General features: G+C 42.4%; 3 protein-coding genes and 2 long non-coding RNA genes across 22 annotated transcripts in view; 3 read left to right on the top strand and 2 right to left on the bottom strand.

Annotated features, from left to right (window-relative positions):
* The first annotated feature begins 6,285 nt into the window (after window positions 1-6,285).
* On the top strand, window positions 6,286-8,292 carry CBY3 (chibby family member 3). The gene is given in 3 exon segments (XM_067730244.1): window positions 6,286-6,335; window positions 7,607-8,168; window positions 8,170-8,292. Coding segments are annotated over 3 exon segments (735 nt in total).
* A 14,413-nt stretch (window positions 8,293-22,705) lies between these two features.
* Window positions 22,706-31,919, bottom strand: LOC137221997 (uncharacterized). Its single transcript, XR_010942242.1, has 3 exons — window positions 31,467-31,919; window positions 31,013-31,371; window positions 22,706-28,169 (listed from the first exon to the last, which is right to left on the bottom strand). It is a non-coding gene; the product is annotated as an uncharacterized lncRNA (long non-coding RNA).
* A 173-nt stretch (window positions 31,920-32,092) lies between these two features.
* HNRNPH1 (heterogeneous nuclear ribonucleoprotein H1) lies at window positions 32,093-41,269 on the top strand. Of its 16 annotated transcripts, none has more exons than XM_067732563.1 (14): window positions 32,093-32,242; window positions 32,727-32,855; window positions 34,149-34,304; window positions 34,514-34,657; window positions 36,141-36,279; window positions 37,232-37,410; window positions 37,487-37,558; window positions 37,635-37,747; window positions 37,893-38,028; window positions 38,418-38,477; window positions 38,569-38,658; window positions 39,322-39,414; window positions 39,872-39,921; window positions 40,518-41,269. In XM_067732563.1, the coding sequence occupies exons 2-13, from the start codon at window positions 32,759-32,761 to the stop codon at window positions 39,919-39,921; spliced, it is 1,329 nt and encodes a 442-aa protein (XP_067588664.1). In that variant the 5' UTR covers window positions 32,093-32,242; window positions 32,727-32,758; the 3' UTR covers window positions 40,518-41,269. The 16 variants fall into 16 exon arrangements, with proteins under 16 accessions (XP_067588664.1, XP_067588666.1, XP_067588662.1 ...); XM_067732565.1 differs by having other exon boundaries at window positions 37,614-37,747; window positions 38,569-38,628; XM_067732561.1 differs by having other exon boundaries at window positions 37,614-37,747.
* Window positions 41,270-43,054: 1,785 nt separating this feature from the next.
* Window positions 43,055-99,174, bottom strand: RUFY1 (RUN and FYVE domain containing 1). Of its 3 annotated transcripts, none has more exons than XM_067732552.1 (18): window positions 98,682-99,164; window positions 89,448-89,621; window positions 87,982-88,099; window positions 83,143-83,244; window positions 81,622-81,745; window positions 76,939-77,000; window positions 73,814-73,879; window positions 71,571-71,640; window positions 67,321-67,422; window positions 66,469-66,585; window positions 65,903-66,070; window positions 57,359-57,456; window positions 52,218-52,337; window positions 51,407-51,536; window positions 49,632-49,726; window positions 46,569-46,617; window positions 44,794-44,871; window positions 43,055-43,690 (listed from the first exon to the last, which is right to left on the bottom strand). In XM_067732552.1, the coding sequence occupies exons 1-18, from the start codon at window positions 98,968-98,970 to the stop codon at window positions 43,544-43,546; spliced, it is 2,109 nt and encodes a 702-aa protein (XP_067588653.1). In that variant the 5' UTR covers window positions 98,971-99,164; the 3' UTR covers window positions 43,055-43,543. The 3 variants fall into 3 exon arrangements, with proteins under 3 accessions (XP_067588653.1, XP_067588654.1, XP_067588652.1); XM_067732553.1 differs by lacking the exon at window positions 98,682-99,164 and adding an exon at window positions 89,865-89,925; XM_067732551.1 differs by lacking the exon at window positions 43,055-43,690 and having other exon boundaries at window positions 43,705-44,871; window positions 98,682-99,174.
* Window positions 99,175-131,678: 32,504 nt separating this feature from the next.
* Window positions 131,679-133,240, top strand: part of LOC137220864 (uncharacterized) — a 13,851-nt gene continuing 12,289 nt past the window's right edge. The window contains exon 1 of the long non-coding RNA XR_010941817.1: window positions 131,679-132,251. This is a non-coding gene — a long non-coding RNA (uncharacterized lncRNA). The remainder of the gene's footprint in view (window positions 132,252-133,240) is intronic.

Raw genomic sequence — 133,240 nt, 5'->3', positions numbered from 1 at the left:
CAGCCAGCTGAGAATCAAAATAATTAAATGAACTATAAACCACTGAAAAAGAGAACTGTAAACAAATTTTAAAAAGGAAAAGAAAAGGGCTTCCCTGGTGGCGCAGTGGTTGAGAGTCCGCCTGCCGATGCAGGGGACGCAGGTTCGTGCCCCGGTCCGGGAAGATCCCACATGCCGCAGAGCGGCTGGGCCCGTGAGCCATGGCCGCTGAGCCTGCGCGTCCCGAGCCTGTGCTCCGCAATGGGAGAGGCCACAACAGTGAGAGGCCCGCGTACCGCCAAAAAAAAAAAAAAAAAAAAAAGGAAAAGAAAAATAGAATTAATAAGTCTATACCTGTAAAGAAAAAACTCACACTCCTCCTGTGTTGCTTTTTTTTAAAATAAATTTATTTACTTTTTATTTATTTATTTTCGGCTGCGTTGGGTCTTCATTGCTGCGCATGGGCTTTTCTTTAGTTGCAGCGAGTGGGGGCTACTCGTGGTTGCGGTGCGCAGGCTTCTCATTGCGGTGGCTTCTCTTGTTGCAGAGCACGGGCTCTAGGCACGTGGGCTTCAGTAGTTGTGGCTCGCAGGCTCAGTAGTTGTGGCGCACGGGCTTAGTTGCTCTGCGGCATGTGGGCTCTTCCCGGACCAGGGCTCGAACCTGTGTGCCCTGTATTGATAGGTGGATTCTTAACCACTGCACCACCAGGAAGTCCCCCTCCTGTGTTTCTTCTTTACTGTCACACTACTACCACATTCACATCACTTCCTACACCAGATGTGTGGCAGTTTTCCCCATTGCAAGCAATTCTGTGACACCAGCTGGGTGTCCTACAACTTAATTCTGACACTAGCTACCTGGAGATAGCTAGTGTCAGATCCCACAGGTTAAGGGCTTAGTTCTGTAAGACTGACCCCACTTCACATGCTAATCGCAAGAATTGGATCCTCAGCTTACCCGCAATTTCTGTCCGACTTGGCTATAAATCAGAGGTTTCCATGACTTCCTCCCCCTTGGCTTCGATTATTTGCTAGAACAGCTCACAGAATTCAGAGAAACACTTACATGTATCAGTTTATTAAAGGATATGATAAAGGATACTGATGAGCAGCGAGATGAAGAGATACACAAGGCGAGGTCCGGGAGGTTCCCAAGCATGAACTTCTGTCCCCATGGAGCTGGATGTGTTACCCTCCCAGTACATGGCTGTGTTCACCGATCTGGAAACTTTTTGAAACCAGGACTTAGGGGATTTTTATGGAAGCAGGATCAATCATTAACTCCATTTCCAACCCCTCTCCCCTTTGGAGAATGGGGGAGGGGAGGAGGGGCTGAAAGTCCCAAGTGTCCAATCATGGCTCTGTCTTTCTGGTGAACAGCTCCTATCCAGGAGCCCACCATGAGTCACTTCATTAGACCAAAAGACACTGCTATAACTCAGGAAATTCTGAGGGATTTAGAAACTGTCAGGAACAGGAGTCAAAGACCAAATATTAGAACAAAAGATGTGCCTGGGGGCGGAGATATATATATATGTATATATATATATATATATATGTATTTTTTTTTCTCTATTATCTCACCATACCAGCAGAGGAGAAAGAAGATCTCTTGCTTACAGTAGAATGCTGAGGGCCGACTGATAAGTATGTGCTAGTGTTGGAAAAGCATAATTTGGCAGTCATAAAGATTGGATCAGGCAAGAGTCACCAGTGGATGCTAACTTTAGTGGGAATTTTGAGGAACAGGACATTTAAATGGTCTTAAAAGTGCCTGCCCACAGTAGGGAAGGTTCCTTTGCAACACTTAAATGCAATACCTATCCCTAGATGGGATCCTGTACTAGAGGGAAAAAATGCTATAAAGGACATTCTTAGTAAACTGACAAAATTGAAATATGGATGGTTGTATTATATCAATGTAAATTCATAAGGTTGATAACTGTACTGTGGTTACGTAAGAAAATACACATTGAAGTATTTAGGGCAAAGGACTATGATGTATGTAAAAGGATCAGAAATGATCAAGGAAATAGGGTAAAATGCTGAGTGTAGGGGAATCTAGATAAAGGGTATACTGGTGTTCCTTGAACAATTTTTATTAAAAAAATTTTTTTTCCTTGCACAATTTTTAAAGTTACAACTTAAAAAAATAAAAAAGCCAGGGGATTTTCCTGGTGGTCTAGTAGTTAGGATTCGGCACTTTCACTGCCGTGGCCAGGGTTCAATCCCTGGTCGGGGAACTGAACTGAGATCCTGCAAGCCACGCAGCGAGCGTGGCAAAAAAAAAAAAAAAAAGTCAGGCTCTCACAATTCAAGACAATTGTTCAGAGTTGTTCAGATCCTATAGAGCCTATTTTGGAAGTTAGAAGCCCCCAAATAATTCTGTTTTCTGCAGGAAGCCTCAGATTTTCATTTAAATGATAACAGGTACCTGTATAAAAAGGAATATTCAGGACAACTATATATGGGCTAATCAGAATATTAACCCACCACACATTCTTGTTTAAATGTCTATAAACATAAGCCTACCTATTTACAGCTGTTATACAAATATAAAACCACAATAAATTTATAAATTACCTATAAAGTATTTAAATTAACATTTCAATAGGACAACAAAAAATGTTTTTCTGCTGAAAATAAGTGCTATTTGACCTGTGATCTGCTCCCAGTGCCCTGAGGCAGATGTTTCCAAATTCTGCTGCCACACACTCTGTACTGTGTCATGATGCACATTCTAAGTCCACTTTTCACTCTTCAGAAGACTTTGAAATCTTCCATTCTCAGGGGGACTCAGTGCTCTCATGCCTGTCTGCTTACCTTCCCCTCTGGTTAGCCACTATCACTCAAACCCAGGTGCAGACTCTCAGGTTCCAGGGTGCTTCCTGGTGGTTATCTAGAGCAAATAGAACATCATCAACACTTTTTTTCAGTTATTTTTTAAAACAAAATTTAAACATTTTCTATAGAGTATTGAAGATTCCAGAGAACATGCATGTAACTAATTTTAAGGCAAAATGGCTTGGGAGCAGCATGGGTATGAGAGAGGAAGCAATAGCAACACTTAGACCACCACTGTGGTTACCCCTCATGCTGCATCCCACCCCTGCTGAAACCACCAACCCCATGAGGAAGGCTGAAGGAGAAGCTAAAGAAGAAAAGCCCAAGGGAAGGATGAACCACATAGGAGATGGGCATCCTTTCATGCATCCTAAAAAGGCACCGTGCAGAAAATGGAAGTACCAGGTGAAGCGTGTGCATTTTGTATAACTATGTTCTTCTTGTGTTCCGTACTACTTGAATTACTGTTTTTATCAGGTCTTATACAAATGCAAATATTTGTAGTTTTTAAAAAACTATGTTAGCACAGAGAACCCCTCATTGTTTCAGAGAAGGTTAAATATCACTAACAGATTATCATAGAAGCTGGATTGAAATGGTCATGAGGGTAAACAAGATTTTGCTTCCTTGGTTTTGGAACTATTCCTCTTGGTTGCCAAGAGAAGGGATCCACTGACATTTACAGCCACTATGGCTGTGAAGAAATGAAAATTCTTTTTTAAGTCCTCTCTCCTTTCCTCTGTGCCATCAGAATGAGCTTTACGTCCTTAAACTCAGACCTGTTGGTACTCCTTTCCTCACAGGCTCCAAATCTGGTCTTTTCAGTGACATTTAGATGGAGTGCCTCAAAGGAGCCAGGAACCATTGTTATTGACTGTGCATTTTTAAATTCTACAGTTTTCGGGACTTCCCTGGCAGTCCAGTGGTTGGGACTCCGCGCTTCCACTTCAGGGGTCATGGGCTTGATCACAGTTAGGGGAACTGGGATCCCGCATGCTGCACCGTGCAGCAAAGAAAAAAAACCAAAACAAAACTAGTTTTCATTAAATTTCCTCAAAATCAAGGTCTGTTTGTGAAAGGAGTTAACATGTTAAGTGGGAATTATTCCTCCTCTAAACTTTTCCTTTTCAAATCATCAAAAAAGACTTCCTTGGGTTTTGTAGCTTTTCCTCTTTTGTAGACCATGGAAATAGGGAAATTGAAAGTTGCTGAATACCATTCCTGATGATCACTCAGGACCTTCCTGAAATGTCATGAGTGTTAATGAAAAGTAGCTTTAATAACATAGACACAATTGGGGGGGTGGTGGAAGAGGGAGTGAGGGAGAGAAGGCGAATGTGTGATTGGCTGGGTTAATATATTCCTGGGCTCTGATTCCATGTCCATTAGATAACCTTCTGAGGGCTGATTCAAGCTTATCCTGATGATAAGAGAGAGCTTTGAACAGTGAGCATAAAGGTTTATTGGTGGAAACTGACATTCTAATTCTAAAATTAGGATAGAAATTCAATTACATGGAATTGAAATTATATGAAAATTCCAAGGACCTAGAAAACCAAAGCAGTCTTAAAAAAAACTGTTTGAAGATTTACATTACCAGATAAAGACTTACTGTAAGCTACAGAGGAAACTTCTGAAGGTAATGTGTATCTTCATTATCTTGATTTTGGTTATGATTTCTTACATCAAATTATCCAAACATATCAAAGTGTGCATTATAAATATTGAATATATGTAGTTTATTGTGTCAATTATACCTCAATAAAACTGTTACAGAAAAAGGTTTCCCAGAAGGTGGCACTACTACTTGGCTCTGCCCTATGTTGTGAGCTCCCTGGAGCTGGGTGACCCCTTCTAGAGCCATCAGGATGCTGGATTAACTAGGAGGCCCCTGCAAGAGACCCTTGGGGTCAGGAAAGCCAAGTAAACGTGATGGCAATTGATTGGGTGTGGCTGGCGAGTAGGGCTGACTTCATTTCCTTCCACAGCTCAACACAGCACTTGTCCTTCAAACAAGCCCAACTCCTTTGTACCTTTAGCCCCTGTCTTCATGTAGCTAGAGTCTCTCATCATTCAGGTTTTAGTATGAATATCAAGTGCCTTCATCGAGTGCCAGGTCTAAATTGGTTCCTACACCTCATTTTGTCCTAAAGTCACTTTCTGTATTTCTATATTTTCTTCATGGCATGTATCACAACCAGAAATTCTTATTCATTTAGTTATTTCCTTTCATTAAAAAAAATTATTTATTTTATTTTTACTTCTGGCTGCTTTGGGTCTTCGTTGCCGCGTGCGGGCTTTCTCTATTTGCGGTGAGCGGGGCTACTCTTCGTTGTGGTGCGCAGGCTTCTCATTGTGGTGGCTTCTCGTTGCGGAGCACAGGCTCTAGGCACGCGGGCTCACCAGTTGTGGCTCGCGGGCTCTAGAGCACAGGCTCAGTAGTTGTGGCACACGGGCTTAGTTGCTCTGCGGCATGTGGGATCTTCCCAGACCAGGGCTCCAACCCGTGTCCCCTGCATTGGCAGGTGGATTCTTAACCACTGTGCCACCAGGGAAGCCCCATTTCCTTTCATTTTTATTACCTATTCTCATCCTCCCTCTTTTTTTTTTGCGGTACGCGGGCCTCTCACTGTTGTGGCCTCTCCCGTTGTGGAGCACAGGCTCCGGACGCGCAGGCCCAGCGGCCACGGCTCACGGGCCCAGCCGCTCCGTGGCATGTGGGATCTTCCCAGACCGAGGCACAAACCCGTGTCCCCTGCATCGGCAGGCGGACTCTCAACCACTGCGCCACCAGGGAAGCCCTCTTCCTCCCTCTTTTATGCTGTTGACATCCTACAAATCCCTTTACTGGGGGTGCACCCACCCCACAGGTGCCTTAAGTGTTGGCTGACAAACTCACAGTTGCCCCTGACAATGACTGACTGAGGGCTGGGTGAGGGAGAAGGGCACAAAAGATTGGCTCCCTTGCAGTAAAGAGACCTAACTCTGTGGCACAATTTCTACAGTTCCCCGTGAGATCTGGCTAGAGCTCGTCTCCACTTGAGGCCACATTCCTGCTTAGCTTTAGCTCTTTTCCCTGGCCTGTCCTGCTTCCCTTACTCCCTTCTCCCAAAAACACTTCCCCAGTAAATCCCTCAATAATTCTCATCTGAGGCTCTGCTTCTAGGAAACCTGACCCATGACACCCTTGGTTAGCTTCATGAGGGACTATTTTGTTCAATCCCCTAGAACAAATTCCTATCTTAGGCTCTGCTTATGACATTCTCCCCCTTAAGAATGATAGCTTGATGACGGAAGATCTTCCTCACGTTGGAAGAACAGTGTCTGGAACAGAGAAGGCACTCAATAAGTGTGCTGAATGAATACAGGGGAGAGCCCGGGGTCTGTTTTATAGATTAGCTGATCTGGCCTAGAGGCATTGTGAGTCATAGCCGGTAGACAGCAACTGAGTGGTTCAGAGATGGGGCCAGGCCTGGGACAGCAGTTTGGCACCTCCAACACATCCTCCAGGTGAGGTACAACATGTGAGGATTATTGGGGAAGGATCCTCTGGAAAGATGCAACCTCAAGGGTGGGTCGGGTTCTAGCCTTGGGCTTCCAAGAGACATGTCCCTGAGCCAGATCTAGGGGGTAGTACTGCCCAGCTATGTGTGAGGAGTAAGTGTGTGTTGAATTAATGAAGGCATGACAGAGGTAACCCTGCCCCAGGGTTCCTTCTCTTTTCACTCTCCATTGGGAGAAGAGGAATTCAAAAGAAAGCATATAGTCTTCTTTCTCACACAACAGAATCAGAACGTACAGGAATGGGGGGAGAAGGAGTATGGGACATGTCTGTTATCTGGACTTTAGTTTCCTTGAGCATGTAGTCTGCTTTGGATAAAAGTCACATCCAGTCTGTGCAACCCCTTTTGGCTCAAGCCCTAAGCATAGGTCCTAGCCCATGGCACATGCCCCTACTGGACTGACCACACCAGACTATGATCTACACGCACACATCTGGCTTCCCAGCTGGACCAGGAGCATCTTCAGGGCAGGCATAGGCTGTGCTGGCACCCTCTACCCAGACCAAGGCCTGGCACAAAGCAGATGCCAGTCAGTTCAAGGTTGTAAAATAACTGAATGACGAGGGCAGTAATGCTGTTGGGTATGCTAGACATCCACCAGATACTTTTCAGAATGTAGATCCAGCCCTGGCTTCGCAATGCTTCAGCAGCGCCCTCTAACCCACGGAAGGAAGTCTAAACTTTTAAGCCTGCCTGTACAGCACCCTCATATAGTGTCCTGGTCCCCCTTTCCAGCTTCCTCTTCTGCTATTTCCAGCTCAATACCCTACACCAATCCTACCCCAAGCTCTTCCTCACATGTGCAACATTCGAGCCTTGCCTAGCTCTTCACTCTGCCTAGCGGCTCTCCCTTACCCACCCCCAATCTACCTGTCAAATTCCTGTGCATCTTTTAAGTACCTGCTTGTCTCTGCTATCATTCCTTCCTCCCTTAAGGGCCTATTAACCCCTTCCAGCAGCCACCCAGCACTCAGAGAGCAGGGTTCTGGTCCTTCACCTGCCCATCTATCCCCAAAGCCTGACAGAGTAGTCTTTGGGGAAGGGGGTTTCGGGGAGACTTCTGCTAGTACGAGTGTGCAGGGATGGACTCCTCAGTGGCCAGCAGCTGGCTAACCCTGAGCGCCAGCTGCGGGCCTGAGCCCTGCCCACCAGGCCTCGCGGTTTGAGGGGGCAGCACGTCCAAGCAGGCTGCTCACCCAGACTCTTGCTCTCCAGCAGTGCCCCTGGCTCGCCTTTATCATTCTGGACATCGAGGCTTGCGAGGCAAGGGAGCAGCCTGGGTCGCCCGCGTCCTCGAGGCTCTGCTCTGGGTATCCGTGCGCCTGACGAGGCCCACCCGGCCCTTGCCCTGGAGGCCTTCGGGTACTCGGCCTCGGGCCATGCGAGCCGCCTGTGGGAACAGCTGCGGCAGTTCTGGGCCCACCATTTCTCGCGGCGCTTCTCGCCGCGGCGCCCTCCGCTGCGCCGCATCTCCTCCATGTCCACCTTCTACCTGCTGGACCACCAGACGCGCCAGGCAGAGCTAGGCCTCAGCTACGGCACACCGCGCACGCGCCTCAGCGACGAGGCCTTTGTGTTCCGCGGCGGCCGGTGGACCACGGAGGGCCAGCCGGTGCGGTCGCGGCCGCAGCTGCCCTCGCCGACCACCTCGGGCTGGAAGGCGCAGGTGCAGCGGATCAAGAGCCAGGTGCTGCTGGAGGAGAACAACTACCTGAAGCTACAGCAGGAACTGCTCATGGACATGCTGACGGAGACCACAGCACGCATGCACCTGTTGGAAAAAAAAGAGAGACCACGAGGCAAGCACTGCCGCTGCGGCGCGCGCCTGGCAGAGGAAAATGCGCAAGCGCGAAGGCGCGTGCAGCGCGCTCCTGACCGAGCCGCTGACTCCAGAGTCGCGGTGACGCAATAAAACCCGTGCAGCGCATGCGCATCTCGCTCCACACCTTAGGCCCGGTCTCGTTCCTGTGGCCCCTAGAGGGCCCGGCCAGGACTGGGCTCCGGGTGCGCGGGGGTCCGCTGCGCGCCTTCAGGGACCATCACTCCGGGCCTGGTGTGGAGGGGAGACTCAGCCAGCAGTCCGTCTCGGGAGGGTGCGATAGGGCGGTGGAGGAAGATGTTTGCAGCCCGTTGGAAACGCGGAGTGGGAGCCAGGCTTGCAACAGTGCAGCAGGGGGCGGGGATGGCCGGCGATGAGAGGTAGTGGTAGCAATGGCTTTCTTGGCCCGAGGGACGGAGGGCAAAGTCCGGGAGGCAGGGAAACCTGGGCTCAGGGATGGAGGGTGCGGTTGGGCGGGCGGGCGGGCGGGGTCGGTGACCTTACAGTTGGCCTTTCCCTCCCTGAGGCGATCCCGGGAGGGGTTTCAGCCCGAGTCCAGGATAAAAGTGTATTTTACGACCTGGAAACTGTTTCCCGAAAGAATCCCTCGAAACTTTGAGCTCTGCCTCCCGCTTCTGGCTGTGTGGCTTTTGGCGAGTCGCTTTTCGTTGCGGGTTTCCTTTTCCTCTCTCTAGAATTATGGGTCGGGGATACAAACAAGCACTGTCCAGAGCTAATCCAGCGCACAGATAGGATTTGCTCGACCCACCTTATTTTACAATTTTGCATGAGTTGCCAACATTTAAGAATTTGGAGATTTCACATTAAAAATCCAGATTTCCCGTGTTCTCCTGAAAACCCAGAAGACTCAGCCATTGCTGGACCTTGGTTTTGCCCAGCAGCAGTTGCCTGAATTGTGGCTGTCAGCTCCTGCTCAGCTTCACTCCTTTCCTCCTATAGGTGTCTGATTTTGGATCTCCTTCTATATCCGTTCTAGATCGATGTTCTCTCCTGGAGCATAGGGAACCCTGTGCCCAAGGTATCATATAAAGTGCTTTTGGTGAGGGTGTTGTGAGTGATGTGGCTGCACAACAAAGGTGATGGCACTGGTCCTTGCAATCTGCAACCTTCCCTTGGAATGTAGACAGGCCCTTTCAGCACCCAGTGAAACTTAAGTCCGGTAGGATTACAACACATTTTCTTAGAGTCATGTGAAAACTTTGAGAGAAGTGGGTGTCCTTCTTCGGCCTAACTTGCTTTCAGGAGAAAGACTAGGGATTACTAAACCACTACTGTGTATAAAAATGTGGCCTAATTAAATCAGCAAAACAACACAAAACATGTCATTAGACACTATGCTTAAAAACATTTCTTTTGAGCAGTGCTCTTTTGTATTTTAATAATTTTATATTAACATAGATTAAAATATTTTTAAATAGTTGTAAAATATAATTTCCTTTTAGAATAACTTAGAAAATAAAAAATATACAGAAAAGGAAATGAGAAGGGAATCAAAACAATACCTAGAAAAAAACACAAAATAAGGCACTGATGGAGAAATTATACTAAGTGAAAGAAGCCAGATGCAAAGGACCACATATTGTATGCTTTTGTTTATATAAAATATCCAGAATAGACAAATCCACAGCCGGGGGATGTGGGGAGGAAGGAGTGACTACTTAACAGGAGCAGGGTTTCCTTTTGGATTGATGAAAAATGTTTCGGAGCTATAGTGGTCGTACAACATTGTGAATGTTCTAACAGCCACTGAATTGCACACTTTAAAACAGTGAGTTTTATGTGAATTTTACCACAATAAAAAAAAGATTTTTTTTAAGGAGGAAAGTGCTTTACATTAAAACATGAGATAAAAACTATGTGGTATGGGGAAATAGCAAAAATCATAAAGGTGATCCAAGAGTACCTAAAGTTTAAGGAATATCGCTTTGGCCAGAGCACTTGCAAACAAATAGTTTATTTTCTAGAACAGAGAAAAGTATCTGCCTTGCCAGATCAGCAGCAGATGGGGAGCCCCATGTTTAGGGAGGGGTATCCAAGTGGATAAAGGACCCAGATCAAATGGGGCAGAATGATATTTTAAGATATCTGACTTTGTTCTTTCTGCTCTGGAACTTCACCCCCTGACTGAGGCAGCAAGCTCATTGCCCCGGGGGTGGGGGTGGGGCTGTATGTGTGTGACAGAGCAGAAAGTAGGAACAAAGAACTCTTTGTGGCTTTCACCTTCTACAGCTCAGAACCCTCTGGGGAACAGAGCTTTGAAAACATATTTTTTGGGCTTGAGGAGGGAGGTCAAAAAGGCTGTAGATTTGTCTACAGCAAGAGGAAAGATGAAGGGAAATGGAAGTAGAGATCCTTCCATCTTGGAAAGAAGTCCTTTCTTGACCCTACATTACTTTCCAGCTACTGCCTCATTTCTCTGCTTCCCTTTATAACTAAGCTCCAAAAAGTTGTTTATATTCACTGTCTTCAATTCCTCCCCTCCCTCTTTGCTCTTAGTTCTCCTCAGCTTTGGATTTCTCACCTCCAAGTCTCCCCAGCCTGCTCTTGTCAAGAATGACATTGCCTCCAGTGTTGTTAAGTCCTTTGGCTAATTCTCCATCCTCATCTTGGCCCATCAGCAGCATTTCATGCAGTTGACGCCTCCTCATCTTCACTTGTCATCTAGGACACTACACTCTTCTGATTTCTCTCCTGCCTCACAGTTGCTCCTTCTCAGTGTCTTGCTGATTTCACTTCCTTCAGGTGTCTACTTAAATGTCACCTTTTCAGTGAAGTTTTCCCTAATGACTTTATTTAAAAGAGCATGCATTCTCCCCACACCCAACCAAACCAGCACAACTTATCCTCCTTTCCTGCTTTGTTTTCTAGCATCTGTCACCATTTGACCTCCTATGTATTTTGTCAGTCTCCCTCCACCCGCTCTGCCCCAACTAGAGTGTAAGTTCCATAGGGCTTTTTTTTTGTGTGTGTGTGTGTGTGTGTGGTACGCGGGCTTCTCACTGTTGTGGCCTCTCCCGTTGCGGAGCACAGGCTCCAGACGCGCAGGCTCAGCGGCCATGGCTCATGGGCCCAGCCTCTCCGCGGCATGTGGGATCTTCCCGGACCCGGGCACGAACCCATGTCCCCTGCATCGGCAGGCGGACTCTCAACCACTGCGCCACCAGGGAAGCCCTCCATAGGGTTTTTTTCTGTTTTTTTTTTTTTTTTTTTTTTCTGTATCTGAGTTAGAAAAGTGCTTAACACTTACTAGGCTCTCTCCAGATATTCCTAGAATGAACAAAGGTCTATAAGAGACAGGCACCTGAATCCCAGGAGCAGATGGTGTTTGGCCTTTGGTATTGTCATAGGTATCTAATCCTCTAGGAGGCAGGGAAGGTGTACCAGATGCTTTTGGAACTTTTGGTTGCATCTGATAAGCCCACCTCTGATTTTAGCCGCAACTATGGTGGATGGCTCTGTGTATACTGTCAGTGCCTCATTTCAGGTGTCTACTGTGGGTTTCTCGGCCTTTCTGCTTCAGGGCTTTCTCCTAAGCCTCAGGAGCTCTCTCAACCCACAGACATAGCCTGGGAGTGCAGGAGAGTTAACGCCTTCTGGGGGCAACCTCCAGTAGAGGACAGAAAACAAAACACACTTTGTTGAATTTTCCTTCTACCATTTTCCTCACTCCCCCTCTCTCAGTTCATGGAATCACCTACCAGATAAACTGCACCCAAGTTCTAAGCTCAGACTCTGCTTTTATGGGGATTCAAGCTAAGGCAGTTAGTAAGAAGTAGCACTAGAAGGCAGGCCATAGGGAAAGGAATCTAGAACTAGATCACCCCCCATTCAGAAGGCTCGCTCACCACTGTTGGTGAGAAGGATGGTAGTAACCCCTAGTGTCCTAAAGCATAAGACTCTTACCTTTGGTGGATTGGAATGAGATAGAAATTGAAGGGAAAGTTTGGCTTATGTAGTAGCTTTGGCACTCGAAAGATATGGAGGCAGCTGTAATTACAAGGATTATGGAAGTGGTTAACTTTTCTAAACTGTCTTAGAAGCTTTGAAGAAAGAATGAAAGGCTCTTCTTAGCCCACTCAACTCAGAGCATGATATGAAAGCTGGAAAGTCTCCCAAGGCAACATGTAAAGAACTGCTCATTTCTGCTGCCAGGAAGCAGAGTGTGCTGAAAATAAGGCTCAAGATTTAATCAAGGGCAGTAGAGCTGCAGAGAAGACCCGGGCATCCTTAACAATTTTCCTGTACTAAAGTCAAGCGTTTTAAGGGGAAGGAATGGGACCCTAAGGCCTGGCATGGGGATGTTTGGGTGGATATACCTAAGAACCTTGAGCCCCCAGAGCCCCTGAACCCTTCTGGCCAGTAGCAGCTGCTCCTTCCCTTGATAGAGGAGAACAGCTTTATTTTTCCTGGAGACAATGCAGCGATCTCACCTGAGGTAGATGTCATAAAATGATGCTAATCCTTCTGAAGCTCCACCTCTCGTTGCCTCTAGACCAATAACTAGGATCGAGTCTCAGCATAGCCCAAGCAGTGAAGCACAGTCCTTACTCTAGAAGGAAATAGTTTGATCGTCCATAAGGTTGCAGGACCTCTGGGGGAACAGACATTGGAGTGGATCTAGAGGGTGGGGGTGTATATAACACTGGGTAGGAAGTTGATCGCAATGGAACATTTCCCATAACTCAAGACTAGAGTTCTGCCAAGAGCTTGTCCTAATGTTCTACTAGATGACTCTGGAAAATTGGACACGATGGTGGTCTAGGGTCAATGAGGTGGAGACACCAGAATTGCCTTGGCTGAGTTTAAAGAAGGGTCTGAAGGCTACAGGGAAGTGAGAATATTAGAATGGGTTTATTACATGAGACCAGAAGATTCACCATTTGACTCTGTTCTCTGGGAGATGCCCAGAGGATGCCCCTTTGGCTAAAGCAGTAGGGAATATGACAGTGAGGGGGGGCATTGCATCATTGAGAAGGTGTTGATGGTTGTCCCCAGTATGCCAGGGTTGACAGCAGGAGATGCTGCTAGGGAACTGGGCTCCCTAGTGTCATTGGGGATGATGGGATTTGGGAATGGCATTTAACCATTCTGGATGGTGACATTTACAGATCAGAAGCCAGGAGGGCATTCTTATCATACTTTGCAGCAAGAGTGGAATGGCAACTTGGGGGGCCTCGCTTCTCAGAGACCTGTGGTAATGATGATAATAGGCCACAGCGTTCGTAGGGGCAAAATAAATGGGCAGCCAATGGAGGCAGAGAATAAGTGATAGAAAGGGTTGGGGAACAAGGATGAGAGACATGCCAGCAAAGACAGTCTTGCTATTAAAATGCCTTCCTTAGTATTAGGTCAGTATTTAGATACATCCTAGGAAAGGCAGGTGAGGAATGCTCCAAATAGACTGAAGTTAAGTTTCCACCACTGCAGCAGAGTGGCAGGTTTGACATACAAATTGAGTTATTGAAAAGCAGTTAAAAACCATGTTTCTTGAACACCCAAGAACATGGAGCAAGATCTGTACCAGCCACAAATACCAACAAGGAGACAAGGCAGTGTGAGATGCTGATGTATGGCATGCAGAGAAATGAATGTGACAGTGACTAACCAAATTCAGACCTTTTGTGGATGTCTTAGTTCAGGCTGCTGTAACAAAACATCATAGACTGGAGGACTTATAAACAACCGAAATTAGTTCCTCACAGTTTTAGAGGGCGGAAATCTTAGGTCAGGGTGCCAGCATGGTCAAGTGAGGGCCCTCCTGCCGATGGCTAACTTCTTGTGTCCTCACATGGCAGAGAGCAGAGGTGGGAAGCCAGCTGTCTTGTGACTCTTATAAAGGCACTAATCCCATCATGAGGTCTCCACGTCATGATCTCATCTAATCCTAATCATCTCCCAAGGCCCCACCTCCTAATACCATCACATTGCAGGGTAGGGTTTTGACATATGTTATGGACACATTCAGTCCATAACAGGAGGCAAATCCCAGAACTGGAATCAGGCTCAGCAGGCAGCAGGGAGACCAGGACCTCTACCTGCAGCAACAGTGCTCTGCACTTAACTCACCCCACAAGTCCAGGTGATAAATGGCAGCAGGGACAGTAACATGGGCCAGTGAAAATGGTCAGTGGTTTCACTTTTGCAAGATGAAGAGAGTTATGGGGATGGATGGTGGTGATAATTGTACAACAATGTGAACTAAACAGTACACTGAAAAATGATTAAGATAGTAAATTTTATGTCATGTATATTTTACCATAATAAAAAAAAGAAAAAAATGGTTAGTGGTGACTGTGTAGAGATTGGGGTCTAGAATAGAACATTAGCCAGAGGAGCATAAGAAGCAGCATAGCTCTTAAGAGGAAAAACAGACTGTATCTGAAAAACAGTATGTGTCCACAAAACAACCTGCAAATCCCAGGACAGAAGTGCTTTCGAAAATACATGTAGGATAAAAGGGGAGAGGAACAGGATGTGACTGCCGAGCGGGTGTAGACAATGGTCACGTGTCCAGGAGAGCCAATGCATTGGCCTTGCGTTGGTTAGGTTGGGGCTTTGCCCTCTTGCCTTTTGTAGGGGACCCAGCTGTCTGGTGGTAGCTGATCTGGGGTATTTCCCAGAAAATCACCTGCTTCCCCTGTGTCTGGCCAGGAGGAAAGTGTTCACAGCCTCGCCCCATTTCTCTACTTTTCCTGTCCCCATCTAGCTTAGCTCTTACCATTGCTCCTGCCTCACCTGCCAGTTCCAACACATGTGTGTCTCCTCCCTCATACTCCTGGGGCCACTCCTACCAGGACCAACCTCCTCACCTGGTCAGTCTGGGAGGCTGTCTGTGCATGGCCTTGCCTGCCTTTGATTCTCAGATGTGTCTAGCACAGGAACCAGATCACTCAGAAGCCTGTGCCCATGGTGTTCCGTGTGCATCTGCACACGTGTGGGATGGGATTACCACAGAAGTCCATGGCGACCAGAGAGGATGGGCAAGGACCAAAGGCCCACAGAGCCTGCTTGGTCACCAAGAACAGTGCTGACAGGGGAGGAAGGGGGCCTTGCATGGGATCCTGGGAGCAGGACTGGCCTAGGGCTGGACCAGCACCAGCTGCCTCTGGAGCACAGTTCAGGAGCTTTGGCTCCTGCCCCCTTGGGAGCCAACACCAGTGGTGTGTCTGCTGCTTTCTGTCCTCTCCTAATATATTGCACCTACAAAAGTTTAATAAAACTGTAGTATCAATATCTTCAAATACTCAGTCTGTTTTCAACTGGTCTATGTCCAACCTAGCTCTAATCAGCCAGGGCTGACATGAAGTAAGGGAAGCAGGGTCATGGGGCCTCTGTGCATTCAACAGGGTCTGGGGATGGGTTTGGACTCTTGAGATCCATGTCCTGGGGTCATACCAGTGGTCCCACAGCTCTCCAGAGAGAAAGCACAAGGCCAGTCAATGGCTTGGGGTGTGGCCTGTGTGTAGCCTAAGAAGTAAAAGGCAGGTGGGAGAGTGGAGCCTAACCCTCGAGCTGTGAGCAGACCTATAAAGAGACTTAAGAGATATATCAGCTAGTTACAATGCATGGACATTATTTGGCTCCTGATTTTCAAGCAAACAAACTACAAACAAAACGACAACAGGTCTTTCCTGGTGGTGCAGTGGTTAAGAATCCACCTGCCAATGCAGGGGACACGGGTTTGAGCCCTGGTCCAGGAAGATCCCACATGCCGCGGGACAACTAAGCCCGTGTGCCACAGCTACTGAAGCCCATGCTCCTAAAAGCCTGTGCTCCGAGACAAGAGAAGCCACTGCAATGAGAAGCCTGCGCACCGCAACGAAGAGTAGCCCCCGCTCACCGCAACTTAGAGAAAGCCCGTTGCACAGCAACGAAGACCCAATGCAGCCAAAAATAAATAAAATAAATAAATAAATTAAAAAAAAAGAAATTTCTGATTAGATAGATGTCCTCCAAACACAACATCCATTGTTTTTAAGTATTGTTTATTACCTCATCCATTTTTTGTAAACAATTAACTGCACATATTTAAAGTGTATAATTGGATGAGTTTTGACTTATGTATATACCCATGAAACCAACAACACAATCAAGTAATGAACATATTCATCACCCCCAAATGTTCCTTGTGTTCCTTAATAATTCTTCCCTCCTACCCCTGCCCCAGGACAACACTGATCTACTTTTTGTCATTATAGATTAGTTTTAATTTTTTAGAAATTTATGCAAATGGAATTATTCAGTATGTACTAAAAAACAAAAACAAAATGCTAGTTTCTTTTGCTCTGCATTATTACTTTGAGATTCATCTATGTTGTTGTATACATCATTTCCATTGTATGGAAACACCACAATTTGTTTATCTACTTGCCTTTTGGTAGAAATTTGGGTTGTTCCTAGTTTTGGGCTATTATAAATAAAGCTGCTATGAACATTTGTGTATAAGCCTTTGTGTGGATGTGTGTTTTCATTTCTCTTGGATATGCTAATTCTGTGTTTACATTTTTGACAAAGTCAGGTTATTTTCCAAAGCAGTCATTTTACATTCCCGCCAGTAGTGTATGAGTTCCAATTTCTCCACATTCTCATCAATACTTGTTATTTTCTGTGTTTTTTTTTTATACCCACCCTAGTGGAAGAAATCTCAAAAATTACCATCCATACCCCTCTCACGCTATGCTTACTAAGACTGCAGAGAAATCAATTCAACTAACTCTATATTGATTAAATTAAAAAAAAATTGTGCACACATTTACTTGTTTCCAGAGAAAAAACCATGAAGCAAGGTATATACAGATATGTCTAGCTACACCTCTACCCTGATCATTCCTCCCCATCTAGGTAAATGTTTATATTAAATTTTTTTAATTAAATTTTTTTTTTTTTTTTTGTGGTATGCGGGCCTCTCACCGCTGTGGCCTCTCCAGTGGCAGAGCACAGGCTCCGGATGCACAGGCTCAGCGGCCGTGGCCCACGGCCCAGCCGCTCCACGGCATGTGGGATCTTTCCGGACCGGGGCACCAGCCCGTGTCCCCTGCATCGGCAGGCGGACCCTCAACCACTGCACCACCAGGGAAGCCCTATATTAAATTTTTAAATTTAAATTGTTTCTACTGAAAAATATAAAGCACATATATTTGCATTTCAGGGCCAGTTGCATTGACAAGGCCAGTCAATGGCTTGGGGTGCGGCCTGTGTGTAGCCTAAGAGGTTACTGTGTGCAGTAACCTTTCTTGGTTACTGCAGCATACAGTAAAACCTGTAAACCCTTTTGTATGGTCAGGCCACTCAAGATGGCTGTTCTCTTGCTCTCTGTACATTCCCTTCTCGACCAGTCCCTGCTTCACATACATCCTACTCACATGACTATCCAATCCTCTTAATCATAGGGCTTAATTAGTAACCTCCTAGTGCTTGCCCCTTGCCCCATCCACTGGTTTCTCTGGTAACTGATGAGCCAACCTAACGTCAACTCCCCCTTATAAATGGTATCCTCCTCCCCCCCACCCAGGAGTGAAGATTGCTGCCCTGTCTTGCCTGCCATCTGCCACCCACAGTGGGGTGCCACTCCAGGACTCTGCTTCAGACTTGTAAGATTCCCTATCCAATAAATTGTTGATGTCTCTGGGCTCTTTCTTTAGTCTCACAGCTGGGCAATTACAAGACTTGGAGTCCTGTGGGTTACAGTCCAACACCCTTACTTTCTTCACTGAGTGACATATCCTGCAGGTCGCACCTCAGCAGGACATAGAGATACTCCTTATTCCTTTTTATAGTTGCAATGTATCCCACTGGGTGAGTGTAGCACAATCTATTTCACTATGTATTCAATGTTTGGATTGTTTCTTGTCCCTTTTAAAATTGTGATGAAATACATGTAAAATTTATCATCTTAACCAATTTTAAGTGTACAATTCAGTGGCATGAAGTACATTCACCTTCCTGTGCAACCGTAACCACCATCCATTCCCAGAACTCTTTTCATCTTGCAAAACTGAAATTCTGTACCCATTAGATGACTTTCCATTTCTCCCTCCCCTTCTACTTTCTCTTTCTATGAATTTGACTAAGTACCTCATATATAGTGTTTGTCCTTTCGTGACTGGCTGATTTCACGCAGCACGATACCCTCAAGATTCATCTATGTTGTAGCATGTGTAAGAATTTCCTTGCTTTTTAAGGTTGAATAATATTCCATTGTATGGCTGCACGACATTTTCTTTATCCATTCATCTGTCAGTGGATATGTGGGTTGCTTCCACCTTTCGGCTATTGTGAATAATGCTGCTATGAACATGGGTGTGCAAATATGTCTTTGAAACTCTGCTTCTAATTCTTTAGGGTGCACATCCAGTGGAGCTGCTGGATCATAGGTAATCCCATGCTAAATTTTTAAAGGAACCACCATACTGTTTTCCTCAGTGGTTGTATGATTTTACATGCCCACCAACACTGTACAAGGGCTCCAATTTCTCCACATCCTCACCAATACTTCCTATTTTCTGTTTTTGCTTTAATAGTCATTATCCTAATGGGTGTGAGGCGATCTCTCATTGTGGTTTTGTATTTCCTGTAATTAGCTAATGTAATTAATATTGCAATGAAGAGTCTAGTGCCATGAAAATCCTTGTGCATAAGCTGGGTGCTCAATCTTGCTCATAATAACAGAAATACAAAATGAAAGTGTACTAAGATGTCATTTCTCACCTGTCAGATCAGAAAAAACCCGAGTTTTTCCAACATATTTCGTTGGCAAGGCTGTGGGGAAGCTGGCACTCACATGAATTGTTGGGGAAAATGCAAAAATGGTACAACCTGCTGGGTATGAAGATTTGACATGTAGTAAGATTGCATATGCCTTTACCCTTTAGCCAGGCAATCCCACTTCCTGGAATCTATTCCAAACTCACACCAACTTCCCCCTAGTATAAAGGGCCCTGAGATGAAGAGCTTGGTAGTTATTGTGAGTGGTTCCCTTAGGGTCTTCTTGCTTCCTTTAGGTCCCTTTCTCAGGTGGGGTTCTGAGCGCATGTGCACCTCTTCAGACTTTCTTACCCTCGCTCACCTTTATTCCAGCCCCCACTGGGAAAACTTCCTGGGCAGGCTTTACACAGGTACAACCGGACAGAAGCTCCCTTTAGACCTGTGCTGGAAGAGGGGGTTAGGCGCCAATGGATAAATTCCTTTTCTCCTTCCCAGCAGGATGGTTTGGAGACATTTCATGATGTGCCCCAGAATGTCCTGGGGGACTGAGTGCAGAGACCAGTTTGGTAATGAGGGGTTATTTTGGTGCTCTCTCCTCTACTGCTCACATTCCTTACCTGCTAAATCAATACCCCGTAGGCTCTGCTTTCAGGGGCACCCAGGCCAAGTCAGATACAGAACATACACTCTATCAAAATGATACAAGCTTATAAATGTGTCAAACAGTATGTTTAGTATTTAAGGAGCAGGCGTCCTTATTCTAACCCAGTGCAATTCCACAATAGTAACCAGGGATAATAGTTTCCAACCACTTTCAATGCACTAACAGGGAAAGGACTTCCCTGGGCTGAATCAAGTCCCCAGGCCCAGCATAGCTTCAGGCTTCGGGTGGGAGTGTGGGGATGGGGCACCCCCTGCTGGTTACATGGAGACTGGAGTGGCTTCTGCCTCCTAGAGGGGCGGCACCTTTCTGGCTCTGGATAGGGCTCTGGATTGGTTTGCACGTTGCTGCTTCTGAAACTTCTTTGAGATTCTGGGCGACTCCTCTTCCTGGGGTCCACCAGATTCCTGAGACTTCTCCCTCACAGCAGTCCTGGAGTGTAGTCGCACCTTCTTCACAGGAGCTCGCAACTCCTCAAGTGTTCCTTTTGGCCAGGTGCCCTTGGCTCTCCCACTGCTTGGAGTGGAGGAAGGGGCACAGGCTTTGGATGTGTCCTGGAGTCTAGTTCCACTCCGCCCACTCACTGGATCTCTGACTATGCACATCTCTGAGCCTGTTTCTTGGAGACTTGGGATTGTTGAGAGGCCCCAGTGAGACAGAGATGGTGAAGTACCCAGCAATGAGGTCTGGCCCTAAAATAGTCATTGAACCCAACGGCCTGAACTTTCATAACCTCCCTCTAGTCTTTCCCAACCCTGGCCCCCCAAGTTTGTGACTAGCCCTCAAACATTGGTTCCTCTGCTCAACTGGGAATGCCCAACCCACTCCCTGTCATACCACTCCAAGTGACTTTGCATAGCCCTTGGGCCTGACCGTGGGCTTCACTTTTCTTTTATAGTAGCCCAGGGTCATAGGGAAGTCTTACTTTTCTCAGACTCATGTGACTCAGAAGTAACTCAACACTAAAATAATGATTTATCAAATTCTAGGCCAAAACACTAGAGTCTTATCAGTTGAGAGACTTAGCCCTGAATGGGGAAAACCCAGTGGGGAGGGTACGTAAAGTGAGAAACACAAGGGCTTTAGTGTAATGTGGCTGTTATTGACAAGGCCATGCTCTCTGGGGATGCTGCCCTGTCTCCTGACTGATGGATTGATTGGGACAGGGTATTCACTGAGGTGAATGGTTCAAAGGCTAAATGAAACTTAGCAATGCCACCAAGCACATGCTCTGTTTTTACTGCAAGAGGCATTTCCTCTTCCATGGGTGTTTGTAAACACAGACACCCCACCTAGGGTGGTCATACTAATTGTTCACTGATACTTCTGGTTCTTCTCTTTCCAGGCTCATAAGATTTAATTCCTGGTGTCAACTGGGAAAAAAAAAAACCCACCATACAAAAACAGTGAGTTTCAGTTTTATTTAGGGACACTTACTGAGGACTATAGCCTGGGAGATAGCCTCTCAGACAGCTCTGAGGAACTTCTCAGAAGAGGTAGGGGAGGAACTAGTATGTATATGAAATTTTTGACTGGGAAATATAGTCATGCATACATCTTTTTAAAAAAAACTTATTTGGCTGCACCAGGTCTTAGTTGTGGCATGCGGGGTATTTAGTTGCATCATGTGGGCTCTTAGCTGTGGCATTTGAACTCTTAGTTGCAGCATGCATGTGGGATCTAGTTCCTTGACCAGGGATTGAACCCGGGCCCCCTGCATTGGGAGTGGGGGAGTCTTAACCACTGGACAAACAGGGAAGTTCTCAAGTTAAAAATTTTAGTGCTTTTCTACGTATGGGAAGATGCAAGAATCCAGGATCACTGAAATTCTTCCTTAGATATGCATCTTAACTGTCTAGGAGCCATATATCCAAGACACAGAATTCTTCACCCTATTTTTCTCCATACTGAATTCTCCTCAGTGCACACTGTTGGTGGGCGACTGCAGTGGGTTGTGACTTAACTCTTTTTTTTTATAAGTGGATGTTGGGCAAGACTCTTCGTTCTTTTATGTTTACATTGGCTTCCAGAGGAAAGGTTTGTCCATGTGACTTATTTGGTTAATGAACTGTTGGTAGAAGTATATGTGTCATTTCTGGGCAGAAGCCTCTAAGGGCCAGAGTGGTGGTTCTGGATGGTGGAGGCTCCCTCAGCCTAAGTCCTTGAAAGAGGCAAAATGGAGCAGAACCCCTGATCTAAGATGGACATGTAGTATGACCAATGAGAAATCAACTTTTTTGTGTTGAACCACTGATATTTTGGGTTGTTATTGCAGGATAACCTAGCACATCTTGACTAATGCATTCTAAATCCTTTCTGAAACAAAACAGTACAAACTAGAAAGCCAGCAGACTATTTCCCTTGAGACTGTGAGCCCTGAGAATACAGAATTCATTCTTGAACAATGGACGGCAGGTCAAAGTATCCTCAAATCCAAGCACATCTTTTTCTGAGCCCCATTCCTACTAAAGAGAAACTGAGCAAACTTGCTCTTTAATGGTGACAGTCTCTCTGGATTTAATTTAGTCTTTGGGGTAATTCCTCAGTCTTTCAATTTTTCTTCTTTTCCCCCTTCTCATTCTGTAGCAGACACTGGGTTGCCTGCATTATCTCTATTCCCTGCTTCTTTGCCTACAGAATTGTGACGGTTTGGGTTCCACCCTTGGAGAAGGTGCCCCTTATCCTGGTTCAGGGATAAATCCTGACTTGTCTAAGCCAATTATGGCAGAGCCATCTTCCTGCCCTTGGTTGGTTGGCGCTGAGAATGTGACCAAGTTCTGACTATGGAGAGAGACAGGGGAGGTATCTGCCTTGGGGCTTGTTTTTTTTGTTTTTTGCGGTATGCGGGCCTCTCACTGCCGTGGCCTCTCCCGTTGCGGAGCACAGGCTCCGGACGCGCAGGTTCATTGGCCATGGCTCACGGGCCCAGCCGCTCCGCGGCACGTGGGATCCTCCCGGACCGGGGCACGAACCCGTGTCCCCTGCATTGGCAGACGGACTCCCAACCACTGTGCCACTAGGGAAGCCCGGGGCTTGTTTTTAAAAAGAGACACAGGTTAAGAAACTGATTTTGTTATCCAAATATTCTCCCAAAGAAAAATCCAGGCTCAGATGATTTCACTGGTCAATTTTATTAAAGTAGAAATAAACACCAATCTCATACAAACACTTGCAGAAAACAGAGTAGTGAGGAACACTGAAGAAACTCTTTTTCTGAGGCCATCATTACCTAGGACAGAAACCTATGAAGTCATTACAAAAAGAAAATTGCAGACCAATAGCCCTCATGAATACAGACTTAAATATCCTTATAAAATATTAGCAAATCAAATACAACATTATATAAAAATATAACACATTATGACCAAGTAGGATTTATCCCAGGGATGCAAGGTTGTTTTAATATTTGAAAATCAGTCAGTGCATGCTTCTCTCACTCTGCATCCTTGCCAGCCCTGGAGATTACAGATCTATAAGCTCTTATTCAAAATCCTCACATATGCTTCAGAATGCAGAATTTTTTGGATTTTAGAAAATTCTATGACACTCCCAGCAGACTCTGAATCAGTATCTCCTAATCAAACTCATTAATTAATGGTTTTGTAGCAGAATATAAGAAATATTCTCACCAAGCAAGATGAGTCAATGCTGCAAAGAGCCTCATATTAGCTCAGGTTAAGTCTTGCTGCTAAATGAACTGGCCTCAAACTTACCATCTTTCTGGTTTCCAGGACTTTATGAATTTTGGATTGGGGATAAGGGATTGTGGACACAAATCGTTCTTTAATTTTAGCCAATCCTGCTGCTGCTTTACTTTGCATTTCTCTGACCACTTGTTAGGTTGAACCCCTATTCATAAGCTTTAGACCATTTACGTATCCTGTTTTCTTATTGGTCTGTTAGAAATTGTAGGTACTTTTGACTTAGGGCTTTTGAATTTTTGTCTTTCACATATTTTATAAATATTTTCTCAGCTTATCATTTGTTTATATATTTTATCTTCTACTAGGAAAACTAAAAATTTGCGTGCAGTCAAATGTATGTTTTTTTGTGTTTTTTTTGGCTTTTTGGTTTCCAGACTTAGGGAGGATTTTCCACCCCAAAGTATTATAAATATGCTTGTTTTTTTCTTCTGCTATCTGGTTTTATATTGAAATATTTAGTATGAAATCTTTAACACATCAGAAAAGTATTTTGGTGTTTTGTGTTATTTCAGAGCAAGGTTTCTAAACCACGGCACTACTGACATTTGGAGTCAGGTAATTCTTTGGTGTGGGGGACTATCCTGTGCATTGTAGGATGCTTAGCAGCATCTCTGGCCTCTACTCACTACATGCAATAGCAGCCCCCAGTTGTGACAACCAAAATGTCACCAGACATTGCCAAATGTCTGTTGGGGGTAAAATCCCCCCTAGTTGAGAAAGACTGGGTTGGAGTCCAGCTTGTGTTTCTTTTCCCCATAATCATGGCCAATAATGTCAGCACCAGTCATCAAATTAATCACCTCTTTTTCCATCCAACATATATCTGCAGCTATTTCTGAATTCTTGTCCTTTTCTTGGCCAGTTCCACTCCACTACCATTCTTCTATTCACAGTATTCTGGGATCTACTCAGGCATTTGTTCTTCCAACTGAACTTTAAAATCATTTAAACCAGCTCTAATTGCACAGTATAGCTAGACTCTCTTAAAACAGTCTTAAGAAGTAGTGGGCATCCTTGTCTTGATCTGGATTTTAGTGGAAACGACTTTGATATTTCCATTTAGTTTGCTTTATACTTTTGGGTTTTGATAAATAGTATTTTCATATTTAAGTATTTTACTTCTATTCCTTTTTAACTTATGATTTTATTAGGGATAGAGATCTATCCATCAATTCTATCTAGTGAGTGTTTATGGATTTTGGTAATCATATGATTTTTCTTCTTAATTTGCAAGAAAATGAACGATCCTTTTTATTTCCTGGACTAAACCCTGTATTAGTTTCCTGATATTGCTATAAAAAATTACCACAAATTTAGTGGCTTAAATCAACACACATTTATTATATTAGGTTCTAAGAAGTGTAGGCTGGTATTGCATTTGCCCTCAATCTTCTCTGCATTTCTAGTCTTGCTTCCACCCTTTCTGCTCCACCTAAACTGCTCTTGCTAAAGGCACCAGAGACCTAAATTCTGGGTCCTCCATTCCTCTATCTTCTGAGTCCTCTCACCATAATTTGATGCTGTTGACCACACTGTTTCACCTGAAACCCTGTCCTTTTTTTTCCTTTGTTACCCTAATGATTCCCAGGTTTGCCCATCTTTCTGGCCACTCCTTTTCAGCCTCCTTTGCTGTTTTCTCCCATTCATTCACTCATTCTTTCATTGTTACAAACTCCCAATCTGTAATGTGTGTGATACCTTGTGCTGGAATCTCTAAGAGCCTCTTCTCAAAGGTCAGCCCCTTTATTCATTCCTAAGGTTTTAAATATCATCTGTATCCTGTGACATCCAGATTTTACATCCGGCTTAGATTACTCTTTTTAGCTTTAAACTCATAAAACGCGAGCTGCTTATATGACATCTCCACTTGGATATCTTGGAGGCATTTCAAATTTAACATGTTTAAAATGGATCTACTGACATGCCTCTTCCTTTCTGCCTGCCTGCAGCTCTCCCCATCTTCACTCACTCCAGTGCACTGACCTTCACATGTCCTTCTGCCTCCTCTCCCTAATCCATCTCTCATCCAACACTTAACTTGTTCATGCCTACTACATGCCAGGCACTCCATCCAGTGTTAGCAATATAACCAACATTCTAGTGTGGGGAACAGGCAATAAAAAGTAATTACATAGGGTTTCCCTGGTGGCGCAGTGGTTTGGGAGTCCGCCTGCCGGTGCAGGGGACGCGGGTTCGTGCCCCGGTCCGGGAGGATCCCGCGTGCCGCGGAGCGGCTGGGCCCGTGAGCCATGGCCTCTGAGCCTGCGCGTCTGGAGCCTGTGCTCCGCAACGGGAGAGGCCACAACAGTGACAGGCCCGCGTACCGCAAAAAAAAAAAAAAAAAAGTAATTAAATAAATAAATAAGATAATCACAGAGTGCAGAAACACTGTGAAGGAAATGAATAGAGGAATTTGATAGAGAAAGACCTGAAGAAGGAGCTAGTGAGGATGAGCATTTGGGGAGAGAGCTCCAGGCAGAGAAGACACCATCTGCAAAGGCCTACAGGTGGAAAAGAGCAGAAAGGAGGTCAGTGTGGCTGGGGAGTAAAAAAGGGGGTGGAAAAGTAATGAGGTGCTGGAGAGGTACACAGCATCACATCATGCAGGACCCTGAAGACCACAGCAAAGAAAGGACTTAACTTGAAGTGCAGTGAGAGCCACTGAGGATTTAAAGCAGGGGAGTTACATGATATGATTTGCAGTTTTGAAAGATGACTCTGGATAATGGTTATGGGGTTTCTTTATGGGGTGATGAAAATGTTCTAAACTTAGAATGTGATGGTTGGACAACTCTGTGAATATACTAAAAAAAAATTGTATGGTATGTGAATTATATCTCAGAAAAGCTGTTGGCAGGAAAAAAAATCATTCTGACTGTGGTGAGGGTGACCAGACAAATGCCAAGAGTATAGCCAGGGAGATCAACTGCATTCATCAGATGACAAAGGGATGAAGGAACCTGGGGCAGAGTGCTGCCCATGGGTACAAGGCAGGGTGTGGTGAATGTCATATGGGGTGGGGGGAGGAAGGAGGATTCCTTATGAAACTATTCCCAGCACAGAAGCAAGAATAATCTTTGAAGGATATAAATTGGATCGTGCCACTGTGCACCTTGACCCTTCAGTGGTTTCCTTCTGCAGGTAGAAGCAACCCCTCCCTGCCCATTTGGCCTTGGGGCTGCCACTCCTGCCTTGGAGTCTCCCAGCCTCAAAGCCTCCCCTCTGCCAAATCACTCTCTTCTAACCAGGCCCTATCACCTGTCAAATCCCAGTTTAAGTGCCACCTTCCAGAAACTTTCTCAAAACCACAGTGAGATACTGTTTCACACTTTTTAGGACATCTACTGTCAAAAAACAAAAACAAAGCCAGAAAATAGCAAGTGTTGGTGAGGATGAGGAAAGACTTGGAAGCTGGGTGAATTGCTGGGAGGTATGTAAAATAGTTAAGGTACATATCTAGGAATGGAATTGCTAAATCATATGGTAATTCTATGTTTAACTTTTTAAAGAACTGCCAAAATGTTTTCCATACAGGCTGAAACAATGGAAAGCAGGAAATCAAACATAGTTGCACACCAAAGTTCAAAGCAGCACTATTTACAATAGCTAAAAGGTGGAACCAACCCATTAATGAATTAATGGATAAGCAAAATGTATTATATACATACAACAGAACGTTATTCAGCTTTAAAAGGAAGGAAACTGAGGACATGGATAGACCTTGAAAACATTATGTTACGTTAAATAAACCATACACAAAAGGACAATTATTGTATGATTCCACTTATATCAGGTACTAGAATAGGCAAATTCCTACAGACAGATAGTAGAATAGAGGTTACCAGGGTCTGCGGGAGCAGGGTTGGGGAGTTAAGTGTTTAAATGGTACAGAGTTTCACTTGGAGAAGATGAAAAAGTTCTAGAGATGGAGAGTGGAAATATTTGCGCAACACTGTAAATGTACTTAATACCACTGAACTGTACACTTAAAAATGGTTAAAATGGGGCTTCCCTGGTGGCGCAGTGGTTAAGAATCTGCCTGCCAATGCAGGGGACACGGATTCGATCCCTGCTCCGGGAAGATCCCATATGCCGTGGAGTAACTAAGCCCGCGTGCCACAACTACTGAACCCGCATGCCACAACTAACTGAGGCCCACGTGCCTAGAGCCCATGCTCCTCAACAAGAAAAGCCACTGCAATGAGAAGCCGGCGCACCTCAACAAAGAGTAGCCCCCGCTCGACGCAACTAGAGAAAGCTCACGCGCAGCAACGAAGACCCAACAGATCCAAAATTAAATAAATAAAACATTTTAAAAGGTAAGTAATGACACTAGTCATCAATACATTTTGAACACATGGCCGAAGGATTCAACCACAGTGAGTGTCCCAGCTGAAGCTTTGGAAAATCAGGGCCAATACCCTGAAGGTTCAAAACCAATGGTTGTCACATTCTGCCTAAAGGAGATGCGCTGAGAGAACCGAAGAGGTTAGGATCCCCTTTCCAGGTCAGCCCAGCAGCTGACCTCACTCCATCAGGAGCGCCAGCCCCTCCCCTCAGCGGCGATGCTGGGCTGGCTGTGGGGACGCCTTTGTTTTTCTATCTCACTTAGGAAAAGTACGTATCAGAATTCACACTGAGCAGTTTAAATGGTTTCGGAGCCCTCACCAGGCGTCGGAGGAGTTCTTATTCAAGACAACCATAATTACGCAGCTGAAAGGGCCGAGCCATGTTGCACCGGGTTGGGATGGGCTTGGGACTCTGTACCCAGGTTCTAACCACTGAGCCACCGTCGCTATGCTTCCAGTCTCCAGCTTCAAAGTGGGGTCCCCCGGTCCTCAGCACGATCTGGAGGCAGCTGATGCCGTGGTGCTAGAAGGATGGGAGGAAACTCACATTCAAATGTTCTCAATCCTTACTACTCAGAAAATTTTAAAGTTTTATAGCTACAAGTAATGTGTTCAGCATTAAAACAATTTAAAATACAGAAGAGAGTGAGTTCCCTGGCAGTACAGGGCTTAAGAACCCACACTTCCACTGCAGGGCACAGGGGCCCAATCTCTGGATGGGGAACTAAGATCCCGCGAGTGGTGTGTGGCCAAAAAAAAAAAAAAGAAAGAAAGAAAGAAAGAAAAAGAAAAAAGAGAAAATACAAAGAAGAAAAAAAAATTTTTTTATATATGTATAAAATTATACATATATCTTTTCCATATATGTATAATTTTTCTTTATGCATGTGTGTAATTATATTTCCAGGAAGTTGAGCCATACTGTATTATTTCTTCATAATAATGCATAATAATTATTGTTTCATTTTTTTTTTTACTCAATGAATATTGTAAACATCTTTCCAAAAATATAATTCTAGTCACCATTTAAAAAAACTGCAAAGTATTGCATTATATAGGTCAGTTTTTCTCAACTTTTTTTTCCTATGACTGTCACCCAAAGGAACCTTTTTAGACAATTTTTTCCCTAATTCTCCCCCATGTGAAATGTTAATAGCATAGGTATACTGTATATCTTTTTAGGTACCGTGGCCAAAAGCCATTGTAATAGCCTAGATGTATTCACTCTTCTCCCCACAGTCAAGAACCAATTTTGCCCCCTTGGGAGGCTATATTGACCCCGGTGACAATGCATGATAAAGTTGTACTATAATTTATTCAATACACCATTAGACATTTAAGTTGCTTTTAAAATTTACCTATTTCACGCTGTGATGAACATTCTTACAAATTTAAATCTGTGCAAAAGTAGATGTGGAATGTATGGGTCCAAGGTAATGCGTATTTTTAAGATCTTGAATATACATTGCCAGTAGCCCTCTAGTGTACCGATTTACAATGGGCATGGCACTTCCCTGCATTCTTTCCAGCTCTATCATGACTCTTTTTAGTGGTCATTACTTTTTTGTGTCAGAGCCACGTGGCTTGTTGGATCTTTGTTCCCTAGTTGTGGTGTGCAGGCTTAGCTGCCCCGTGGCTTGGGGGATCTTAGTTCCCTGACCAGGGATCAAACCCTCATCCCCTGCATTGGAAGGTGGATTCTTTACCACTGGACCACCAGGGATGTCCCGAGGTCATCAATTTTAAGACACACCATGTTTTATGTACCACTTATAAAAAAATTTCGCCAATTAAACTAGGATGCGCCACTGGTTCTTAAGGCACATCCCTATTTTGAGAGGTTAAACTGAAAAAAATGTGCTTTAGAATTGGTGAAAAAGATAATGAATAAATGTGCTTCATCTCTGTATAGGAAAGGGCTTGCTAAGCTTAAAGACAAACTCAAAGTATCCAGGGCTTTGACTTCACCAAAATGAAAAACCTCTGTATGTCTAAACATTAAAAACAACAACAATTAAAAGGTAATCAAACAGAAAAATATTTGGGGCAATTATGGCCAAGGTAATAGTCTTAATAAAGACCAAAAGAGCACTGGAGAAAGAAGCTGAACTGACAATTTATATGAGGGAATCAGCATTAATTGTATATAATTTATTCTATTTTACTAATAATCAAACATGCAAATTAGAGATACGGTTTTTCTCAGTATTAAATTAGCAAAGATTAGAGGAAAGGAAAATTTCAATGCCAGCAAAACAAAGGGATACGGAACCCTCACCTGCTGCTGAAGAGTGTTGTCAAGTGCGATAACCTTTTACTATAAGTAGCCCTAAAAATATTCAGATTCTTTCATTGAATAATTTTACTCCTAGAAATCTATCCTGAGGAAATGATCTAATATTCTATGATGATTATACATTACATCTACTTATTATGGAAGAAAATCCTAGAAAACTTTAGGAAAAATAAACATCTTAGGGATTTCCCTGGAGGTCCGGTGGTTAGGACTCCGCACTTTCACTGCTGAGGGCACGGGTTCGATCCCTGGTCAGGGAACTAAGATCCCGCAAGCCAGGCTGCCAAAAAACAAACAAACAAATCTTAGAAGTGTAGCCGTGTTGTTAAAGGGCGAAAACATGATATACTGTGTATCCTTTTAGGGTTTTTTTGGCCACGCAGCTTGCGGGATCTTAGTTCCAGGACCAGGGATTCAACCCAGGCCACGGCAGTGAAAGCGCTAAGTCCTTTCACAAGGGAATTCCCGAAAACATGACTTTATAATGCACTACCAGGGGGGATCAAGGTTTTTCCCTAATCTAATCAGAAACTAGTGTTCTTAGGTCATTTTTTTTTGCCCTCGCCCTGCAGTTTCCAGAATCCTAGTTCCCTGAACAGGGATGGAACCCAGGCCCTCGGTCCAGTCCCAACCACTGGACCGCCAGGCAGGCAACGCCCTTCTTAGGTCATTTAATTAGACCAGAGCTCTTAAATGCTGTAACCTATTAAGAAACCTTGAGAGATATCTTTGTGATGTCCTGGAGAGATAGCACCCAAGAGCAAAAACTGTTTTTGCTTTTGAATCACTCAGAGATAGACCTTCAATCTGGAAGACTTGGGAATCCCACATCTTGGTGACTTCAGCCAAAATGCCCTCTATTTCCTCTAGCTCTTTTTGCAATTGAGGGCAAGGAGCATCATTCACCATGATTGTCCCGTCTGAGTCCCCTTCACACCCAGCAACAGAGTTTTCCTTTTCAAACAGGTCCTATTGCGCCCTGCTGAAGACCTGCCAAAGCCTTCTCGTGTGCTTGGAGTTATCACCCTTGCCAAGGCCTAAATGGCCTTTCAGGATCGGGCCTCACCTACCTGTGGGACCTTATCTTGGATCATCTTCTCCCTGTTCCATTGATGTCCTCTCCAGTTTTCTCAAACCTGTTAAAACCGGATACGACTTCCAGACCATTGTAGGGACGAAAACGTGCTTTACTTGCATCTTCCCATGGTGGCACTCAGAGAGGCCTTCGCTGTGGTACCCCTGTGTTTATTGCATGTGTCCACCAGGCCGAGGTGGGGAGGACAGCCGGCATCAGACAAGGGGAGGACTGGAAGGCTGCGGGAATGGTCCCAGTTTCCGCAGTGCTGCCGGAAATCACGAACATCACTAGTCTCGGGCCATATGCGCACATGGGGTGACCCTGGAATCTTGCCGAACTGAAGGCCTCCACCTGGAGAATGGACATAACGGTATCTACTTAACTTTGGGAGAATTAAGGGGGAACCTGCTCGGGAGAGCGAAGTCCGGCGTGCACCGGCGGCTTACCCTACGCTCACGAGGCGCGACGAGACGCGCATCCGGCGCCCCCCTCTCGTGCGAGCGCCCAGCCGGCCGACCCCGGGGCGAGGCAGCTGGGGTCGCAGGGTGGGAGTTCGTTAGGGCAAAAGCGGGGTACGGGACTGGGGTCCGGGCTCCAGGCCCAACGGCGGCAGGTAGGGGGTTAGTGGCGGCACGAAAGACTTGGACATGCTCCCGGCGCCGCGGGGGTGGCTTCGGGTGCAGGAAGTATGCAGTCCCGCAGCCCCCAGTTTGTCACGGGATGGCTCTAGGGAGAAAAGGAGTATAGGCGGCGCGAGGGAGGGGAGCACTTGTACTTTCAGGTCTGCTAGGACTGCGGATAATAGGCTAGGGACACCTCCTCACAACCCAGAGCCTGGTACTGTTCCCGTAAGAAACTAACTGCCGCCACACCCCTCCCCCTTCTGGCGGGTAAGTCGACCGAACGGTTTGAAGGAAGACGCATGCGCGTGAAACTCAAACCGCTAAGGCTCGAATAATCGCGGTAAGGCGCAGGCGCAAAAAAGCCCGGCGGGTTTAAGGAGGTGGGCGGGGCTGACCCAAATACGCATGCGTGTAATAATTTACTGGCGGGAGGTGGGCCGGCTTATAGTATTACGCATGCGCCCGAGCTCTGTGTGACGCAAGGGGGCGGTGCGGGAACCTAGCTGCGCGTGCGCAGAGCTTGTTCAAAGGGCCTTATTTAGGTTGCGCAGGCGCCCGCTAGCCATTTCGTCTCAGCCGCGCCGAAGTTGTGTGTGCAGGTGAGTGTTTGGTGTTCCGTATTTACCACCTAGCGGCCCCCGACGATGCCAGTTTTGCGAGGATTTCTTGTCCCAAGGTCTCTGTAGAGGCTGCGGGGGCTTTAGCAAGGTGCGGGCTACCGTTAGACACCAGGAATGGTTCGCCGAGTCGTGGCAGGGCCGCTGAGGCCTGCAGGCCGCGCCGACTCTATTGTGTGAGATGTCGGAGGAGGCGGAGCGGAAGCGGCCGCCGCCATTTCCTTGCCTCCACGCTGGCGCTAGGCCGGGTGCCCCTCGGCTTGGGGCACTGGTACCTGGTGCGCAGAGCGGCCTCGGAGACTCGGCCGCTGGCCAACTGGGCGTTCGGTGTTGCAGTCGCCTGGGTCGGAACGTCCGCACGGGCTCGACCTTTATGGAGGCGCCGCGGGCCGGCAGGGCGTTTCGAGATCAGAGGACTGTTTAATTTTAACATTTTTCAGGTCTGACCCTCATCCTCATCTTGCAGGCTGTTTCGACGCCAGGACCCCCTAAGAGACGATGATGTTGGGCACCGAAGGCGGCGAGGGATTCGTGGTGAAGGTCCGGGGCTTGCCTTGGTCTTGCTCGGCCGACGAAGTGCAGCGGTTTTTTTCTGGTGAGTCTGAAGCGGAGGCGAGAGTTCAGCCCGGGCTGCAGGGCGGGCGGGGAGGCGGCGGCGGCGGCGGGGTGGGGGGTGGGGGGTGGGGGCAGAGCCCAGGGCGCCCCCTGGTGGGGCGCGGGCGGCAGCGGTTTCCGCTGTCCTGCTCGCGCCCGGCCGGCCGCTGTTACGCAATGGAAATTGCGAAAGCCCCACCCGCCCGGCCCTCTTGGGGGAATGCGGCCTCTCTGGCGGATTTTTTTTTTCTTCATTAAGTATTAGTCATTCTGTGGATGTCTTTTAGAAAGGATAAATGGGGATAGATGGGGTTTCCCTTTCAACCTTGAGAACTTTGCCCAGCAGCTGAACAAATATAACACCTTTCCAGTTTTGGCGTTTATTTGAAAAGGGGCATTCTGCTTTGGAAAGATAAAATGTCGTTTCTTAATTTCAGACAATTTTCCTAATCAAGATTTTGTAACTGAAGAGCTCTTTCTCATAGTTCTTGATCTGGCTCACTTTACAGTTGAGGACACTGAAGCCCAGGAAAGTTTTCTTGCCTATGTAGTTTTTTCCCCAGTATGTAGGTTTCCTGAATAACGTCTGCCAAATGTCCTTGTTCTCATTATTAGCGTAAGATGAGATTGAAAGATATATTTGGGAGAAATTTACAGGTTTTGGAAGGATACTGTAGTATTGACTTACTATCTGAATTTAGTGTGTAACGGAAAACGACCTGTAAAACAAGAACCAAGTACACTGGAAGCCACCTTGCAGTGGGCAAGACTGGGTTTGGCTTCAGCTGTGCAACTTGGAGCATTTTAGCTTGGTAACATTGATCCCCTTTCAGGTGAGTATTGGCCCTGCAATTCGGATACGAGCAAGAAATTGTAATGTTGCTGCTAGTAAGGTAAAACTGTCAAATACCCTAAATCAAAACTCCAAACCACGTTTATTCAGAAAATGCCATAAAATCACAAGGTCCAGACGTAAAAGTTGACTGAGGAGTTATAAAAAGGATGTTTAATGGACACTTGAATAGTGAGGACTTGGAGATAACTTATATTAAGACAGTGCTTTGAGTATTGGATTTTCTTGATGGATTGGGAATATATTTAGGGAATAAGAAAGTTTGGTCATAAGAGGAAAACTGCTTAATTACTGAAAGAGACACCCTAGGAGTTAGTAATACCTTGCTCATTTTAGGCTTTGCAAATGCTCTGCTTTGTAGTGGGGGTGTGTATAGGCATTTCATCACCCAGAGGTGGTTTTTAGTTTTAAATTCTGTATTAACAGTTGTTTTCTTTCCAGACTGCAAAATTCAAAATGGGGCTCAAGGTATTCGTTTCATCTACACCAGAGAAGGCAGACCGAGTGGCGAGGCTTTTGTTGAACTTGAATCAGAAGATGAAGTCAAATTGGCCCTGAAAAAAGACAGAGAAACTATGGGACACAGATATGTTGAAGGTTTGATTTACATTGCCCTAGTAACAGTAAATAAAACATTAAACAAATAGAAATCTATCTTACCCCTTCTGAATTTTAGGTATTTGACCGCATGGAAATGGTCATCTAAGAGTTTATGGCAGCTCTACCTAGATTATCTAAAGACCCAGGAAGTCTGAACTTGGTTTTCTAACTTTCCAAAGTTGACTAATTCTAAGCACCTCTTTCAGTATTCAAGTCAAACAACGTTGAAATGGATTGGGTGTTGAAGCATACTGGTCCAAATAGTCCTGACACGGCCAATGATGGCTTTGTACGGCTTAGAGGACTCCCCTTTGGATGTAGCAAGGAAGAAATTGTTCAGTTCTTCTCAGGTATGTAGTCCTTTTTGTTGCTGAGCAGTGAGTTCTGGCTAGCCTCTGGCAACATGTGATTGAATAGACCTTAAGTTGAGTAGCTTAGATATTTAAACAGGTTGTGAGTATATGCAGATGAATTAATGTTTTCTTTTTCCTGGAGACCTTCAAATAATTTAAGCCCATCTTAAAGGTGGATTAATTAAGTACTTCCAAAATGCTAACTGCCTATATTTAGTATTGTAGTTCAGAGTAGATCTTTGAGGATTGTCCTCAAGAACTTAACTACTTTCCTCACATTGCTGTACAGCTAAGTACTTCAAGTTAAAGGTAAGATCCCTTAACATTAGATTAGTATGTTAGGTTGTTGTAATTTATGGCAAGTGTCTATATTGTAAGAGACACTGGGTCATGGGACCAGAAATTCTCTAATGATCTCATTCTGTTTATTAAAAAAAACTTAAGGAAACAATTGGTTTAGCCAGGGAATTAAACTTACTGAAAGTCAATCTAATATAAGTGTAGGTTGAATGTAGTCTTTGTATCTGAAGTACAGAAAGTGTTTTGAAATTGTTTTGGGCCTAAAGTATTTGAATGTTTAGCAGAATGTTAGAGCATATATTTTAAATACTGTTGCTTAATATTCATGTTGTGATAAACTGGAATTAAGAACAAGAAATCCTTTCATGGTTTAGTGTAGTATGTGTTAAAATCTTGACTTAACTAGATACATATCAAGTCCTAATATTTTGCCAGAATTTTTGCAATCAAGTCTGTTTTTATTGTTTTTGTCTAAATTGGTGAGAATTGAATGCTATCTGTCAACATCGTTAAATATGAACATAATTTCATATCTTCTAGGAGAGTGCTTTAAGTCCTTTTTGTAAGCTTGGGAATGTTTCCACGGAAAGGATTTTTCATAGACGGAATTTCCAGAAGTGAATCTTACTACTATTAGAGCATAAGAGTGCATGATTGTGCTGTGTTAGATCAGTTGTTTGTTGAAAGCTTAGATTGTATGTTTGTCAATTATATGACTAAACAATGTTTCAATTTGTATATTAAATGTTTAAATATGTAATTTCTTGAAACTGAAGTTCCACTAACTTTAAAACATTGCAATATGAAATGAGGTGAAAGGTGTATCTTGAATTTAGTAAAACTGTTGTCTTTAATGCTTGAAAATTTGTTAAGTTCTTGTATAATTTTCAACATTAAGTTGCATAGATAAATAAGTATTCTTAATTGTTGAATTCTTAATGCATCCTGTGTTCAGCAGGTTTTTTCTTACATACCGTGTCATGGGGTGTGTTAAGAATTAATAGTTTGTTATAATGGAACTTCATATTACTGCAATGAATTTTTAAAGAGTACTTGTTGAAAGCATACCGTTCACCTAAAGTTAAAATTCTGGTGTATTTAAAGCTATAAGAAGAATCATTTCTGGGCTTGTGATGTTAATATTGCCCCCCTACTGGGGTTATTTGTCCTTGGGTTGAAGGGTTGGAAATCGTGCCAAATGGGATAACATTGCCGGTGGACTTCCAGGGGAGGAGTACGGGGGAGGCCTTCGTGCAGTTTGCTTCACAGGAAATAGCTGAAAAGGCTCTAAAGAAACACAAGGAAAGAATAGGGCACAGGTGGGGATGGATGGTTGGTTGGATTTGTCACTTTTCTTATGGTAAACAATTAAATCCATATTCTCTCTGCTTAGAATCAAGGAAGAAAATCTGATTCCTAGTCCCAATTACTTGATGTTTTGCCACAATTTTCAAACTTCTCCTATGTCAAAGTTCCATAGTGCTTTCAGATTAAATTATAGGTTTTGAAATTGTCCCCAGTTAATTTGGTCTACTTTACAATTTTGTAGGATTCCTAATTAACCCCAGTTACTGGAGTTGAGAGACTATGGTTTTAAAAATGTTAATGCAAACCTGGCTTTAGCTGTAATAACTCCACCTAGTAAATTAATATTACCATAAGAAAATGTGATACTTTCTGATCTTGTTTTTAAAGTTGAAATGCAACAAACTTTCTTGCTGTATAAATGTTTTCTGCATATGTATTAATAAGCATAGCTTTCAAGAAATTGTCACAAAAGGTTTTATTCTCTTTGCTTGTGACTATTTTTCATTGAAGCATGCGCTTACCTATGCTGATTCCTACTAAAAGCATAGGCTGGGGTATTTATTGGCAGAAGGAAGTGTGTAGTGTGGGCTAGACTGTTGGTGGAGGCTGGCTTTTTAGCTCACTTGCTATACATAATGCCAATGGATTTAAGACATGAAATGTTGAAAGTTGAGTGGAATTCTTTCCCTCCTAAGACATTTATTTACAGTACTCCTCTCTACCCCTAAGGTTGGGCTCTCTGCCTCAGAGGAGTGAATTTTTTTTCTATAAAGTTTACATTAAATCTTAAAATTGAGTGAATTTCTGGTCATTGCCTGTACAAATATAAGAAATCTGGCTTTAAATATTAGTCAGTTTCATGGCTATGACTACATTGTTTTCTGTGTAACTGAATACCTGTATGAAATGAACTAATGTTTTCTCTCCCTTCCCCACTCCCTTTCCTCTTGAACAATGCTTTAGGTATATCGAAATCTTTAAGAGCAGTCGAGCTGAAGTTAGAACTCACTATGATCCACCACGAAAACTTATGGCCATGCAGCGGCCAGGTCCCTATGACAGACCTGGGGCTGGCAGAGGGTATAACAGCATTGGAAGAGGAGCTGGCTTTGAAAGGATGAGGCGTGGTGCGTACGGTGGAGGTATGTGTGTTGCGCAGGTGTCACGAGGTCTGTTCTTTATGTGACTTATTTAGTGATTGTACTTCTTGCCTTTCAGGTTATGGAGGCTATGATGATTATAATGGCTATAATGATGGCTATGGATTTGGGTCAGATAGATTTGGAAGAGGTAAGGTAAGAATTGAATTTCTCATCTGAGGGATACTTAACTCTTGTTCATTTAGACCTCAATTATTGTTTTTCAGGAATGTCAGATCACAGATACGGGGATGGTGGCTCTACTTTCCAGAGCACAACAGGACACTGTGTACACATGCGGGGATTACCTTACAGAGCTACTGAGAATGACATTTATAATGTAAGTGTAGGATAAATTCATAAGTTGTATATCTCAGTGTAACAGTAAAAACATGGTTCTTATTCTACTTAAGTGAAGCAGCATGTTAAAGTTTTGTTTCCTGTAACAATATTTGACTTGATTCTCTGAAATACCTTATATTTAGTTTTTTTCACCACTCAACCCTGTGAGAGTACATATTGAAATTGGTCCCGATGGCAGAGTAACTGGTGAAGCAGATGTCGAGTTTGCAACTCATGAAGATGCTGTGGCAGCTATGTCAAAAGACAAAGCAAATATGCGTAAGTGTGATTTAAGGATCTTCAGGTCTCTTATAGGTAGTTGTGTGACTGATTACGATAAAGGAATAGTAAGGATGAGAAAAATTTGTAATCCAATAATAGGGTTCTACGGGATGTTTAAAAAGTGTGTGGGTTTTTGAAGTTAGTATGATTAAAAAATTTGTGATAAGAACACTGACTAAGGTATATGCTTAACTGACAAAGCAATTTAGGTGAATGTTTAATACTGCTTTTTGAAACTTGCATAAAGTAAATCACCTGAGAGAAGCAGCTAGAATTTTTTTTTTACTAAAAGTATTTATAGTTCACAGATCTACTTAAAAGAACTAAAAGTGCTTATCTTTTTCTTTCGCCAACAAACATTTTCAACTTTTTTTTTCTCATTTCAGAACACAGATATGTAGAACTCTTCTTGAATTCTACAGCAGGAGCAAGCGGTGGTGCTTACGGTAGCCAAATGCTAGGAGGCATGGGTTTGTGTAAATATCACTTTAGTGTCTTTTTTTAAGCTAACCTTGTATGCCTTTTCTCTCATTTCAGAACACAGATATGTAGAACTCTTCTTGAATTCTACAGCAGGAGCAAGCGGTGGTGCTTATGGTAGCCAAATGATGGGAGGCATGGGCTTGTGTAAATATCGTTAGTTTTTTTAAAAACCAAAACGTTTATATCTGTATAAGTCAATTATATAAGTTAATATATATAAGGAGTTAAGCATAATTTAGGCAAAGAAAAGTTTAGATTTGAATAGTATGTGTGCCTTAAATTGTTACATAAAACTGTTCGATAACAAATTAGTTTGAAGTACTTTTGGGGGAGGGGACTACAGAAAGAAACTAATTGAATTGTCTATAAGTATGAAATATAAATCTAAAAGTAATATTTAGCAAAAAGCATAGGATCAAAATAAATTTTGGGGCATAATCAGGTGTTTAGTGATACCTGTGTATTGACCTACCCTTAATATATATCGAATTATGGGGGGAAATCCCACTAAATCCAGTTAAACATTTTCATAAGGTCTTGTCAAAATGCCTCTACTTACGGAAACGTGGATTCAGTCCTGCTGATGTGTATGCTGTTGGCCTTGTGGTTTATAAGTGTTTGACTAGCTCAAATGATGGATAGAAAGGTAGTCTGGTCATAGACAGTAGGCAGAAGGAGGGCACAGAGGGTTATATATAGTGATGTAAGATCAAGACTGGAAAATAATAGATTAGAATTACAAGCCCGGTACCACCAGGTACCACATTACATAAGGAACAAGGTTCTAATGTTCTCTTAACTTAACAGCAAACCAGTCCAGTTATGGTGGCCCAGCCAGCCAGCAGCTGAGTGGTGGTTATGGAGGCGGCTATGGTGGCCAGAGCAGCATGAGTGGATATGGTAAGTGTGTTTTTTAATATACTTGAGTAAGTTTCAGGCAGGTTTCTTTAGTTGGGAATATTCAGGCTCCTTTTTGGTGAAGTTGGGTTATTAAATGTATGCTCTTGATCCTAATATAACTGTTCAAATAGCTTTAACTTTCAGAATCAGTCATTGGGAGGGGGAAGTATTCTATGAATTCAAAATAGTCATTATTGCAACTTTGAATAATGTCGAGCCAGAAAACATCTGCCTCCGTTTGTTAAAACATTAAATAAAATTGTTCACTTTTTCTGTCTTTTTGTTAGCAATAAATCCATTTTAGATGGAGGGAGAATTTTAAATAATAGAATGGTGGTTGGGTTTAGGACCGTATTTACTAGTCAGTTAACCTAGGATTGGTTTTATTATTTTTTCAATTGGTCTAAAGAATGGTGATTTTGGTATTATAGTCTTACCCTACAAAATCCTTTTGCAGACCAAGTTTTACAGGAAAACTCCAGTGATTTTCAATCAAACATTGCATAGGTAAATATTTTCTCGAAAAGTATAATTTAAATTCCCAATAGCAAATACTGATATGTTGTAGTAACACTTTCTATAGCAGTCAATGGCTCTGATTTAACTCCATGGAGGCTGCCATTTTGGGCACAGTGAGTTGCCTTTAGTCCAACTTCGTCGTCTCACTTCCTGCCCGCCATGAATAGGAAAAGCAAGAGATTGCCCCTGTGCTCCCTATTCATATATGCCATTCGATGGACACATTGTGAATGTTTATGGTAAATTTTTTTTTAAAATGCTTTGTTTAGCTTTAAAAACAACATGAAGTAATTTTGCAATTTTTGAAAAACACTAGTTTTCCTTTAAACTTAAATTTTCCACGTTGATCCTGAAGCATCCAATTAAATGGTAGCACAAGAGTCTGGCAAGTTGGTACTGCAGAGAAAAGGGGTTAATTGAGATTTGTTTGGAGTCGGGAGTCCCTTTTCCCAAACATGCTTCTCGCCACTTGGACAGCAGCCATTTGTACTCGTATACTTTTTAAACTTTTTCTTGGAATGCTGTATTTTAGTTGACTGATAATCTGATACTCATCCTGACTTGTCAAATTGATCTCTTTGCAGGCAGCCAAGGAACAGTGAACAGCAGCTACTACAGTAGTGGAAGCCGAGCATCTATGGGAGTGAACGGAATGGGAGGGATGTCTAGCATGTCCAGTATGAGTGGTGGATGGGGAATGTAATTGATCCTGATCACTGACTCTTGGTCAACATTTTTTACAAAACTTAAGTTTTAACAGTTTTGCAATACAAACTTGTGGTTTATGCTTACTCTTAAGTGGAAATCAGGATTGTTTTAAAGAATTAAGGTTCAGTATTTTTGAACACAAACATTCATTTAGGATGTAACTAGGTTGAGTAATCTGTTACTGTTAAATAATTTTCAGCTTTTCTCAAGTTAGTTATATTGTAGGATGTACTTAAGCAGTAGGTGTATTTAGGTTAAAGCAGTTGAATTATGTTAAATGTTGCTTACACCACATTACATTGAACACTGTTTGGATGCATTGTTGAAAGACATGCTTTTTTGTGAAACTCAATATAGGAGCTGTGTCTACAATTAAAAGTGAAACATTTGGCATGTTTGTTAATTCTAGTTTCATTTAATAACCTCTATGGCACGTAAGTTTAAGCTTTTTTTTTAAGTTAATGGGGAAAATTTGAGACGCAATACCAATACTTTAGGATTTTGGTCTTGGTGTTTGTTTGAAATTCTGAGGCCTTGATTTAAATCTTTTCAGTGTATTGTGATTTTCCTTTTAGGTGTATTGCGCTAAGTGAAACTTGTTGAATAAATCTTCCTTTTAAAAACTGCACTTTGTCTTGTCTGTGCTTCAGTGTCATGTGGACTGTTTCTTGGTGATCTATTCCTGCCTGGGGCGTAGGTGAACAGTGGCCCACGTCTCTGGCTGTGGCAGACAGGCTCGGCAGTTGTGGCCGTTTTGTAGATGTCTTCAGACCTCTCTTCCCTCCAGTGCAACTGAAGGTAAACGTAGCTCTGGGGCCCTGTGGAAGGGCTTGTATGTCTGGCCTGGCTGCACAGGATCTGATCTGAATTTTTGCCTTTGACTTGCTAAGCACTTGCACAAAGCCAAGGGGGAGGCAGAAGTCTCCTCACTGCATGCTGTGCATGTCCATGGAAGCCTTTTGAGCATGGCTGAGGAAGTGCCAGAGGCAAGGGGTGGCTGACTAGAGCTACCCCTTCCTAGTCTGATGGCATCTTTTGAATTTTGTTTATATGGGGTATCTTCTAGAAGGAGCTAGCTCATAGAGAACTTTCACATTGAGGTTTCAACCTTTATTTTTACCTCGTTCCTCAAGATCAAAACTACTTAAGAGCGACATTCCATTTATTTACAAAGCTTCTGAAGTAGAATACCAAGTTGTACTTCAGGAGAACAAATGATTCGTTTAAATCAGTAATTGAAACCATTATCGTATATAAAAACTCAATGACATTTGCTTAGGATAGTAGTAAGCAGTTCTTATAAGTGTAGTTCTAGGATTCCCTTCAGATACTTAACACTAGTTTGGGAATTGCCACTCATTCATCCCTCTAATAGAAAAATTTCGCTGTATTGAGGTTAGAATTAAGAATCGGAGCTGTGAATATAGGCTTGTGCTGTTTGAAGCCACATGTGTACATTTTTACTTGCTGTGACTGCTGAAGGTTTCCTCTTGGGTGAGGTGAGTATGGTGAGTGTACTCTGAAAAATTGTGTGGAATGATTATTTACAGACTGTAGATGGCAGCATTGCGTGAAGGTATGCGTGAAGGGCCCTGCAGTCTGCCTGCCCTGCCACATGCTCTCTGAAGGCTGGGTGCATACCTTCAGTTGGGTTGGGGATACAGGAGTGTTGTACTTGGTAATTTTCTGGGGAGGCACTGTTGAGCATTGGTGTTCAGCTGCTGCCCCTGAGATCTTTACTGCGTTACTCCATGTCTGGGGAATTGGCCACAAGGAGGGTTCCTTCCCCTGGTCCTCTAGTTTTTCACAAGGAACATCTTTGTTGAAAAACCTGCCTTATTGGAGGAAGAAAAGGGACTAGAATTAGAAACTTGAACTCGAGAAACATTGTGGTTCTTTGGAACCTTGTGAAAATCTGTAGTTTGGAATGAATGCAGCTTTGGAGCTGGGCACAGTTTTGGAGGCTGGCCATACAGATTCGTGTTTTTCTGTAAGATGTTAGGAAAAACTCAGTGAACTTTTTGGCCAACCCAAATATATAAGGGAACGACTTTTGGGCTTTGGTGACAGGTACTTTCTCTGTGCTTGTTGGACTTATCAGCCCAACTTGTCCTTGGCTCAACTGGGCAGAGCAGCCTGCACCCCAGAACACAGCAGGCTCAGGTCTTCACCTCGAAGGCAGTTGCCCTCACCAAGGGCCTCGTCCTGAAATGGGGGTTGCTTTGGGCATCCTGTGAAGCTGACACAGCTCCTTCATTTTCTGCACCAGAATGAAAAATAAATGATTTTATTGCAGGGCTAATGATGGGTATTCATGAGTGTGAAACAGCAAATTTCTTGACTCGGTGAAAAATAAATGATTTTACTGCAGGGCTAATAATGATATTAATTCACAAGAGTGTGAAACAGCAAATTTCTTGACTATGAAAAATAAATGATTTTATTGCAGGGCTAATGATGGATATTCACAAGGGTGTGAAATAGCAGATTTCTTGATTCTGAAGCAGGGAAAGCATGCTGGGGCAGCGGGGAGGGAAAGGAATTGATTCACTAGTGGGTCTGCTGCAAAATAGGTTAATTCTTTGGAAACTGAAAAATGACAATAGCAAAATCATGAAGGTTACATCTGAACCAAAGCCAGTGGTGTCAAGGGAGAATTTCAATCCAGAGGAGCTGAATCCATACAATTTGGAAAGGAGAGGCGCGCAGTTTCTGGTTCCCGCATGTTGTGTTCCAGAGTGACAGCAGCCCAGGCGAGGATCTTGTTCTCTTGGGAAACTAACCTCCCAAGTCCCTGGCCACCTCGAGACCCAAAGAGTTTGGCACTGCTCTGAGGCTGCCCACGCCCATGAAGACAGGCTGGCAACTGGTCCAGAAAGCAGGCCCTGCTGATGCCCCCACCTTAGGAGCCGGTGGAGGAGGAGCAGCGCTGAAGGAGCAGCGTGTGGCAGCTGTCGCACACACGTACTGGCTTGGGGTAGGAGGGCAGGGCCAGCTCATTACTGGAGCACGTGTTGCAGAAGATGTGGCCACAGTTTCGGCAGTGGTGCTAGAGGATGGAAAAGAACTCACGCTCAGAACACGCTGAGCTGCCTGGGTCTGCACACCTGCTCTAGTTTATCGACCTTTAAAAGTTTAATGCTTTAAAATCCCTCCCTCATGTATCAGTGAGGCATGTACCAATTTGGAATGGGTTCTTGTAGACCTTGTTTCTACATTTATGTTCCTGTAAAATCCATGGAGTTTTGGAGGGGTGAGTTAAGGTTCTTTTTTTTGTGTTTTATTGGACTTGACAGCTCTTAACTCACTGAGTTGGTAGTCCGTGCTACTTAAAGAGCCTGGGTTCATTCTCTGCAGTCACTACATTCTATGGTGGTGACCCAAGGTTTCTTTAGCCAGCCCCTCATGAGAAGGGCATCTTGCTTTTGTAAACAGGGCTGCTGTTTGAACCTTTGAGCACATGGCAGACGCCAAGACAAGGACCTGTGTGTCCCTCTATACATCACTTCTGCCAACTGCCCCCTACTCCCCCAGTCAGGCTAGACAATGGACCTTGAACTGGGCCATTCAGTGTGGGGAGCCTTAGTAAAGGCTCTATTTTGTGTGAGATCTATATCCTGCCCCTGTCCTGCCCAACTGGTCAATAAAGGCCCTGTCAACCCTGGACCAAAGGCTGGGCCCAAGACCTTCTCTTCCAGAACCTGAAGACAGGCTACACAGGCATTCACTGGGGGCAAGTGCCCTGCCCAGATTGCCAGTTACCTTTTGGTGCCACCTGGATGCCTGTCCTGAGACTTAAATTGCCCATGGGTTCCCCATGGATTCTGTTTTTGCCTAACTTAGATTTTGGTCCTATTGCTTCCAAAGAATTTTCAGTTGATATACACACTTAGACCATTTCTGCAAACAAGCAGCCCCAACTCCCAAATCATTGAGAGGACTGTGATGGAGACAAGGCCTGTAACTTACCGGCTGGGGTCCCTGAAAGGGGGCAGGCTGGAAGGTCGTCTGCCTAGGCCAGCAGACCAGTGAGCATGAACACAATGCAGTGGGCCTAGCCCCACAGGCCTTTTCCAGAACCAGAGGAAGGAGAGCCCAGGCAGGGCACGAACTCAGCCCCTGAGCGAGCGAGTGCAGGGCTACCCCACATACCTTTCTCCGGGAAATGGAAAACTCCTTTTCACACTGCTTACAGTGCGTGGCTTCATCGTCTTTCAGCCAAGTATGGCCCTGAGGAGGAAAGAACACCACAGAATCCCACTTTACAGCTTGGTTCCTGATGAACCTTTAGCTGTGTTCATCCTTCAACCCAGCATCTGCTGTCCCTTCCTAATAGCACCTGGTCTGCTTTTGCGGGACTGCCTCTTCTCCACTAGAAGTGGCCTCACGGGACTGTCCCCACCCTGACCACAGCTGGAGCTCATGTGCTGCAGCCTGCCCGCCCTCTGGCTTCCTGGTCTCCACAGGTTGCCCCCAGTCCTCAAGCCAGATTCTCCAGCCTTCCGTTAACCTGAGACTCACCCACCCCCTTTCAATAAGTGCCCTGTGGCTGAGGTAACCAGAATCAGGATCTGGTTAACTCCAACCCTGGCTGAGACATTATCCAAAGTGCCTCCTGAACTGGCAGGAGGAAGAAGGGCCAACCCTGTCAGCCAGACTAGAAAATCTGTGACAACAGTCCCCACCGTGAGACAGAAGGCAACATGCTGTGGAGACAGGAAGCCCTTCTCCATACACACTGACCCCCAGTCCTCAGGGCATCGTGGGAGGCAGATGTCTCCATTCTGCCCAGGAGCCAACTGAGGCTTAGAGAGATGCTTTTGGAGGTCTTTCTAAGGGAAAACTAGGATATGTGATTTATTCAGCCTCAGGGACTGAGGTGGTCAGGGGTCAAGGGCCCTGTGTACTTTCACGGCTCCTTGGCTTTTGTTGGCCATCACTTTCCTGATGACACAGATCTTATGATTGGGAGCTGCAGCACCACACCCAGGGCTTTCAACCTTGGGTTCACTAGTTCCACGCAGCTCTAGAGTCCCATTTTATGATTTTTATCCTCCCTCTGGCACTGTCAGCTGACGTTTTGTGCACATTTCTGTGCAGTGCAGGGGATACAAAGATAAACAGCTCACAGCAATGACATCCAAGGAGCTTTCGGTATACAAGGGAGGATACAGTAAACTGATGTGAACCGCAAGTCCAGGCTGCTGTTAGTTGCTGTGACAGTTTGCTTCTGACCTGAGGTGCCCTGGTAGTCAGAGACATTAGGATCTCTGCTCTAGCATACGCTGGAGGGTGCCTTGTGAAGAGGGTGTTTGTGCACTGCTGCCACAGCAGAGCTGAAGCTGAAGGCTAGGAGCTCCTGCACTCTCCTCTCCACTCTCTCAGCCCCAGCTTGGTACTGCATGGGGTCACCTGGACCACATGTTCCTGCTCTCCTTAAGCTGTGTGTGCCACTCTGCCCTCCCCAAAATGGTCCAGAAACTTGGCCCAGCTCAGGGCTTAAGTGGTTCCCAGAAATGGCACAGGGCCCTTTAGTGGGCCTCTGGCCCCTCACTTGGAGGGAAAGGTCTTACTCTCACTATTAAAAAAAAAATACCTGGATCTCTTTCTGCCACTTTTCATTTCCTTCATTAGGGTACCTATGATCTAGGCCTAATGTCAAACTACAGCTGACAGCAGAGGACCAGAACCAGAGGACCTCGGTTCCAGCTTGGGCCCTGCCACTTGCAGCATCGTCATCTCAGCCAAGTTACATGGCTCTGAGCAGCATTTTCTTATCCGTAAATAAGTGACAAGAACCACCAATCAACCACACATTCTCACCTGATTTTTGTGAGAAGACCTAAGAGCATGCTAGGATATTAGCACAAGCTGACTAATAGCTACGAGTAGTGATTCTTATGTTAATAACATTAATAATCCAGTACCTTCAGTGCCTTATTTACTTCTTTGATGTCTTCCATCTTCAGCTTTGACCTTAAAAAAAAAAGAAAGAGAGATTCATAGCCTCACTAGAGGGGCTTTCAAACTCGAAGTAAACCCACAAAAACTTTTTGGCTTTGTGAAGTCAACAAGACTTGTAAGAGAGGAGTGTGATAACACGAGTTCTTGTAAAATTATTTCTTTCCACCTTTTTATAATCCCAGAGTCATCTCACCATTGGCTCATGTCTGGTGCAGTCTGAGGCTGAGCCTGTGGACTGAATCTGGCCTAAGAACAAACTGTTGAATTGGCAAGGATTTAAAAAGACTTTGAAATAGCTGCAAGCATTTAAAAATTGAGAATTATCTCATAAAAGCCCATGTTTCTGGCTTCTCTGGGCAACTATTCCTGAGTGTGACATGTGCTTTAACTCGGGGTGGGGGAGGGGGGCGCTCCCGTATCAGGCATGGGCTCCCCCATGGCAGGAACCTGAATCTGTAGGCCTCTCACCAGCCCCTTTCCTGTTGCCTGCCTGCTCTGTCTAGAAAGGCCAGGCTCAGGGGGCATGATTGTTTGTTCTTGTTCCATTCTTTTTAAAAATATTTATTTATTTGGTTGCACCGGATCTTAGTTGCGGCATGTGGGCTCCTTAGTTGCAGCTCGCGGGGTCCTTAGTTGTGGCATGCGAACTCTTATTTGCAGCATGCATACTGGATCTAGTTCCCTGACCAGGTATCGAACCCAGGCTCCCGGCATTGGGAATCCTAACAACTGCGCCATCAGGGAAGTCCCCTTGTTCCATTCTTGTTAGTGCAAGAATAATTCCTTAGTTCTCCATATAAAAGACAGGACTGAACATTGTCTAAACTGGAAGAATTAAACCAGATAAAACGAAACATATGTATTTGTCAAAGCCGTTTTTTAAAAGCTGAGATTAGCCTAAACTGTCACTGGATTAGCCTAATCTAAGTGCCGGAGAGGCAGGCCTCTGAGACACAGGCTAGACTTCTAGGGAAGGATTAGGAAACCAAACATCAAGGCCTTTAAAAGAAAAACCCCTGTGGCCTTCAGGAGTGCTTGGAGGTGCTCCTTCTGTCCCCTGACTGGCTGCAGAAATAGGCCAGTGGGCTGACAGGGCCAGAGGCTGTCTGGGATGGACAAGGTCAAGATGGCAGCCTCAACATATAAGAACTTTCCTGGGAAATACAATTTGAAAAGAATCCAGATGTTCCCAAGATAAACTGGGCAGCTGTGCCTGTAGTTGGTGGAGGCATCTGAGAACAGGCTTCTCTGTCATCTGGTGTTGGCTTGCAAAAAGAAGGGAGGAGGGGAGAAAGCACTAGCCTTGCCGTGGTATGTATCCCTGACATGGCAACACCTACACAACCCGGCTGTGAAGGACATTCTGAAGCTGGGTCAGGCAGCAGTGCTGGGAGGCTGCCAAGTGCAGAGGTGCGTTTTCAAGACCAGAGCCTGTCCGCTTTTCTGAGGCCTGTGGCCTACTAGGAGTGTGTCTCTGACTCTGTTTGCTGTCTGTCCAACATGAAGAGGACAGGCAGGAGAAAAAGTGGGGCTAGCCACCTGAGAAGGGGGGAGGGCACCCCGAGGACACCTCCCTCTCTGTCTAAACACCACTGCAAATCCAAGAAGCCAGCACCACGCCAGCCTCCACATCTGGTTCTCATTAGTCTCAGGGACGCCCTCAGACCTGGCCTGTGCTCTGAGTGTGGGGTTGACACCTGGCCTTGCCCACTCTCCAGGAGCTCTCCCCATGGTGGGGGCAGCAGCACAGGGCACTCGGCCTGAGAGGTGGCAGGCAGCCCTCAGGTCACAAGGGACCAGCAGCCCTGGGCTGATCTGAAAGATATGGTGAGTGGGAGAGGATGGCGAATGGGCAGCATCTTCACGTCAAACTATTGAAAAGACCACATTCCCACCAGAATCATAACATTCTCCTTTCTTGTTTTCCTTCATACTTTTGTGGGCCAGCCCAGAGCACTGCTTGAAACCTTCCAACTTTCCAGACAGAAAAATCCTAAGGTTGTGCACATGTGTGGACTACTTTAGTGTGTTTCTGGTTTATCCTCACGTTATTTCCTATCTCTGGTCCTTTTCTGGTCACAGTGTCTTCTGCACTGGGCCTGAGCCTGGGCTGTGCTGCTCACTGTGCCTGCATCAGGACTCAGGTGGGAGCAGTGAGTCAACCTGGGGTCTCTGTGTGAGTGATGGGGAAAGAGGAACTTTCGTTTCTCTGACGGACAGCTCTGCTGGGTGCCACACTGCCCCCGTGGGGGCCAGACCCACCTGTGAGGTAAGTGACAGACAGAGCTGGGAGGTAGAGACTGATTCCTGATGACTTTTTTGCTTAAGCAAGCCAATGTGAGTTGGATATCTGTCACTGGCAACCAAAAGTCCTGACTCAAAGAGAAAAAGCTACACACTGGGTTTAAAAATGCAATCATCACACAAACGGGCAAGTTCCACAATCTGCAGTGTGACCTATCAGACTGTCCAGAGCAACCTGGCAGGACTGGCACACCAGGGAGGACAGCTGTCAAGTCGAAGGGGAGACAGAACCAGCAGGGTCTGCACTCCTTCAGCATCACCCATTGGAGACAGACAGACTCTGCTAGATGTGAGTATCCAGTCTCAAGAGAGGTTCAGTGGTCACCATACTTGCACTGTGGCAGGCTTACATTCTCAAGCCATAGTCCTCCCTCTGGAGCTAAACACACAACCCTCTCATCACCCATCTTGTTCCCTTGGGACACAGATACTAAGTTTGTGAACATGAAGGTTCCAGTCACTAGCAAAGGATATTCTTGATGAATTAATTAACCCAAACCAGTGCTGTGTCCCTGGCGCCTGACTTCCTGGGTTTAGTGTGTGTGTGGGGGCATCACCATTGAATAGCTGGCAGGCCTCCCCGACTGGCCTTCCCTCCTCTGACAAGAGGACACAGGTTTGGGGCTTGAGTGATGCAGTGGGTAGGCTGGTGTGACTCTCCAGGGGGAGGGAGGCCTAGTGGCCCTAATGGAGGTGGCAGACAAGGGGAGTGGGGTTCTTACTGGCTGAGGTGCAGACCCATTTCCTGGAGGGCTTGTTCCTGCTCGTCACAAACCTTCTGTAATTCTGTCTTCTCATCCTGGAGCTCCCGCAGCTCCTAAAGTGAACAAACCAGGTGCTTGACACAGACTTGAAAGTCTTTTTTTTTTTAAGGTTTAGTAATCATAGTGACAAGCAGGTTGGAATGTTTTTCTTTTCTTTTTTCTGTTGTGTTTTTTCTTTTTTGGCCACTCTGCGAGGCATGCAAGATCTTTATTCCCTGACCAGGGATCGAACCTGTGTCCCCTGCAGTGGAAGCGCCAAGTCTTAATCACTGGACCGCTAGGGAAGTCCCTGGAATGTTTTTCAAGAGCAAGAAACAGTTTTGTTGTATTAACCTTCTTCAAGACAGGGTTATTTCATAGGTTCCCTCATGTTTCACCAGAATGGGCAACTGGAAGGGTAAGCACTTCAGGAGTGGCTCTGCAGTGCAAACAGTGATGTGGGGTGAGAAATGTTCAAAACAGACCCTCACAGTGCAAAAAAGGCTTTGCCTATCTGAGTTTCTATGAAAAGACAGATTTGTATCAGGGCAAGCTAGTTTAGGAATAAACTGTTTTTCAGAAAGGGCTGGTCAAAATTTCCGGAGAATGAATGAGCAAGGCTGATGAAGGCCAAGATCTGGGCTCTCTTTCATGGCCCCGAGAGTGGCAAGCCCTTCTGGAGGCCCGAGCCATGGAGTGAAGCTCGCTGGGGATGATGCTGATGACTTTGTAATCTGGGACCAGCACACCTTGAGGACAAAGGCTGGCAAGGGCAGAGACAAAGACCCAGAAAAGTAACTTGGGTTTTCAGGGCTGACCCCGGGGCAGCAGCGGGGCTTAGGCCTGAGTGGTGGCAGTTCCCCCTTAGCTGCTCCTGGGCCCTGTGCTCCAGAGCCTATTAACACAGGCTCACAAGGGCATGCTGAGGCTTCCCAGCGATGTTAGACACATTGTTTTGTTTCTTTTGCAGGGGTGTGTGTAATTCAAATCTTAGATCAAAGTATTTTGAAGTAAAGGGGGCATGTTCCATCATGCGGCAGAACTTTCTAGAAGTCCTCTCCTCCACCTCTGAGCCGGAGTGGCTCTTGAGGAAGCAATCCCCACACTGGGCCTAGCAGGCTCTCTCATGAGGGGCTCTAGGTACTTTCCAATGGAAATCAAAGGGCCTTTCTCTCAAATTGCAGCAGTACCCATTACCGTGCTCAACGAGACAAAATCTAGGTCTGGGAACTGCCCCCGCTGCAGGGATCCTCCTCCAGGGAAGGTGTGGTGCAGGAGGGCTGCCTGAGGCTCTGCTCAAGCCCTCCTTCCTCTGCTATCACACCTCAGCCACACAGCCCTTCTCTCTGCTCCTTTGCTGCGACAGACCCTCACACTTCCTGGTGGCTCTGCATGGCTGGCCCTTGTTCAGCATTCAATTGTCTGCTTAACCGTCACTCTCTTCCCAGGCCACCCGCCATGCCAGTGTGGGGACATTTTACTGTTTTACTCTCTTCACTGTTCTCATTACCGAGTCTCTCTGGTTTGCTCACTGGATTATGATGCGTCTTTGCCTTTTCCTCCTCGAGCAGATGTGGGAACAGTGTCCCAGGCCTGTCCCAGGCCTGGAGCCGGCTGGCGCACAGCGGGGACTGGCCCTGCAGCTGCGGATTCACGAGTCATGCATGTGGCTCACTTGCCCACTGGGAGGCTCTTGAGCAGGAGTTTTTGCAGATGCTAGAAGCTCTTTTTCTCCCCAAGACAGTCTGCCTTACCTTTTTTAATCCTTCTACTTGCTGTAGCTCTGCTCGGAGTAGAGAGGAAGTGTCTTTCTCATGCTGTAATTCTCGCTGAAGAGCCTGTCTTTGCTCTTTTTCTGATTTCAACTCTTGCTCTAGACTTGAGCTGTTTTCGCAAAATGAACTTGAGTTAGTCTCAATGAGAGATTTTCATGGAGGTCCACAATCCACAACCTAGGTCACCACTCAAGAAACGGGGGATTCACAGGAATCTGAACTGCCACGTGAGCATCTAGACCTTTCAACAAGCATGGAAATAAGGTTCCCTTTCCCGCAGGGCCATCTGCACCTCCATAGGAAAGACCAGGAACATGTCATGGAAAGCAGGCACAGGCACACACTTGACAGTTATGCGAATGGAGAGGGAGGAAAAGAGCTCTAACACTTGGGGTCACACACACAGAACCCTCTACTGAGATGGACACCTGAGGAAAAGAGACGTTTATTCTGCAACATTTATCTTGCTTTTTCCAACCCAGAGCCAGCTGACAATGGAGGATATTGGGGGGTTGGGGGCAAATAGAAAGCTACAGAGGGGTAGGAAGTGAACCGCAACTAAATCCTGATGCCCTTCTCACCAGCTGAGTAGCCCTGGGGACTATACTGAACCCCCTGCAATCGTTTTTCTCATTCGTGAAACAGGGAATAGACGTCTCTTTTCTCATCTGAATCCTAGCTTTGCAGGGGCCACCTCTGAAGTGGACACTGGGACGCTGCCCCAATTGGGAGATGGCCTTCCCAGTCCTTCCCGCACCGCTCAGCCACCTGCTGCCGCCAGGGCTCCTACCACTGCTCGAGCAGCTGGGAGAGCTGTTGCTGCAGAGCGCTGCTCCTCCCGCCGAGCTCCTGCTGCAGCTTGTGGCTCCGCTCCTCGGCCCCCTGCCTCGCCCTCTCTGAGTGCTGTAACCTAGACCAAATGAACCAAGTCTTTGTAAGGAAAGGATCATTCCTCACATTTACCGTATAATTTTTGCATATTCTTGCTGGCTTTCTTTTACATTTAAAAATTAATATATGGTAAAATTGACTCCTTTTTGTGAATAGTTCCTGGAGTTTTAGCACAGGCATAAGTTCATGTAACCATTACTACAATCCATTCTACCAGGTGATACAGAATAGTTCCATCACCCCACAAAACACCTTGGCACTGCCCCTCTGAGTCACACCTTCTTCTCCACCCCTAATGTCATATACATGAAATTATACTTCATATAACCTTTTGAGACTGGCTTCTTTTAGCATGTCTTTGCGATCAATCCAAGTTTTCGTGTGTATCAGTGGTCATTCCTTTTTATGGCTGAGGAGAATTTCATTGCATAGATGTACCAGTTTATCCATTCATTTGATGAAAGATATCTGAGCTGCTTTTAGTTTTTGGCAATTATGAACAGAGCTGCTATAAGCATTTGTGTACAGGTTTTTGGGTGAACATGAGTTTTCATTTCTTTTGGGCAAACAGCCAGGAGTGGGATTATTGGGTCATATGGTAAGAGTATGTTTGGCTTTTTAAGAAACTGTTTTCCAAAGTGGTTGTACCATTCTGCATTCCCACTGGTAATGTATGACTGTTCCAGTTGCTTTGTAGCCTCTCCAGCACCTGGTACTGTCATCATAAAAATATGTAGCTGTTCTAATAGGTATGCAGTGGCATCTCATTGATTTTAACATGCACTTCCCTAATGGCTAATGATGCTGAACATCTTTTTTTATTTTTTAACTCAAGTATTGTTGATTTACAATGTTGTATTAGTTTCAGGTGTACAGTAATTTGGTTATACAATACATACATATATATATATATATATATATATATATATATATATATATATACAGCTATATTCTTTTTTATCCAATTCTTTTCCATCATAGGTTATTATAAGATATTGAATATAGTTCCCTGTGCTACACAGTAAATCTCTGTTGTTTATCTAGTTTATATATGGTGGTGTATATCTGTTAATCCCATACTCCCAATTTATCCCTCCTCCCCTTCCCCTTTGGTAACCATAAGTTTGTTTTCTAAGTCTGTGAGTCTCTTTCTGTGCTGTAAATAAGTTCATTTGTATCATTTTTAGATTCCACATGTAAGTGATATCATGTATTTGTCTTTCTCTGCCTGACTCACTTACACTTGGTATGATAATCTCTAGGTTCACCCATGTTGCTGCAAGTGGCATTATTTCATTCTTTTTTATTGCTGAGTAATATTCCATTGTGTGTGTGTGTGTGTGTGTGTGTGTGTGTGTGTGTATCTCACATCTTCTTTATCCATTCATTTACTGATGGACATTTAGGTTGCTTCCATGTCTCGGCTACTGTAAATAGTAGTATTGCTATCAACATTGGGGTGCACATATCTTTTGAAATTAGAGCTTTCATCTTTTCTGGATATATGCCCAGAAGTGGGACTGCTGGATCATATGGCAACTCTATTTTTAGTTTTTTAAGGAACCATCATATTGTTTTCCATAGTGGCTGCACCAATTTATATTCCCACCAACAGTGTACGAGGGTTCCCTTTTCCTCACACCCGCTCTTGCATTTATTTGTAGACTTTTGATGATGGCCATTCTGACAGGTGTGAGGTAATACTTCATTGTAGTTTCAGTTTGCATTTCTCTAATAATTAGCCATGTTGAGCATCTTTACATGTGCCTATTGTCCTACTGTATGTCTTCTTTGGAAACATGCTTACTTAGGTGTTCTGCCCATTTTTTGTATTGTATTGTATTGTATTGTATTTATTTATTTACGGCTGTGTTGGGTATTTGTAGCTGTGCACGGGCTTTCTCTAGTTGCGGTGAGTGGGGGCTACTCTTTGTTGTGGTGTGCGGGATTCTCATCATGGTGGCTTCTCTTGTTGTGGAGCATGGGCTCTAGGTGCGTGGGCTTCAGTAGTTGTGATACACGGGCTCAGTAGTTGTGGCTCCCAGGCTCTAGAGCGCAGGCTCAGCAGTTGTGGTGCACGGGCTTAGTTGCTCTGCAGCATGTGGGATCTTCCCGGACCAGGGATCGAATCCCTGTCCCTTGTATTGGCAGGTAGATTCTTAACCACTATGCTACCAGGGAAGTCCCTTCTGCCCATTTTTTGATTGTGTTGTTTCTCTGTTATTGAGTCATTTGAGGCGTTTGTATGTTTTGGAAATTAAGCCTTTGTCAGTTGCATCATTTTGCAAATATTTTCTCCCAGTCTGTAGGTTGTCTTTTCATTTTGTTTATGGTTTCCTTTGCTGTGCAAAAGTTTGTAAGTTTGATTAGGTCCCATTTGTTTATTTTTGCTTTTATTTCTTTTGCCTTGGGAGACTGACCTAAGAAACCAATGCTACAATTTATGTCAGAGAATGTTTTGCCTATGTTCTCTTCTAAGCGTTTTATGGTGTCACGTCTTATATTTAAGTCTTTAAGCCATTTCGAGTTATTTCTGTGTATGATGTGAGGGAGTGTTCTAACTTCAATGATTTACATGAGGCTGTCCAGCTTTCCCAACACCACTTGCTGAAGAGACTGTGTTTTCTCCATTGTATATCCTTCCCTCCTCTGTCAAAGATAAATTGATGTAGGTGTGTGGATTTATTTCTGGGCTCTCTATTCCAATGATCCATATGTCTGTTTTTGTGCTAATACCATGCTGTTTTGACTACTATAGCTTTGTAGTATCGTTTGAAGTCTGGAAGGGTTATGCCTCCAGCTTTGTTCTTTTTCCTCAGGATTGCTTTGGCAATTCAGGGTCTTTTGTGGTTCCACATAAATTTTAGGATTATATGTTGTAGTTTTGTGAAAAATGTCATGGGTAATTTGATAGCGATCACAGTAAATCTGTAGATTGCTTTGGGTAGTACGGTTATTTTAACTATATTAATTCTTCCAACCCTAGAGCATGGGATATCTTTACATTTCTTTGAATCATCTTCAATTTTCAATTTCTTTTATCAATGTTTTGTAGTTATCTGCGTATAAGTCTTTCATCTCCTTGGTTAGGTTTATTCCTAGGTTTTTTTTTTTTTTTTGATGCAATTTTCAACAGCATTTTTTTTTTTTTTTTTACTTTCTCTTTCTGACATTTCATTGTTAGGGTAAAGAAATACAACAGATTTCTGTATATTAATCTTGTATCCTGCTACCTTGACAATCTTTTCATGTGCTTATTTGCCATCCATATGTCCTGTTTGGTGAAGGGTCTGTTTAAGTCTTTTGTCCATTTAAAATTTTTATTTATTTATTTATTTAAGGCTGCACTGAATTTTAGTGTGCCACGCGGGATCTTGTAGCTGCGGAATGCGGGCTCATAGTTGTGGCATGCAGGCTTCTTAGTTGCAGCATGCATGTGGGATCTAGTTGCCCAATCGATCCCTGGATCCCCAGTTCAATCCCTGGATTGAAACCAGGCCCCCTGCATTGGGAGCGTGGAGTCTCACCCACTGAACCACCAGGGAAGTCCTCTGTCCATTTTAGATTGGATTGTTCGTGGAGTTCTGAGAGTTCTTTATGTATTTTGGATATAAGTCCTTTGTCAGATATGTGATTTTCAAATTTTCTCCAAATCTATAACTTGTCTTTTTATTCTCTTAAGTGTGTCTTCCACAGAACAAAGTTTTAAATTTTGATAAAGTCCAATTTATCAAGTTTTCTCTTATGGATCATGTTTTTATGTCATGTCTAAGAGCCCTCTGTCTAACCCAAGGCCACAAAGATTGTCTCCTATTTTTTCTTCTAAAAGTTTACAGTTTTAAGTTTTACATGTAGATTTATGATCCATTTTGAGTTAACTTTTGTTTAAAGGTGTGAGGTCTAAATTGAGGTTCATTTTTTGGTGTATGGATATCCAATTGTTCCAATATCATTCACTGAAAAGATTATCCTTTCTCCATTGAACTACCTTTGCACCTTTGTAAAAAAATCAGCCACCTGTATTTGTGCGAGTCTATTTTTTTTTTTTTTTTTTTTTTGCGGTACGAGGCCTCTCACTGTTGTGGCCTCTCCCGTTGCAGAGCACAGGCTTCGGACGTGCAGGCTCAGCGGCCATGGCCCACGGGCCCAGCCGCTCTGTGGCATGTGGGATCCTCCCGGACTGGGGCAAGAACCTCTGTTCCCTGCATCGGCAGGCAGACTCTCAACCACTGCGCCACCAGGGAAGCCCTGTGCGAGTCTATTTTTTGACCCTATTCTGATCCCCTACTGAGCTGACATTTACTTATTTTAAAAATTTTTATTTTTTGGTGTGGCATGTGGGATCTTACTTCCTCAACCAGGGATTGAACCCGTGCCCACTGCAGTGGAAGCACAGAGTCTTAACCACTGGACACCAGCAAAGTCTCTGACCTGATATTTGTTTATTTATTTAAATTTATTTATTTTTTAAAAATTATTCATTTATTTATTCTTTTGGCTGCGTTTGGTCTTCATTGCTGTGCGCAGGCTTTCTCTAGTTGTGGCGAGCAGGGGCTACTCTCTGTTGCAGTGAGTGGGCTTCTCATTGTTGTGGCTACTCATGTTGTGGAGCACAGGCTCTAGGCGCGCAGGCTCAGTAGTTGTGGCTCGCGGGCTCTAGAGCGCAGGCTCAGTAGTTGTGGCACATGGGCTTAGTTGCTCCACGGCATGTGGGATCTTCCTGGGCCAGGGCTCGAACCTGTGTCCCCTGCATTGGCAGGCGGATTCGTAACCACTGCGCCACCAGGGAAGTCCTAACCTGATATTTAAATCTGAGCTCACTGGATAGTTCTAACCCCCTGAGAGGACAATGTGATGTAGCCCTAAGGTTGATTAAATGAATACATGCTTAGGCAAAGCTGGGGAATCCAGTCCCCTTGCTGGGGACCTGAAGAACAGTCATCCTAACTTGTCTGTACTTTTGAAATACTCTGAGTAAGTCCCCAGGCCCAAATAATGCCCAGCACCTTCTAGGGAATATCTGCTGGGGGAAGTGTTTACCTTTCTTCCATTTGTTTCATGCTGGACATAACTTGATTGGTTTTTTCTTCAAAAGATGTGATGGCTTCATTCTTCTGTTGTAAACTGCTCTCCGCATTCTATAAAAGCAAGGAAAGAGGGTTATTTTCTGCTTCTCCCTCACCCCCCTGCCTGCTCTGGATTACAAGTGGGTTCAACTATTCTTGTACTTTTTTTATAACACTTTCAAGAGCGTTTCATTAATTGCTGCTCTTCCCCAGAGCCCTGGAAGACAAACTAGGCCAAGGCTCCCATGTCATCAACATAAAGAAAGGCAGAGGGGGAATTTCCTGGAGTTCCAGTGGTTAGAACTTGGTGTTTTCACTGCTGTGGTGCAGGTTCAATCCCTGGTTGGAGAATTAAGATTCTGCAAGCCAGCTGGCCAAAAAAAGAAAAAAAGAAAAAAAAAAGGCAGAGAGGGAGATACTGAAGCCCTCTGTTTGAATAGTCCATGCCCCTTTTTGAAAAGGAATTTCAGAGTCGGATCTGACTCAATGTTACTGAGTCTTCTCATGTGTCAGGCACATCCATGAGTTCACCTGACTCTTGCAGAGTTCTCATGGTGGGCATTGTTAGCCCCCACTTCTCTGAGCAAGAGAGGGAGGCTCAGAAATAGAAAGCACCTGGGAAAAGGTCTGAGCACAAATATGGTGCAGCTGGGTTCTTACTCACAACCATGTGACTTTCTGAGTCCAGGCTTTTAACCATGGCAGATGCTGAGTGACTAGGAGGCAGCAAAAGAGCAACATGTTTCTGTGTGCCTACTAGAGACACTCTTAAAATACAAGGATACAGAAAGGCTGAAGACAGAAAGAAGTCCTGATAAATTCTTAAGAATATATAGACTGTAGTGTCTGGCTTTAAAGTAATAAAACTAGACATAAGGAACAAAAGAATAGCTAAACACCTCATATCTGGAAATGGAATAGCATATTACTAAAAACTATTGAGGTAAAAAAAAAAAGAAAAAGAAACCAGAAGAGAGATTATGAAATACTTAGAGCTGAAAGACAATGAAAACACTCTGCAATATTTTACTATATTGAAGATGCACCCTAATTTTATATACCACTATGAAGGAAAAAACTGCTACTTGAAACATGTCATGCCATTGACCATAAGATGCATCTTGATTTCAGAGATGACAAATGTGAAAAACACGCTTTTTAGGTGAAATACTTCCATCAAAATTTGAGGGCCATAGCTAAAGCAGTACTTGTGGGTAATTTTTAACTTTAAATAAAATGTTTAATGAAATTAAAAAAGATAAAACAGATGAGCTAAGCATGCATTTCAGAAGTTGAAAATCAGCCACAGAGCAAACCCAAAGAAATAAGAAAGAAAATAATAAAAGTGAGGGTAGAAATCAATGAAAAAGAAATAATAACAATACACAATAAAGAATATTAGAAAAAAAGCTGGTTCTCTGAAAAGATTATGAGGACAGACACACCTCTGGCAAGACCGGATAAGGAAGAAAGACAAAAAATGCAAAAAGAAAATGCTGAATAAAAGAGATTTAGAAATCCTGCAAAAGAATGTTATAAACAAAAACATTTGAAAACCTAAACAAAATAAGATACATTTTGGAAAAAAATATACCAAAATTGGTCTGAGAAGAAATGGAAAATATGAATAAGCCAGTAAACATTCAATAAATAGAAAATGGTAGTCATAGTCTCTCTGCCCAAAAAGCCCAGCCCAGATGAATCCTACAACATGGGTGGGTTCTCAAAACTTTTGGAGAATAGACACTTTCTATCTTATAAGCATTATTTCAGAGAAAGAGAACAGGAAACCTTATTTTATAGTACCAGTCCAACATGATTCTGAAGCCAAATAAGGCTAGTAAAAGGAAAGAGGTCTGTCTCGTACATAAACACACAGATTATATATAACATATTGGCTAACTGAGTCAAGAGTATATTTAAATATATCACAATCAAGCAGGAATCCAGGAACATAAATGTATAAATTGCCACATAAATAAGGGAGAAAAAGAACAGGACTATCACAACAGATAAAATGCAAAAAAGCCCAAAACATTTAATAAGGTTCAATATTTATTTATGAGGAAAACTCTGAGCAAACAAGAAATAGAAAAGAACTTCCTTAACTAAGTAAAGTTTATATATCAACCATCTAGTAAGCATTATTCTTGATGGAGAAATTTTTACATGCATTACTTTTAAGATCAGGGCCACAAATCTGCTTACTATTCCAACTACTGTTTAATGTAGTCATGCAGGTCCTGGCCAATGCTAAAAGAAACAAAAAAGAATGAGGTGTACAAAACCTGAGAGTGAAGAAATTAAACTGTCTTTATTTGCCTATGATATGATCAATTACATCTAAAACCAACAGGATTAATAGACAAACTATTAGAACTAGGTGGTGAGCAAGGCTGTCAAACACAAGATCAACCTATAAAGCACAAAAGCACTTCTCTGCATCAGCAAGACCTCACTAGGGGATGCAGCCAAAATAAGGCACCCAGCACACTAGCAACAAGAACTAGACAGAATTGAGGAGTTCACCTAGAGAAAATGCAACTCTTACAGAAGAAAAAGGACAAAAAGAGAGTAAACTGTAAATTCAATGCAATTCCCATGTAAGAAATTCAGCTGGATTTTTTAAAAAGGAAATTTATACCTTATTCTAAAATTTTTATCAAGAATCAGACTATACTACAAAGCTACAGTAACCAAAACAGCATGATACTGGCACAGAAACAGCACATAGATCAATGGAACAGGATAGAAAGCCCAGAAATAAACCCAAGCACTTATGGTCAATTAATCTACAGCAAAGGAGGCAAGAATATACAATGGAGAAAAGACAGTCTCTTCAGTAAGTGGTGCTGGAAAAAGTGTACAGCTACATGTAAAAGAATGAAATTAGAACATTTTCTAACACCATATACAAAAATAAACTTGAAATGGATTAAAGACCTAAATGTAATACTGGATACTATAAGACTCCTAGAGGAAAACATAGGCAGAGCACTCTTTGACATAAATCAGAGAAATATTTTTTTGGATCTGTCTCCTAGAGTAATGGAAACAAAAGCAAAAATAAACAAATGGGACCTAATTAAACTTATAAGCTTTTGCACAGCAAAGGAAACCATAAACAAAATGAAAAGACAACCTATGGAATGGGAGAAAACATCTGCAAATGATGTGAATGACAAGGGATTAATTTTGAAAATATACAAACAGCTTATACAGCTCAGTATCAAAAAAAACAAACAACCAATCAAAAAATGGGCAGAAGACCTACATCAACATTTCTCCAAAGAAAACATACAGATGGCCAATAGGCACATGAAAAGATGCTCAACTTGCCTAATTATTAGAGAAATGCAAATAAAAACTACAATGAAGTATGACCTCACACCAGTCAGAATGGTAATCATCAAAAAGTCTGCAAATAATAAATCCTACACTATTGGTGGGAATGTAAATTGGTGCAGCCACTGTGGAAGACAGTATGGAGGTTCCTTAAAAAACTAAAAATGGAGTTACCATATGATCCAGCAGTCCCACTCCTGGGCATATATCCAGAAAAGATGAAAGCTCTAATTCAAAAAGATACGTGCACCTCAATGTTCACAGCAATACTATTTACAGTAACCGAGACATGGAAGCAACCTAAATGTCCATCAACAGATGAATGGATAGGGGCTTCCCTGGTGGCACAGTGGTTAAGAATCCGCCTGCCAATGCAGGGGACATGGGTTTGAGCCCTGGTCCGGGAAGATCCCACATGCTGCGGAGCAACTAAGCCCATTCGCCGCAACTACTGAGCCTGCGCTCTAGAGCTTGCGTGCCACAACTACTGAGCCCGCGTGCCGCAACTACTGAAGCCCGCGTGCCTACAGCCCATGCTCCGCAACAAGAGAAGCCACTGCAATGGGAAGCCCATGCACCACAACGAAGAGTAGCCCCCACTCGCCGCAACCAGAGAAAGCCCATGCACGGCAACAAAGACCCAATGTGGCCAAAAATAAAAATAAAAAGTAAATAAATTTATATAAAAAAATAGATGAAGGATAAAGAAGATATGGTATTATATACATTGGAATATTATTCAGCCATAAGAAAGAAGGAAATAATGCCATTTGCAGCAATATGGATGGACCTAGAGATTATCATACTAAAGTGAAGTCAGACAGACAAAGACAAATATCATGTATCACACACAGAATCTGAAAAAATGATACAAATGAACTTATTTACAACACAGAAACAGACTCACAGACGTAGAAAAGAAACTTATGGTTACCAAAGGGGAAAGGGGTGAGGAGGGATAAATTAGAAATTTGGGATTAACAGATACACACCACTATATATAAAACAGATAAATAAGGACCTACTGTATAGCATAGGGAACTATATTCAGTATTTTGTAATACCCTATAATAGAAAAGAATCTGAAAAAGAATCACTTTGCTTTACACTGAAACTAACACAATACTGTAAATTAATTATACTTCAATTAAAAAAAAAGAAAAAAGGATAAACATTTACAAATAGATAAGTCAATCAAAAAAAGAAGAGGGAAAAAAGGGGGAAAGGTAGGCAGCCTTGACCTACGTTATGGGTCGAGTGTGTCCATCCCAAATCCATTATGTTGAAGTCCTAACCCCAGTACCACCCAGGATCTTATTTGGAAAACGGGTCACTCACTGCAGACATAATTAGTTAAGATGAGGTCACACTGGAGTAGGGTGGGCTCCTAATCCAATATGACTGGTGTCCTTTTACAAAGGGGAAATGTGGGCACAGGCATGCACACACAGGGAGAAAGCTGTGTGAAGATGAGGGCAGAGATGGAGGTGATAACTTCTCCAAGTGAAGGAAACCCAAATATTGCCAGCAACCACCAGAATCTAGGAGACGGATGGGACTGACTTCCTCACAGCCCTGAGAGGAAACCATTCCTGTCAACACCTTACTCTGAAACTTCTGGCCTCCAGTACTGTGAGACGGCAAATTTTTGTAAAGCCACTCAGTTTGTGGTAATTTTAAGCAGCTTACTATATGGAGAAAAAGAAAACTGGATCCCTAGGTAAGGCCATATACAAAGGTTAACTCTAGATACATTAAAAACCTAAATGTGAAAGGTTTAGACAACTAGTGTGGAATATCTTTGACACTTAGACATGAGAAAGAGTTCTAAAACAAAACCCCCAAACTTCAAACCATATGTGAAAAATCAACACATTAGACTACATCAAAAATAGGGACTTAAGGACAGTAGATGACACTAGGAGAAGATATTTACAATCTGTAAACAGGTAAAGGACTAAAATTTAGACCATACATGGAATTACTACTAATCAACAAGGAAAACATAGGAAACCCAAAAGAAAAAAGGACAAAAAATATGAATAGGCAAGCCATAAAGCAGCATAAATGGGAACCAACATGAAGGGATGCTCAAGCTCACTAGACTGAGAAATGAATATTAAGTCAACTGTACCCTCGCAATACAGGCACCACAGGACACAGCTGGAGGGAGCGTGTGTTGGTGCAGCCCTTCTAGAAAGCAGTGTGGCTGGGCTTATGCAAACCAAGGACACAAAGGAGGAAAGGAAGTGTCTGGCTGGGAGGACACTACAATTATGTCTGCCAGAGAGATTTCAGAGGGAGATGGGTACACTAGCTGCCAAGGTGTCGCTTGTGCTAGCGCAGTGGAGGAAAACCGTTTGTCCGTCACCGGGGGAATGGGCAAGAAAACACAGTGGGTACAAACGCTGGGAAGCTAAACTGCACTAAGAAGCCAACAGCAGATATACATGAGGATGAATGTAGCAATGAGGGAGAAAAACTAAGGAATAGAATGTGATCCACAGCATGATACCACTTATGTAAATTAAAATTCATGTCCTCAAAATGATACATGTTTTAGAATGACAAATATAAATAAAAAGATAAACACTTAAGAATGCTGGCCTAGAGGAAAGAGGATGGGAGTCGGGGTGGGGGATAAAAGGAAATAAGAAAACAGGAAGGGTGTCTTATTATAGTGCCCCAAACAGAGGGATATGACTGACTCAACCTTCTGCATCTGAAGCCCAGAGGGAGAAAAGCGTATGAAGCCAGAATTCCAGCAGCACCAGAGACGGACTTGGGGGTGGTGCTTCCCCAGGGAACCCAATGTATGCTGTGCTGACTCAGCAGCCAGGGGTTTGGTGCTGTCAAAGCAGATGTTGTGACCCTTGTTAGTTATGGCAAACATTTAGTCAAACTGTCACTTGCCCAAACTTGGAAGATGGAATCCACGCAACTGTGCCAGGGCTCCAGAATGCTAGGATGTGCAGTGGGGCTTGCCATGTGAACAGGTGCTATAAGCAAGGGGTTTGCAGGGAGAGATGGACAGGGATACAGAGGCCAAAGGTTAGAAAAGTCAACTGCTTCTCGACTCAGAAGGAAGAGAGAGGACTGAAGAGTGAGCCATATGGCCCTGTGACATCCTGCAGCGAAGATCAGAGTAGGCTGCTTTCCTCATGCCTCAAGCTGTTGTTCCAGATGACTGGTCACTGACATGAGAAAGACTGACAGAGCAAAGAAACGGAGCAGGTGTGGGAACTGTGTTTACTCGTAACAGACTACTGTCACTGACACACGGATCAAGTGGATGCAAGCAGACCAGAGGCTGTGACAGAGGGAACCGGATTGTCCAGGAAACCACCAGTCTGGTCTGAAAAATATCTGACTGTTGGATCCCTTATACAACCTCCAGGCCAGTACACTGACACTGGCAAGAAGCTGGCCGTCAAAGCTGTGTAGCCCACTCCACGGGAGCCCACTTCCCATCAGCCATTGAAGATGGTGGTCTCAGGGGCCACGGAGGTCAACAGACATGCTCTCTAGAAGGCAGAAGCGGCAGCCAGACATGCTAAGAAATGGAGTCCTCAGTACCCCAGGCAGCCTTCACGGTTCCTGCCCAGAGGACACAATGACCACCGAGGGCCAGGGACTGCCAGGTGTGTCCCTTGTTTCCTCTTTCCCAATAGGCATTTCATCATGGTTATCTTGTTTCTGCTCTACCAGTTCATCCTGGGCAGGACAGGCTAACGTGACTGACAGATAGTCTTCTAGTTGGAACACAGGCCCTATGGGCTTGAGGGAGAGTGCTGCCCATCACCCAGGGTTGTGGACTCTGAGGAAGCAGGGCTTGCCAGTAGCTCAGTGGGGTCGACTGTTGTAGTGACAACTACATCTACCCACACCTACTTTCCCCTTCACCTGGCCTGCAGCCCAGAAACAAGAGCCCCAGGCTCCCCTTGTAGCCAAGCCTGGCCATGCTGACTAGCCCTTTCCTATGTGATCGGAAGAAATGGTGGGTGCAACTGCTGTCTCACTGTTTGAGAACAAATCCCTGGCTCTGGACTTTTGCTCTTCTCCCCACTTCTGCTGGCAAGAATGGTGACAACTCAAGTGACCTTGAGAGCTGGAGCTGCCATTAGTCTGAATCCCTGAATGACCGTGGGGAGCAAAACTGCTGGTCTGCAATGCTTTAAGCTATTATAGTAGTTTAGTTTCCCGTAACATGTATTAACAGTATGTCTATATGCTGACCAAAACCAGAAGAAAACATGAAAAAATTAAAACAGATAATTTGTTGGGAGGGTAAAACTATTTTCTTCCTTTTCTCTTTTTGCTTCAATTTTCATTGTTGCAATTACAAAAATATTAATTATGTAATAATTTTTAAAAAGACGGACAAAATAGCACAGTTTATTTGTACCGTCTGCTCTCACATTATCTTTGACATAGATGTTACTACTAGTAAGACTGAAACCACTCTATGGAAAAGGAAGTGGGACTGTTTCGGCAATAAAATAGGAAAGAGAACTTCAAAAAAGGAAAAGCTTTGAGGACACAGAATGGTACCCTTCTGGGTAGCTTCTGGGCAAGAAAGTGTTGCAGTGTTTAGATGCTGTCTTTCAAACTCTGGCGTGACCGGTTCTTTCTGGGCTAGCTCCCCTTGACCACTCTGAAATGACGAGGGAGGTGATCTTGGAGACTCAGCAAGATTAACTTATTGGCAAAGCTTGAAAAGGCAATACTAACTAATATCCTTAATCCACTTCTCCATTTCTTGGGGCAAACAATTAGTACCTGAAGTAGACAGAAACAGACAGCAGGGGGACAGTGAACGTATGACAGGCAAAGTTCAGATTTAGATTCAAGAGACACAGTTCAGTTTTCAGCTCTATTTATTAGCTGTGCCACCAGGGACATGTGACTTAGCCATTTGATTTTACCTTGTCACTTACATTTCCCCGCATTTTATAAACTTTTGTCAGGGACTGCCGGGAGACTCAAATAAAATAAATGCAATAACATGTAAGATGGCCTAGGACCAGGTCTGCAAATACTAGGCCCTCACAGATGTGTCTATTCTCTCCTTCTGCGGAAAGAATGACTGGAAAGGCAGCACGTGACAAGCTCTACCACTGTAGACAAGCAGCAGGAAACAGGGTTGTGATGTGGACATAAAGCCAAGTCCCACCTGAACTTTGTGAAACATCTGTAAGTTAATTGCTTTGACTTCTTCCAGCTGCTGGCGCAGGGCAACTAGAGTGTCCTGCTTCTCGTGAGTGTCCTTTTCTAGTAACTTCATTGCGATTTCCATTTCGGTTTTCATTCCAATTTGTAGCTCCAGTTCTTTTTCTAGTTCCTTAAAAGGACATTAATAAGGAAAATATTATTAAAGCACATCACAGAAATGAACTTAACTGATGTTGTATCTTGGGCAGTGCTGAAAATACAAACGGAAGGTCAGAATAGGTTAGGGAGATGCAGACAAGTCTGTCTGGAGCGTAACTAGATTAAGTTTTCTCCCTTTCCTCATTTTACAATGAACACTGGCTCTGCATCAAGTCAACAGAAAGCAGGTAGGTGGCAATGAGGAATACTCCGCGAGTATTTTTTTTCACATGTTAAAAACTTTATTTGCATAAAAACTCACTTGTTTTTAAAAGCAGGTTGAAGCATGTGTGTGCACAGTGCTGACAGAAGTAACACAGAGGGAATAAACTGAGGAATCTTTCTGGTAACTCAGGCTCGCAAACTCACCAAACGGGCTTTCTTCTCCTCCTTCAGCTGCTTCCACACATCATTGTACATTTCATCCAGACCTTGCCGAGTCTGCTTGTAAGTCTCCAGCTCAACTTTTGTATCCTGTTTTGTTATCTGTGATCAAACAAGAGCACCAGAGGAATGGTCTGCTTACAGAAGCAAGCTAACTACAAAGTATTTAAAAATATAACATATATATATTTTTAAACAGTAGCATAATTTCTATTTTTTTAAGCATAATAGAGAAAGGCTAAAATTTTAAAGGTATTTTGAAATATCTTTGAACATGAAGGATGAGAGCAAGCCAATAGATTTTTGAAAAGGTAGGTGCAGAAAACAATTTAATTTTCTTTAAAATAGAATAGTCGTTCTGAGTGGGAAAGGTCCCCATTCAGTATTTATCTAGCACGTTTTTAGCACTGGGTGAATTTTGAGATGAATCAGATATGGTCTCTACTCTCAAGTCATCAGGTGAGACAGCTGCAAGCCAGCAATTCTACACAACAGTAAGCGGATTCTATAATGGAGGGAGGTGCAAAGAGCTATGGAAACACGGGAGAAGGGTCCAGGCCTACTGATGGGTGCCAGAGGCAGCACCACAGGGGACCGGGCTCATGAGAGAAGCTGAAGAGGGAATAGGAACTTTCACTCACAAAGGCCCAGAGGCAAGGGAGCAGTGCACTTGGGAAACCCCAAGTGGTCCGGGTGGCCTGAGAGTGACACGGAAGGGCACTGCGGCAGGATTTTCTGGTGTCAAACAAGGCATCTTTGCACGTTCTGGGCTTGAGATCTCTGATGGACATGTCTGAGTGGGGAACATGCCGCCCAGCTGCAAGGCCTACTTCTCACCTCTACGCTTTTTTCGCTTTTCTCACGAATTAATTCATTTTGTTCTCTTAATTGTTGCTGTTCTTCTTGAAGTGAACAAATTCGGTCTGTTGCAGCTGAAAGCTGATTAAGAAAGATTTTTAGATTTCTTAACATCAAAATGAATCTTACTGTTCAAATTAAAAGCTAACATTTGGCATCTTCACAATTGACAATGTATTTTCACATATGTGATATTTTATTTTTTATCCTTGTTTTGAATAGGTAATACATTCACATGGTTCAAAATTCCAAAGATATAAAAACATAAACAGTAAAATCTCTCTTACCCCTGCCCCTAGCCATCTCTGCCCTCCCTAGATATTCTTGTTTTACAAAAATGATAGCATACTACTTCATGTGGGCAAAGATTTATGGACACAAATTAGAAACAGCTTAAATGTCCAATACTAGAAATGGTTTAACAAATCACAGTAAAAGCATAAAACAGAAATATGTAGTTATTAAAATACTTACAAAAGCTTTTAATGACTTGAGAACATACTTATGATATAATAAAAATAAAAAAGCAGGTTATACAGTAAGTTCTCACGTCTAGTTTAAAGAAAAAAACTTAACTGTTAAAAATAATTAAGAAAAACAAAAACAAACAAACAAAAAAAGCTTAAGGAAAGATGGGGACTCTATATACAGCTGTCACTTAGCCAAGGGATTATGGGCTTTTTTCCCCCTGATTCTTCATTCTTTTTAGTTTTTCTAGCCAATGAGCAAAAGGATATCTTATCACTAGAGAGAGAATTAAAGAAGCTGGGAGAGGAATCACAACCAAACCATTAAAGATGTGCCCGAGGAAAACATCTTCCTTGCCCTGAACAAGTTAACGTAGTTTAGGCTAAAGTGTACAGGAGCAGGTGCCTTCATGTACCTGCTGAGGAGAGGCTAGCAGGAGAGGTGAGTAAATACCCCAACCAACCTCTCCTTTCCCAGCCTCTGAGACAGCCTGGTGAGAGAAGGTGAGGCTGGAGAAGGAGAAAGAAGCCAGACATTTGCCCTCGATACTTGGCTGTGCTCTTAGCGTCATTCACTAATGGGGGGCCCTGAAGCACTGAACTCCTCACCTCCTCTTGGTCAACAGCATCTAGGTCCACTCAGACTCAGAACCCAGGACTGGGGTTTCTAAACATAACTGCTGTGCCCACGTAAGAAACTTTAAGGCTTGAAAGGAGGTGCTAGTTGCTGCAAGGGAAGAAGCAGGCAAAAACCATAAGCTAATTCCCATCCTACTCTCTGAAGACATAGAGAGCACACCCTGAAGTGAGAGATATACTTTTCTCTGAAGTACATTTTCTATTACATCTGTTTGCCTTTGAAGGAAAAATAAGCCAGTTGTTCAGTTTCAAAAGCTAAATTAGACTTTCATTCAAAGCATGTCACCTCCCCTCAGAATGGGAGAAAATATTTACAGATGAAGCAACTGACCAGGGATTAATCTCCAAAATATACAAACAGCTCATGCAGCTCAATATCAAAAAAACAACCCAATCAAAAAATGGGCAGAAGATCTAAATAACATTTCTCCAAAGAAGACATGCAGATGGCCAAAAAGCACATGAAAAGATGGTCAACATCACTAATTATTAGAGAAATGCAAATCAAAACTACAATGAGGTATCACCTTACACTGGTCAGAATGGCCATCATGAAAAAATCTACAAACAGGGCTTCCCTGGTGGCACAGTGGTTGAGAGTCCGCCTGCCGATGCAGGGGACACGGGTTCATGCCCCGGTCTGGGGAGATCCCACATGCTGCGGAGGAGCTGGGCCCGTGAGCCATGGCCGCTGAGCCTGCGCGTCCAGAGCCTGTGCTCCACAGCGGGAGAGGCCACAACAGAGAGGCCCGTGTAACGCAAAAAAAAAAAAAAAAAAAAAAAAAAAAAAATCTACAAACAATAATTGCTGGAGAGGGTGTGGAGAAAAGGCAACCCTCCTATACTGCTCGTGGGAATGTAAATTGGTACAGACACTATGAAGAACAGTATGGAGGTTCCTTAAAAAACTAAAAATAGAGCTACCATATGATCCAGCAATCCCACTCCTGGGCATATATCCGGAGAAAACCATAATTCTAAAAGATATATGTACCCCAATGTTCATTGCAGCATTACTTACAGTAGCCAGGACATGGAAGCAACCTAAATGTCCATCAACAGAGGAATGAATAAAGAAGATGTAGTACATATACACAGTGGAATATTACTCAGCCATAAAAAAGAACGAAATAATGCCATCTGCAGAAACATGGATTGACCTAGAGATTGTCAGACTGAGTGAAGTAAGTCAGACAGAGAAAGACAAATATCATACAATATTGCTTATACGTGGAATCTAAAAAAGGGTATAAATGAACTTATCTACAAAACAGAAATAGAGTTACAGATGTAGAAAACAAACTTACGGTTACCAGGGGGTAAAGGGCGGGGAGGGATAAATTGGAAGATTGGGATTGACATATACAAACTACTATATATAAAACAGATAACTAGTAAGGACCTTCTGTATAGCACAGGGAACTCTACTCATTACTATGTAATGGCCTATATGGGAAAAGAATCTAAAAAAGAGTGGATATATGTATATGTATAGCTGATTCACTTTGTTGTACACCTGAAACTAACACAACATTGTAAATCAACTATACTCCAATAAAAATTATATATATATAAAAAAAAGCATGCCACCTCATCTGGGAGAACAAAGAGTGAATCTGCTTTTCTAAAATCAACTAAGGGGACTTCCCTGGTGGTGCAGTGGTTAAGAATCCGTCTGTCAATGCAGGTGACACGGGTTTGAGCCCTGGTCCAGGAAGATCCCACATACCGCGGAGCAACTAATCCTGTGTGCCACAACTACTGAGCCTGCACTCTAGAGCCCGCGAGCCACACCTACTGAGCCCGCTCACCACAACTATTGAAGCCTGCACGCCTAGAGCCTGTGCTCCACAACAAGAGAAGCCACCGCAATGAGAAGCCCCTGCATCACAACGAAGACTAGCACCCGCTCGCTGCAACTAGAGAAAGCCCGTGTGCAGCAATGAAGACCCAACGCAGCCAAAAATAAATAAATAAAATAAAAAAATTTAAAAAATAAATAAAATAAAATCAACTAAGGTCTCCTTGAGTGCCTCCACATGCTAAGTGTTGGACAAGGCACATTTATATGGTATTAACCTAACTTAATCTTTACAATACTATTGTAAGTGTGTTGAATTATCACCCAATTTAGAGATGAGCAAAGTGAGGCCCAAAGGCCCACTCCACCCCCCAGGTGAATTCGAGTCCTTCAGCTCTAAGTGTGATGAAGTCTCTCCCATGAGGCCCATTTTTGAGTTTCTTTCTCCTGTTACAAATCTGAACTCCTCTCCTGAAAGCTGTTCAGGCCTGGCCCCTCAAGAGGGTGCAGGAAGTTTAAAGTGAGCTTTAAACTGGGTCCTCCGTTACAAAGGTGCGCTCTGTGACTCTCCTTTCGGCTGTAACCTGCCTCCACACCATGGGGGGGGGGTCACTCTCCGGCCCCCCTCACAGCCCTCTTCCTTCCCAGTGAGACTTGGTGGGGAGGGTCGAGCAGCCAGGGACCGCTACCTGTGGAAAGCCTCAGAAAGGCTGAGCAACCCCCCTCCTGCTAACAGGAGACAAGATGTGTCCACCAAGGAGACTGCCGGGCAGCTGGCAGCAAGCTTTCTTCCTCAGCCTCAGCCCTCCTTCTTCCTGTCCTTTCATTCTCTCTCTTCCTAGTGAGAAAGCAGAGAAAGACCACACTGTGGGGAGACTGGTTCCAAGCTCCTGAGAGGCCGAGACACGGAAGCGGGGGCGAGGGTACTTTTACCCCATAAAAGAGCCTGTGCCTTCTGGGCAGCCGGGAGACACACTACGTCATAGGAAAGGTGGGAAAAGAGGAAGAGGATAGCACGTTCACAAAAGGAGTGGGGCTTTTCCAACTAGGACTTGTCTTCTACTGGACCACTGTGAGGTGATAAAACCTAAGTCACTTAGAACTGGCTCATGATCCGTTGCACTGGCTCATGGGAGCCCCGGCCAGGGCAGAACACGGACATTCTGAGGATGTGAAATTCTGAGAATGTCTGTCCTGTGTGCAGCTCAACCCAAGGTTAGCAATTCCCATTCCTACCAGTGAGAAGCTCTGGTCAGATATACCAACCATACCATTTCTCTTCTTGGGTCATTCTGCTTTAAGAATTTCAATAAGTTACAAACCTCTTCTTGAAGCTTTGAATTAGTCTTTTCCAGCCCTTCTATCTTGGTTTGAAGATCCCCAACTGTGCAGCTGTAAAAAAGAAAATATTAAGTAAATGTGAACTTATAAAAGCTGACTGTTTTCCCAATCTGTAAACAATGAGAATAGAGATTCCTAGATTTCCTATATGAAATGGAGAGTCAAAGGGTCTCCAATTAACTCATATATGAGAATTCTAAATATATATGTAAGCAGTGTGTGTGTGTGTGTGTGTGTGTTTGTGTGTGTATATATATATATATTTTTTTTACTGAAAAGTTTTCAATGTTTTCTCCAAATATGCTATCCATTTCTTGTTTAGCCAACTGGAAAGAAAACAGCATTTCCCCCAACACAATATATGGGAACCAAAACGCACCGGCAGTCATATATCTAAAGTAATATTCATAACAAGATATTGGTACTTTTGGGTAGTAGGATCAAAGGTGATTTTTAAATCTTTTTTATACTTTGTCCCATTTTTCACATATTCTTTAAGTAATATGCACTACTTTCATACTGAAAAATATGTAAAAGCTAAGGTAGACTTGACAAACAACAATAATAATAACCACAACAATAATAGTAGTAGTTTTCTTTTTGGACAATATGTCAGGCCCTGTTTGTTCTAAGCACTTTAAATGCGTCAACTCCCCACAATTCTGTGAGGCAAATCTTATTGTTAATCTGTTTTACAGATGAGGAAACCATAACTTTATATCGAAAAACTCACTTAACTTCATACCCCTATGAACCCAGGTGGTCTGGCTCCAGAGCCTGCACTTTTAGGCAACAGACCCTACTACCAAAAACTGGGGCTTTTTGTCGGTGAGGGGGGTACCAAGAAACAAACCTGACAAGGCTAATGAACCAAGGTTCAAGAATTGGGTGGGAGAAAAATAAAAATACAAATTGACACAAAATGAAAAAGTCAACAAAACAAAACATATGGAAGGAATTACAAGTTTTAAGAGTATGCCATTTTCAATTCTGTACCAACTACATAACTTAGAAAATATCAACAAAATTTCTATTTTTCCTTAGAAAACATAAATTACCAAAAAAGATATATCCTCACGAGGAGAAAAGCTAGATGAATTAACAGCTAAGGAAAAACTGAAAAGCTGGCAAAGTATTGCCTCCATACAGGCTTTGAGCTTCAAATTTTCAAGGAGCAAATAATGCTCACGAAATAGAAGGTGTTCCCAGGCACAGAAACAAGGCAAAGCTTCCTGATTCATTTTGTGAAGCTGCATAACCCTGATACCATGCCAGAGGGGAAACTATGGAACAACTATGTTAAGTTACATGTTAAGAGAATGACTAAATTATTAAAGCTATGATCAAGTAGAGTTTATCCCTATGAAGAAATCCATTAATAAACTATATTACATCAATAATTAAGGGATAAAAGTCATGATTAACTTAATGGATGCTAAAAGGCATTTGATAAAATTCAACATCTATTCCTTATAAAAGTTCTCAATAAACTAAGCATGGATTAAGAATCTCACTCTCAAAATAATAGCCAGCATCACACCTCAGGAAAGCTCAGAGCAGCATACCCTAGGTATGTTCTGAAGAACACACTAACTCCTTTGCCTGCTTCATTGGCTTTGGGGGCCAGAGAGGCTGCTCCCGCAGAGAACTGCTAATGTGCACAGTGTACTCTCTAAAGAGGGTTCAGAGAGAGAATTATTTTTCCCAAACATGTTAGGCTGAGAATCTCCATCCATTCTCCATCAAAACCTGCAACAACTAGTGTTTCATGAAACACAGGAGTAGCTTTCCAATTAAAATGAAAATTCAAGATAAAGATACCTGCTATCACTATTGAATTGTTCTCAAAGGTCTAGCCCAGTGGTTTTCAACCCCTTTTTCCTGCCCAGAACGTTGGAGGGATGTGTGTTGATTCCCAGCAGCAATAATGCTTCCCATGCAGTGATTTCCAACTATGCTGCGGTGGGCTAAGGGGTGGAGAGGTTTAATTTATTACTCTCTAATTTGCATAACTAGACAGAACAAAAGATCGAAGGATTCCCCAAAGCTCTTTATCAAGAAATCATACTTCTACAGTCTGTACACATGAGCACTGAACGACAACCTTTTTTCTTGGTTTGGAAAAAAGTTAGTTATAAATATATGGCAACTCAAAAAGGTTCCATGAGGCAATTATCGGGCACTGAGAATGAATTGCAACACTGGAAAAAGGAGGGAGTCCTACCTTAAGTGCCGGTTAAGTTCTTCCACATAATTTTTTTGATCAAGGACATCAGTAATTCTTTCATGCCTTTTAAAAAGAACATAAAAAGAGAGAAATTCTTTTTACTCAGGGTTAATACTTTTAATTGTCCCCCAACCTTCCAGTCACCTTGTAGGAGTACCAATGTCATCAGGAAACCAAGAGATGGTCAGAGCTTAGTAATGTCTGCACGGTCCTAAGTGAACCAGCAAGGCGGGCTAGGAAGACATGGGACATACTGGAAACAGGCTGCCTGGAGAGGAGCCTCCCTGCAGACGCTCCTCCCATCTCTCCCCTAGCATTTGAGAAAGCCACTGGCAGGCAAGGGAGAAACACCAAAAGCCACATGTAAATGGCTCTCCAGTTAGGAGATGAAGCAGCCCTTGTTATACTGAAGGAAAAGAAGCTGCCTCAGAAAAGAAGACCACAAGACTCTTCAAAACACAAAGCTGATTAGTCTGGGTTAAAAAAAAAGACTCTGGGAACTCTTTGGCAGTCCAGTGGTTAGGACTCCACACTTTCACTGCCAAGGGGGTAGGTTCAATCCCTGGTCAGGGAACTAAGATCCTGCAAGCTGTGCAGCATGGCCAAAAAAAAAAAGCAAAAAGCAAAAACACAACACAACGAAACTTCATACATCTTTATAAAAAAAGCAAAAAAGACTTTATCATTTTAAAGTTAGGCTCCTCCCACCAATTTCTTTACATACATATGTACATAAATGGGATCATGTGACCCAGGTTCATGCCACAGGTGCTGGATTTGCTGGTCAGTGCAGTCATTTTTTTTTTTTACCTTTCTGCCCTTTACATAGCTCTCCCAGGTAACACATACTGATAGCTTGTTGAGTATCCTATGTGTATATAATCATAATATCTATCTATATTTTTACATATAGTATATGCAATTAAAATATATATTAGAGAATTTGGGGGTTTAAAAAAAATGGGATATATATACTTCTCAGTATTATACTTTTCTCACTCAATAATACCTGTGGAAATCCCTCTAAATCTACTATACAGTAGGTCAAATTTGTTTTTCTTTCATGTCTGTATAATACATAGTGTGGAATACTTCAGATGTTCTACAATTCATTCAATTGCAGATGTCCCTAGGTATCCACGGGGGACTAGTTCCAGAACCTCTGTGGATACCCAAATCTGCAGATGCTCAAGTCCCTTATACAAATGGCATAGCACAGCTGACCCTCTATATCTGTGGGTTCCACATCTGCAGGTTGAAAGGCTGACTGTATTCCCTTAATAGTGGATAATCAGTTTATTTCCAGTTCTTTTTGACATTAAGAATGTATTTTAAATTTCAAGTGAGTGAATCCTTGTACTGTGGGTGCATGAAGCATTAATGGGATTCCCGCTGGTCCCTTCCTTGGTAAGGTGCACTGCCAAGGCACTGAGAAGGAAGAGTTCTCATTACAAAGACATGTGAAAGACAGGTAACAGATGTACGTGGTAAAATATTCAAACACAGCGCAAGGGTTTACAGTGAAACTCCCTCCCATGCCTGTCTCCTGACCTCTTCCCCACAGGTGGCCTTGTTTTCAGGTCAATGTGCCTCTCTAGAAATGATCCACGTATATGGAAGTACAACATATAAATATGGATGTATGTCTTTTTTGTTATAACATAAATGGTAGCATGTTATATACATTGTTTGCTCTTTTTTCTTTTCTTTTTTTTTTTTTTTCCAGGATAACTTCTTTTAATGCTCTTGTTAACAAGGATGAGGTAGAGCTACAATGTGGCATGAAAAGACACCCAAGACACAGTAGGATCAAAGAATAAGTCTAGTGGCAACTTAAATATATAATAGTACCTTTCCATTTACATCCAAACCATAAAGCAAATTACACTACCAAAAAATATATACCTGCAAGGCAGTAAAGAAAGGCTTGGAAGGAGTCATGCATGAGTAGCTTCCTCTGAAGAAGCAGGGGGAGTGGGACTGAGATGGAGACGAGGGGATGGTGTTAATGGGGAAATTTGCCTTGTACTCTCTATTCTTCCACAGAGCCTAATTCCTTAAACAATGGGAATAGGAATGTATTACCACTGTAATTAAAAATAGCTAAATAAAAAATCAAACAACACAAAAACAAAAGTAGCATTCTTTGCCAACAGTTACATGAAAAGATGCAGCATCACTAATCATCAGGGGAATGCAAATCAAAAACCACAGTATGCTATCACGCCATACCCGTTAGAATGGCTATCACCGAAAAGACAAGAAGTAGTAAGTGTAGGCCAGGATGCAGAGAAAAGGGAACACTTGTGCACTGTTGGTGGGAATGTAAATTGGTGCAGCCACTATGGAAAACAGTATGGCAATTCTTCAAAAAACTAAAAAATAGAATTACTAAATGACCCAGCAATTCCACTTCTGGGTATTTATCCAAAGAAAATGAAAACTAACTTGAAAATGTATATGCACCCCCATGGTCACTGCAGCATTTTTTATAACAGCCGAGATAGGGAAACAACCTAACTGTCCATCAATGGATGTGGTATATTCATATAATAAAATACTATTCATCCATTAAAAAAAAGGAAATCCTACCATTTCTGACAACATGAGTGGACTTTGAGGGCATTATGCTAAGCGAAGTAAGTAAAACAGTGAAAGACAAATACCTTATGATCTTACTTATATGTGGAATCTAAAATAAACACAAAACCAAACTCACAGATACAGGGACTGGTGGTTGCCAGAGGTGGGGGGGGGGTGGGGGAGTGGGTGAATGGGGCCATAAGGCACAAACTTCCAGTAAGTAAGTCCTGGGGATGTAATGTACAGCATGGTGACTGTAGTTAATAATACTGTATTGCATATTTGAAAGTTGCTAAGAGAGTGGATCCTAAAAATGCTTATCACAAGAAAAATTTTTTGTAACTACGTATGGTGATGGATGTTAACTAGACTTATTGTGGTGATCATTTTGCAATATATACAAATATCAGATCATTATGTTGTACACTTGAAACTAATAATGATGTTATATGTCAATTATACCTCAATTTTAAAAAAGGAGCATTCTTTGCCAGAATTTCATTAAAAACGTGAAGAACAGCATACAATACAGAACTTACTCTTTGCCACCATCAAGATCCTGCACATCCTTAATGTAGAGAGAAAAATCGATCACTCCAACCTGATTGAAATAAAATGTACCAGTTTAAGTGAAAAATAACTTTTCGCACTTTCCACAAACCTTACAGTCTTTAAAATTCAGGGTATTTACCTTCCTATCTCAGGATAAAACAATAGGATTGTTAGGATAACCTGACAATCAGTAGGTTAACCAGCTTAAAGCAGCAATCAATCAAACAAACAAACCAAAAGAAAAATAACCCCATCACCTTCTAAACTTACTAAAAATCAGAATTTAAGGGAATATTCTGAAGTTTTATTTATTTATTTATTTATTCAACAATCAAATTGTTGACAAAGATCAACAAAGTTCTTTGGGTACAAAGTAATAAAAAAAAAAAGAGACCTGTATCTCTAAAGTGGTGACCTTAACTGATAACTCTGACTCCTTCTTCCCCCAAACTGAGGTGAAAAGGTCCAGTATTTCAGGGAAAATTCTCTGCTGCTGTGGGGAACTAGGGGCTCCAAGACCCCTCAAAATCTCAAAGTCAGGGGCTTTGTCCAGAAATAAAGCACTTCAGAGAGAGTGAATGAGAGCCCTAGTCTGCCACCATCCACTCTAGTGTAAGTGCAGCCATTCCTTCGAAATACAGGAAAATTGGGTCCATCAATAGAGAAATATTTAAATCAGTCATGTTATAGCCATATTGCAGAACCCTATGCAACCATAACAAAGAATGCAGAGAATGAATATGTAATGAAATGAAGAAAGCTCCAGGATAAAATTTTAACTCAAAGAATACTATGTACAGCATTAACTCCTTATAGTAACCTCCCTTATGTTAAAACCAAAGCTATACATGATGTTTTCTGCAACTCCTCTGTTGCGCCTCCCACCAATCTATATTCCTGACCCTTGAACCTGGGTGGCCAGTAAGGCCTGTCTTTATGAGCAGAAAGCAGCAGAAAGGATGCTGTGACTTCTGCAGCTAGGTTAACAAAGGCAGTACAAGCTTCCTCCTGGCTCTTTCCCTTGGGCATATACCTTTGAAGTTCTGAGCTTCCATGGGAAAAGTCTGGCTAACCTTGAGGCACCACACTGGAGATCAAGTGGAGAGACCATGTGTAGACAGAGATGCCCAAGAAGCCCCTGCTGCTCCAGCCTCAGCTCCCTGAGCCTTCTCAGCCCAGAGGACAGAGAGTGAGAGTGCATATGCCTTCAGCCACTCCAGCCCCAGCCACCAACTGCCTGTGATCACAGGCATGCTTAAGAGTCACTGTGCTGAGCTCAGCCATCCCTCAAATATGAGGGACTGTAATCATTTAGGTGACTGTTAATTTGTTACACTGCAACAGAAAACCAGAAAAGATTTAATTAAAAACAAAACCTATGTATACATAAATGCATAGGAAAAGTAGAAACAGTCCCTCAAATTTTTACCATTATCTGTGGGGACAAGACTGGGACTGAAGGGGGAGAGGAGAAGGGGAGCTTGAATTTCACTTTTCACTTTACATTCTTCTGTAATTGCTTAACTTCTTTTCAACAAGCATGCATTTCTTTTGTAATACAAAAATAATTTAAAAAGAAATATATATTTGACTGGAAAAAAAGCAACAATAGAAGGAATGAGAAAGCATACCCAAAGTAGAAATTAATGGACTAGGAAACAAAGCTCTCCTCTCAAAGCAGAAGTGATGTGTAAAAGCAAGACCTGGTTCTTCGAGCTCAACACAGTAGACAAATCTCTACCAAGTATTACAATTTAGAAAAGTGAGATTTTAAAAAGCTGTAAGAAAATACTCTCATGCAACTAATAGATCTGAATGAAACAAATGATTTCTGGAAAAATATAAATGACTAAAACTTTTTCTAAGACTTAGGAAACCAATAAATTGACCAAAGCTATGCAAAAAATTAAAGTGGTCAAAGCATGAGGACCATAAAGCTTTTGCATAAAGCTGAAACTGTCATACTAGCCAGTTTTAACAAACCTTTAAAGAAAAATATTTCCTGCTCTAATAAACTGTTGTAGAAAGCAAGAAAGAAAAGAATATCATCCAGTTTATTTTATGAGGTTATACAATCCTGACACTGAAAAGTGACAAAGACAGTATAGAAAAGGAAAATTCAGACCAGTGTCACCTTTAAGGAGAAATACAAAATTTCCAAATAAACCACAGACATATTAAATCTAGGAGTATACTAAAAGAATAACGCACGATGACCAAGTAAGGTTTATTTTATGATATCACAATAGGAAACCTAAGAATTAATTCAATTATTATTATGGGTTAAAAAATGGATATGACATCTCAATAGATGCCAAAAAAGTTATTTGATAGCATTCAATGTTCATTTTTAAATAAAAATATAAAGTAAGCTAGAATAGAACAGTACTTTCTAAACATGAGAAAGAGGATCCCTCAGGGTGCAATAGCAAATACTCATACTTTATGGTGACATACAAGAGGTATTAAAGATAAGAATAGGCCAGGGGGCTCAATCACATCTATTACTTAATAAAAATCCCAATTAAATTTTTATTTTGGAATCTGACAAAATGTGTTCAAGGTCATCTGGGAGAATGGACAGCCTCAACTATATCTGAAAAAGAAGTACAACAAAGTAGGCAGGAGGTGAACTGCCAGAGCTTTGGTAATTAAAAGACTACGTTACTGGCATAGAAATAAAAAGATCCAGAGACTAAACAGAGAGTCCAGAAATAAGCCTCAGAGCATAATGGATATTTCAACACATGATAAAGGTGGAATTTCAAATTAGTAAGGAAATAATATTTGATACATGATATTGAGAAAACTTTACTACTACTGTAGTAATAGTTTACTACTGTACTTATATAAGAAATCTAGACTTCTACTTCACACTATGTCAAAACGAATAACAGGCAGATCATTTAAATGTAAAAAATATACATGTGATTTAAAAAATTAGGTTAATTTTTAGACATGAAAGGACCTTCTAAGCACAATACCTTAGAAGGTATAAAGGAAAAGTCCATTAAATATGACCGCCAAAAAAAAAAAAAGTCTACAGGGAAAACAAGCCCCAAGACAGCAGAAAAAAAAAATTTATAACAAATATTCTGACAAATGGTAAATATCCTTAATCAATAATAAAGGAGTGGAAAAAGGTGGAAAACTCAAAAAAATGGGCAAAGGATATGAACAGGTGAACCACCAACGGCAAATAAAACATGAAAAAAATAGTTTATCTTCCTAGTTCTCAAAAATATAAATTTGAGATGAAGAGTTGTTTTTCTTTCAGATTAAAAAAGACCAAGAATGCTCACATGTAATCACAACACTCATGCAGAATGTGTACACTCTGACACAGCAATCTCAAAACTTAACCTAAGAAAATAAACAGACAAGAGTAAAAAGAAGTATGAGGATGTTTATAACATTATTGTTGTAACATGGAAACAACTTACATTAATAAGTATTGGTTAAATAAATTATGGTACATTCATAAAATGGATTACTATCAGTTGTTTAAAATGGTTTATATCTCTTGACATCAAGAGCTATGTGGAACATATTATTAAATAAAAAAATTGCAAAATGGTGTGCTTGGAATAATCATATTTTGGTTTAATGAAAAAAGAGAACTCCAAACATCTGTCTCTGAAATATAAATACACACATACACCTTTCTTCATGTGCTTCAAGGATGTATCCTGAAATGTAACACTGAATTAGCTCTTTCTGTGCAATGGGATTATATGTGATATTTTGTTTCTTTTCAAAAAAACTTCTTTGTATTTTTTGAAAAATATTTAACAGGCAAAAACAAGAAAACTACTAGAAAAAAAAAAAAAAAAAGAGAGGAAAGGTTACAATAAAAAAAGCTGACCTGGTCACGGAGGGATTGGGGAAGCTTTAGATTCATGTCCAAACATGTAGTGGGAAGAAGCCTGGGCCACTGCCCAGTTACAGATGCCCTGAAGAGGTGGAGATGAGGGTGGGGCAGGGTGTCCTGACTTACTGCCCCTGCCACCACAGGTTTAGGCCTCAGCCCTGGTCAAGAGGGCTGTCCCACCCCATGGGGCACTCTGCATCTTACTGCCTACTTTCATTTGTGCTCCATTTTACCATCTGACTTCCCAAATCTCTCCCGAGTCTATTTTCCCATTCCTCATGCAACCTGGGGCTTCCAGACTTGTCTGCTCAATGTTTTTGCTTTCCCTATTCTTGGCTGCTTCTAACTCATGAACTGGATGGTTGCTAGCTTGATCTTTCTCAATCCCAGGCCTGATCATTTCAGTGTACTGCTTAAATACCTCCAAAGGTTTTTAAGTTCCAAAGTTCCAGGGACAAAAACTAAAGCCTCTAACATGGCACTGATGGCCTAACAACTGGGCCAGCCTCCACCTTCACTTCACTCATCGAGCATCCTGTGTTCTAGCCATGGAGAACTGTTTCCCGTTCCCAAACACGCCATGCTCGCTGTGTGTGCCTCTGTGCCTTTGCCCAAGCTATTTTTCACCCTTCCCCAAGACCTTTGCCAGCTGCTCCCCACTCTGGTCCAGCACAGCACCTTGCACAGCCCTGTGCCAGATGCCCCCTGCCATCTGCCCCTTCCTTAGGTTCAGCAGATCCTATGTAAAATCCCTGGCCCAGACAAGGCATTCGATCTGGAGTCAAAATTCCCATTTTACCTGAGAATCCAAGTCTTCTCCTTTTAAACAGAGGTTGGCATCAAGCACATTGAGTCCCACCAGCAGACCAACAATCACCATCCCTTCTTCCTCCATCATTAATGCCTCAGGCTCATAGAACTCACTGAAAGAGATTGATACAACAAGAACACCTTCACCACCCTTCTCTTGGACCTACTCTGCCTTTTCACCTCTTAGCTCATGGCCTGGGTGCCAACTTCATCAGGAGCCAGAGGCTCCCTTGTGTGAATTCCCTTCTTCCTTCTATTTCCTCTCCCACTTTAAGTGCTGCTATCTCTTCTCTGGCCTCTCCTCTCTTCCTGTGGCTTAAAATGGACTCCTCCTACCTCTGGTCTAGGATTAACTCCTCTGTTTGGACCCTGGAGCCCAGTCCTCCTCATCTCTTGGCTCCTGTGTTCCTGAACATCACTCTGCCCCTCCTGTCCACTCTGGCTCCTTCTTTTGTGTTGCTATGAACTAATTCTACACTTACATTCATGTCAACATAAAGTGGGATCCCACAGCCTCCCCCACCACCCATCCAAGGATAAAACTCTTCCCTCTTCCCTGTGTCCCATGGAACAACACTGGCTGCTTTTACTTCCTTACCTCCAAGTCACCTCAGCCATTACAGTGAGGCTCCATCCATTACTGCTCTGGTCACCAGCTATTAGCTAATTTACCATTGTGTGTATGAGTACATGAGAACTTATTATCCTAAGAATTAATTGTTTAGAACAAAATCTGTACCTCAGAGTTACTCAGTATAACAGTACTCAAAGAAGAGTACAAAGTACATGAACTATTTGAAACCAGTATTTATCATGAAAAGATATGTTCAATAATAAGCCATGACTTGAAAACAATGGAAAATTTTGGGTGACTGTAAAAGACATTTTCATTTCAGTTAGATAAGAGAATTATCTCTGGAGAGATTTGTTCCTTGTAAATGATCATATCCTGGAGAAAATTCCTCTTATAATGGTTACTTTTGTTTATAGAGTTATAAATATAAAAAATGAACCCAGTCATAAATTTCAGAGATAGACAGTTCGTCTTTACTGATGCCAAGAGATATAAAAGTTTACAAACTGAATGTGGAATCCTAAAACAGGTAATCTAGATATGTTCCCTTACAAAAAGCAGGGTTTTATACTTTAAAATTGCCCACTGAATCTAGTTCAAGTCATTTTTCCCCTATTATCATCCAATCAAATACCATTTTGTTGAAACTTAATGGAGTACGCTGTCAGGGTGCCTAATCTTAGGTATTTTTGAAGAACTATCTTCAAAATGACTTTTCAAAATGAAAATATACATCTTCATTCATAAAGACTTTCAGACATCAGTGTTCAAAAAATAAAATACTGCTATTTTAAAACTAAGCCACAGAATAGTTACATTTAATAATAATTTGAATAAAAACTGTACAATATACATTCTTGTTTTAATTCCGAATGATATACAGAACTGTGTTCTAATTACGAAGCAAAAGCTAAGCAAAGATAGGTGATGAAATACCTTAAGAGATGTTTATTGTCTATAAGCACTTTCAGATAATCTGCCAGTTTCTTCTGCATGAGTGCAAGATAAAGCCAAGCTCTGCCCCTTCCCACAGCTGTCCTGGAATTCAAACAGAGAATCAAACTATTATGACATAACAATAATAACAACAAAAAACAAAGGGAAAAAAACCAACTTAGCCAAGGAAAAACACATGTTCACGCATACATATGCTGGTGAATGCAGAGAATGCTGTAATAGAGCTGCCCTGGGGGCTGGAGGAGCGCACTGTCTGGGAAGGCTGAGGAAATGGCTCACTGCATTCTTTTGGGTACTGTTTGAAGTCTGTATCATGGGCATGTATTCTGCACCACCCCCCCAAAAAAAAAATAGGAAAAAAAATTTAAGCCACAAACATCTGATTTCTGGAACAATTAGATAAAACTTTGCATGTATTCATAAAATTTCACAGGGAGTCAGGAAATACCAGGTTAGATTGTATAATGGATAAATTTTCTTTCAAAAGACGAATATAGAACGTAGTTGTTAAAGGGTTGAAGTCTCACAAGATTTCTAGGGCATTAGCTCAAAGGTACAATTTTATTTCTGATGTGGTAAAATACACATAACATAAAGTTTACCACCTTACCCATTTTTAACTGTACTGTTCAGTACTGTTAGGTACATTCATGTTGTGCAACCAATCTCAAAGGTGTGATTTTGAAAAGATCTGTTTTAAACATTAAAAGAAAAGAAAAGGCCTCCCAATTGTAGACCTAACACTATTTGAGGAAAAAAAGATCCTGTTCTAAGCAGAGTAACTGCATTTGTAACACCCAAGAGAGTATTGGAGGTACTGCTGTAATCAATATCAGCCTCAAAGGGTCAGAGGGCACCCAACTTAATCAATACAAAAGACTGTATTCCCCCCTTCTCCCTTCAATAAATGATGTAAAGCCAGAGTAAAAAAGAAAGGAAATAAAGTAGGAAAAAAAAAAGACATCTGATGTTGGCATGATAGGAAAAATGGACACTGACATGTGCTGCTTGGTGGGAGTGCAAACTGGTACAATTCTTCTAGCAGGCAATTTAATGACAGTAGGTTATCAAAATTCTACATCTAGTAATATAAGGAAATAATTTAGGAGGTACACAAAGACGTATGTTTGGGGGTGGTCACCACTGCACTGTTTGGATAATGAGAATTTGAAGACAACCACAAAGAGCAAAGTGGGAGGAGCTATACAAAAATGATGTGGATGACTATTATGGCAAAAGGTTTAAAATCTAATATTAAATGGGAAAAGAAGCCACAAAACAGTACGTACAGTTTAATACTTGTTTTTTTTTCCCAGTTCCCCACCTCTGTACAATATACTGCTCTTAGTTTAGGTTCACTTCCAAAACATTTTTATGCATATGAAAATAAATATAAATTCTATTTTTCTCTCCTGTTTACAAAAAAATTAGTATGCTATATATGCCGTTCTGCAACTTGCTTATTTCACTGAATATCTGTCATTTTGAAAGTCTTTTCAGACACAGGGAATTTTTCGTTCATTTTTTCATAGCTTTAGAGTGTTTCAGTATTGGACTGCCCTATAATTTATTTAGCTGGTTTTTATCTAGGCTGTTTCTAATCTTCCGCTGTTACAAATAATGCTGCAACAGGTATTTCTGTACATGTGTCATTTTCATGTGTTAGATTTACGAGATAAAACTCCTAGAAGTGGAATTGCTGGGTCAAAGGGTAGATGTATTGGTGGTTTTTGTGGATAGTGCCAAACTGTCTTCCATGAGAAGCAGTGCAATAATGAAGCCACTGGGTGAGGTGGAGGGGAATAAAAATAGACTCTTATTTATTTGTCTGTCCGACTATGCACTGAAAGGATCTAAAAGGATACTGACCACGATATTAATTGTAGTTTTTTTTCTGAGTAGTAAGCTAACAGAAGCGCCTTTTTTGTTTCTTAATTAAAAGTTATGTAGGGCTTCCCTGGTGGCGCAGTGGTTGAGAGTCCACCTGCCGATGCAGGGGACGCGGGTTCGTGCCCCGGTCCGGGAGGATCCTGCATGCCGCGGAGTGGCTAGGTCCGTGGGCCATGGCCGCTTAGCCTGCGCGTCCGGAGCCTGTGCTCCGCAACGGGAGAGGCCACAGCAGTGAGAGGCCCGCGTACGGCAAAAAAAAAAAAAAAAAAAAAAGTTATGTAATAAGAAAAAAGGTTGATTTTTGGGTTATTTTATTTTTTTTAGAATTTATTTATTTTTGGCTGTGTTGGGTCCTTGTTGCTGCGCGCGGGCTTTCTCGAGTTGTGGTGAAGGGAGGTTACTCTTCGTTGCGGTGCGCGTGCTTCTCATTGCGGTGGCTTCTCTTGTTGCAGAGCCTGGGCTCTAGGCGTGTGCGCTTCAGTAGTTGTGGCGCATGGGCTCTAGAGCACAGGCTCAGTAGTTGTGGCACACAGGCTTCGTTGCTCCGCGGCATGTGGGATCTTCCCAGACCAGGGATCGAACCCATGTTTCCTGCATTGGCAGGCGGAGTCTTAACCACTGTGCCACCAGGGAAATCCCAAAAAAGGTTGTTTTTAATTTTCAAAAAAGAGAGAGACAAGCTTTGTCTGTTATCTGGGTTTAAGTGCCAATCTTAAGTGTAACTCATTCATTGTGTAACAGTTTGTTTAATAATAAACCATGACATGAAAACAATGAAATATTTTGGGTGATAGGCCATACTGTAAAAGATATTTTTATCTCAATTAGACAAGGACATTAAACTCTAGAGAGATGTCTCTCAGGATGCAAAGTTCGTCACGCAAGTTTCAAACCACCTTAGAGCAAATAGTCTGTACCCTCATAAAAAATTCTGGTCATAACTTCCAAAATATTGCAGAAATTTTAGAACTTTTGTTACTATTTAATGAAATAGTAAAAACACTGCAGCTCTTTATAGAGCAAAGCAGTAGCCTTTTCTCACATGGCTCCCAACAAGGCTACTCCTCCAGAGGCGTCAAGAGGAGGGAGCTACTATGTATTTCCTTTTTGGCAGACAGAGGGAGGATTTTGGTACTTAAGCTAGTTACCTGTTTAGCATCCACAGGGAACAGAAGCAGTGAGTTTAGCTGACAATAAGCTCTTTGTTAGCACAACAAGACTTCAAAAATGCCTCCTGTGCCTAAGTGGAAATAGCCTGAGTGCAGGAGGAGGGAGACCCCTGCTCCATCCAACCAGACCACCCAGAGACACAGTCTAGTGCTGTACTCTTGAGGGAGTGAGCTTGCTGGAAGGGAATGGACAATAGGACCACATAAAGAACAAGCGAAGGGACTTCCCTGGTGGCGCAGTGGTTAAGAATGCAGGGGACATGGGTTCGATCCCTGGTCCGGGAAGATCCCACATGCCAGGGAGCAACGAAGCCTGTGTGCCACAACTGCTCAGCCTGCGCTCTAGAACCCGCGAGCCACAATTACTGAAGCCTGCGTGCCTAGAGCCTGTGCTCTGCAACGAGAAGCCACTGCAGTGAGAAGCCCGCACACTGCAATGAAGACCCAATACCACCAAAAAAAAAAAACTGAAGAAACAAGGCAGAAGATGTAGGAGGCTCATGAGGGGGTCACCAAATAAATATATGAAAGGTTGTCGCCTGCTAAAGGTTTTCACCTTAGGTGGTATAGGCCCAGAGGGATGAACCAGGGACAGAGACAGAAGGCTTAAGTCCTATGAATGCACAGGGCTCAGCAAAGATGGAGTTTAGTGGGATTTAGAGGGCTTAGTGGGATTTAGAGGGCTTCAGAGACCAGCAGACCTGTGTTTTCTTCCTGGTTCCACCTCTCCCTTGCCGAGGGACCTTGAGCAAGTTACTTAACTACTCTGAGTCTCAGTTTCTGCACTTGTAGATGGGGACACCAACAGCTTAGTTCCTAGTGATTTGTGGAGGATAAAACGAGATAATGAAATGTCCTTAGCACAATGCCTGGCACATGGCAGGCTCTTAGTTAATTGTGGTGGCTATTATTATTATCTAAAAATGGGATAAGCTGGCTCTGCAGGAGAAGGTCAAACAGAGGCTGGACAGTTGAGTCCCCTGTGAAAGACTCTGCCGGGAGAACTTTTGCATTGGCCTAAGGATCTCCAGGGCCCCTTCTCAATGCAGATTCCACGATACACCTTTTCGTGTTCCATTCAGTTTTTTATTTTGAGCCTATACATAGGGATCCCAAGGGCAAACCGAGATAAGGCAAAAAGGCAAAATTCATTAGTGCCAGCCTTTCCACAAATGTTTCTTATCCTGGAATCTAAAATCTGTTCCAAACTGTATAATTCAGAAAACTGCCCAGGTGCATCTGTCTTTTTTTTTTTTTTAAACATCTTTATTGGAGTATAATTGCTTTTTAATGGTGTGTTAGTTTCTGCTTTATAACAAAGTGAATCAGCTATACATATACATATATCCCCATATCTCCTCCCTCTTGCGTCTCCCTCCCACCCTCCCTATCCCACCCCTCTAGGTGGTCACAAAGCACCCAGGTGCATCTGAAGCAGCAATTCCAGGAGTGTAACAACTCTTTTTCCTCCTGTAACTGCTCTTTGGGTGACAACACCTTTTCACTATTTGACCTTGTACGACACGCAATCATTGTCCCCATTTTAAAGAAAAGGAAACTGTGGCTCAAGAAGGGCAAATTTTCTCAAGCTTATGTGGAGAATGAGCAGCAGAGCTGGGACTAAAGTCTAAGTAGAGTGTAGCTTTTGCTACAATTTGTTCTAAATTAGAAAACGCTTTATCAGCAAGGAATAGAGAAATTGATAAATACAAGGAAGTTTTCTTAAAACATCAAATTGATGTAACTACTTCTCACTCACTTTAATTCTGGCAGATTTCTGACACTAGTGGCTATATCTGATGCTTCTGGACAAAGTTTCTCCACCAGCTCCAAAGGACCAAAGAAAGATTTATTTTGGCCAATAAAACTCTTCTTAACTAAAAGGGAAAACAGAAGTGTTATTCATAAGAACAGGTTGCAAAATGTCTTCAGGGTCCCACAGTCTCTCTCCCAAAAGCCAAATGAATGCTGTGGAGCTGCACTGCTTACTCCTTCTGATTCAGTCTTGGGGACTGGGAAAGGCCAGGTACCAAATGAGCTCTCCCTTCCTCTAATGAAAGGGTTTCTCTGATATACCCACTAGGCTCTTTCTTTCAAGTATTTATTGACCATGAAATAAAACAAGTGGTCAAATGATCACCTGTGAAATCCTTGCCCTTTCTCCCTCCTATGCCAAAGTCAATTCTTGATTTCAAATCATCACCACCATCCCTCATCTGAACTGCTGCAATAATCTCCTAATGGGTTTCCCTGCTCCTAATACCGTCACCTCCCCACCTTTCTAATCTGTCCTCCACATAGCTGGAAGTTCTTTTACAAATGTAAGTTAGATATTGTTTTTCCCTTGCTGAAAATCCTCTAAATACTCTTAGAATAAAATCCAGCTCCTCACCTGACCTATAAAGGCCTACCGTGATCCAGCCCATCCCAACTGCCCTGACCTCACCTACTCCTTCTCAGCATGCCTCAGTTACCTGGTGTCTTCCTGAAACCAAGGTTGGTCCCCCTCAGGACTTCGCTCCTGTTTTGTTCTGCCTTTCTAGGAAGGCTCTTGCCCCAAACATTTGCAAGGTTGACTCCTTCTCTTTTAGGTCTCAGCTCACATTTTACCTCCCCAGAAAGACCTTCGCCTCTCACCCTAGTTGAAAGGTTTTTCCCTTTATTCTCTATCATTTAACCTATTTTGCGTCCCTGAATTTGTAGCATTTTGTAATTATGTTTGCTTCTGAGTTTGTTGTCTGTCTCCTCTTCTAGAACTGTGCTGTCCAAGGTAGTCACTAGCCACAAGTGCTACTGAAATGTAGCCAGTGCAACTGAGATGTGCTGTAAGTATAAAACACACGGTGGATCTTTAAGCCTCAGTGTAGAAAAGAATGCAAAATATCTCATTAGTAAGGTTTATACTGATTATATGTGTCAAAATGATAATATTTTGGCTATATTGGGATAAATTACTAAAAGTAATTTCATCTGTTTCTTCTCCGTTTTTTTAAACGTGTCTACTAGAACATTAGAAATTACACATGTGGCTTGCATGGCATTTCTATTGGACAGCGCTGCTCTAGAATGTCGCGTCTTGTGGGCAGGTACCTTGTTTGTCTTGTGCACTGTTTGTCTTGTGTGCACAAGAACAACACCAGCACCCAGAACAACGTTTGGCACTGATGATGCTGGGAAGCAGCTAGCCCGAATTTTTCAAGCCCCCGACCCCGCCCTCAGGCTCACCTTTCAGCCCATGTTTGAGGCAGTGCTCCATCACTACAAAGAACTGCTGCAAGGGGGCATGGTCTGCATCCAGGCTGCGGCCCAGGCTCAGGGCGGACTGGAGCAAGACCTTGATGCTGAGTTTCATCATGTGCATCAGGTTGACACGCTCCTCCATCATCTGGCACTTGGAAGCTGGAGGACAGAAGCGGGGACAGCTTCGTTAGTGGACTGAGTGTAGCCCGGGGTGAGGAGGCTGGACGCGGAACAATGGAGGCGGTCTGCTCTGAGCGCGGACGTGCGGGTAAACTGGAGATCGCAGCCAGCCGGGCCCTGACCCCGGGAGGTCACAGCCGCATGTGGGCGGCGGGGTCCTTGGGTCAGACTCTAGAGGCCTCTCCCAGGTAGCTCAGCGCGTTGCTACGGCGACGACCCTACCAAGAGTCTCCGCGAATGGTTCCTCCCACGCCCCCATTCCATTTTTGACTAATGGAAGGGCGCAAACTCCAGGAAGCCCTGCCCCAAGCTAGAAGGCTTGCTGGGAAAGTGCTCCACCCCCTCTCGTTCCTATTGGAGGAGTCCAGCTCGAGGCCACGCCCATGGAGCTAACGGGCGCCATTTTGACTTTTCAGCCAGGACGGAGGTAGCGGCTTCCCGGATTGGTTGGGTTGGTCCACACACCGGCCACAGGGCTGTCTGAGCCGGTTGTTTTGCCTGATAGTGCCAGCCGGAGCCTTCGGGGAAGCATCAGTTCCTCAGTAATGGACTCAAATTTTCGTTGTTACCCATCTTTCGTCCACAATTAGTGGACAATTACGAGTTTTACACTTCTTTTGTAAATAAAACCGTTAGAATAAAATGAACTCAGCTGCTTTTCAACTCCATTAACCTTGTCACTTTGAGAGTAAAAGTTTGTAGTCAATATCAGATATCCATGACAAATTCTTACCAAGTGTCATCTCAAGCCCAGGAAACTGTCATTCGAGAAATTAATAATATAGACCCCAAACTATAACCTACTCCCGGCAGGAAAAATATCCCGGGCCAGCGCGCCCCTCTCTCCGCACCTGCGCCATCGTTCGGTCATTTAAATGGGTGGGGTGGGGTGGGGATCTTATTGTTTTAGTTTGCAGTTGTTCATTACAGATGTTAAGCAGCTTTTCATGTTTGTCTCCTAGTATTCCTTCTATGAATTGTCTGTTAAATCTTTTAACTTTCTTTGTTTGCCTTTGTTTTATTGGTCCGTATATTCTGGATATTAATCCTTTGTCTACCTGCTTTATTTCATGGGCAGTAAATAATATGGACATATAAATAGTTAAAAGAGCATATATATGTGTAGCTAAACCGAAAAGAATGATACTATGACTGTGAATTTATAATACAGGTATTAAGACTAGAGACAGCCTGGGACTGAAAATTCTAAATTCTCATCAAAACCCAAGAGGACAGCTGCTGGGAAAGAAAAATCGGCCTAAACCTTTCATCATGGTGTGGAAAAAGAAAAGTGGACTTTAAGTAAAGCATTTGGGTGGGAGTGGTATAATTATTTTTAAATTTTGAGACAATCCTATGTATTACATTTATAAATTTGAAAAGTTTAATGAAATGGATGATAGGCAAAGGGAATAGAAACTGTAAAACCCCAACAAGAAGAGGGAGAAATCCTGAATAGACCAATAACCACAGAAGCAATTTGTAAAGATTTATTCAAAGAAGATACCAATCCCCGGTCTAAAACGAAGTCTAGTGTTGTTCGAATGGGAATACGTATGCAGGAAGTCCTGTGGAGGGCTAGGCAGGCCCAGATATTTTAAGGAAGTCGATTTCTAGATCCTCAAGTTTCACAGGCACTCTTTCTTCTTCCACTCTACAGAAGAACCACAATTCATTCCTTGTCCAATATCTTGTCCTCTTTTTTAAAAAAATAAACTTATTTATTCATTTATTTAATTTTTGGCTGCATTGGGTCTTCACTGATGCAGGCGGGTTTTCTCTAGTTGCTGAGAGTGGGGGCTACTCTGTTGCGGTGCGCAGGCTTCTCATTGCAGTGGCTTCTCTTGTTGCGGAGCATGGGCTCTAGGCACGCGGGCTTCAGTAGTTGTGGCACACGGGCTTCAGTAGTTGTGGCTCATGGGCTCTAGAGCGCAGGCTCAGTAGTTGTGGCGCGTGGGCTTAGTTGCTCCACGGCATGTGGGATCTTCCCAGACCAGGGCGCAAACCCGTGTCCCCTGCATTGGCAGGCAGATTCTTAACCACTGCGCCACCAGGGGAGCCCCCATATCTTCCTCTTGATGCACTGACCTGGGGTGCAGAAAGTCTCACACACCAAATGGAGGTGAAACCTCCTTTGATGATTAATCAAGTCACCCAAAACATGAAGAGCCTCCAGTCTCTCATTGCTTTGTTGAACTTAGTTAAACTCGGTCTTGGGAGAGAGGGTTGGTCTCCAGCCCTCTGCTGGGTATCCTGAATTTGGAGAGTTAAAAAAAAATTTCCCCCACAAATATGAATATATATAATTGTTTTCAGTCAGTCTCAACACTCATCCCTTGGATATGCCATTAACTTGATGGACACGTTCAATAAATTAAATGAGCCAAACTGAAGCTCCAAGTTTTTGATGAAAATGGATTTCAAGTACATGTAAACTAACTTTTAAATAATTAAGTAATTAATTAATTTTGGCCATATGGGACTTAGTTCCCTGACTAGGGATCAAACCCGTGTCCCCTGCAGTGGAAGTGTGCAGTCCCAACCACTGGACAACCAGGGAATTCCCTAAACACTTTTTGTCAAAAAATATTGTATTGGCAAGGTGTAATGAAATAAGCAATGTTTAGATATCCCCAACCATTTTGAGTGTTCTGAGTTAAACAGAATGAAAGAATTATAAGGCATAATTATCATCTGATAAGTTTTGATAAAGCCTTTTTTTGGGAACTTCCCAGAGGTAGAGAAATTTCTTTAATGTGACTAGGTTGTATCCTTTTGCAAGTAAGGTGATTTTCATTTGAACAAAATGAATATTTGAACAAAAATGAACAAAATTTTGACATTAGATCAATGTGATTTGGGGCATATAACTTAGAAGGAGTTCAAAAATTGAACAACATTACTATAACAAAACTGTCCATTTCATACCTGAGTCACTTTGCTGTACAGCAGAAATTAACATGACATTGTAAATCAACTATACTTCAATAAAACTTAAAAAAAATTTGGTAGAATTTACCAATGGGAAAAAAAAACCTGTCCATTTCTATTTCTTATTTATATGAGCCAGATTTCTCAAGGATCACATCTATAAAAAATCAAAAAATAGGAATAAAATTGATTCTGAGTCCTATCACATTTTATCAGTAAATATATATATTCATCTACAAGTACATGCTAATGAAAAAACCAACACCAGCTCATGAAGAGAAGTAATTCCAAGAAAAATTTATGCATAATTACTTATAAAATTATATTTATATTCCTTTAATTAACTTAGCATTACTAATAATTCTAATGCTAATTTGTTCCAGAAGAAAAAAATTTTTTTTTAATTTATTTATTTAATTTATTTATTTTTGGCTGCATTGGGTCTTTGTTACTGAGCACAGGCTTTCTCTAGTTGTGGCGAGAGGGGGCTACTCTTCGTTGCAGTGTGTGAGCTTCTCATTGTGGTGGCTTCTCTTGTTGCAGAGCATGGGGTCTAGGCCCGCGGGCTTCAGTAGTTGTGGCTCGCGGGCTCTAGAGTGCAGGCTCAGTAGTTGTGGTACATGGGCTTAGTTGCTCGTGGCACGTGGGATCTTCCCGGACCAGGGCTTGAGCCCATGTCCCCTGCATTGGCAGGCAGAGTCTTAACCACTGCACCACTAGGGAAGCCCAAGAAAAAATATTTTATATACTCAGCTTTAGTCACAAGAAAAGTTTATTACATTTTAATTAATTTACATATTTTTTTCTGAGATGTATGATAGGATGACCAATAAAAAAATTTAAAACATACGTAAGTGGATTGGAAATTCAAGTCCAAGGAATAAAAGGGAAAAATGTAAAAATTTCAAATATTAATTAACTTGTTATTTATTTTTAAGATGGATGGTAGTGTTATCAAATCATTAAGGTATTTATATACCACTTGATACACTTAAAAGAATGATATCATGGTTTTATTTTAAAAAGTCAATTTTACAATAAACCAGAAAATGTATTCTAAACTTTAAAATTATGATGAAGAATTTTATGTATCAACTTTAAAAGCTGAAGATTTTTTTGGGGGGGGGTCATGTGAACAAAAAATGTGAAGACTAGTGCTTAAGGCAGTGGCTTCTACCATCGTTCCTGGGAACACAACAGTGTTCTGCAGCCATCTCATCCATCCCCTGGTTGGGTTACTCACCTATTCCCATTTGAGCTCAATTTAGGGTCATGGAAAATTGGAGCTGGAAGGATCTTTAAGCTGTTTCATCTCTCAGTTTTATTAGCTTTGTGACCTTGGCTAAGCTGTTCACATCTCTAAGCTTTGTTAATAATAGTTCAACACAACACACAGAATGTCACAAAATTCCACACTTATTGAATTGCCAAGTAAATGGTCTGATCAGGGATCTCAACCTTGACTGTTGTAGAGGGGCTAGGCCTGTAACATAAAAGAGTGACCCAGTGAGGGGACAAGCTGGAGAGAACGTGCAGCCACCCTCTTGCTGGAGGAATGCTGATTGATCATATGTGCCAGATGGGAGTTTTCAGGAGAAGCTGGTGATCTGGATTTTTATGGAAAACCTGGTAATTGGCTAAAAAAATTTTAAATGCTTATAAAAGCATTTAAGTATAAACTATGCAGGAGAGAAAAAAATGCAACTACCAGCCACAAATATCTCAAAGGGCTGCTCTATACCTTTGGTGTAGAGAATAAGTATTCACTTCAGGGAGTGGATTCTACAGATGTTTTTTTGTTTTTTGATCGGGTTCTGAATTATAGAGAATTAACTAGATTCTTTATAAATTTGAGTTTTAGTTTTGATTAGCCCTTTGGTATCTTGAAAGATCTTATAATACAGTATGGTGCTACCCTGTACTGACAAAACCATTTTACACTTTCCTAATTTTCCGGAATTTTCACTTATCTCAATGGCTAACTTAAGGAGTTCAGCAATGTGAAATGAAAAAGTCATTGTACTTTATTTTGGAAGGAGCAATATCACTTGTGAAGAAGTGCTCTGACACATGGAAAAAAAATTTGCCACGGAAGACAACAGAGAAAGGCATAATACATATCACCTACCTAATGCCAAATATATATCTAAATACTTTAAAAATTAAAGAATGACTTCTTCAGTGAGTTTTGTTATTCATCCTTTAGGACAGGGGTCCCTATCCACCGGGCCACGGACCAGTACTGGTCTGTGGCCTGTCAGGAAGTGGGCCACACAGCAGGAGGTGAGTGGCGGGTGAGCGAGCGAAGTTTCACCTGTATTTACAGCTGCTCCCCATCACTTGCATTACCACCTGAGTCCTGCCTTCTGTCAGATCAGCGGCGGCACTGGATTGTCATAGGAGCACAAGCCCTACTGTGAACTGTGTATGCTCCTTATGAGAATCTAATGCCTGATGATCTGAGGCAGTGATGCTAGCGCTGGGGAGTGGCTGCAAATACAGATTATCATTAGCAGAGAGGTTTGACTGCACAGAGAACATAAACAATTGCTTGCAGACTCATATCAAAACCCTATCAGTGACTGGCAAGTAAAGACAAGCTCAGGGCTCCCACTGATTCTGCATTATCGTGAGTTGTATAATTATTTCATTGTATATTACAACGTAATAATAATAGAAATAAAGTGTCCAATAAATGTAACATGCTTGAATCATCTCGAAACCATTCCCCCCACCAAGTCTGTGGAAAAATTGTCTTCCATGAAACTGGTCCCTGGTGCCAAAAAGCTTGGGGACCACTGCTTTAGGAGGAGGCATTACTTTAAAAAGCACGATGTAGAACCCTGTGAGTGTATACTGTGGTTTGTGTGAAAACTGTGTGTATAGAGATGAAAGCACATGTTACATGCACAGACACTCTGAAACACAGTAGGATTGGGGACAGTTTCTGGGAAGGAGGACTTATTCTACACTGAGTGTCCTTTAGTACAGTTTGATTTTTGTTTTTGTTTTACCATGTGTATTACCTTTAGAAAAAATACCAAAAAACCAAACAAGATAACTACAGAGAATGCAATCATTGTGGCAAGTTGTGCTACCAGACCCCACGTGGGATAACATTTTAAAACAAGTATTCAAAGCGTTCCACATTCCATGACATTCCACAGCTTTTTCCTTAAACCTGTATCACCAAAAAAATTTTATCTGGCAAGAGTGCTGCTAACATTCAGTCTCCGCTCCTTCACCACTCCCTCTGAATAATCTCTGTTCTCACTGCTTTTGTAAGCAGATAAGCAGATCAATGGAAAAGAGATGAAATGAGCCAGCCCTGACTGGAGCGGTGGCCGCCATCTTCTCCTGACCTGCTTTTCTGAGGCCTCTGCAGAGCATGCTACCCAGGGTTCAGTTCCTTTCCCCCATCCCCACTCTTGTCCTACCTGATGGCTTCAAATCTGGGTTACTCTCGGAGTAACAGCTCATCCCAGCTATTCCCCACACTTCTGCCCTCAGTAAGCCATGTTCACAATTTTCACCAGATTTGAGTGGCAGTTATTTACTTAATATTTTCTTTAAATTGACTAATTAAAAATCCATATGTATATATTACAGCATTTTACTTATAAAATTATTTAAAGGCATCAAGGCATTGAGGTGATGTGACTAAGAGCACAGGCTTGAGAGGCAGCCTGGCTTGGTTCAAGTCCTGGCTCTGCCATTTCTAAGTAAACTTTGTCAAATTACTTCTCTTTAATGCAGTTTCCCTCTTTATAAATAGGGGATAACAACGGTACCTACCACGTGGGGCAGGCTATGTGGGCGGAGGCATGAAGTCAACCTCTCCCTCCCATGGCCCTAAGTGACAGCAATTTCCTGCAGGGATGCAGTCCCTATCTGGTTGGGTGGGTGAGAGGCTGCTGCCCAGTGCCTGCCTAACGTGCTGTGGCGCTGCCAGCCCGGGGCAGGCCAGTGCATACCTGGCCCTGCCCTGAGAGTCAGACAGCATAACCCCAACCCTCCCTGCGGCAGCACTGGTCATGCAGCGTGGTCAGGGAGGGGTGGGGAGAAGCCCTAGGGCAGTTCAAGTGGAACAGAGCGGCCAAGAACCTGTCCCAGGAAGACAGTGGAAGATGGGACCACACAAAAGCCGGCTCCAAGGCCCCCACACATGCTCCTTTGCCCCATCAGACTTCACTTAATACAAATTCAAAGATAAAATTAGTAAGAATTTCTATCATGGGGCACTTCTGAGTACCTGGCCGTGCACAATCACACTGATTAAAGCCTGCATTGATTGCATATCATGAAGCCAGTTCAGCAATCACCTAGGATTATTGTGAAGATTAAATGAACTAATGTATGTACAGACCTAAGACTAATATCTGGCACCTAGGAAGCACAATATAAATGCTGGGTATTATTTATAGCATTACCATAAATAGAAAACAAGTATTTTTCAAATATGCATTTGTTCAACAAATATTTATTATTCTGTGCTAGGCACAGTTCTAGGCACTGGCACATTTTATTTATCACCGAACAGCTAACATGTATTATTTGCTTACTAAGAAGGCTCCAGAAGACCCCATGCCTTGACTCTCAGGACTGACCACCAATGGTGGGCATACAGTCAAACACCCATTGATGCATGTAAAGGTAGCGAGCTAGTGGCAACTAGATTCCTGAGTTAAACAGTCTCCTTCGTTACCTTCTAGTCTACTTTCTATCGCCAAAGAAATATTGTTTTCTATCTCGTCAGATTTTAAACTTTCCTCAGTAATCTTCCTTAACCAATGAAACTGTCACAATCCACTATCCTTGTGCCAGTGCTGACTTCTACATCAAATATACATTGGACAGGATGGAATCAAGAAACCTCAAAGGCAGGGACTTCCCTGGTGGTCCAGTGGTAAAGAATCTGCCTTCCAATGCAGGGGACGCTGGTTGGATCCCTGGCTGGGGAACTAAGATCCCACGTGCTACGGGGCAACTAAGCCCGCACGCCTCAATGAGAGAGCCCCCATGCTGCAAACCACAAAGCCCTGGCACCCTGGAGCCTGTGCGCCACAACTAGAGAGAATCATGTGCGCCTCAGTGAAGATCTCAAGTGCTGCAACTAAGACCTGACGCAGCCAAAAAAATAAAGTAAAATAAATATTAAAAAAGAGTACTTGTTAAAAAAAAAAGGAACCTCAAAGGCACACTATAATATAATGCTTCTTAGAGAGCACTCCACAGTCTTTAGTGAACTCTGCCCCACAGCACTTTGTGTGATGAAAATGTTCTCACTGCACAATCCAATACAGTAGCCACTAGCCACGTGTAGACTACTGAGCACTTCAAATGTGGCTGTTGTGACTGAGGAACTGAATTTTTAACATTTAAACATCACATGTGGGTAGTGGCTACTGTATTGGTTGGCACAGCTCTAAATATCTGGCTTTACAGGGCTAAGTCACACTCTAAATATCATAATCATTTAATGTTTCCGTTCTCACTCATTTGCTAAAACTCTGTTATAGATGACAAAGGCTTAAAAGGACTATAAGAGATCATTGGGTGAACCACAAAATTCCTATTTAACAGGCTGGGAAATGTGATGACTTTTCTGCATGACACAGCTAGTTGGTTGTAGAGCTCACCTGGAACCCTCGCCCCCTTAATTCCGCCTTGGTGCTTTGACTCCCCGGTGAGTCGGGATGCGCCGTCAACAACTGGAGGTGTGAGCCAGGATGGCATTTTGAGATTTAAACCAGAGAACAGTACGGTTTCATTTCTTAAGTAAGTCCTTTAAAAATTAATAAGGACTACCTAAGCTTAAACTCGTACATTTTAAAGTATAAAGTTCACCAGTGAGAATAAGAATGCTGCCTGGGGAACGCAACTAGAAGTGAAGTCGCCCCGATCTCAGTCCACCCACGTCCACGTATTTATCCCGGCATGGATACACGGTATAAAGAAAACAGACGAGTAGTTAGGCGAGTTAACAGGATGTTTTTTTAACAACCTAACAGGCTGAGTCTGTTAAGCGCCCTTGCCAGCCTGGCTCCCACAGTAAAACGACCACCCATCCCACAGAAAGCTCGTAGGTCGCGCCCAGCCGAAGCCTACCTGCGCGCGCCGCGCCGTCCGCGCCGCCCGCGCCGCCGTCCGCGCCGCCCAGCCCAGCGGCCGCGCGCAGCGCGCTGCCGCAGCTCGCCGACAGGTTGCCAGTGGCCCTCCGCGCCAGGGTCAGGATGGGCGCCGACCAGCCTTCCGCCGCCGCACGCGGCTTCGCCACCCTCCGCAGTTCGCCTGGGCCCGGCAGCTGGCTCCGGTCCACGATCTCAAACTCTTCTCCCGGCTCCGGCTCCGGCTCCGGCTCCTGCCCCGCCCGGGACCGGTCTTCCCCGTCGGCCATCTTGGTCTTGTCACGTGGCCCCGGCAGGCAGCGGACTCGGCGCGGGCGGGCGCTTTGCCCTTGCTGCTAGTTTTTCGTGTTCGCGACGGGCTTTCCTCTTTATCGCCCTCCTTTCTTTTCTGTCATTTTAAAAAAGCTCGGGAAAGTGCAAATCATAAGGAGCACCTACGTTCTCATCACCTGGGAGGACTTGTTTTCGTGGAAGTTATTCTTGGGCTTTCTCCTTTTGTTGTGGTGCATCCAGCCTGGCTTGGGCACAGCCCACGTGGCCGTAGTTTTTTTTGTGTGACACTATTTCCTCTTTTTCATTTTCATTTCATACTTTACTTCTCCTTAGTGATTTTTCTGCAGCAGTTTTCAGAACAAGCCCTAAAAGAGCGGGTAACGAAGCTGTGGGACAGGTGAGGCAGGAAAGAAGGACTTTTTTTTTTTAATAACTAAAATCTACAACTTGGCAGGAAAGAGCACACTATGGTGGACTGGGAATCAGAAGATCCGGACTCTGCTATTAATTAGTTAAATGGTGGTAATAATAAAAATAATAAAACCAATTAAGTAAGGAGCACATGGCAGACGAGAATAATTGTGATGACTATCCGTTACTCAACTATGTGGCTTGGGCCAGACGCTCGCAGCAACTAGAGAAAGCCTGTGCGCAGCAGTGAGGACCCAACACAAACAAAAATTAAAAAAAATAAATTAAAAAAAAATTTAAGTTGCAGATATTTAGAAATCAAAAAATTTTTACATTAAAATTTGGATATTGGCCTTCTCTTGAGACATAAGTCTTTTGCAACTCCGTATATTCTCTGATGGCAACAAACTGGTGGATTGGATGTTGGCTGCCCTTTTTTAAAAATTTTTTTTAATTAAAAAAATTTTTTTATCAGTGTAGTTGATTTACAATGTTGTGTTAGTTTCAAGTGTACAACAAAGTGATTTAGTTATACATATGTGTATTCTTTTTCAGATTCTTTTACAATTTAGGTTATTACAGAGTATTGAGTAGACTTCTAAGTAGGTAGGTCCTTATTGATTATCTATATATAGCATTGTGTATATATGTTAATCCCAACCTCCTAATTTATTCCCCCCCCTTACCCTTTGGTAACCATACGTTTTTTTTTGTTTGTTTTTTTAAATTTATTTTGGCTGCGTTGTGTCTTTCTTGCTGCATGTGGGCTTTCTGTAGTTGCAGCGAGTGGAGGATACTCTTCATTGTGGTGTGTGGGCTTCGCATTGCGGTGGCTTCTCTTGTTGCGGAGCACCTCTCGTCACGCGGGGCTTCAGTAGTCACAGCACGCCGGCTCAGTAGTTGTGGCTCATGGGCTTAGTTGCTCCGTGGCATATGGGATCCTCCTGGCCCAGGGGTCGAATCCATGTCCCCTGCATTGGCAGGCAGAGTCTTAACCATTGCGCAACCAGGGAAGTCACCATAAGTTTGTTTTCTGACTCTGTGAGTCTGTTTCTATTTTGTAAATAAGTTCATTTGTATCACTTTTTTAGATTTCACGTGTAAGTGATATCATATGATATTTGTCTTTGTTTTACTTCAATTAGTATGATAATCTCTATGTCCATCCATGTTGCTGCAAATGGCATTATTTTATTTTTATGGCTGAGTAATATTCCATTGTATATATGTACCACATCTTCTTTATCCATTCATCTGTTGATGGACATTTAGGTTGCTTCTATGTCTTGGCTGTTGTAAATAGTGCTGCAATGAACATTGGGGTACATGTATCTTTTTGAAGTATGGTTTTCTCCAGGTATATGCCCAGGAGTGGGATTGCTGGATAATATGGTATTGGGTTGGCCAAAAAGTGCCTTTGGTTTTTAAGTAAAAATAAAAGACACTTTTTTCATTTTCACCAAGAACTTTATTGAACAACATAGTCACCCGTTTGTTCCACTACCCTCTGCCATTTTTCAGGCAACTTCATAATTCCATCTTCCCAAAACTTTTATCTTTTTGAGCAAAGAACTGTTCCAGGTACCGTTTACAGTCTTCCAGGGAATTGAAATTTTTTCCATTAAGAGAATTTTGTAAAGACCGAAATAAATGTAAATCCGAAGGTGCAATGTCTGGTGAATACAGCGGATGGATCAGAACTTCCCAGCCAAGATGTGACAGTTTTTGCCTGGTCATCAAAGAAACATGTGGTCTTCCATTATCCTGATGGAAGATTATGAGTTTTCTGTTGACTAATCCTGGATGCTTTTCGTCGAGTGCTGCTTTCAGTTGGTCTAATTGGGGGCAGTACTTGTTGGAATTAATCGTTTGGTTTTCCAGAAGGAGCTTATAATAGAGGACTCCCTTCCAATCCCACCATATACAAAACATCACCTTCTTTGGATGAAGACCGGCCTTTGGTGTGGTTGGTGGTCGTTTATTTCACTTGCCCCACGATCTCTTCCAATCCACATTATTGTACAGTATCCACTTTTCATCGCCCTTCACAATTTGTTTTAAAAAACAGAACTTTTCCATTATGTTTAAGTAGAGAATCGCATGCGGAAATATGGTCAAGAAGGTTTTTTTCGCTTAACTTCTGTGGAACCCAAACATCAAAGCGATTAACATAACCAAGCTGGTGCAAATGATTTTCAATGCTTGATTTGGATATTTTGAGTAGGTAGGCTGTCTCCCGCGTGGTATAATGTTGATCTCAGTTAATGTCTCGATTTGATCGCTATCAACTTCAACTGGTCTGTCTGACCGTGGAGCATCATCCAGTGAGAAATCTCCATCATGAAACTTCGCAAACCACTTTTGACATGTTCGATTGTTTCGAATGAAGTTAAAGACAACTAAGTGCTACAAGAGCCATCTTACAGAAAAAACTGAAAGAACATTTTGGCCAACCCAATAGCTCTATTTTTAGTTTTTTTAAGGAACCTCCATACTGTTCTCCGTAGTGGCTGTACCAATTTACATTCCCACCAACAGTGTAGAAGCGGGTTCCCTTTCTCCACACTCTCTCCAGCATTTACTGTTTGTAAATGCCTGCCCTTTTAGAAGCCAGGTCCTTCTGGCATCTTGGTCTAGCTCCTTTAACTAGTTTTTATGATCTGTCTGGTCCCTAGAGGCCAGTTATTTTCTGTGGGGAGAGTGGGGTGGGGAGTGACTGAGGAATTTGTGGGCTTGCTGTTTGAATTTTCACAGTGTTTGAGGGGATGCTACTAGTCTTTACTGGAATAGGGTAGACGGGGTATTAGGTAGTCTGGAAGAACTGTCTGGATCCTTCATTACTTTCCAGTGTCGCTGGACAATCATGTAGGTGAAAAGCTTGTTTATAATGATCAGAGGCTGGAACCTAATTCCATTTTGCATAAAAACATAAACTTTTTGGGGGGAGTAGTTTTAATATTCTGTCGGGCTAGGTTATGCTGCAGTAACAAATAACCCCCAAATCTTCGTGGTTTAACATAACAGAAATCTTTTTCTTATCGAGATATTGAATGTAGTTTGCTGTGCTATACAGTAAATCATTGTTATTTATCTCTTTTATATATGTAATGTGTATCTGTTAATCCCATACTCCTAATTTATCCCTCCTCCTGCTTCTCCTGTGGTAACCATAAGTTTGTTTTCTATGTCTGTGAGTCTGTATTTGTTTGTACATAAGTATATTTGTACTATTTTTTAGATTCCACATATAAGTGGTATCATATAATATTTGTTTTTCTCTGTCTGACTTACTTCACTTAGTATTATAATCTCTAGGTCCATCCATGTTGCTGCAAATGGTAATATTTCACTCATTTTTATGACTGAGTAATATTCTATTTTTTTTATATATATATATATATATATATATATATATCTCACATCTTCTTTACCCATTCATCTGTTGATGAACACTTAGGTTGCTTCCATGACTTGGCTATTGTAAACAGTCCTGCTATGAATATGGGATACACGTATCTTTTCAAATTAGAGTTTTTGTCTGTTCTGGATATATGCCCAGAAGAGCATTTTAACAAATGCCTTCTGTATGGTTGGACCTAGTCCTTTTCTCCTCTCTTCTCAGACTTGTTTCTCGTGTCTTGGATTTCATTGGTCTGCTGCCTCCTGCTGAGTGTGATTCCTTCCTCTGCCCATTGCCATCACTCTCACTTAAAAAAAAATCTTTTGGAGGATTCTCAGACTCCATCTCTCAAATCAGGCCCTGCCCGTCTATGCCCAGTACCACTGCCTGAGTGGATTCTTGCCTGGTTTGTAGTCACTCTCCAGGACACCTCCTTGTGCCTTGCAGCTTTACTTCCTCCATCTGTTCTAGACACCTCAGCCAAGGACTTCCAAGACCCAGGGCTGATCCTTTCACCTTCCTGCTTTCAAATCTCCCTTTGCTTCCCTGTGGCAGGAGGCTTTGTCTTGTCTATGTGCTGCAGTTGCAGATTGCTCATTTTCTCCTTGGTGTGGACTAGAGATTGAGTTTTGCAGCATCCCAGGAGGTTTGTGTGACTTGATTGAGACCAAAGTGGTAGCCAAAGAGATGGATCCTTGTGGCTTCATTGGGATTGTGAGTTGGCCTATCAGTAGGGAGCACTTTACTAATTTTGTCTCATATGTATATATTTTGTACACTTTGACTTGCATTTCATAATCTAGGAGAGTTTCACTATCTGGACATAATTGGTACCCTGGAGCCAAGAATGTCCAATTAAGGTCAAATCATTTTTCTGAACAATGCAATATGAAGCACACACCATTGGCTGTGGTCTTCTGCCGTAAGTGTTTACCTACAAACAAAACAAGCTTTTAGAACAGCACTGTCTGATAGAACCCTTGGATGTAAATGTTTTAGATCTGTGCTGTTCTGTATGGTGGCCAGGAGCCACAGGTGGCCACTAAGCACTTGCAATGAAGCTTGTGTGACTGGGTTTTAGGAAACCTAGGGGAGAAAGGAAGAAGGGAGACAGCACCTGTAGTAAACAGTGAGACACTCCTAGAAGGGGAAGCATCCCCTGGACCAGGTGGAACAGGCAACCCTGATAAGACTGGAACTACCTGCTGGAAAGACTTCTTTTTGTCAGTTGGGAACATTTGAATATGGATTGCATATTAGATATTATGGAATTATTGTTAATTTTGTTCAATGTGATAATGGGTTGTGGGTATGCCCGAAAACGCCTTTATTTTTTAGAACTGATTTAGAGTATCAAGTGGTAACACCTCACGATGTCTGTAATTAACTTTAAAATACTTCAGCACAAGAAAATATTTGGTGCAAACATGGCAAGATGCTGACAGTTTTGATATCTAGGTAATGAGTGTAGGAGAGTTATTATGTATTCTCTCTACTTTTCTGAATGTCTGACTTTTCATAATAAAAAGTAAAAAGATATATAAAAAAGTGAATCCGTATGAAATAGAAGCCAATGTTTCATACAGACTGCAAAATCCTAGGGAGTTTCCTGGTGGTCCAGTGGTTAGGAATCAGCGCTTTCACTGCCGTGGAGCCAGGTTCAATCCCTGGTCGGGGAACTAAGATCCCGCAAGCTGCACAGTGTGGCCACAAAACAAAAAGACTGAAAAATCCTTACAAAAGGCTTGACTGAAATTTTATTTTGAATAATGAAAACAAAAATAAGTTACCTTTATCATATATTTATCAAAATTTAGAATGTGTTTGCAACCATGTGCTATTTTTATAATGAGTAAAGAATGAATAAGTGCTAATTTTTTTTGCACAATTTTTCTGAAGAAAATCACATTATATAGCTTTATTCATTTCACATCTGACTCACAGTGGAGTCAGAAAGAGGGTCCAAAAATATTTAGGCCTCATATTTTTTCTCAAGGCCTCTTTAATCCTGCGATAGATAAACCATACCTTATTTTGGCTACCTTTTCATTTTATTTGTATCTCTTTTCATGTAGCTAGTACTCAAGCTAGTTGGCCCAAAGTGGAAAAGTAATTATCCCATTCACCATGCTGTCATCCTTCTAGATATTTTTGTGGGATGTCTCATACGAAAAAACAAGCTATTTTGCAATATTATTACTCTATGTTTGAGCCCATCTAAGCTCACTCTTCCCTTTTAATATGTTCTAAATTTACTATTTTTTTCAACCATTCTGTTTTGAAGCTCCTGCTGGATCAGCAGCATTGGTTTTCTTTTCTGCCGATATTATGTGTCAGTGGCTTTGTGTGGGATTGGGTGGGACTTGAGCATCACTTTTGTTTACTCTGTGAAATCTTGCATCGTGTGCAGATTTACAGCTTCACTGTACAATTGATTTGCATTGTAGACATCTGACACTGAGCTAGAGACTGGCTAGCCATTGGCCCAGTACATGAGGTGTGATGCTTTGGGGTTCAGCAGGAAATGAGCTTTGAGTAGGGATGGATTTTATAAGTGGTAATATATTTTATAAATGATAATATTAATATACTCATTAGTGAATATTTTAACATTATCAAGACTTCTGCTTCTCTGAATGGCCTTGTAACTGCAGGGACTTGGGTAAAATATCCTCAGGTGATGAGTTTAGAACTGTAGAACCTGTTGTGGTGGTTGGTTGTAACTGAATGGGATGTAGGTGCTGTTGCTGAGATGGTATCAAAGTATGGCAGTTGAAGGGGTAGCCAACTGAAAGGAAAACTCAGTATTCCTACTCTCAGTACTTCTGACACTAACTGCCCAGAGTTAGTGCAGATCCCACAGGGTAAGGACTCAGTCCTACAGGACTGTTCCCTCAATTCAGATGCCAATCTAGGCCTCCAGTGAACTGAGTCCCCCTAAGACTGATATCATCATTAATGTACAAACTCAGGTTGTCTCTCCAGGGCAAGATGAGCTAACAGACCCCCAAGCCATGGACCACCTGGCTAGAGAATTTCAAACTGGAGACATCCTGACCCCTGAAATTATGATTAAGAAATGTCACAAGACGATGATTAATCCCAGCTTCTTTGTTCTTCCCCTTCAAAAACACCCCAACTCAAAGATCAGGTTGGAGTGGATCTGAGGCTTGTCTCCCACTCCCTTGCTTGATGCCCTGCAAATAAACCCTAACTTTGCTGCAAACACCTGCTGTCGGAGTTTGGCTTTCTGTGCTGTGGGCATAAGAGCCCTTGCTTAGTGACACAGGTACTTCTGACTGACCAGCTATAAATAGGCAGTTCCCACAACCCCCTCCTCAGGTTTCATAACTTGCTAGAATGACAGAACTGAGGAAAATGCCTAACTTAACTATTACTGTTTATGGTAAAGATATAACTCAGAAACAGCCAAATGGAAGAGATGCATAGGGCAAGGTATGTGGGAAGGGGCATGGAGCTTCCATGCCATCTCTGGGTGCATTACCCTGTCAGCACCTTGATGTGAACCCTGTTGTTTAGGGTTTTAATGTAGGTTCAATTACATGATTGATTATTGACCATAGGTGATTGAACTCAATCTCTAGCTCCTTCCCCCTCCCAGGAGGTGGGGGTGGGGTGGGCATGAAAGTTCCAACTCTCTAATCACAGGGTTGGTTCTTCTGGCAACCAGCCCTTATCCTCTAAGGGTCACCTCATTAGCATAAATTCAGGTATGTTTGAAAGGGGCTTATTAGGAATAACAAAAGATGCTCCCATCTCTCTTTCATTCAGGAAATTACAAGAGTTTTAAGAGCTCTGTGCTGGGAACCAGGAGTAGAGATCAAATATAACTTTCTTATTATGTATCACAGTTATTTATGAAAATAATCGTATTAATTAAAAATAGATAGCTCACTTATAAAAAAGTTAACCAGAGTATTTGCATAATGAATTTGCATAATGTGTCCCTAAGGGAGAGAGCCCTCCTTATGTCAATGAGTGACCTGTCCTTTCCCTGCTTGGCACCTTGCAGTCACTATGGAACAGTGGAGAGAATCTTGAGTGCAGCCCAGCTCATGCTTGCGGAGGAAATACCAAGGGCCAGAAAGGTGGGCTTTAAAGCCCCTGCCAGAGACTTCAAAAACAATGGACTTTCTGTTTTGTTAACATTTTTCCATAACATCATATAAATTTACCTAGTACTCTCCCCTGCCCCACATTTTATTATGAAAAAATTTAAACATAGAGTACGTATAACACCATGTCTATGTATTTATCCCTGTGTCCATCCATTAATCCAGCTTATTTTTTGATGTACTTCAAAGGAGATTCCAGATCCTAATACTTAAAAAACCTTTTTATCTAGAAATAATTTCAATCTTAAGAAAAGTTGCAAAGAATAAAGATAGCACAGAGTACAACTGTATACCCTTTACCCAGATTCACCTGTGCTTAACATTTCACTCTATATGTGTTATCATTTGCATGTGCTGTCTCTCTATCTGTATTTATATATGTACATTTTTACCCTGAACGTTTTTGAGGGTATATTACATACATTATGACCTGTTACACTTAAATCCTTCAGGATATATTTCTTAAGAACTGGGATATTCTCTTACATAACCATGGTAAAGTTAACCATATTTAACACTGAACATTTATATCAATTCCTAACTTAAAAAAATGATTGTACAGGGACTTCTCTGGTGGTCCAGTGGTTAAGAGTCCACCTTCCAATGCAGGGAGTGCGGGTTCGATCCCTGGTTGGGGAACTAAGATCCCCCATGCTGCATGGCAACTAAGCACTTGCACTGCAATGAAGAGTCCGCGTGCAGCAACAAAAAAGGATCCCACATGCCGGCAATGTGATGTAGCCAAGTTAATTAATTAATTAAAAAAATGGATCACACAACATTGTATGGATGTTATTGAATGAAAGTTTGTGTGCCCGATGCACAGTGAGGCCAAACAAACTGAAATGTTGGAGTTTGGAGCAGAGAAAGGTTTATTGCAGGGCTGAGCAAGGAGAATGGGTTACTCCTAAACTCCTCAAAGTGTTTCAGCAAAGTATTTTTTAAAAATTAATTAATTTTATTTTATTTATTTATTTTTGGCTGCGCTGGGTCTTTGTTGCTGAGCGCAGGCTTCTCCTAGTTGCGGTGAGTGGGGGCTACTCTTCCTTGCGGTGCACGGGCTTCTCATTGCAGTGGCTTCTCTTGTTGCAGAGCATGGGCCATAGGCGCGCGGGCTTCAGTAGTTGTGGCTCCCAGGCTCTAGAGCGCAGCCTTAGTAATTGTGGCACATGGTCTTAGTTGCTCCGCGGCATGTGGGATCTTCCCTGACCGACCAGGGCTCGAGCCAGTGCCCCCTGCATTGGCAGGCGGATTCTTAGCCACTGTGCCACCAGGGAAGTCCTCAGCAAAGCATTTTTAAAGGCAAGGTGTGGGAGGGGCATCCCAGGGTATGTGATCAGATAGTGTACAATCCTCTGATTGGTTGATGTAACAAGGTGGTTAATGTTATCAGTCCTTAGGCTCCTGAAGTTCTGGGGGCTGCTATGTGCTCATGATCATCAAGTAATTAATTGCTTCCATTCCCTGGTGACTTTAACATCTGAATAAGGAAATATTCATCACGTGCATCAGATACTATTATCTGGGTACTTCAGAGAGGAGCTAAAGCAGAGGATATGGGGGAGGGGTCTGTTCCCATAAGTTCCAGCTCAGTTACATGGAGGTATCTTCATTTATTTTATCAATTCCCTATTGTTGGATATGTGGATAGTTTCCTAATTTTCAATATTTAAATACCGCTCTATCTTTGTGTACTTATCGCCTAGATAATTTTCTGGGAATGGAATTTTGGGTCAAAATATTAACATTTAAAAAAATCTTGATTTGCAGTAGATTGTCAAATGAAGATTGTACACTTCTACCAAGAAGTTATGAAAATGTTCACTTTCCTCCATCTTTCCAACACTAGATATTTATCAGCCTTTAGAAAAGTGGGCCAATTTGATAAATGAGAAAGATGTCTCATTTTAAGTTGCATTTCTTTGATTATTAAGTATAGATGCACTGTTAATTGCATGCCCAATATCAATTCCCTCTTCTATTTTGCTAGTTGAATGCTGATTTTGTTAGTAGGCTAAGCCCTACATGGGATACTCATGTTTATTACCTCCCTGGTAGCCAGGGGTGCCATGCGGCATAGTTCTGACCAATGAGCTGCAACTGATGTATTGGGGCTTTTGGGAAGTCTTTTGCTTTTCCTGATAAGTGGGAAAACCTATGACATTTATCATGTTTGTCTATGTATTCATCAGCTGATTATCCACTTCCTTGCTCTTTCTTTCCTGCCTTGAATGTAGACATGATGCCTGGAGCTATGACAGCTATTTTGGCATCATAATATGACAAGCATGAGGGAATAGTCAAGTAAATAATTCTATTTGTTTAAGCCACAGTAAATCTCTTACTTGCAGCTGCAAGTATTTCTAAGTGATGTATACCTAGTGAACCTGAACTTCATTTTGTGTGCTAGTTGCACAGTTTGTTTACTGCTGTATGATAATCCTTGGTTTGCCTGTCTGGCTCCTCTCTATAGTGGGAGCTCCTTGAGAAAAAGGACCACCTGACAATAACACTCACTTCTGTATGGCAGAGCAGACACAGATTGAGTGCTTATTAAGCGTGTCTTGAAGGAATGAATGATATCATTTAATGCCATATGCAAATTATTTTTATTTATTTTTGCGGTACGCAGGCCTCTCACTGTTGTGGCCTCTCCCGTTGCGGAGCACAGGCTCCGGACGCGCAGGCTCAGCGGCCATGGCTCATGGGCCCAGCCGCTCCGCGGCATGTGGGATCTTCCCAGACCGGGGCACGAACCCGTGTGCCCTGCATCGGCAGGCAGACTCTCAACCACTGCACCACCAGGGAAACCCTATTTTTATTTTTAAAAATTATTATTTTTTATTTATTTGGCTGCATCGGGTCTTAGTTGCAGCATTCAGGATCTTCATTGTGGCATGTGGGATCTTTCGTTGTGGTGTTCAGGCTCTCTAGTTGTGACGCATGGGTTCTAGAGCACGCGGGCTTAGTAGTTGCAGTGCACAGGCTTAGTTTCCCTGCAGCATGTGGGATCTTAGTTCCCCGACCAGGGATTGAACCCCTGTCCCCTACATTGGAAGGCAGATTCTTAACCACTGGACCACCAGGGAAGTCCCCCATATGCAAATTATTTTAGAAATGGAGAGTCCAGGATGGATATTTACTTGTTAGGGTAGATGGCTCCTCCAGGTCATTTCCTGAACCAGTATTCTCAAACTCTTTGGTCTTTTTACTCCTTTATCAGTATGAGAGATTCCCATTCTCTAAGGCTGTGCCTCCTAATCTTTTTCATATCATGACTCACTTAGAACATGATAATGTTTGTTGTACAACACAGCATTGTAAATGGATGGAGGGCTTTTTGCTGCAGAAGTAGCACTTGGGGAGTCTGGCTTCTCCAGACTTCACTGGGTCACTCCTGGGCCAAAAGCATCAGCATCTCTGAACAGCTAATTGCCCAATAGCTTCACCAGTCTGGAAGCTCTGCTCTGCTCTAAGGAGAGGTGAAGGCTGTTCTACTTCCCAGTGAGAAATATCATGAATACTTTAAAATTTATGCCAAAAGAAAGACATACACGACTATGTAACAAATATCAATGTTTGGCTCCATCTAGAGGTCTAAAATGGATTTGCGTTTCTAACAATCCAGGATTTGACAGTTTGCATCCATCCATCCATTCTTACCCACCCGCTTATCTTTATCCATCCTCCAATTCATCCATATCCATCCTCCCATCCATCCATCCATTCATCCTCCCATCCAACCTTCAATCCATTCATAGCCATTTTTCCATCCATGTAGCCATCACAGTCTACAAGGCCCTATGTGATCTGATACCTGAGAATCTTTCTGATCCCATTTTGTATCATTATATGTGGATTTGTTAAGTTATACATGATTTTTTTGTTGCTTAAACACATCAAGCTTATTCTTTGCATATGCTTTTCTCCCTCTGCTTGGAATGATTTTTCTCCCAGGCTTAGCCTTACTGACTTTTGATCATCATCCTTCGTATCCAAGCTCAATTCAACTTTTCAGAGAGACCTTCCCTAATCACCCTAAAATATATACCTCTTCCAGCCTCCAGTCCTTCTTTGTCACTTCACACAGTTTTACTTCCTTCATAATATTAATACTTATGACGTTTTCAGACATTTTCCTGTTTTTTTGGTATTTTTTTTTGGTATTGTTTCCTCCCCTCACTGGAACGTAGCTCCAAGGGAAGCTTATTTCTCTTGTTTACTGTTGTATCCCCAGTGCTCAGAACAAACTACCCCCATATGTTAGTGATTTTAAACAACAAAAAGTTATTGTTATTTCATGCTTATATCACACAGCCACCTCGATTGGCAGAGTTGTCCTCTGTTCTTCTCACTTAGAGTTCTCCCAGTTGACTGAGAGCCCCTAACTCTGGAACTTCCTTTATTACCTCCGCAGGAGGAAGGGAACAGAGAGAAAAGTGACCAAGTGACCTGCTCCTACAGGCTTCCTCACAGAAGTGAGCCATGCTCTCCTGCTCATATTTCATCTGTGAGAGTGGATGCATGGCCATGCCTAAATTCAGGGGTGTGGGAAATGCAATCGCATCATGCGCCTAGAAGAACCAGAACTGGAGGTGACCAAGACCGATGATTTCCACCTTAGTGAGACAGGCAAACAAGAAGTGCCATGAGGGGCTCTGCTAGAAGGGGTAGCAGAGCACAATACCTCCTGATCCACAGAGGAGCCAGTGGTCACCCTCTTGGGCAGTGGTGGGGAAGTGCCAAAAAGGATGCACAGGGAGCTAATATGGCCTGAGTTTTGAAAGACGAGCAGTTGCTCACCTCCGTCAGAGCTGGGGGTAGGCAGAGGAAGCAGTCAGAGTAAAGCACAGAGGCCTGTAATAGCTCTAAGACCTGCAACTTGTGAAGAATGGGATGTGGGCTTTGACTGATGGAATGGGTAACGGTGGGTCTGGAAAAATGCCTGAGTGCAGACCTTGGAGGATGCTGATGTTATCCTGTGAGTAACAGGGACAGTGATGCTTGTAAAGCAGGGGAGTGACTTGTTCAGAATTGTGCTCTAGAGATTAAAGTATGATGTCACGCAGCGTGATTTGAGGGCATATGAGATCAAAGACAGGTAGGCTAGTTGGAAGACCATTCATGGTCATCCAGGTGAGAGATGAGGAGATCTGAAATGAGACAGAAACAGTGGGGATTACAAAAAGCGGTCTAACGTCAGAGATGTTTGAGAAGGAGGGTCTAGAGGACTTGAATATTGGTGAGACATGGGGGTGAGGGGGAGGGAGAATTGAAGGATATGCTCAGCTTTCTGACCCAGGTGAGTAGATGTGTGGTGGAGTGGGGGAGAAGAAATGTTCATTGTGGATATCCAGGTGGAACAGTCCAGAATGGGGTAGGACGTGTGGACCCAGAGCTCAGGAGAGCCTGGCCGAGAGTGTCTCCTGCCATGTGAATAGTAGTGAAGGAATGCTGGTGTTAAATGTTAACTCCAGCTACTTGTGAAGGAGTGGGGCTGTGGGAGATGTGATGAACCCACGTGAGGCCTTTCCATCAAGGTCTCTACCTGCGGGATCACAGGACCGGGTTCTCGTTCCTGATCTCCAGTCTCTCTGGGAACCTTGCATGGACCACTACATCCATCTAGCCCTAGATTTGCTCTTCTGTGCCAGAATGATACCTGCAATGTGAGTTTATGGGAAGCTCACATGGTGATTTTTTTCTTAAAAAAATTACACATGGTTACATGTCTATATGTTCACTGTAAAAAATCAAAACACGAAAAAGCAAAAGTTCCACTTTTTGTCTCGCCCATCCTTCCCTTCTCCAGCAATAACCACTCTTAAAAGCTTTCTGGGTGTCCATATAGACTGTTTCCTTTGCATTTACTTATATATGTATAGACTGAGATACACAAATAGTTTTGTTTTTGGTGTTTCCTCCCAACATTTTATTATGAAAAATTTCAAATGTACAGAAAAGTTGAAAGAATTATAGTATCAACACCCTCAAACCACCTAGATTCTAGAATTTACATTTTGCTATATTGCTTTATCACATGTTGATCCATTTATCCTTATTTCCCCGTATTCATCCATCAATTCATCTCTTTTTAAAAAGTATATTTTAAAGTAAGTTTTTGATATCAGGACACTTAATTCGTAAACACTTTAGCATACAGTGAATTGCACCAATCTAGAGTTTCCATTCTGTAAGTTTTGACAAATGAATATACTCATGTAACCTAAACCTGTATCAAGAACATTATCATCACCTTCATGCCCCTTTCTGGTCAATCTCTGTCCCCACACTCCAGGAGCAGGCAACCATTCTCTCCTCCTCCTTCTTATTAGTATAGATCAGTTTTTGTTTTTTGGCTGTGTTGGGTCTTCGTTGCTCTGCGCAGGCTTTCTCTAGTTGCAGTGAATGGGGGCTACTCTTAGTTGCAGTTTGCAAACTTCTCATTGCAGTGGCGATCTTCTTGAACCAGGGATCGAACCTGTGTCCCCTGCATTGGCAGGCAGATTCTTAACCACTGCACCCCCAGGGAGGTCCTATAGATCTGTTTTTCCCATTCTAGAATGTTATGTCATTTACATTTCCATTTGAATCATACAGCATGTATTCTTTTATGTGTGGCTTCTTTCACTCAGCATGATATTTTTGAGATTCATCCATATGAATGAATTAGTAATTACTTTAAAAAACAGCTTTATTGAGGTATAATTGACATACAATAAACTATATATGTTTAAATTGTACAATATAAATTTTGACATAATGCAAATACCATTGATACTATCACCATGATCAAGATAATGAACATCACCTCCCCCCCCATATTTTCCCCATGCCTCATTATAATCCCTTTCTCCAGTCATTCCTGCATAATCCTCCCAGCCCTGGCTTTTTGTCACTCTAGGTAGTTTGCATTTTCTAGAGTTTTATATAAATGGAATCATGCATTATGTACACTTTTATATCTGGCTTTTTTCACTCGGCATAATTATTCTGAGATTTATCTTTGTTGTTGTGTGCATCAACAGTTCCTTCCTTATTATTGCTGAGCAGTTTTCCATTGTATGAATACACCAAAATTTACCTATTCACCCTGTTGATGGACACTTGGATTATTTCCAGTTTTTGCAAATAAACCTGCTATGAGAAATTCCAGTCATTTGGATAATTGTTTCCCTTTACATTGTGTGTCTTTTTTATGGCTGCTTTAAAATTTTTTGTCTTTTATTTTTAGCAGTTTGATTATTATATTTCTGAGCATGGATTTCTTTGGGTTTATCCAGCTTGGGTGTTCACTGAGGTTCCTGAATCTGTAGATTTAGGTCTTTCACCAAATTTGGGAAATTTTCAATCATTATTTATTCAAATATTTTTTCAGCAGTTCATCCTTTTGCCTCTCCTGTAATTCCAATGACATGGATTTTAGACCATTAGGTATTGTCTTATTGTCTCACAGGTCCCTGAGGCTCTGTTCATTTATATCAATCTTTTTTACTTTCTGCTCTTCAGATTGGGTAACATCTATTGGTCTGTTGTTAAGTTCACTGATTCTTTCCACTTTCTTCTACAGTCTGCTCTTGAGCTCATCCAGTAAATTTTCATTTCAGTGATTATAGTTTTTCGTTATAAAAATTTTACTTGGCTTCTTTTCTTTAAGCTTCTGTTTATCTGCTGAGATAGTCTGCCTTCTATTTGTTTCAAGAGTGCTTGCCCTTACATCTTGGAACCTGGTTATAATAACTGTTTTAAGATCTGATAATTCCAACACCTGGGTCATCATGAATTGGTGTGTTAATTGCCCTTTTTTTGGGAAAATTGATCACAATTTGCTGGTTCTTTGAATATTAAACAATTTTGGATTGTATCCTGGGTATTTTGAGTATAATATCTTATGAGACTCTGAGTATTATTTAAATCTTGTGGAGATTTTTTTTTTCTTAGCAGGCAGTTCACTTGGTTAGGTTTAGACTACAAGTTCCAACCTGCCCTCTGTGGGTTCTGATATCTGTTCAGTTTTCATAGCTGACTTGAGCCCTGGTCACTGACCTAACTTGTAAGTCAGTTCTCAAAGCCTTTGGTATCCTGTTTGGGGTCAGATCCACGCATGTGCACCTTGGGGGGTGAGCCTAGGAGTTCATATACCACTTTAGGGGACCCTTATTCACAATCTCCTCTACACTCTCTCACTCCTCGGAGCCCCCTTCCTTGTCCTCTGGCTAGAATACCAGGACTGCAGTCTCCCTTCTCTGCACACTTTCTGTGAAGAAGTCTGCCTTCATGGTTAAGTGGTGGAAGGAGAGAGAGGAATAAAAAAGCACAGGGCTGCAGCTTCAAGACTGAAATCACTTGGGGCCAGGGCCATGATAGAAAACCAACCAACAAACCTGGACGTACTCTCCATTCTCTCTCTCCATTAGGGATTCCCTTCCTGCTCCTCAGAAAAGAAAGGGAGGGCTTCTCTTGGAGCAATTTCTGTTGGTGCCCAGTATCCAGTTCCAGGATTTGTGTTGCCTTTGAATCCAGACCAGGAGCTATGGAGGCCAAGAACCCCAGGCAATCATTTGTACCCAGATCATTTGTACTTGAATTCTGGATTCTTCAATCTGTCCATCACCACTTATTTTTCAGACCCTCAGAGAGCCGCCCCACAGATTGTATCCAGAGTTTTTAGCTTCATTCAGTGGGAGAGACAGAGAGGGCTGTGCTGACTCTATCTTACTTGGAATCAGAATCTCTTAATTGTTTTAATGAAGATTTAAGAAACATTTGAAGTTGCATCATAATTTTTCCTGGTGGGAAGCTTTGTTTGAATAAACTGCCATTACTAGTAGCAAAATATTTCAGAGTAAGTTTAAGTTCTGCATTAAATTCAACTGAAATTATAATGGAATTGAATTAAATTTATAGATTAATATGAAGGAGACGTTGGTGTGTTTCTTCACTTCTTCAGATGATCTTTTATGTTTTTTAAAAGAGTGTTTAAATTTCCTTCATAGTGGTCTTGTACATACTTGTACCACTTGGTTAATTTATAAATAATTTTTATAACCACATATATCTTTGCCATTGTGTGTGATATCTTATTTACATTAATTTTGTGTTGGTTTAAGCTAGTGTGAACAAATGTAATTAATTTGTATATTTTTATAAGAAATATATGATCTGTATTTAGATTTCAAAATTTATAATTGAAAAAGTAGATCCACATACCTGAGTTATTTCAAATGTCTGTAAAAGCTTTCTAATAGGTACATCCATAGGTTACATGCTTATTATTCCACTTACAGGACATTCTGGAAAAGGCAAAACTATGAGAACAGAGAACAGATTAGTGGTTGCCGGAGGTGAGGAGTGGAGGAAGGGTTTAACTAAAAAGGAGATGTATGAGGGACAGTTTTGGGGCAAGAGAACTGTTTTGTGTCAGAATTGTGGTGTTGGTTATACTGCTCTGTGCATGTATCAAAACTCACAGAACTGTACACCAAAAGCAGTAAATTTTAATTAACTTCATGTAAATTAAAAAAAATAAAAAAGACTCCACAACTGAATAAGTTTAATAAATGTTGAACTTAACAACATTAAAAAAAGTTTTCTGATAATGGAATTGAGTATCAGTTGTTTAGTTTGAACTTAAAATTAGTTAAAGTGAAATAAAACTAAAAGATTCAGTTCCCCAGTCATACTAGCCACATTTCAAGGGCCCATAACCACAAGTGGCTAGTGGCTACTGTATTAGAAATGCAGTTCTAGAACAACGAGTATAAAGAGAAGAACCAGTTCTGTCTTGAAAATTTGGAAGGACTCACTTATAAAATAGGTGTGTTTTTTTTGGTCTAGTCTTGAGTTGGAGGAGGTCTTTGATGACCATTTTAATTAAAAAATAATTACCAATTTATTCAAATTATCTTTCCTCTTGTGCAGTTTTGGTATCTTAAATTTTGTCTCTGGATTTATCCATTTTGTTTAGGTTTAAAAATTATTAGCATTTTATAAGTTATAAATATCTGTTCCTTTACTAATCTTTCCTATTATCTTTTAATCTACAATTATCTCTATTGTATTCCCCCTCTCATTTCTTTGGATTTGGTCTATTGTTCTTTTTCCAACTTTTTGAGTTGAATGCTCATCTCATTTATTTTTAACATTACTTGTTTCACAATAAATGTATCTAGAGATATATATTTTCCTTCAAGCACTGTGTTAGTTGAGTCCCACAAATTTTAACATCTCCATGGTTCAGTTTTTTTTTTTTTTTTTTTTTTTTTTTGCGGTACATGGGCCTCTCGCTGTTGTGGCCTCTCCCGTTGCAGAGCACAGGCTCCGGACGCGCAAGGTCAGCGGCCATGGCTCACGGGCCCAGCCATTCCGCAGCATGTGGGATCTTCCCGGACCGGGTCACGAACCCATGTCCCCTGCATCGGCAGGCAGACTCTCAACCACTGTGCCACCAGGGAAGCTCCATATGGTTCAGTTTTAAATATTTCTTAGTTTGCTTTCTGCTAAGAGTTATTTAGTAATACATTATTTACTTTCTTTCTTTGTTTTTCCTTTTCTTTTTTCCCTCCCAGCTCCCTTCCTCCTCCTTCCCTCTCTCCCTTCCTTCTCTCTCTTTCTTTCTTTCCATTTCCATTAGGGTTGGAGAACACAGTTGGTATGATATTGAATTTTTGGAATTATTAAAGTGTCCTTTATGGTGAAATCATATGTTTGCTTCTTATAAATGTTCTGAATGTGCTTGAAAATTATAAGATTCTGTTTATTGTGGCTATAGACACATACACACATATACATTTAAAAAGCATTGTGCAGGTCTTTCATATCTCTGCTTATTTTTTTTATCTGCTGGGTTTATTGGTTTCCGAGAGAGGTGTGTTAAAATTATTGATTCTATTACTTCCTACCATTCTCTCAGTTTCTGAGAATGTATGTTAGCATTATTGACTTATTATTTCTCTTAAAAATTCTTCCAGTTGTGGCTTTCCATAACTCAAGATTCTAAGTTTTGGGCCAAATATGCCTGTGTGGATATATTTTTTTCTATTAGGGTAAATGTATATGTAATTTTGCTAGATATTGTCAATTTCTGCTCCACAGGGTTATAAAATGTGGGCTTCCTACCCAAAGTATATGAGAGTGACAGTTTCCCCAAAACCTTGCCAATAGGGTGTATGGTTAAGTTTTTAGATTTTTGTTACCGTGATGGATGAGAAATTATATCTCAATGTAGTTTTAACTTGCACTCCTCTTATTATAAGCTAAGTTGAGTCTTTTTCATAGATTTGAATGGCATTTCCATTTCTTTTTCTGTGATCTGTCTCTTCATTTCTTTTGTCCATTTCTCTACTGGGTTGTTGATTTTTTTTCTTTTCAACATTTAGAAGATCCTCATATATTAACCATAATAATTCCTTGTATTATAAGTTTCAATTTTTTTTCTCATTTATCTTCTCACTTTGTGGTGGTTTTTGCCATGCAATTCATACTTTAATGTAATCAAATATATACGTCTTGTCCTTATTGGTTTTGGATTTTGAGTCATATTTAGGAAATCAGAATTTTGTTTCAGATGAGAATCATTGTGTGAGAAAACCTCTGAGGACCTTTGCCTGAAATGATTTCTTTTTTTATTACTCTCTCATATTGGAGTAAAATTTGCCTGGATATTTGGCTAGGTTCAAGTTTCTTTTACTTTGAAAAATTTGACTTGCTCATTTTGTGTCATTCAGTGTTCTACTGAAAAGTCTGATGTCAATCAGGTTCTTATTCAGTAGTAGGTGAACTGTTCTTTTGTTTAGAAGTTTGCAACTATTCTCAATGTCTTTGATCTGCTTAAATGTCATTATACTGTATCTAGCATGGTGTTTTTTCCTTATATCTCCTCTGTGTCACCCTGTGACTTTTTCAATTCAAGAACTTCCATCTTGCTTTGATTCTGGGAAATTTATATCCATTTTTGTTTTCAGGAATTTCTTCTGATTCCTTCTTATCTTTCTTTTGTGGGTCTGTTATCATCTAAATATTGACATTTCTACCTCTATCCTCTAAATCTCTTTCTGTCCCTTTTAATATTTTCTAACCCATTACCCTTTCCAGCTTTCTTCTGGGAGAACTCCTTCATCTGATATTCCAAATGACCAATTCTCTTTTCAGTACTACCTCTTGTATTATTTACATCTATTGTGATCTTGATTTCTACTATTACATTTTTGATGCCTAATTTTCCACTTATTTTTTATAGTACTTTTTGTTCTCATTTCCTGTTGCTAACATAGTCCCCTGAAGTTTCCTTAAGCTTATTTAAAGTCTCTGTTTGTCCTCTCTAACACTTTTGCTTCAGATGATGTATGTTATCCGTCTCTCTCTGTCTCTCTAGTACCTGTTGGTGCCTTTTGAGCTGATTGTACTCCTTGCATGTCTAGCTATTTTGAGGGTATCGGACATTTAAACTGGCCATGAGATTGAAGAAGGGCTGTCTGAAGGTGAGGTTCTAGACTGGTGATTAAGGAGTGAAAGGGGATGGGCCCCACGATGGACTCTGAGATACCACAGAACCACCACTGATCACTCCTTGTTTGCTGCCACCACCGGGCATCTCTTCAGCTCTGAAATTTACCTTCGAATCCCCATGTTTAAAGGCAGCACCAAGAAGAGGCAGTTTCTATAGGTTGTAATCCTCTAGCCATGGGAACTGGAGTGAAAAAGTGGAGGAGTGATGCCCTGTGAGCCTACACCTCTCTTCATCAACTTTTTTTCCTAGCAATATGTTTCTTATTGTGATAAAATATACACAATATTTTATAATGTGATAACAGTTATCATTTTAACCATTTGTAAGCATAGAAGTCAGTGGCCTTAAATAATTAAATACATTCACAATGTTGTATATCCAGCACCAGTATCTATACCACAAATTTTTTCATCATCGCCAGCATAAACTCTGTACCCATTAAACACTAGCTTCCCTTTCCCCCTTCCGACAGCTGCTGATAACCTCTATTCCACTTGGTACCTGATATAAGTGGAATCAGGTAATACTTGTCCTTCTGTGTCTGGTGTATTTCACTAAGCATGTTTTCAAGATCCATCCATGTCAAAATTTAACTAAATTGATTGTGGCAATCATTTTGCAATATATACGTATTTCAAGCCATTATGTTATACACCTTAAACTAATACAATGTTATATATCAATAATGTTTCAATACTGCTGGAAAATTTTCATTCCTTTTTATGCTGGAATAGTATTTCTCCATCAGCTTTTATCTCAGCAGAGTTTTACACTGCCCTGACACCACCTCACGATCTGCAGCACCCATGGTCCAGGCAGTTACCACAGGTTTCTAGGGAGGACGTGGTGTCCCAAGGAAATGGGTGGGTTGGGGGCTGGGGGGTGAAGTAAAAAACTCTCTTCAATCTGCCTTCTCACTGCAGCTTCTGACTTTACTTAAGTTTTTGTCTTTTCAGCGCTTTCTCAGAGATTTTTTTGGGGAAGGGGGATGGTTAGTTCCTGGTATTCATGCTTCCTTCTCCATTCTTGGGAGCAAGTCTGCAACTTTGGTTTGCAAGTTGGCAGGAAGCAGGGCCATTGTGGCCTCTGGATTTTTTCTTTATCTTTAAAATTCCAATTTTATTTTATTTTTTTAATTTCAGTTTTATTGAGATATAATTGACATACTGCATTGTATAAGTTTAAGGTATACAGTGTGATAACTTGACTTAACATATATTGCAAAATAATGTTTACTTAACATCCATCATCTCATATAGATAGAAGAAAAAAAGAGAAAAAAAAATTTTTTCTTGTGATGGAAACTTTAGGATCTACTCTCTTATCCGCTTTCAAATAGACTATACAGCAGTGTAAACTATAGTCATCATGTTGTATATTTCATCCCCAGTGGATTTTGAATTATGGTTTGAAAGGCCTTTCTTCCATCTAGTGGACACTTTTAATCTGGAAACTCGTATCCTGCTTTTCTGGGAATGGTTTCAGATTATATCTTTGATAATCCTGCCTGCTTAGTTTCCTTGGATTTCTGTTTCTGGAACTTATATTATTCTTTTATTTTATGTCTTTGGGGTTTTCTTAAAATCCATCTCCCTGCCCCACCATCTCAAGATTCTAAACACTCCTATATTTTGCTTTAGTACTATTATAGTTTTATTCTTTGTATCTATATATTGATCTGTCTGGAATTTATTTTTGTGTCTGATATGATACAAGATATAAACTTCTTCCCCAAATGTTAGCCATTTATTCAAACACATTTATTCAAAAGTCCATCTTTCTTCCACTTAACTTGAAATGCAAAATATTGATATTTTGTATGTTGAGATTATAGCTCTCTATTTTATTCTTTTATTAATTCTTCACTTACCAATTGATTCTCCTGAACTTTCTAGGCAGGCAATCACATCTTTTGCAAAATATTGTCAGTTTTTTTTTCTTTTCCAACATTTATATCTTTGTCTTTTGCTGATTGAATACTTCAGGCTATGGCATTTGTTTCTTGCTATAGGTTTGTGGGGAGACATTTTTTAATTTTATGAAGTTAAACAATCTTCTTTCTATTCTTCAACTTTAAAATAAAATCAGGAATGGGATCAACCAGTATAAAATGCCTTATAGACACAGGTATCCCCCGCTTTATGCCACTTCACTTTTGCAAAGACTTGCATTACAAAGACCTGTTTTTGCTTTGAACTGAAAGAAATCTGAAGAGGATTTTTGCTTTTACAAAACAGTCAAGAAGCAAAAATAGCATTCAGCATTTGTTTTGCAGCCAGACGAGCTGGTATAGAGGCAGCCACTTCCCTGAGCATTAGAGCGGCCCCACCAAGCTCCCTCCCTGGGAAAGATACTCAGCACCTCAGCATGGAGCTGCTGAAGCTGTGAACCATGTCTGTGAGCATCTGTGCTTTACCTCGATTTATTCTGTGCATGCTTTAGCAAGATGTATCCTAAGGTAATCGCTTCCTAGCTTTATTGCCCCCTTTTTTTGTTTTACGAAAGATTTCATAGGAACGCTCTACTTTTGGAGAGTAGGAGAAACCTGTGTTTATCGAGATAGTAATGAAATTTCTCTCACTGATCTGTTAATGTGGTAAGAAGAGATTTTTTACTCTTGAACTATTCTTGTATTTCTTTTTTTAAAAAATTTATTTATTTTTGGCTGCTTTGGATCTTTGTTGCTGTGCACGGGCTTTCTCTACTTGAGGCGAGTGGGGACCACTCTTCATTGCGGTGCGCGGGCTTCTCATTGTGGTGGCTTCTCTTGTTGCGGAGCACGGGCTCTAGGCGTGCAAGCTTCAGTGGTTGTGGCATGCGGGCTCAGTAGTTGTGGCACACGGGCTTAGTTGATCCACGGCATGTGGGATCTTCCCGGACCATGGCTTGAACCCATGTCCCCTGCATTGGCAGGTGGATTCTTAACCACTGCATCACTGGGGAAGCCCCATCCTTATATTCTTGAAATAAGTTCCACTTGGTTATTACTATTATTCTTTTAATAGAATGCTGGATTCTATTTACTAATATTTTATTTAGAAATTTTGCATTTGGTTTGTAAGGAGATTTTTTTCCCTCTTTTCCCTTTCTTCCTTCCTTCCCTCCTTCCTTCTTCTCTTTCTTTTCTTCCCTCTGTCCATCTTTCTTCCTTTTAAAAAACATCCTTGTTTGTCTAGTTTTGGTGTCATGATTATGGCAGCCTCCAAGAATATTGTGGTCAGGGAAGGCAAATTTATACCCCAAATATGTGTCTGTCTCTGTTCGGACAAATCGCTGTCCCCTCCATGATAGAAGTGCCCAGTGTAATCACCTGGAGTGGGCTGAGTGGTCTCCCTGGGAAATGGTGCCATCATTGCATCTGCCTTTGGCAGGGTAGGCACTCAGCAGTGGCTGTGGCCAGAGCAGTCTCTATGAAGGAAAGTCTACACAAGAGCTTCCATGGCCACTTTGTACCTAGACCTAATGGACAAGCACTGGGCGGCTGGGGAAGAGGCTGAATGACATCCATAGAAGTGGTATGAGAACATTCTCTTCAGGGGATGGGTGCCGTCTTCTAGGTAGTCTGCTTCATTCCAAGTTCCTGACCAGCTGGCCAATCTGTTAGCCACTTCCCGTGAACCACTGTAGACCCATATCATAGGCCATCTTTCCTTCCATACAACATGGACCACCAGATGCCTTGTCTGAAATTCTGCCTTTGGGAAGGTCTCCCCTCCCTACTCTCTTTCAGGGTTTTCCCTGAGTGGCTGTCCACTTCAGGCTGGTGCTGGCATATTGTGCTTTTTTCCTCTTCATTTTCTGGTCACAGGGAGTCCCCACGAGATCATGGAATAGCTGCAGGCATGGCAGCAAAGCAGTAGGGGCAGGTCCTGTGGGATGTGACCCATAGGTAGTTTATTTGGGCCTTCTGGAGCCACTCAGACTGTCTAGCATGTACCACTTCCATGTTATAATGGAATGCTTCTGGGAACACCCAATTTTATGATTTGGTGGGTCAGATAGCACCCAGTTCCTAATGGGCAGTTTGGTAAAATTATTTCATAAAGAGGTTATATTTTTAATTAGATTTATCATTCACTGGTATTTCTTGTATTGTTTGTCTTCTCCTATCTTGAGGTCATTGTTCTGATTTAATTTTCATGTTCATGAGACTATTCTTGAGTTATTTCCTCAGAAAGGGCATATTTATGGTGGACTTTATGAGAAATATGTTGGAAGTGTGTGATTGTCTTTGGCAAGTATCCTGTTCTTTCTTCCTGGAAACTCCTAAGATTTTCTTTTGACAATCATAGTTCAAAAATTTTACAGGAAATGTCTATACTTATGACTTTAAAAGTTAGCTCTGCTTGGTACTTAGCTTGGCATTTTCAATCAAAAAATTCAAGCCTTTTTTTCAGATAAGGGAAGTTTTCATGTATATTTTTTAACATCTTTATTGGAGTATAATTGCTTTACAATGGTGTGTTAGTTTCTGCTTTATAACAAAGTGAATCAGTTATACATATACATATGTTCCCATATCTCTTCCCTCTTGCGTCTCCCTCCCTCCCACCTTCCCTATCCCACCCCTCTAGGTGGTCACAAAGCACTGAGCTGATCTCCCTGTGCTATGCGGCTGCTTCCCACTAGCTATCTGTTTTACATTTGGTAGTGTATATATGTCCATGCCACTCTCTCACTTTGTCACAGCTTACCCTTCCCCCTCCCCATATCCTCAAGTCCATCCTCTAGTAGGCCTGTGTCTTTATTCCCATCTTACCCCTAGGTTCTTCATGACATTTTTTTCCCCTTAGATTCCATATATATGTGTTAGCATACGGTATTTGTCTTTCTCTTTCTGACTTACTTCACTCTGTATGACAGACTCTAAGTCCATCCACCTCACTACAAATAATTCAATTTCATTTCTTTTTATGGCTGAGTAATATTCCATTGTATATATGTGCCACATCTTCTTTATCCATTCTTCTGTTGATGGACATTTAGGTTGCTTCCATGTCCTGGCTATTGTAAATAGAGCTGCAATGAACATTTTGGTACATGACCCTTTTTGAATTATCGTTTTCTCAGGGTATGTGCCCAGTAGTGGGACTGCTGAGTCATATGGTAGTTCTATTTGTAGTTTTTTAAGGAACCTCCATACTGTTCTCCATAGTGGCTGTACCAATTCACATTCCCACCAGCAGTGCAAGAGTGTTCCCTTTTCTCCACACCCTCTCCAGCATTTATTGTTTGTAGATTTTTTGATGATGGCCGTTCTGACCAGTGTGAGATGATATCTCATTGTAGTTTTGATTTGCATTTCTCTAATAATTAATGATGTTGAGCATTCTTTCATGTGTTTGTTGGCAGTCTGTATATCTTCTTTGGAGAAATGTCTATTTAGGTCTTCTGCCCATTTTTAGATTGGGTTTTTTGTTTTTTTGTTATTGAGCTGCATGAGCTGCTTGTAAATTTTGGAGATTAATCCTTTGTCAGTTGCTTCATTTGCAAATATTTTCTCTCATTCTGAGGCTTGTCTTTTGGTCTTGTTTATGGTTTCCTTTGCTGTGCAAAAGCTTTTAAGTTTCATTAGGTCCCATTTGTTTATTTTTGTTTTTATTTCCATTTCTCTATGAGGTGGGTCAAAAAGGATCTTGCTGTGATTTATGTCATAGAGTGTTCTGCCTATGTTTTCCTCTAAGAGTTTGATAGTGTCTGGCCTTACATTTAGGTCTTTAATCCATTTTGAGTTTATTTTTGTGTATGGTGTTAGGGAGTGTTCTAATTTCATTCTTTTACATGTAGCTGTCCAGTTTTCCCAGCACCACTTATTGAAGAGGCTGTCTTTTCTCCATTGTACATTCCTGCCTCCTTTATCAAAGATAAGGTGACCATATGTGCATGGGTTGGGCATTTATGTATTTACTTAACAAACATTTTTGAGCACCTCCTCTTTGCCCAAATTCAGACACTTAGGTTATATCATGAACAATACAGAGAACCCTGCCTTCATGGAACTTACATTTTAGTGGGAAGAGACAGATGATTAGTAAAGAAGTAGATTCCATAATATATTCAATATTTGAAGATGATGAGTACTAAGGAAGAAGGAGACAAGTAGGGTAGGGTAAGGAGGGTTGGGAGTGGTGATATAGGGATGATCTGCAATTTAAAATGGGGTGCTCAGGGTAGGCCTCTTGAGAAGGTGAGAGTTAATAAAACAAGGTGAGGGAGTGAGCCTTGCAGGACCTGGGGAAAGAACATTCTACGAGGCAGCTAGTGCAAAGGCCCTAAGAAGGGAGTGTACCTTGTGTGTTGGATGAAGGGCAAGGATGCTCGTTTGACTGATACAGAGTGGGTATGGGGGTTCTGATGGGTAACAGAACCTGTAGGGTCTTGTAGGCCACAGTAAAGACTTTGCATTTACTCTGGCTAAAATGAGAAGCCATTGTAGTGTTTTGAGACAGAAGAATAACTTGATCTGACTTATTATAAAAGGAAGAGGAGATTAGGGGTGGGATGGAGTGGGAGGTTGGGGTTAGCAGATATAAGCTATTATATATAGAATGGATAAACAACAAGGTCCTACTGTATAGCACAGAGAACTATATTCAATATCCTATGATAAACCATAATGGAAAAGAATATAAAAAAAGAATGCATATATGTGTATAACTGAGTCACTTTGCTGTACAGCAGAAATTAATACAACATTGTAAATCAACTACACTTCAGTAAAAAAAACTTTGTAGTATAGTTTCATAAAAAATCAGAGGATCTCTCTGGCTAACATATTAGGCATAGACTGTACAGGTATAGATTGTATAGGAATAGATTGTAAAGGTAGAAGCAGGAGACCTAATAGGAGGTGCTTCTTTAACGATAGGTGATAGTGGCTGGGATCAGGGTGGTAGCTGTGGAGGTTGGTAGCAGTGGACTCTAATGGTTAGTAGAGTTGCCACAAGCTGAAATGAGGAATGCTATGAGAGTAAATCAATAATTAAAAAGAAAATAAATTTATTTATTTTATTTTTGGCTGCGTTGGGTCTTTGTTGCTGTGCGCGGGCTTTCTCTAGTTGCCGTGTGTGGGGGTTACTCTTCGCTGCGGTGCGCGTGCTTCTCATTGCGGTGACTTCTCTTGTTGTGGAGCACGGGCTCTAGGCACGCAGGCTTCAGTAGTTGTGGCACGTGGGCTCAGTAGTTGTGGCTCGTGGGCTTAGTTGTTCAAAGGCATGTGGGATCGTCCCGGACCAGGGCTCGAACCTATGTTCCTTGCATTGGCAGGTGGATTCTTAACCACTGCGCCACCAGGGAAGCCCAAGAATTTGGTTTTGAATATGTTAAGTTTGAGAAGTCTAACATCCCAAGTGGAGATGTTGAGTAGGTAGTTGGATATTTGAGTCTAGAATCCAGGAGACAAATTTGGCTGAATCTACAAATTTGGGAGTTATTGGCATAGAGATAGTATTTAAAGCTATAAAACTGGATGAGGTAACTTTATTGGTCAGGATAGGCTAGGCTTCTGCCTTGGTAACAAATAGCTCCCAAATCCCAGTGGCTGACACACAGATGTTTATTGCTCAATGATATGAAGCTTGATGCAGGTCTGTGCTCATTTCCAGGACATCTGTCTTATAGAGTGACTCAGTGATCAGGCTGCTTTGGTTTTTTGGTTCCACACATAAACGTGAGGATTTCTCTGTATAGCTGCAGCAGGAGAAAAAACAGCTAGAGAGTTGTATGCCAGACTTTGCTGGGAAGTGACCCATCTCTTCTGCTCAGTCTGTTGGCCAGAACCAGTCCCATATGGTCTTCTAGTTGCTGGAAATGTGTGGGAGGAGATGTGGATGTCCCCAGGGAAGGCAAGTAGATAGAAGGAAAAGAAGGTCATGGAGAGGAAGAGGAGCCAGCAGAGGAGATGGAGAAGAAATGTTCAGGGGGTGGAAGGAGTTCCAGGAGATGGTATCCTGGAACCCAAGGATGAAAATGTTACAAGGAGGAGGGGGTGACCAAGATGGGACAGTAAGATGAGGACAGGCCATTGGATCTAGGTGGAAATGATCTGTAACCTTGAGGAGAGAAATTTATTACTGCCGTGTGCAAAAGCCTGGTTGAAGTGAGTTAAAGAGAGATGGTGGGTGGGGAGGGAGGAGTTTGAGACAAGTATAGACAAGAAATGGGACAGATGTTGGCAGTGGAAGTAAGTTCAAAACTAGGGTGTTTTGGGGACTTCCCTGGTGGTCCAGTGGTTAAGACTCCTTGCTTCCACTGCAGTGGGTGTGAGTTCGATCCCTGGTCGGGGAACTAAGATACCTCATGCTGTGCTGTGTGGCCAAACCCCCCCCCCCAAAACAAAACAAAACAAACAAAAAAGACTAGGGTGTTTTTGCTGGTTCTTTTCAGCTGGGAGAGGTAACAGCATTTTTATATACTGTTGAAGAAGATCTAGTAGAATGAAAGAATGAGAACTGATGATGTAGCAGACCAAGAGCAATGTTGTTGGAACAGGGCACTTGAATAGGTAAGGAGGGACTGGCTGTGGGTGGCAGCCTGGACAGTCCATCTCAGGGAGTGGGTGGAAGGTAGAAAAGGTGGACAGATTCTGGTGGAAGGGGGCTGGCAAAGGCAGAATATTGGGGGTTGAGGAAGAGAGGGGTAAGTGTGAAACAGCCTCTGGAGACAGGGGATTGGACAGACCAGGGAAATGCAATGTGACCTGGGCAGGACAAATTGCCTCTTGAGGTTCACGGTCTGGAATTGGAGTGAAGCCCGTCAGGTCCATGTGGCTTGTGATTTTCCCAGTCATCTTCTGCTGGAGAGTTGGATTTAACATGGTTAAGGTTTCATCAAGAAAGTTCAAGGAAGTGAGGAGGGGCAGGAGTTTGGGGTGTGTGCAAGGGAGTGATAATCATGATAATGTTAGCTCTTCTTTTCGACCTTTGGATCATGAATTATGTTGCCAGCAGCATCCATTTTATTTTTCATTACCTCTACTGAATTTTATAATTTGAATGTATGTATATATGTTATGTATGTATGTATATAGAATAAAAACTGTATTAAAAATAAAGTATACAAATATATAAAAATGTATAAAGTTAAAATTGTAATAAAAATCTAAAAAATAATTGTAATGAGAACTCTTAAGGAGAGTCAAGAAGATATCACAAAGAAACAATAAGAAAAAACAAAGATTTTGGAATATATCTATTCCAAATCTATATCTAATTTCTGTCTCTATCTCTATCTACCTATATAGACATAACTGTCTTCTTAAGCGTTCTCATTACAGTGTTTCTTGTGTTTCTCTCAAAGCTATTTTTTGTTTCCTCTCTGAAGTCTGCCTCTCCTGGAGCCACCTGCTCTGATGGTGGGCCTCTGTCCCCTTCCCTCAAGCCACTGGGTCCTTTGTATCAGTGCTCTCACTGTGGTCCTGGACCAGGACATTAGCATCACTTGGGAGCTTGTTGGGAATGCAGATGCTCAGGCTCCGCTGGAGACCCCCTGAATCAAATCTCTGGGGGTGGGGCACAGGAATGTGCATATTTACTAGCTCCCCAGGGATTCTGTTGAGAACTGCTGCTTATATCCCTGTGGCCTTTACTCTCCTACTCATGTGAGGGATGTGGGCCCCTCCAGACCTGCACTGGTGAGGATCGGGGGCTCTTGGCCAGCTGCACTAGGGAGCTGGCATGAGGCATGGAAGCAAGTCCTTCCTTCTCTAGGGGTGTGGGGACAAGAGAATGGTGAGTGAGCTGGCCAACAAAGGTCTGGCTCCACATTTCTCCACTTCTCCATGTGTATGTTTTGGGTTGAGTTGGCACCCAGCCAGCCCTGTGCATGTTAATTACTGTTCTTACCTCACTGTTCTCACTGTGATCCTTGAGGGCTTTCTCAGGCCTCTTCCTGGCCCAACAAAGGTAGGACACTGAGGTCTCAGACCCAGATATAACACAAAATCAGCTGAGTTTCGAAATGGATTTAAAGAGCTTACGGGCTTCCCTGGTGGCGCAGTGGTTAAGAATCCGCCTGCCAATGTAGGGGACAAGAGTTCGAGCCCTGGTCCGGGAAGATCCCACATGCTGCAGAGCAACTAAGCCCATGCGCCACAGCTCCTGAGCCTACTCTCTAGAGCTCACGAGCCACAACTACTGAGCCGCCTGCCACAACTACTGAAGCCCAGGCGCCTAGAGCTCATGCTCCACAACAAGAGAAGCTACCACAATAAGAAGCCCCCACACCGCAAAGAAGAGTAGCCCCCACTCGCCACAACTAGAGAAAGCCTGTGCGCAGCAACGAAGACCCAATGCAGCCAAAATAAATAGATAAACTAAAATAAGTTTAAAAAAAAAAGAACTTACAACCAAGGAAAGACTAATTTGAAAATCAAGGTTTTTTTTTGATTTGCTTAAGCTAATCCTGAAGGACTCTTGTCTAAACATTTTTATGTGTGAAGAACTGAGTGGGGAAGATGGCAGGTTGATGTAGGAGCTGAGAGATAAGTCCACTGCCTGGGAGCCTGGCGGGACTGTGTGTGGGCTGCGAGTGTGTGCAAGAAGTGCCATGAGCCTGAAAAGCCTGCTGGCTGCTGGGTCCCAGCACTCCAGCACCCCAAGGGCTGGGGACAGGGAGAGGAGCTGAACAGCCTGGGTCTCTTGAGAGAGAACCTCAGGGACGTTCTCAGTGGTGACAAAACACGAAGAGTGCTTCCCCAGCAGGTGGCCGTGGCTGGGGGTGAGCTTCAGTGGATGCAGTGGGCACAGATGCCAGTCCATCTTGTGCTGCCTTGGAGGATGCTGGTGGAGCTGGGACCAGGCATCCATTTCCTTGAAGCCGGGGCTCCACCTGAGGAAAGGGGGACAGGGTGGGATGAATCTGCCTGAAATGTCCGAGTGACCTTAGATGGGACTGAGTTTTCCTTTAGGGGACTAGATGAGGTGTACAGAAACTGGAATCAGAAATTCAGATTGCGTTATGAAAAATAGAGAGTTAGGTTTTGAACATGTAACTTTGAGACTGAGAATTTGTACTTGTTATTTATTTATTTATTTATTTTTGCGGTACGTGGACCTCTCACTGTTGTGGCCTCTCCCGTTGCGGAGCAGAGGCTCCAGACGCGCAGGCTCAGCGGCCATGGCTCACGGGCCTAGCCGCTCCGCGGCACGTGGGATCTTCTCAGACCGGGGCACGAACCTGTGTCCCCTGCATCGGCAGGTGGACTCTCAACCACTGCACCACCAGGGAAGCCCTGTACTTGTTATTTTATACTTGAATGTGAAAATATCGTGCATACAGTTGGTGCCCAGTAGGTGCTAGTTAATGTCTTTTCACTTATGCACAGAGCCTACATATGTGCCCACACATCAATGGAAAGGATAATGGAGCAGAGAAAATGTCCAGGTGATGCTGTCATACTATTTTTTTAAAATAAATTTATTTATTTTATTATTTTGGCTGCGTTGGGTCTTTTGTTGCTGTGCACAGGCTTTCTCTAGTTGCAGTGAGCTGGGGCCACTCTTTGTTGTGGTGTGCGGGCTTCCCATTGCGATGGCTTCTCTTGTTGCAGAGCACGGGCTCTAGGCATGTGGGCTTCAGTAGTTGTGGCACGTAGGCTCAGTAGTTGTGGCTCATGGGCTCTGGAGCACAGGCTCAGTAGTTGTGGCGCACGGGCTTAGTTGTTCCACGACATGTGGGATCTTCCTGGACAAGGGCTCGAACCCCTGTCCCCTGCATTGGCAGGCAGATTCTTAACCACTGCTCCACCAGGAAGCCCCTGTCATACTATTTTCATTCAGAAATTTGTTTGCCTTTTAGCACATTTTGGATCATACCATGTAGATGATTTTTATAACTTAGAGGTAATCATTAGTACAGATGATTAAATTCTTAGTTGATCAGAAGACCTAGGTCTGAATCCTGGGCTCACCACTCACTAGGTGTGGAACCTTGAGCAAGTACTTTATCTCCAAGAGGCTTCCTTGTCAATGGAGATAATGCCTGATTCACGAAGCTGGTGGACAGCAATGAATGTCTCTTGAGGGCTTATACCTACCTACCTGGAGTTGTGCTAGGCAATTTAATAGGAGTTTTTTAAACAGTAGAGCAACTAACATAGGGCTAGGCACATATGCAGAAGACAGTGAAAGAGTAATTCTGTTCTCCCATGTACACACACAACACACACACCACATGCACACACACCACATACACACAACACGTGCACCCCAGCAGTACACACTGCAGGCACACATACCACAAACATGCATACTATAGACACGGTGCATGTACATACACAGACAACAAATACATGCATGCACACACAGACACCTAGACATACAATACATGCACACACACCACACAGGTGAAACACATGCACACATGCCACAACCTCACATATACCACGTACCACCCACCCACACACTTGTATCACATGCACACACAATACACATCACACATATGACCTATGTGAACACACACACGCACATACTCCACCACACACACGTACATACACTCCATACTTTCCATGCATACACACAAGTGTGGTAGCCAGCAACTGCAATAATTAGAGATACCACCAAGTGGCATCATGACACTTTTAATCAGGCATTTTTACTTGTCTGTTTTTATATAGTTGTGATTATACTCTCTATTAGTTCTCAAATGTTGCCAAAACTGTTTTCCTAAAAACACTAAGATGTCATTTGCCTTTTTTCACTGTTTCTCCCAGGAGTATACAGTGGAATTTTCCAGAGACTCCATTTTGTGTGACATTGCAACAGATTGAAGGCTGAGGCAGATCTGAGAATCCAGCTGTCTTCTACTAAGCCAGACATTAAAGAGGTTTGTAAATGTAAAATAATGCCACCCTTCTCACTACATTTTTAGAAGACATAGTTATTTTTCATAAAAGTGTTATTTATATTAACATGTACCGGGTTTATTATTGATATTTTAAAATAAATAAATAAATATTTCAAAATCTCCTCAGTTTCACTAATACAGTTAAAATCGATAGATATAACTCACATAAACAAAAGTTATTTAGGGGGTCTGCAATATATTTTTTTAAGAGTATAAATGTATCCTGAGGCAAAAACATTTGACAGTCTCTCTTCTATATGTAATCACACGTCCATAGATACATTTCAAGGTTTTTCTTTTATTATAAATTTATAAAGTACCAACACATTACAGAGAAAGGGAAAATCACTTTTAAAAAATACATATTTCATTTTTTATTACCAATCAAAAATAAATTCCATATATTGTCTAGCAAATATTATCATTGTTTTGTGATGAAAGACACAAGGGTTGTAACAACAAAACTCCCTGAGAATCAAACTCATAACAATGACAAAATAAATCACAAAAATATACAAATTAAGATCATATGCAAAATTAATATAAGTTATTTGCTGTGATGGCTGTGACTTGCCTACCCATTTGGAGGCCACTTGGGAAGGTCTCCTGTTCATGGGAAGACACACAGGGGTGGACTGGTTCTAGGGTATGGCCAAGAGATGAGAGAGAATTGCTATTGATGTTTTGCCATGTTTTGACCCAGTGTTTCTGCACATATTTCTGCACAGCTGAGGTGTTCTGGATATAAGCTCAGAGTCCCAGGTTGCATCAGCCAAGTCCTGTCTTGTTGATGTTGACATGTGCATGTGGCGGCTCGCAGCCTTCACCTGCTCAAGCTGCAGCCCAGGATCCTAGGCGGGCCATGCCCCTCAGTATTTTAATGGCCTTCAATGGGTCTTACTTGAATAACCCTAGTTGCCTCTAGGTTGTCACCTGTGCATTCGGGCTAAGGTGTGTCCCCAGGTGAT

This window comes from Pseudorca crassidens, chromosome 3 (assembly GCF_039906515.1).
Source record: "Pseudorca crassidens isolate mPseCra1 chromosome 3, mPseCra1.hap1, whole genome shotgun sequence".
Taxonomy (NCBI): Eukaryota; Metazoa; Chordata; class Mammalia; order Artiodactyla; family Delphinidae; genus Pseudorca; species Pseudorca crassidens.
Note: the sequence above shows the minus strand (reverse complement) of the source record. Positions and strands in the feature narration are given on the sequence as shown.

Excerpts from the sequence above, each read along its gene's own strand:
- HNRNPH1 (XM_067732554.1), top strand. The coding sequence starts at position 32,759 with ATGATGTTGGGCACCGAAGGCGGCGAGGGATTCGTGGTGAAGGTCCGG. Across the intron at positions 34,305-34,513 it reads GGGACACAGATATGTTGAAG|TATTCAAGTCAAACAACGTT; the intron begins GTTTGATTTACA and ends CACCTCTTTCAG. Across the intron at positions 37,748-37,892 it reads CTGAGAATGACATTTATAAT|TTTTTTTCACCACTCAACCC; the intron begins GTAAGTGTAGGA and ends CCTTATATTTAG.
- RUFY1 (XM_067732551.1), bottom strand. The coding sequence starts at position 98,970 with ATGGCCGACGGGGAAGACCGGTCCCGGGCGGGGCAGGAGCCGGAGCCG. Across the intron at positions 73,880-76,938 it reads GATCTTGATGGTGGCAAAGA|GCATGAAAGAATTACTGATG; the intron begins GTAAGTTCTGTA and ends TCTTTTTAAAAG. Across the intron at positions 49,727-51,406 it reads AAGTAGAAGGATTAAAAAAG|GAGCTGCGGGAGCTCCAGGA; the intron begins GTAAGGCAGACT and ends TGTTCACTTTAG.